This window comes from Balaenoptera musculus, chromosome 7 (assembly GCF_009873245.2).
Source record: "Balaenoptera musculus isolate JJ_BM4_2016_0621 chromosome 7, mBalMus1.pri.v3, whole genome shotgun sequence".
In the NCBI taxonomy this organism is placed as follows: domain Eukaryota; kingdom Metazoa; phylum Chordata; class Mammalia; order Artiodactyla; family Balaenopteridae; genus Balaenoptera; species Balaenoptera musculus.
In genome coordinates, this window is record NC_045791.1 from 5148706 (window position 1) to 5292884 (window position 144179).

Sequence of the window (144179 nt, forward strand, 5' to 3'; positions counted from 1 at the left end):
GAGACACGCACAGACAGACCCCAGAGGCCTCTGCAGCCGCTGCCCTCGGCTCTGCCAGGCCTAGCTGGGAAGCCACCAGGCCCTCTGTGTGCCAAGGGGCCAGCAGCCTCCAGGGATGAGTTGAGGACTCCCTGGGGTGAGGCCAGGAGAAGGGTTGGGTGGGATCCCTTAGCGTCCCAGGTCACCTGGGGTGGGGTGGAGTGGGTCCAGCCCCAAGGAGAGAAGGTCAGAGAGGATGGACAAGTCCAGGGCCCTGGTGGCGGCCCCTGGAGCAAGGGCATCTGGAGTTTCCCTGGCCTGGGGCAGTGTACCGGCCCCTTGTCCAGACCTCCCAAAGGAGTTAGTCCTCATGCTTCAGAGACGCCTCCTGAGCTCAGAGGCTGCCGGTACCCGCATGACCCCACCCTTGCCTTTTTTGGATTTAGAGGCCCAGCACACTCTGATAACGTGGAGCCTCTGCCCACCCAAAACAGGCCTGCAGATGTGCTTGCCCTTCCCCCATGCAACCGGTGCCCTTCCTTCCCCGGCAGAGGGGACGTCTTGGGGACAGGAGTGTGCCGTGAGAGCTCATTCAGAGCTCAGCTTGGGCTCGGGCCCTTGAGGAACAGGAAGGAAAAGGGGGGCTGGGCCAGGGAGCGAGCAAGACTTGTTCCACGTACATCACCCTTCCTGCTGGGCCCCTGCCCCTTCCCGGTGTCCTCGCCACCTGGTGAGGTCTGGGAGCTTCGTGAGATGGGGTGTGATGGTCCCTCCCCGACCAGCATCCAGGCAACATGGAATTAACTCATCCAAAGGTCTACTCTGCACCCAAGCTGGCACCAGACACTTCTAAACGCTCAGTCAGCCTCTGCCCAGGGCCAGACCGGCTTCTCCTCAGGCTAGTCTAGGATCCTGCAGACGCAGAGGTAAGACCCCAGGCTGGAATCCCCAAGGCTCTTCTTCCTGGGGGCAAACACTCAAGGGAGTTGATGTCTCCTGACTGGGTGGGGCCGGGATGATGGTGAGGATACACCCCTTCTCCCCTTTGGGCATCTCTGCAGTGCAGCCCTTTGTCAAGACAAGAGCGACAGGAAAAGAATAGTCCTGTCATCAGCAATGAGGCTGAGCATTTCACATAGACACATAAAACAATTTGCAAAATCTGGTCTGGGTTCCCTCTAACATATATGTCAATGGAAATCGCCAACTCTGTTTTCAGGAAACCCAATAACCTGTCATGTGTGTTGAGCATGATCAAGAAAGACATCTCTTTCCGCTTCTGGCAGTACATCATTGATCTCCCTTCACAGCCTGGAGGCAGGGCAGCATGTCTGTGGGCAGTGCAACCGCCCCTCCACTGGTCCCCTCAGCCACAGCCCTCCACAGATGGACGTTGCCCCCAGAATGAGGAACTTAGCCGCCCAGAGCCAGCCGCACAAATCAGGAACAATCTGACATCTCGAGGTCAGCTCGATGGAAAAATCATCACGAGTATCTCGAGGTGACAGATCTTCCCATGATGCCACAGGTGCTTTCCAGCCGTGGCGCCGCCGGTACAGTCCCAGGTCCTGGTGGGACTGAAGGTGGGAAACAGGCAGAAGGGAGAGAACAGAGCAAGAGGCAGTCAAGCCAAGACTGAGGGGGCTCTGCAATCTCCCCCAGACGTCGCTCCGCTGTGATGCACAGATGGTCGGAGCTGGAAGGAAACTCAGAGATAGTTTGCTTCAATAGTTTGTTTCATTTTCTCAGAGAAAACTGAGACCAGAAGGGGAACAACCTTACTGGTTCACCAGGTGACAACCCTGGGAGGGGGAATTCAGATCCCTCGCCAGCACCTCCCCGGATGGACAGAGGCAGAACTCCAGTTCTCCACCCAGAGGCAGGTGCAAATATTCAGTAAGCATGATAGGTGGGCAAAACCCCGTGGAGGTGCCCCTCTGCCAGATCGCAGACGACAAACAGAGAATCACACAAACCATTATTTAATATGAATTGTGGCTGAAAGCTCATGGGGCTAAAAGACTTTATAACCAGGAGGTCTAACCTAGTCTGGGCCTGGCAGGCAGGGGAGACTTGCCTAAGGAGGTGTCACGGAACCTGAGACTGGAAGGTTAGCTAGACAAAAGGTGGGCAGAGACCCGGGAAGAGGGTGTCTCCCTCCCCCCGCCCCCTCTCCCTCCTCCTCCAAGAAAGCCGTTTGCTCCAAACCAGCCGGCCACACTGCTGGCCTTCATGCCCAACACAGCAATCACTGGCCCGCTCCCAGGCCTCCTGCAGTCACATCTCTCGCCTTCCTCCCATCCAACACTTCAGGTCCTGCGCTCCCCCTAGGACCCCAGCCTCCTCCAAACCCGTCGCCGCGAGTGTGCTGGGGGCTCCTTCTCCAACAGCACCAATCACACGGCTGGACATACGATGGGCTTTCAACAACGAATGAATGAATGAATGGAGTAGTGGGCCCACAAATGTGGCAGGATACAGGGCAAAGAAAACTCTGGGATGTCTGTTCTTGCCCAGCGAGCGGCCCAGAGCAGCAGGTATACTTGTGAGGCCTGAACAAGAGCCCAGACTCCTCTCCACAACAGAGCCCTTTTAAAGCCTGTTCCCACAAGGTGCTTCTCTGCTTAGTGGTCCAAAGCGCAGCCTTACGGAAACTCCCTTACATCTCGGCCTGATAGGGCAGGCGCCAGGCGGACGGGAAACCGCCATCTCGTCCAGGTCTGGTCTCCTCCATCTGCTGTCCCCACAGACCCCCAGGAGTAAGGGCTGCAGGGAAGTCAGTAGACAAATATCCTGGATCACAAGACACGTTGCCAGGACCTCTGATGCAGCCTGTGACCTGCCCACCCACGTGGGTGGAGAGGAAAGGGTGATTATCAGCCGATAGGTCAGCACAAACCAATCACTTGAGCTTGGTGATCTACACATGGGACAAGGTGCCGGTGACATGGAATTTTAAAGCCAAAACAGCTGCTTCTGCATCTAAGAGTAGAGACAAGTCACCTGGCAGTCCAGTTTTGTCTTCTTGGAAACCACAGGAGTGGTCCCTCTCCAGTTATGACATCAGTGAAGAACGCTTGCCCCAGAAAAACCTATAAGAGGACCTTTAGTTTTCTCTGTTGTACAATCTCCAGTGAAGAACCCTGGGGCCCTCTTGAAGAGAAAAGAATAGCATCACAACCCTGCAGCCCAGGCGTGTATGCAGTGCTGCCTGAGTGGGTCCCGGAGCAAGGCCCGCAGTGTAGCCGTGGACGGGCATCCACCAAGCTACGCGAGGCTTGTGCACAACAGTGACACCACGTGGCAGCAGCAGAAACCACAGTACCTCTGGCTTGATTGGTTCCCCAGCTCTCTCTCTCCCTGGGTGTCTGGAAGCAGGACCAGCTCCAGAGATCTGGGACAGATCAAGGAGTTTCTGCCTTTCCTACTAATGAAGGCTGGTGAAGACTCCAGAAGTTCCTGCCATGTACCCATATCTCCCTATCTCTCCCAAGCTGGTAAGGGGCCATCCCAGTTTGGCATCCTCTGTCTTGTTTGATGCCCATAACCACCCGGGAGGTGTGCACCTGTACTGTTGTCTGAATTCTGTAGGTAAGGATGTTCAGTGGTTAACGACTTTCCCAAATTCACACACCCCCAATAAATGGCAATGCTGGGATTCAAACCAGGCCTGTCCTACTCTGGAATCCACACTCCTTCTGCACCCCACAAGGCTCTCTCTGCCCACAGCAGAAGCCAGGAACAACAAAGCATCTCAGGGCCGCACTGCTTCTGGGTATTGTGTCCCTTTGGGTTTAGCCCGGTTAATGCTTCCCTGGAAACCCGTCCCTATCCACACCTTCTCCAGTCAGTGTAATGTCTTTGGCATTCGCTTCACATGTGGCCCCAGCCCCTTAGATCAAAGACCATGTGTGCCATATGGCATGGGTTTTGTTTTGGGTTTGTGTGTGTGTGTGTGTGTGTATGTGTGTGTGTGTGCTTCCGTTTTGCTTAGCTGGCACAAGAAACGTGTCTAAGCAATCAGCATAACTTTTGAAAATCAATTTGTATTCTGTCAGCCCGAGTATCATTAACAACCTCCGCTAATACAGCAATAATGAACATCTGGAAACACAGCAGCTGTTCGGGGAACGAGGTATAAAAAACACTAAGATGACAGCTTGTTTTTCATAAGCTAGATCGGCTCTGTGCAAACGGCAGAGGCAAACAGACAAACCAGAGAAGGAGGAGGGGAAGGGAAAAGGGAGGAGCAGTTATGCCCCCGGAGCGACTTCACGGAGCGAAGGCCCTCACTCCGCGGCTCCTCTGAGCCGGGCTGCCCCGGGGTAGGTACCTGTGCGCTCAGGGATCCCTCTGGACAGTCAGAGAGGCCAGCAGCCCGGTGTACGGAAGCCTCTGTGTGGATGAGCATCCAGAGACGGGCAAGCTGGCTGAGCAGGCGGAACGGCCGCCCAGCGCGGGAGACGTCGAGGCCTGGACTTGATGTCAGGACAGCAGGGGAAGGCGGACTCTCCAGGCCAGGGGGGCTGAGGCCCTAGGGATTCTGGGTGTGGCCAGAGCATCAGCCTTGGAGTCGAGGGGACGGAGGCCAGTCCACGGGAGGCCTGGGAGGCCCTGATGGGGGTGCACGCTGGGTCCTGGAAGTAGGGGTGACACGGGTATTCTTAAAGCCACATCAAAGCTGGGACAGATGAGGCGGGGCTGGGGCCCCAGCCTCAGGTCTCTCCCCAGGCAGCACTGCTGAGACCCCAGGAGGATTCAGCAGGCGACAGGGCAGGTAAGGTCTCTGTCCTCCTGAGACCCACGGACAGGGAGCGAGGTCAGCAGACACGTGATACCTTCCCTGGGGAGCTTTCTCCTTCAGATGGAGCTGCCTTGAGCGGTTTCTCAGAGAAGACTGGGGCGAGCAGAGCCTGAGGCCGGGGAAGCCTGACCCACAGCTTCGTGGGGACGGGGCTCCCGGCAGAGGAAGCGGCAAAGGTCAAGTGTGCTCAGGAAGAGAGCGCCCTGAGGCCTGGGCAGGTGAGAGGGAGGCTGGTAGGAGAGGAGAGGCCATGGGGAAGGGCCCACTCTGGCCCACTGGCCGCCGCTCGGGCCCTGAGGACCGTCTGACCCCACCAGCCTCTCACAGGCTGCCGCCTGCAGAGCTGGGGCCACTCCTCCTTCCGGCCCAGCCCTCACACCCCAAGGCCATTCAGAGGGATGGCGGCTGGTGCGGGAAGGCTGGAAGGGGCAGGATTCCTCCACGGCTTTGATCTCCTTTGGTGGGGTCTCACCTTGTTTGGGGTCCCAAGCCTGGGAGTCATCCTTCAGTGTTTCATGGATTTAATCTAAAATGCATCAGCAGGTCCTGTGCTGAGTGCTGTAAGAGGAAAAGACTCTCCCCCGACATTTTTATAACATATCTTTCCTTTACCGAAAGGATAGGTCTCAATTCTGAAAACTTAGAAAATGCAGGAAATCACAAAGATAAAAAGTGTCCAAAATCCAACTTCACTGTTGGTATTTCAGTGTTTTCCTACATGTATAGGTGGGCAGGAATACGTATGCATGGTGCTCTGTTTCTGTGCTTATTTTTGTCTATAGAAGCTGGGTTTTCCATCCTTCAAAGTAGCATCATTTTTTGCAGTGTGGAGCAGTGGGGCACGGAGGCAGAGCTGACACTTTCAGGACACTTTGGAATTGGTTTTCAGGCCATCTGCACAGGAACCCAGGGAAAAGGGTGGAACAGACACCCACCTCTGCTTCCTGAGATGTGAAGTGAGAGTCACCTGCTTCGCCTCTGAACTACATTACCCTAAGGAGAGGCCCACCTCTACTGAGACCTGGTGTCAACGCCATTGGCAAGTGCCAGGGGAACACTGTTTGGGATCCAACCTGCCCCTCATCCCAGAAGCTAAAGAATCCCATCCCAGGAGTGGGACTTTGGGAAGCAGTGGCTGAGCACAGGCCAGTGAGCCCAGAAGAGCTACCCCTGGGCAGGAAGCACCAGCAAAGTGGGCTCCCCAGAAGGGGAGTCGCCAGCCAATGGGCCAGCAGAGGGTTAGGGCCGGTATTCCCATAACAGCGGTGCCAGAGGGATGAGGCACAAGGTCTCTCCCTACTTCTCTCACTTCGTGTCTAGACACGGTGGAATCTCTGGATTGTTTTGATTACTGCAGCTTTGTAGTAAGCTCTAAAATCAGGAAGTATGAGTACGGAGAGGTTTTTGATGACCAATTCTATCTCTTTACACATTATAAGTCTGCTGAGATTTTTCTATTTCAGCTTGAGTCAGTTTTGGCAATTTGCGTGTTTCCAAGGAATGAGTCCATTTCATCTAGATTATGTTTTTTGGGTGTTTTTTTTTTTGGCATACAATTATTCACGGTATTCTCTTATAATCCTTCAGTTTCTGTAAGGTTGGTATAATGTCCCCACTTTAATTTCTGATTTTATTTATTTATGTCTCCTCTCTTTTTTTCTTAGTCTAACTAAGGGTCTACCAATTTTTTTTGATCTTTTCAAAGAAATGACCTTTGGTTTTATTGATTTTCCCTATTGTTTTTCTATTATCTCTTCCCTTGTCTCTATTCTGATTATTATTATCCCCTTTCTTCTGCTAGGTTTGGGTTTAGTTTGCTTTTATTTTGGTAGTTTCTTGAGGAATAAAGTTAGGTTGGTGATTTGAGAATTCTTTTTTAATGTATGCATTTATAGCTATAAATTTCTCTCTGAGCACTGCTTTCACTGCATCCTATAAGTTTTGGTATGTTATGCTTTTGTTTTCATTCATCTCAAAGTATTTTATAATTTCTCTAGTTATATCTTCTTTGACATATTGGTTGTTTAAGAGTCTGTTGTTTAATTTCAATGAATTTCCTTATTTTCCAGTTTCCCTTCATTATTGACTTCTAGCTTCATTCCATTGTGGTTGGAGAAGACATTTTTATGATTTCAATCTTTTAAAATTTATTTAGAATTGTTTTATGGCCTAAGTATGGTTTATCCTTGAGAAAGTTTCAAGGGCCCTTGAGAAGAATGTGTATTCTTTTGTTGTTGGGTGTTCTTTGTATGTGTGAGGTCTGGTTGGTTTATAATACTATTCAAGTCCTCTACTTCTATATTGCTCTTTTGTCCTAGATGTTTTATCTGTCATTGAAAGCAGGGTATTGAAGTTTCATATCATTATTATTGGAGAGCTGTCTATTTCTTTCTTCTATTTTGTCAATATTTGCTGTATATATTTTGAGGTTCTGTTGTTTAATGTGTATACATTTATAATTTTTCTATCTTCTTGATGAGTAGAAATTTTTATAAACATGTTCTTCTTTGTCTCACTGTAGTAATTTTTTACTTAAAATCTGTTTTTTTCTGATATTAGTATAGCCACTCCAGCTCTCTCTTTCCTTCCTTTCACTGTCATCCTATTTGTGTCTTTGGGTCTAAAGTAAGTTTATTGTAAGCAGCATAAAGTTGGATTATTTTTTTAAATCTGTCCTGCCAATCTCTTTTAATTGATTGGTTTAATCCATTTACATTTAAAGTGACTACCAAGAGTTAACAACTTACTTCTGCTATTTCGTTGTTTTTTTTCTATGTCGTATGTTATATTTTTCTTAGTTTCTCCAATAATACCTTCTTTTGTGTTTGACTGATTTTTTTCTAGTGTACCTTTGTGATTCTCTCTTCATTTACTTTTCTGCATATTTTTAAATTTATTTTCTTAGCGCTTAGCATGGAGATTACAATTGACATCCTAAATTTATAACAATCTAATTTCAGTTCATACCAGCTTAGTTTCAATAGCATACATTAACTCTGATCCAATCCTACTTCATCTCCCTTTTGTGTTATTATTGTCATAAATTACATCTTTATACATTGTATGCTCATTAACATAGATTTGTAATTATTGTTTTAAGCAGTTGTCTTTTAAAGCATATAGGAAACAAAAAGAGGAGTTACAAACCAGAAATGCAATAATGGTAATTTTACATTTACCTATATAGTTAACTTTCCTGGAGATCTTTATTTGTTCATACAGCTTTGAGTTACCATCTAGTGTCCTTTCACTTCAACCTGAAGTGCTCTTTTAGCATTTCTTGTAGGATAGGTCTACTAGCAATAAACTCTCTTACATTTTCTTTATCTAAGAATGTCACAAGAATTCCCTGATGGTCCAGTGGTTAAGACTCTACACTTTCACTGCCAAGGGCCAGGGTTCAATCCCTGGTCAGGGAACTAAGATCCCGCAAGCCACATGGTGTGGCCAAAAAAAAAACAAAAAACAAATGTCACAAGGCTACAGTAATCAAAACAATGTGGTATTGGCACAAAAACAAACACATAGATCAATGGAACAGAATAAAGAGCCCAGAAATAAACCCAAGTATATATGGTCAATTAATCTACAACAAAGGAGGTGAAAATATGCAGTGGGAAAAGATAGTCTTTCAGTAAGTGGTGCTGGAAAAAATGGACAGCTACATGTAAAAGAATGAAATTAGAATATTTTCTCACACTATATACAAAACTAAACTCAAAATGGATTAAAGACCTAAATGTAAGACCGAACACCATAAAACTCCTAGAAGAAAACATAGGCAGTACACTCTTTGACATCAGTCCTAGCAATGATTTGTTGGATCTGTCTCCTCAGCCAAGGGAAAAAATCAAGAATAAACAAATGGGACCTAATTAAACTTAAAAATTTTGCACAGCAAAGGAAACCATCAACAAAATAAAAAGACAAGCTACAGAATGGGAGAAGATATTTGCAAATGATATATCTGATAAGGTGCTAATATCCAAAATATATAAACAAGGACTTCCCTGGTGGTCCAGTGGTTAAGAATCTGCCTTCCAATGCAGGAGATGCAGGTTCAATCCCTAGTGGGGGAACTAAGATCCCACATGCTATGGGGCAACTAAGCCCACGTGCTGCAACTACTGAACCCATGCACCACAACTAGAGAGAAGCCCACACGTCGCATTGAAGAGCCTGTGCACCGCAATGAAAAATCCCGCATGCGGCAACTTAGACCTGATGCAGTCAAAATAAATAAATAAATAAATAAATACATATTTTTTTAAAATTATATATATATATATATAAACAGCTCAAATAACTCTGTATCAAAAAAATAATCCAGTTAAAAAGTGGACAGAAGACCTGAACAGATATTTTTCCAAAGAAGACATGCAGATGGCTAGCAGGCTCATGAAAAGATGCTCAACATCACTAATCAGCAGGGAAATTCAAATCAAAACCACAAAGGGGTATCACCTCACATCTGTCAGAATGGCTCTCACCAAAAAGACAAAAAATAATAAATATTGGATGTGGAGAAAAAGACACCCTTGTACACTGTTGGTGGGAATGTAAATTGGTGCAGCCACTATGGAAAACTGTATAGAGGTTCTTTTAAAAACTAAAAATAGAACTACTTTATCATCCAGCAATTCCACTCCTGGGTATATATCTGAAGAAAATGAAAACACTAATTCAAAGAGTACATGCACTCCAATGTTCAAAACAGCATTATTTATAGTAGCCAAGATATGGAAACAACCTAAGTGTCCATCAACAGATAAATGGATAAAGAAGATGTGGAGTGTATACACATATACACACAATGGAATATTACTCAGCCCTATAAAAGAATGAATTTTGCCATTTTCACAAACATGGGTGGACCTAAAGGGTATTATGCTTAGTGAGGTAAATCAGACAGAGAAAGGCAAATACTGTATGTTTTCACTTATGTGTGGAATTTGAAAAATAAAACAAATGAATATGACAAAACAGAAAGAGATTCACAGATATAGAGAACAAACTGGTGGTTACCAGTAGGGAAGGGGTGGTGCCAGGGAAACATATGGGAAGGGGATTAAGAGGTACACACTACGATGTATAAAATAAACAAGATACAAGGACATAATGTACAGCACAGGGAACATAGCCAATATTTTATAGTAACTTTAAATGTAGTATCATCTATAAAAATATCGAATCACTGTGTTGTACACCTGAAACTAATATAACATTGTAAATCAACTATACTTCAATTGAAAAAAAAGAATGTCTTAACTTCTCCTTCATTTTTGAAGAATAATTTACCAGATACAGAATTCTTGGATAGCAGGGTTTTTTTCTCTCTCAGCATTTTTTTAAAGTATTGATTTATTTAGTTAGTTGTGCCAGGTCTTAGTTGCGGCACGTAGACTCCTTAGTTGCAGCACGTGGGCTCCTTAGTTGTGACATGAAAACTCTTAGTTGTGGCATGCATGTGGGATCTAGTTCCCTGACCAGGGATCGAACCTGTGCCCCCTGCACTGGGAGCACAGAGACTTATCCACTGCACCACCAGGGAAGTCCCTCTCTCAGCATTTTAAATATATCATTCCACTGCCTTCTGTTCACCATGGTTCCTGAGAAGAAGCTGGCTATTAATCTTATGGACTACTCTTTATACCTGACAAGTTGCATCTCTCTTGCTGCTTTTCTTTGTCTTCAACTTTTGATGGTTTGATTATGTGTCTCAGTGTGGTTCTCTTTGAGTTTCTCCTGCGTGGATTTCCTTAAATTTCTTGTTATTGTACATCCATGAATGTGTACATTCATGTCTTTCCTCAAACTTTAGGAGTTTCCAGCTATTATTTCTTCAAATATTTTTTTCTGCCTTTCCTCTCCTCTCCTCTCCTCTTCTCTCCTCTTCCCTTCCTTTCCCATCCCTTCCCTTCCCTTCCCTTCCCTCTCCCTCTCCACCTCTCTCTCCCCACTCCTCCTTCTGGGACTCCCATAATATGTATATTGGTCTATTTTATGATATCTCATTGGTTCCTTAGGCTCTGTTCATTTTTCTTCATTCCTTTTTCTTTCTGTCCTAATTTCAATTGCCCTACCTTCAAGTTCGCTGATACTTTCTTCCACCTGCTCAAATCTTCTGTGGAACTTCTCTAGTGAACTTTTTTTTTTGTCTATTGTACTTTTCAGCTTCAGAATTTCTATTTGGTTACTTTCTATAATTTCTATCTTTTTATTGATACTCCCTACTTGTTCATACACCATTCTGATTCCTTTTGTTCTTTGTCCATGGTTTTCTTCAGTTCTTTTAACATATATAAGACAGTTAAAGTCTTTGCCTAGTAAGTTCAATGCCTGGGCTTTCATGGGGATGGTTTCTATCAATTTCTTTTTTCCTGTTGAGAATTGGACATTTTGAATACTGTAATATAATAACTCTGGAGATCAGATTCTCCCCCCTCCCCATGGATTGCTGTTTTTGTTGTTGAGGGCTGCAGTCATCTATTTGTTTGGTGACTTTTCTAAACTATTTTATGCAAAATCTATATTCCTTGTTTTATGTAGTCACTGAAGTCTCTGTTCTGTTGTCTCTGTGGTCAAAGAGTGACCTGACAGTGATTTCTTTGAATGCCTGGATCCAATTAAAAAAAAAAAAAAAAGACAAGGAAGAAAAAGACCCTCTGTCTCTTTAAATTCTTTCAACAGACGCTGTTCAGGAAGGTGCTTCAGCCAGAGGGGTTGAAACAATGGCCAGCACCTATGTTGGCCCCTCATTTACCCATCAAGGCAGAAAAAAACACACAGTCTTATATTTGGAGGGGAAGCTTTGTTGCCCACTCTGGCACCAGCAAACCCACCAGGAAGACAGGCCATCTGTCCCATAACTGCTTGGCTCAAGGCTGAAGAATGGAGGATGGTAGCTGCTACAGAAACACCAAAATTTACCAAACCCTCTCTTCATCCAGCACTCCCCTGGATGCTGCAAGGATCTGACTAAATTCCAGAGTTCCAAAATAGTTGATTCTGACAGTTTATGCCAGTTCAGTAACTGCTTTGGTGGAGGGACCAGTTCCTGGAATTTTCCGCTCTGCCGTCTTCTACAACATGTAACTAGTTGTTTATCTACCATTTTATGGATCCCTTTTCTACTTTTTCCATGGTTATTTCTATATGCAGGCTTTCTCTCTCTTTTGGAGTAAGTTTTGGTCATTTATACTTATTTGGGAAATCATCTATCTATTGAGTTATATTTAGCAGTTTCCTGACCCCATTTCAATCCCCTCCACATCTGAGGTGCTGACCCTCCTTTCCAGCCCCTGTGCTTTAGGTTCCGGCTTCCTCCCCACCACAAAGAGGCAATGCTCTCTTTGCGGGCATGAGGTTAAATGTACAATAAAAGGTTTTTTTCTCTCATTATAGTTCAATTTCTGAAGTTTTGCAGACTTTTTTAAATTAATTAGACCAAATTCAAGTTTATCCCTGAATCGATCACACTCTACTCACTTGCATTCCAAGAGAGTTTCCTGAGCGTTTGAGGAATGGAGTTTCTGGGAAGGGTGTGGACTTGCACATTAACCCTGGGTCTGCCTTCAGGAAGCCGTCCTGCCTGCAATGCCATCCATCATGTGTATCCTGGTGAAACACACCAGGGCCAGCAGGACGAGCTAGTGATTTATCTCTTTTGTTGGGGGTTTTCCAAAGAACCAGTTCTACTATTTATTTATGGCTTGGGGTTTCTAATTCATTAATTTCTGTTCTTAACTACTAATTCCTTTGTCCGATTTCCTTAAGTTTACTCTATTCTTCTCTTTTTAACTTGAATTGAAAGCTTACTTTATTTATTTCTCCTTTCTGCCTAACATTGAAAGCATTTAGGGTCATGAATTTGCTTCATTATAACTTTGACAGATCTCCTAGGTCTTGATATATAAGGTTTTCACATTACCGTTTTCTTAGTATTCGGCAATTGTAGTTTCAAATTTGTCTTTGATTCAGAAGTTATTTAGGAAAGGATTGCAGTGTTTTTATGTTTGTTTAAATTTCACATAGATGGAGGTTTTTGCTTTTTACTTTTGTTATTAGTCTCCATTTTCACTGCACCGGGTCAAAGCACTGACCTGTACAATTTCTATTAGGAAGAATTTACTGGAAATTTTTTTCTTGCCTGTTGCGTAATGAATGAAATATTTTTGTAAATGTCCCACGAGCACTGGGAAAGAGCATGGCTTCTCATACACACAGAGTTCGGTATGTAAGTTTTGGGTCATCCCCCTGATTACACCGCTAAGAGTCTCCATGTCTTTATTGATGCATCCAGCCCTCAGAGCTATGCTACAGTTTTTCACTGTTATTGTGTTTCTTTCACATTTTCCTTGTGTTCAGGGGTGCAGCTGAAGGGAGCTGATGTCAGCAAAGGGGCCTGATGTTATTCTGGCATGCTGTTGTTTACAAAGAAATACAACTGGAAAAGGTCACTGAGCAAAGGAGAGACAGCACATCCACGGTCAGTAGCCGGAGCCCCCGTGTGCTCCGCAGAGCCCAGCCTGCCCACCCAGAGGAAGGTGACACCCTAGCCTGGGACCTGCTGCTCATAGGACATCCTTAGGCTGCTCCACGTTCCAATTCTGGGGCATGCCCAGCGCGTTAGGAAATTTTCCAGATTCCATTGTTTTGGGCAACCAGTCTACAGAAAGGGCTTGGGGAGTTATGCAGCAATATGGCACCAAGTTAAGGGAATTGTACTACCAGCCCCTGCTTAAAACCATACCCAGTCTCCCCCCAATTCTGCCCCATCAATAGCTTTAACCTCTGTGTCCCCTTAGAAAGAGAACTAAGATGGTCAAAGAGGAAGTGTTCAGTATGACTTTCAAGGGCCTGCTGGGTCTTCTTATACTCACGTTATACAAAGCCCTGTACGTTACCCAGGCTCCAGGCAACGTCCACTGACTAATCCAGTGTTAGATGGAAAAGAGGTATGTTTTTACTCCCTCTCACCCCTTTCTTCAAGTTTTTATTGATCTTTGGAACTTCAGAGTCAGTTTCTCTTTGTTTTTATTATCACTAATATATTTTAATGACTTGTACTGAAGAAGTAATACATGCTTCACAAATAAAACAGGAAAACATAAATTAAGGGCATAATGGAATAACCCTATACACCCACCATAGTGGCAAACACTAAAAGCCTGACGGTATCAAGTATCAGCAAGCCCCATGGACCCACAGGAACTCTCAGACACCAGACACTGCTAGGAAAAGTGCAAAGTGGTACACACACTTTGAAAAACAGTTTGGCCTGGACCTCCCTGATGGCCTAGTGGTTAAAACTCCACGCTTCCAACGCAGGGGGCAAGGGTTCCATCCCTGGTCAGGGAACTAAGATCCTACATCTTGAGTGGTGCAGCCAAAAAAAAAAAAAGAAAACAAAACAAAAAGAAAAACAGTTTGGCCTTATCTAGTAAAATTGAAAATATGCTTGCTTATGACCTAGAAATCCCAATTCTGTGTGTATAGCCCAAAGAAATGTGAGCACATGTGCACATATAAAGGATGATCACAGTGGAAATATCCATATTAGTCAAATGTCGGGCACAATCCATATAACCATCAAAAGTGAAATGGATGAATAAATTGGGGTGTATTCATACCATGGAATGCCATACGGCAAAATAAACAAACTACAATACATAAGACTTTCTCAAACATTATGTCAAGTGAAGCAGAAAGATGCAAAAGAATACAGGTAGAACTGTGCACAGTCTCCAATGCAAATCCCCACCCCAAACTCCAGTCTTCTGTTATACCCAACTACCCACCCACCTTTCCGCGTGCACCTCAAGCTCAGCGCGTAACATCTGAATTCCTCATCTTTCCCCTCAGAGCCCACTTCTCCCATCAGCTTGGTTAATGGCAATTCCACCTTCCAATGCTCAGGCCAAACACCCTGTGGTCAGCCTTGCCTTCTCTCCTCCTTCACGTCTAAATCTAACGCCTACTGGCTCCAAACTCTATCCAGAGTCTGCCCTCCAACTCCTCTGCTGAACCCTGGTCCAAGCCTCCATCATCTCTCACTGCACCAGTCAACAGCAACTACACCTCTCCCTGCTTCTCCCAACACCGACAAGATCATGACCCAACAGGGTCTGGCCTGCTTGGACCTCTATTGTGCTCCTCACTCACCCTGCTCCAGCCACTTTGGCTTCCTTCCTAAGCCTTGGACATGCCAAGCATCATGCTGCCTCAGGGCCTTTGCACCTCAGTTCCCTCCATCTGGAACACTCTTCCCCTTGTACCCACGTGGCCCCCTCCATCGCTTTCTTCAAGTCTGTGTTCAGATGTCAGCCTTGGTGCTGAGGCCTCTTTGGAATGCCCTGTATAAAACTGCCCCCTCCTCCTCCCTTGGCATTCCCATGCCTGGGCCCCCCTCTAGCTTACTCCTACTGTTCACCATACTCTGACACTGTCTGCAACTTCCTTATTTCTTGACTGTCTTCCCCAGCCCACCACCACTTCTAGCACATCAGCTCCATGAAGACAGAGATGTTTTTCTGTTTTGTGCATTACTGTCTCCCAATGTCCAAAATACTGCCTGGGACATAGTATGTGCTTATTTTAGCACAGCCTCCTTAGAAATCAGAGCCTGAGGTCAAACGTGTGTATCAACACTTCCAGGGAGCCAGAGTGAGGGAAAGAGGAGTGAACCAGGAAGAAGGGAAAGCAAATCCTGACAGGGCTCAGCCAAGTGGGACACAGCCTGAGGGCAGAGCGGCTGCAGGAGGGGGCAGACCCTGATGGTGCGTGCTTGCTTCTCTCACTGACCAAAGTCCACTCCCCGGGGCACTAACTTGCCTTCATCCCCTGCCTCTCAGAGCAGCCCCTGTGGGTCCACTGGGTCAGATCCGGGCAGGGAGCTGCAGAGATGGGATTCGGAGGCCGACCCTCACTCTTGGCCCCAGGGAGGCCCACACGCTGTGGCCGCAGAAAGCCCAAGAGCCATCACGAGGACCGACCACTAAGCCAGGAAGTGAGGCGAGTGGCCAAGGCCAGGCAGATCCAGGCCCAAGCGGACACTGGGGGACAAAAAAACTGGGCCTGATGGACGGCTCCATATATTTGCTGGTAAATGAATCCACTCTTCCCAGCTAACGTGAAATGTCGCTTTAACATAGAAAAAACTGTTGGAGTTACTCATCTTAAATCATTATTTTACATTATTTACTTTATCTTCCATTATTTTTAGAAACACTTTATCCTGCTTTCCGCTCTTTACTTATGGCTTCATGGTTTGACAAAGTCAGGCCTGGTTGCTTCCTGCTAGCACATCCGTCCCGGGACATCCCCGCGTCGTTTGTCTGTTCCTCCTTGAACAGCAGGGATTCTGATACTGGGCCCAAACCCAGTGAGCGGTTCTCCTTGGACCCCCTCACTCTCCACGTGGATGTCTTAACAGCCTTTCTGTCAGATCTCAGTGGCCCCCTGCCACCTAGAGGAGGGAGCAGGGCCAGGCTACAGGAAGTCCTGGAGGGTGGACTTCATCTTTCCCTGTGCCAGCAGCCAGGAAGTCAGGGCAGGACGTTCCCAGCCATGTGGTTCAGGCCAGGCGGCCTCCACGCCCGCCCCAGGGCTCCCTGCATGTGCCCCAGGTGTGTAGGTGCACACAAAGTCACATTTAGACACTCACGATCACAGCCAGCCTAAATAATGCCAAGAGCATCCAGCACTGCAAAAGGCAGTGAAAAAACTAGAGACATGATGCCTTTGTTTACAACACAACTCATTTAATTGTAGGGTTATACAGTTCAGTTGATGATAATAGTCGTGATTAACAACCTGCTTGTGAACCTCTCGGAAGTTTGTTACCTGCTCTGGGTCAGTGAGCCTGCTCCCTTGGCCCGTGGAGTCCTTCAGAAACACAACCTGTGTACCAATGAAGCAGGGAGCTCTTGTGATGGAGAAAAGCGGGCAACTTGCGGCTTTTCTAAAACAAAATCATTCCAGAGGGGTAAACCACCTGAGCTTTATCTTCAACCTGGAGGGTGGAAGTCTGCAGGAAAAGAAAGACTGGGGTGGGCTGGAATATGGGGAGAGCCGGACAGGAGGCCTGAGGTTGGGCCAGGACCAGGCTGGCCACAGGCCTGGAGGGTATTGAACGTGCAGGCAAAGGAACGGCCTTTGACTCAGCGTCAGCTGTCTGCTGGGCGTTGGGCTGCACTCAACAATCCCGCAAGGTAATGTCCGGATTTACAGTCACTAATTAATTGGTTAAATCAACGAGCTTGCACTTAGTGACTAAGTGAGCCCTGGCGGGGCTGGCACTCCCGGGGTGCAGAGGGCAGGTGGGAGCACGCACGCGGGCCCTGGGCAGGCGGCTGCAGTGCTGCGTGGGCCGTGCAGGAGGGACACGGTCACTGTCAGTTTGGCCGGGGCCTCCGGAGAAGGGGACGTTTGAGCAAAGCCCTGAAGGAGGTAGAGAGCTGGCAGGGAGACGAGGGTCCCAGGCAGAGGCCCTGCCCAGGGGGCTCACGGAGGAGCAAGGAACATGGGCTGCGAGGAGAGAGTGGGCAGGGGGGGCAGGGTCCCCGGCATGTGGGGTTGGGGATGAGGGGGCCTGACCCGAGCACGGCTGCCGGCAGAGCACAGACACGGGGGCCAGCAGGTGTCGGGAGGGTCTGAGCGAAGACGCCGAGGTGCTGAGACGGGGAGAGGGGACCCGGCCCTGTGTGCCCACTCCAAAGCTTCCTCCCACTCCAGCAGACCAGAGCTTTCGAAACCAGGAATCGGGTTTCCAGTCGGGGAATATACGCTGAGGGTGGACGGAGAGAAGGGCAGGATCAAGAGACAGAGGACACAGGGCGCAAGTATTGGGTGCAGTGATTAGTGTTTATTTTTATCCAAGTTACACATACACCATAGTCAGAAGGACGGAGCGCTCAGAGGAGGCCGCTGGCCGGAGCTGACCAAACCGGGCCAGTGACCGTGTGTGCTGGACACAGGTGTCTGCCAAAGCCCCACCCTGGCCTCTGGCCATCTGACCAGCCGGGCTTAGTCTGATCCTCTGCCCTGAAGTCTGCTGTGGCCTGAGGTCTCACCTAAGCCTGCAGCGCAGAAGACCCGCTGCTCCAGGGAGGAAGCCCCTCCTTTCTCACTCCCTTCCCGGCCACCCACCTAACAAGCCAGGGTCCGCTGCACCTTCCCAGATACATACAAAGGCGAGGGCACATTTTTTCCCTGGATTCCATGCTGGGAAGTGTGTGGCTGGTGGGAATCCTGGGTGCACACCCTGCTGAAAATAAGCACTTTGTGTCTCCCCACGCTCCACCTGCCAGGGAGCCCAGAGCCACGTTCGAACTCAGCTCTCAGCTTGCCGAAATGACACAGGTCCTAAATCATCTGCTAATTTGCCTGCTCACTTTTCCTGGATTTACTGTTCCATCTTCCTTTCTTCTTTTATTTCGTTTTAAGTACATTCAGCCTTGTTCCAAAAAAGAAACAGAAGTTGCTACAGAGTTACATATATGGAACAAGCTAATGTTAAGCGGAATGAAAAGAGACCCGGGGCAAAGCTAAGAGGGAGTGGGCAAGCGTGGAAGCCGGTGACCCTCTCCCAGGTGGTCAGTGCATCACTTCTGCGCAAACATCGGCTCACTCAGTCCTTCCCCATTGCGGGCACCTGTCTGGGCTTGGGGCAGCCTGGGGGGAGGGCGGGCGGGCGACCCAGACTCTTCCCTTCACAGACCTGGCAGGGAAAGGCAGTGTGGAGACCAGGGCTGCAGTCAGAGGAGCGCAGCCCAGCCTGGGACACAGAGACCCGAGGAGTGACAGCACTAGCCGGCCAGCGCAGGGAGGACAGAGAGAGTTCCTGGGGGGGGGATCAGCCCCCTGTGACGTGATCCCATACGAGGAGGGCTCCACGGAGGTGGCACATGCCCTGGAGCCCAGACCGAAGGCAGGACATAGGGCCAGGCTGGGGGCAGGGAGTGTGAACTCGATCCCAGGGCCATGGGACCGCCTGCCAGCGCCCACTAGGCACCCTTGTTTACCTTTTCCCCGGGCAATGATTCTGTCTCTGTTTTGTAGTTACTGTATTGTATGAGTTCTTGTGAATCGCCTTGAAGAAGAAGGGCATTCGTTAATTAACAAATTAATTAGCAAGTCCTTTGCCAGCCAGGCTTTACACCTGGGCCTGCCCATGCCCAGCACAGCACCAGCCCCGAGGGTCCTGCCGCTGGGAGGGGTCTGCGTGCTGGCAGGCCGCGTGGCCCCACTGGGAGATGCTGGCAGCCCACCCTGCCTCTCCCCACGCCTGTGGGCGGCGCACGGAGGCCCGGAGCTCCGTAGCTGGATGCCACCCTCAGGAGCAGCCTGGCCACCTGAGCCCCCCCTCCCACTCCGCCCCCCCACCGGCAGGTCCGCCCTGCTTCCCTCCTCCTTCTTGCCGAGCCCCTCCGAGGAACTGGGACCTCCACGCTGCTCCAGCTCCACCCGGCGCTCGTCACCTCTCCTGGGCCCACAGCGGCTCTGCAGGCTGCAGGCACAGGGCAGAGCCCTCGGCACCCTGAGCCTCAGCCTCCGCAGGGGACCCCAGGGGACACCCCCGCATCAGGCCTGGCCGCAGGGCCTCGCTCCTCCCCAGTGCCACCTGCCCTGGAGCTTCCTGCTGGGTCTAGCCAACGCGAGGCCCCTGCGGGGACCTAGAGGCAGAAGCAGGCAGGCCAGAACCTGGCCCTCTCCCCGCCAGGCCACAGCGAGCAGGGCCACGTCCTCTGCCTAAGGCCGCTGCCCCCATGAGCAGCTGCTTCCTCCAGCCAGGGCTTTCTCCGGCTCCAGGTCGCGACACCCCTCGGGCCCCGGTGGTCGCAGCCCCTGTGCTTGCTCTCTCTTCACGCTCACTGGTTCCCTCCACGGGCACTCAGGCCAAGTGTGCCATTTTCTGCTGGGTCCCCTTCTGCCACATCTTTGCCACTCCAAGTTGCCTCAGACAAGGCTCTTTTGTTTCCAAGGGAGAGAAATATGCATAAGCCACATTAAGCCCCTGTGTCAGGCGTCCCCAAGCCCATCCTCGGGCCGAACAGTTCACCAGATGGATTCACACCACTCAGAGAAAGCGGTTCTACCCACAGGTGTGGTCTGTGATGCGGAAAGGATGCAGGTGAAAGTCAGCCGGGGAGAAAGGCAGGAAACGCTTCTCCCAGGGAGAAGCGCAGGAGACGCCAGGCACAAGCTTCCGGGCGTCCCTCCCGACAGAGTCACGTGGGGACACACTTAATTCCCCCAACAATGTGGAAACAGGTGCAAAGCGTTCCCAACCAGGCACTGTCCCCTGAGCCACGGTGGCCAGAGTTTTTACTGGGGCTCAGTCACGAAAGCCTGCAGCACCCACCCAGCCCCAGAGAAAACACAGGCATTTGCCAGAAATCACATTGTCAGGATAAACGTTATCTGGTCAAACCGGTCCATCGTGGCCCGAGGCCTCAGGCATGCAGAAATACTCTTGCCAGGCAATATATTCTAAGATCTCTGAAGACAGGCCTTTATCTGGAATGGGCAGGGCCTGCCATTAAGCAGAATGAGGAAAAAGCACTTCCCAGAACTCGGGGCGGGGCTGACAGCTGAGCCTCCAGGGAAGCAGAGCAAGCAGGGAGGCCTTCAGGGTTCCCTCCTCCGTCCTGCAGGGGCTGCCTTGTCTCTCCTTCTTGCTGCTCCTGCCCGTCTCGGTTTCCTTGTCTGCCCTTCTCTTCTCTTCCTCTCTCCCCCCGTGTCCACTCTCTCCCCCTCACCCCATCCGCTCTCTCTCCCCCCCCGTCCGCTCTCTCCCCCCCACCGTCCGCTCTCTCCCCCCCCCCACCGTCCGCTCTCTCCCCCGCCCCCTCCCTGCCAGCGTCCTCCCCTTCTATAGGCACGTGGGCCAAAGGCAGCCGTCACAGGCCAGCTGCCTCCTTCATCCGTGGCTCAGGTACAATCTCAGTTGTCTGAGGCCCAATCCCCAGTGACCGGGAGGGAGAATGTGATTGGATCAGCTTGAGTCAGGTGCTCACACCTGCTCCCATCAGCCGTGGCCAGGGAGGCGGGTGCAGAGAAAGGTGGTGTGGGCCGGAGAGACTCCCCCAGAACGCATCCGCTCCACAGGCACGGCGCTCAGCACCCACGCTGACAGGTGAGGCCAGGGGCTCACAGACAGTGCGGGAGGGAGAGAATACACAGGCGGGACCAGGAGCCCGAGGAGGCCACACTCCCCGTTTTAGCCAGAGAAGCCGTCGGCACAGGATCCTGGAACTGACCTTCTTTCGCGGAAAGACCTGAAACAGTCTAAAATGACCTCAGTCTGAGATGATCTGACCTCACGGCCAAATGAGGCACACTTGGGCCTAATGCTGCACTCAAGTCTCCTGCGTGGGCATAGCTGGTCCCAGAGACAGGGGACCAGTCAATCTGACCAGGAGTGATGGAGGCACCTTAACGAAAGGGACAGGCCTGCGGACCCCTTGTCTTTTGGTCCCACGTTATTAGGGCCCCTCTGGTGGATTGGGAGGCCCTGACTAAGGTTCACAGAAGGACCCTCAAAAGGGTCCTCACCAAGACGGAGGACAGAAGCTGCTTAGCAAACTCGACCCAGGACCTGTGAGGGGGCTGTGCTGGCAAGCGGGGTGAGGCTGGAGGCGGGGCAGCTGCTCTGGCCCACGTGCAGACAGAAGTGAGGACCTCACCGCAGGGAGAGGAGAGGACCCACAGCCGAGCAGCGCCGGGACCCAGCCCCCCACCCCCACGGCAGGCGCAAGTGTGAGCGGCGAAGAGAGGTGAGAACAGACAGGCCTGGCAAGCCGCCACCCGGCTGCAGGGGCCAGAGTGCAGCTGTGACACTCTGTGGCCAGGCCAGGAAGCACGTGGTGCACTTAGAGAAAGGACCAACTCCTCGAGTTGAAGGAAGCCCCAGGACAGCAAAGCGGAGGGGAGGTCTCCTCTGAATAAGGTGTGTGCGTTCAGCCCTGAGTTGGAGAAATAAAAGTGAGAATACGTTTTCTGAAGAGGAGGGCACTGTGACCTCTCGCCTAACACCCACCGCAGACGCACCCTATCTCCTTGTTCACTCTTCCTTCTCCACTATGGAAACCTAGTCTCAAGAATCATCCTGGTAGCTCTCACTGCGGGGTACCTAGACTGGTGTTGGGTTAAAGGTTATTTCTTCCAAGAAATGTACTGTTGAACATGCAAAGGCCAAAGGATGGATGCCCTCTGGTTGGACTGTCTGGACCTAGAAAACAGAGGAGCAACGTTGGGGGCCCGAGGGTCCTTCCTGCTGCCCTGCTCCCACCCGGTTGCAAAGAGGAATGGATTGTACATCCAGAACGCACTTGGCCATCACCATCCCTCCGGCTCTCGGAGGCTTCTGTGGCCCCAGACCCAGCCCCTCCAGCGGGGATGTCAGGGCCTCCCAGGAGCCAGGGCAGCACTCAGCAGGCATTTCCACAATCCCTATCTTTCTCACCTCTCCCCCAGGCCAGGCATTTAACCCCCCAGAGCTGCTGTTCATCCATCAGTAAAATGGATAGAATAATATCAATCTCACCAGGGTGTTATTTAGATTTATTTATGAATGCTGGCAATATACTCAGAGCCCTCAAGATTAAAGCAATAGATCACCGGGAAATAGTATCACATCCTGTTGCCATAGAGATGGTTCCACTCTCCCGGCTCCTCCTCAGAGCCCTGTGCCGAATTAGGCTCCGAGGGTCTGGGGAGCAGAGCTGCACCAACCAGGACATTAACACTAACAACTGTGATAATTAAATTACACAGAGAGGAAGCCCATGAAATATGTATGGGGAAGAAATGGATTTGATTCATTTAGGCAAATGTGCATGTTTTCCCATTAGAAATGGCTCCCCCAAGCCTGGGGCTGGTTCCCTGCAGCACTCATCTCTTTAGACGAGGCAGAGGGATTGGGGACCTGGGTAGGGACCTAAGTTGGGAGCAGGGGTGGGGCAGAGACCCAAGTACAAGCTTCCTGAAAGCAACAGCGCTGCTGGGGCCCAGAACTGAGGCGGGTGCCCCTAGGGCACAGGGGCCCTGGTCAAGACCCTCATCTACCTCTCACCAGCGACTCCCCTGACGTTCCCTCCACCTGCCTCTTCTGTAAGATGGGGCGGCACTGGGGTGACCCAGGTTTTGTTGTGACGATTCAAAGAGACAGGAACGAGGCACAGACTGCCCTCAACGGTGACCCCTGAGTAAAGGGGAATCACCCACCCCTTTGCACCAAGGGAACTCTAGGCTTCAGAACTGGGTCGGGGAAATTCTCTACATGTGGTTGGCGATTTAACTTCCTGTCTAGCGGGAGCAAGCCGCAGCCCCGTGAACTGGGTCCCCGACGCAGAAGCATCAAAACTAGCTGCACCTCCCAACTCTCCCCCATACGTCCCGCTGCCCTCACCCCCCCAGCCAGCCCAGCCCGGGGTGCTCCTTCCAGGCAGCCGCCCGTCCGCCCTGAGGGGCCTTGCTCAGCACAGGCCCAGGGACACCTCCGGCCTGCGGACAGGGACCAGCTGCCTGTGCTCCCCCGTGCCCGCTTCCTGCCCGGGCTGGGACTAAACCTCAGACGGGACCCCAGCCACTCGCCCCTGCCCTGCCTGGACCAGGAACCTGAGGGAAGTCTGCTGCCAGAGGCCCGGGCCCCTGCAGGGAGGAACTGGAGCCCCAGCTTGGAGCCAGACACACGTGGCCCTGGCCGCTCCTTCACTAGCTCACCTGGGAAGGTGGCTGGATGCGCCCCGGGCCACAGCCCTCCTGTCTTGGCTGTGGTCTCTTCTCAAGGCCCCTCACCCCCTACAGACCCTGTCCCTTGGGATGAATGCACCACACCAGAGCCCCTTGCAGCAGGCACTGTCACTCTGCCCATTTCACAGATAAAGAAACTGAGGCTCAGTGAGCTCAGTCATTAGCCCACGGTTACCAAGCATGTCAGCAGGGGCAGGATTCAGACCCAGCTTTCCCAGAAAGGCTTGTGTTCCTAGCCATGTTGCCCATCTTGGAGGGAAGGGCTCTGTGTCAGGGGTAGAGTGTGCTCAGGGGTCCTGACTTTGTCCCTTGCTGCACCCCACCTCCCTCAGAAGTTTTACAGAGCCCTCCTCCACCTGTGTGTGCCCCGTGAGGTCCAGGGGAGAACAGCTCGGGTGCCCAAGGGCAACATCATTAAGGAGCCCAGGTCTCCCTGACACAAACAGAGGAGGCTCAGGGAGGCGCCCTGCCCAGGAGCCACCAAGCACCCCTCGGAGGTCCCCGTGGGGCATCCCTTCCCTGCGAGGTCACTGCCCGGGCCTGGTTCTGATGTCATCCTGGATGGATCTCAGTTTAGGCCTTGTGTCCCACCTCAGACCAGGAGCTCCTTGCCAGCTGGGACAGAGCCTCCCCACCACACACACACACACACACACACACACACACACACGGCCAAACCAGCTCTTTCTGATTCAAAGCCCAGCGTGCTCTCCCCACCACCTCACCGAGGCTCAGGAGGACCAGCAGAGTCCCTTCCACCGTGACCCTGGGCCCCGTTTCCATGGTCGTGGGGTCAATGAGCAACGCGCTGGTGACCTTGCACTGCACAGTATCTTAGCAACATCCCTTCACCTGCTGCCATGTGACAGGCACGGTTCTAGGCACAGAAGAGACTCAGGGAACAAAGATCAAAGCCCCGCCTTCGTGAACCTCACAAATCCACATCAGATGGCGTGTGCCCAGGGTTGAGGGAGTGACCAGGGAGCCTCGCTGAGAAGGTGACAGCCAAGCAAACCCCTGAAGGAAGTTCAGGAGCTGACCACAGGGTATCAGGAAGAAGAGTGCTCCAGGCACGGACACGGCAGGTGCCAAGGCCCTGGGGACTTCCCACTGTGTCTTGGTAGATGAAGGCACCGTGTTGAGCTCCCAGTGCCCAACTGCGGGCCTGGCACCTGTCACTTCCTTTACAGTTACTGTATCCCTGCGGCCCCACGACCACCTGACAAGAGTTAGCCCCATTTTGCTGTTGAGGAAACTGAGACTCAGAGATCTTAGATGGCTTTCTAGAGGTCACACACTCGTGTGTGCGACTTGATCACAGGTCTCCTTCGCTCCAAGGCCTGTGTCTGTCCATGTGCCCCCCACCCCCTGCCCCACTTAATGCCGTGAGTCCAGCTCACCTGGCATTGGTGTTGATATTCCTCTTGGGGAAAGGATGAACAGATGAATGAATGAACGGACCAACAACAGGACACGCCTTGCAGTCTGGTTGGGCAGGGGACTGGACCCGGGGCCCTCTCCAGAGCAGGTCACGGCTGGCTGGGCCCAGTGTCTGCTGAAGCCACCCTGCTGCCAGGCAGCCCCAGGCCAAGCCTAAGGGAAGCAGACCTGTGACCCCAGTCAGCCTCCTCCAGGACCAGGGCAGGCATCTTGGGGTGACTGACAGAGGCTGCACTCACACCTGCTCTTGTCTCCAGAGGTGTTCTGATGCACACCTGGACTGCAGTCCCTCAAGGGTGGCAGCAAGGAAAGGTGTCAAGACGCCCAGCACCACCCCTGCCCTCCACTCCAGCCACCACCTCCCACCTTTACCCCATGGGTCCCAGCCACACGAGGCTTCCGCTGGTTCCCAGCAAGAAGCCCCTCGGCCAGCCCTTGGGTATGGCGTCCCTCTGCCCAGACTGCTCCGCGTGGCCACTCCCGCTTCTGAGGCTCAGCTCAAATCCTGCATCCCCCAGGTGGCCTCCTGACCCCCGGCTCCATCAATACCCCCCTGGAGACCCTGCCCACCAAGGGCTGACCGCTTGTTATGGCCGCAATGCTCAGTGCAGACCTTGTCCCTAGAGCAGCCCTGACAGTGCATCCCTCTGCCCTCCGTCCCCAGCAAGCCACCACCAGGCTCTGCAGAAAGCACGTGGGGACAGAACCAAGCTGCCTTTGCGCATCTCAGGCAATGTGTTTTCTCTTTCCGGGAGTGCTGCAAATCCACTTCCCTGACAGCGATGGGGATGCGTACTGTCTGTGGTGGGGAGAGCGCATCATGAATGATTCCACTTGAGTCCACTTCTAAAAGGATGAAATCGATACGCTGTTCCTGGCACAGTCTGCTCCCCTCACCTGACCTCTCCGCTCAGGCCCCAGCTGCTCTCTGCCACCACCCTTTCTCCTCCTTCCTTCCCAGAAGGGGCTGGTCTTTTCTCAGAACCACCCACAGACCTCAGGAAACCAGGCTTCTCTTCCAGGGAAAGTGCACTCACCCCCACGGGTCACCAGGGGAGAGGAACTTGATCTGTGCTTGAGAAACCTCCAGAGACCCAGCCTGGGGCCTCCGAAATCACAGTCAAGGGCAGGCCTGCCAGGCATTCACACACATTGTTTACAAAACTCGTGGGAACACCAGGACATCCGTCCCAAGATCTGCCCTAGGACCTCTACCTGATGGGCAGGCAGGGAAACTGAGGCTCAGAGAGGCAAAGCGGTTCTCCCAAGGACACACAGCTCAAATGTGGCAAAATCTAGGTGCAAAGCCTGGTTTTCTTCCGCAGCTCCACGAGCCGGCTCCAGGGACTCAGGGTCAAACCCCAGCTCTGTCACCACAAGCTGTGTGAGCCTGGACAAGTCACATAACGTGTGCAAGCATCCTGCAAAACAGGCTGGTACAACTGCTTAGGGCAGCACCACGAGTCTATCCAGAAAGGGCCCAGCCAGCCACGCTGCGAACGGGGCAGCTCGTCGCTGGCCCTCATCCCATGCTGCATCTGATCTCTGCCTTCTCCTTTCCCAACAGACCTCCGGCCTGGCTGTGTGCTTCAGGAAGTACAAACCTTTGCCCAAAGATGTCCTGGGCCTCGCCCGGCCACCCCCCTGCCAGGAAGCCTCAGCCTGTGTGACAGCAGCTGTACACACCCTTCTGGCCTCAGGTTAACTTTAATCATGAGTGTCCAGTGAGCATTCTCTTTACTTTATGAACTCTCCCTCACCCCAAAGTCAGGCCATTCATTTTTCTGTTCTGCTTTGGAAGCACTTCCACAAATCCACTTTCTGGAGGCAACATGATTCAGCAAAAAAGAGGCTAATGCAACACGCAGAGATCGGGTTCCAGCTGTGCCACCAAGTGGCTGTGTGGCCTGAGACGCCACCCTGCCCTCTCCAGCCTCAGTTTCTCCCTCTGTAAAATGGGAGGGTTGAGCTAGGTGCATCACCAGGGCCCCTCCAGCTGGGGGCACCGCCTCATTTCTGGGCCAGTCGAGCTGCTGCAAGGGGTTTGGCTGGTCCCTGGAAGAGGAAGCAGGATCTCCGAAGGGTCCGACATCAGAGAGTGAACACCCAGCCTGGAGGTTACACTCAGCCCTTCTGCTCACGATTAAGCCCGAGCCAGTCACGGGGCCCCACCCAACCATGAGGAAACCAGGAGGTCCCCCCTTCTGTGTGCCTGGAAGGTGGCCAGCTGAGCACATCAGGGAGCAGCCCACTGACTGGTACCCACACCCGCATTTCCCAAGCAGGGGCTCGGGCGGAGCTGCCTGGTGATGAGAGGGAATGGGCAGGGGCCACCTGGCCCTCGGACCAGCTCTGAGCCGGGTGCAGAGAGGAAGGCGAGCCCCAGACAGACAGGCTGTCGGTGGGAGCTCTCATGCAGCTCACGACTGTCCCCTCCCTGGCCACAGGCTCTGCTGGCTTCCCCACTTCACACTGTCCCCACTTCGGGGATCTGGGCCAGCTCAGGCCCTTGTGGCTTCCCCTGGGGCCTAGGTGACTGGTCGGCCACAAAGAGGTTTCCTGGTCCAAGGACCCTCCTCTGGGCACTTGGCTCAGGCCAGGGGAGAGGATCAGCCCTGACCACAGGGACCTGGGGCAACAGATGCCCTCAGGAAGGGGCCGGGGGACAGTGCAATCACCACAGGTGTGACAGGCGGAGGAGCAGGGCCTCAGGGCCAGCACCAAGGGCTGGGGGTGTGGGGGAGACTCCAGGACCAGACACCTGGGGACCCTCCTCGTGCCCTGCCCCTGAGCATTCTCCCGAGGGTGCTGTGCGTGGAGCAGCTTCATGGTGGACAGAGCAGGAGAGGGAAGACCACGTGGGCAGGGACCTGGGATCCCAGAAACGCAGGGGTTGGGGGGTGGGAAGGTCCGAGGGAGGGGGTTGCAGAGGACGGGGAATGAAACCTTGGAAGTTACTGCTGGTCGCGTGGCTTCATTCTCATACACAGGACCTGCCAGGACCCGGAGCCACCTTGGGGAGGAACACAGGTCGGGGAGAGACAACCCTGCGCAGTTACAGCCATGCTTACTGCATCTGCCAGCAATGCCAGCCTTAGGCAGAAGCAAGTGTCTGCCCAAGGCTCTGACGCTGTTGTTCGTTGACCTTGAATTCGTCTGAGGAGCCAGGGGCCGGGTGTGAGCGGCAGCCCTGCCCCCAGACGCCGGGCCCAGGGTCACTGCCGAGCTCCGGCCCCAGGCCTGCCCTGACCCTGCAGCCCCTTCCTCTCCCCGCGTCCCATGTTTCCAAGGACTCTGCCAGCCCCGGGACCGCAAGGACGGACCGCCGCACCGCTCTGACCTGCTGCCCCCCCGGCCTGGCAGGACACGTACCTCCCGGGAGTATCCGCAGGAGGGCGGCACGCTGAGGCCTACTCTGGCTACACGTGTGAGACAATAAGGCTCGTAAAAGCTTTGTCTTGACCTTGCTGGCAAATCGCCCGCTGGGGCCTCGACCCCGCTGGCCTGCCTCAGGGGAAATTGAGGACCCAGCGGGCAGCAGCTCACCCGCATCCTTCAGGGAACCAGAAGGAGAGCATGCACGGAACCCCCAGCCAGGGCCTCCACTGCAGGAAGCTAAGTAAACCCTCCTCCCCACTGGCACCCCTTGGGTCTGCCCCCAGGGCAGGTCCTTCTGGAACCTCTTCTTCTGAGAAGCTTTCTCTACACCCCAGGTGCCCCACCTGCTCCCCTTCACCACAGCCGAAGGCCTGGTCCTTGGTCAGCTGCCCCCCATACACACGGGTCCCCAAGGGCCAGGACCCAGGGTCACCCCCAGCACAGGTCCAGCCTCAGCAAGATCAGGATGTTAGTGGGACGGGATGGATGAATTCACTGATACCCACCTCATACCAACGTGATAATAGCATTTCACCTTCTCTTCATTTTTTAATAACTTTTGTCCTGATCAAAAATAAGTAAAATATCAAAAAAAAAAATTTAAAAGACAAAAAGGAAAAAAACTCATGAGCTCACTGTTGACATAGTCGTATATTTCCTTCCAGCCTTTTCGCTGTTTAGGATCGGGGATGATTTTGTTGCCTGTTTTTTGTGCTTAAGGTCACATTGCAAGGATTTTTTTGGTGTTAACTCGCACCGCATTCATATTAATCACGCCATGATTTAGACAGTCGTTCCTCTATCTAAATAGATACGGGGACATTAAGTAGCCTCCGATGTCAGGCCACATAAATACGGCCCCAGGTCCTCTCTCCGGGCGTGAGTCGAAGTCAGCATGTCCAGCGTGCCCAGGGCAGGTTCTCGCCTGGCCTCCCTGCTCGGAGCGCTGGCTTTAGTAAGGCTTTGACCCAGATGCCAACGGCTTTCCCGCAACTATGGCTGGCACCCTCTCAAGATCAGGTCTGGGAATGGCTCCCTCGGGACCCTTCCCCTGCAGCCCCGGGTCCTGCTCTCACCTCCAGCCTGAAGGAGGAGGACCTCTTCCCAGCCCGGGCTCACCTTCTGGACCCCTCGCTCTCTCTGACCCCCACACCCTCCAGGCAGGGCTGGCCCAGGCCGGCCTCGCGCTGCTTGTCTGTGAAACGTACCTGATGATGACCTGGTTACCAGTCTGGAAACGAACCTGCAGCGCAGAGAGTGGCGCCTGCCCGGGGTGGAGCCCTCACTGCCCCTGCAGGCCTGGGGCGCCACGCCTGCCCCTGGGGAGAGATCTGGGATGCGCTTCCGGAAAGCACGTCCAGCCAGACAGCTGAGGCAGGAACCAGGCTGCCTCGTGCCACGTCCCTGAGGCCTCAGGCCCCGGGAGGTGGGGCTCCCCGAGTCAGCGCCCCCTCCCACGGGGTCTCTGCCTCTCTGCGCCTCTGCTCACGGCCCCCTTCTCCTCTCCTGACCAGCTCCCTGCCAGCGGCGTGAAGGTCCCTCCTGGCCCCTCCCTGGCCACAGGCTCTGCTGGCTTCCCCACTTCACACTGTCCCCATTTGGGGATCTGGGCCAGCTCAGGCCCTTGTGGCTTCCTTGGGGCCTAGGTAACTAGTCAGCCCCAAATAGGTTTCCTGGTCCGAGTACCCTCCTCTGGGCACTTGGCTCAGGCCGGGGCAGCGGAGCAGCCCTGACCACAGGGACCTGGGGCAACAGATGCCCTCAGAAAGGGGCTGGGGAACAGCGCAATCACCACAGGTGTGACAGGCGGAGGACCAGGGCCTCGGGGCCAGCACCAAGGGCTGGGTGGAAGACATGGCCACCCGCCACAGGTGACCAAGCGCGGAGTAGCCCCGGGGCAGGCGGAGCCCAGCGGGGCCCGCAGAACCCATGGCTCCTGTGACAGCACCAAACACATGACATCACCAAAGAGCTGGACCCACACAGCTCACAGGCACCTCTGGAGACGGCCAGGACCTGAGAGAGGGAGGAAGAGGCAAAGGCAGCAGATGCCAGACAAGAACTGGCGACCCAGTTGCCAGCAGCAGTAGGATGTCCCCTGGGGATCCCTGCTTACTGGGGGATAGAAGGTGGGGAGAGGGCTGCTAGGGTGGGAGGCAAAGACAGGAAAGGCCGAATGGTCACTAGGAGATGCTGTCGGCCACCGCGGGGGTGGGAGGGGCGCATCCCAGCTGCAGAGGCCACGCCCTCCCAGGCAGCCAGGTCCAGCGGCTGGTTGAGGCAGGATCATAAGGGCCTGGCCATCTCGGCCCACCGTGGGACATCTCTGAAGGCCACTCCAGCCTAGCACTCGGCCTGCTGGCAGCCCCACTTCTCTCTGCCTGCTCTCGCTCTATCCCAAGATCGTTCTCTAAAAACTGTCCAGCCCAGTAGACTCTCTCCGAGCCTGGCCCCAGGATGCCAGTGTACAACCCGCATGACTCCCAGGGGTGCTGCCAAGGTGCTTCCCGAGGAAGCTGGGCACAGTCGGCCAGGCAGCAGGCCTCTCCGGTCTGTGTCCTTGACCTGCCCTCCTCTTCCCCTGGGGCTCGCCGCCTGCTCCCCTGTGACCCAGTGTCCATCACGGCACTGCCAAGGCTGGTTCCTAACCCTCGCCATGCCTTCCTTTCCCCACACTCTCCCTCCTGCAGCCTTGGCGCTCTGCCAGCTGCTGCCCACCACTGCAGTCCTCAAGGCCTGCTCAGAGCCCTACAAGGCTTCGTGCTGCAACCCCTCTGAGATTGCCCCCCCAGGCGCCCCGATCCTGCCTCAGCCTTGGCTTCAGCCTTCGCAGGCAGGACAGCTGTGCCATGGGGAGCCTGGCCAGCGCAAATGAAGAATAGGTCCCCTGGGTCCAAATGTGCAAGGTCAGAGACAACTTGGGGGCAGGCCACCGAGAGCTGCTAGTGGAGCTTTGACTTAGAATGTACCGGGTTGTTCCACCTTGGGGATCTCTCATCCGTGAGACACAGAAGTGGAGGGACCAAGGACCCAGCTGGAGTCCCAATTGTGGGACAACCCAATTGTGTGACAACCCCACCTCACATTAATGATGCCACAGAGAGCAGAAACCCCACAAGTGTTGTAAAGGGTCACTGGGATGAGTGCAGTGTGGGGCTGTGAGCGTCAGCTTGGGAAGGAATACGGTCAAGCTTGGGAAGGGCTTGAGGATCCCACCTCAGTGAGGCCACGGGGATGCCGTGGTGGTGAGTGGATGGGTATCCAAACAGGAGGCCCAGGAGTGCAGGCCAGCACAAGCTGTGGCCACCCCCCAGGTGTGACTGTGACCAATGCACACACCGCTGTATTCGTCTGCTAGGGCTGCCATAACAGAGTGCCACCGACCGGCACACCGGCTTAAACCACAGACATTATTACCTCTCTGTGCTGGAGGCCAGAAGTCCAAACTCAAGGTGTCGGCAGGGCTGGTTCCGTCTGAGGCTGTGAGGGAAGGGTCCATCCCGGGCCTCCCTCCTTGGCTTATAGAGGCCCGTCCTCTCCCCGTGTCTCCACGGGGTCCTCCCTCTGTGCATGTCTGTGTCCCATCTCCTCTTCTTACAAGGAGTGCAGTCCCATTGGATCAGGGCCCACCCCATGAACTCATTCTAAGTTGATTGTCTCCATAAGGACCCTATGTCCGAATAAGGTCACATACTGAGGTGCTGGGGGTTAGGACTCCAGCATATGAGTGGAGAGATGCAGTCCAGCCCACAGCACCAAGTCCTCGTGGACTTGTGCTGTCTCACTGCATCAAGGAAGGCCTGGCCTGAGGACAGCAGGGAACCCGCTGGGGGCTCTGTGTGCCCCTGCACAGGCTGCGGGCCACGGGGGCCGTTGGCGTCTGCTCCCCACTGCCCACCTCCCCGGAGGCAAGAGCGGAGTGCTGGGGGCCAGCCCAGAACCAGCCAGAACCCCGGCAATCCTGTCGTCAATCATGAGGCAGCTCACTGCCTGCTCTGGGCTCTAAAATAACACATCGATTTTTGAGCCAAGGCTTAGTTACCAGTGAGGCTGCCAACAAGGGGAAATAAGTCATCATCATTAGAACTGAATCCAAATGAACGAGCTAGCGTGGGTCTCCCTGGGATTTGGGATGCTGCTTTTTCTTTTTTTTTTCTCTTTAATTGTCATAGTTTGCTGACATAGTTTGTCCTAAACTGAAGGAGCATGAAAGAAACCTTTTACCAAACATGACACGTTACCATTTGGGAACTATCAAGGCATTGATTATTCTGCTTATCCGTTGCTGTTTTACAAACCATCCCAAGATTTAGTGGCTTAGTGCAACACATTTTATTATCTCTCACTACGTGGTGGTGAGTGGACGGGTATCCAAACAGGAGGCCCAGGAGTGCAGGCCAGCACAGGCTGTGGCCACCCCCGCGGGTGTCCAGCATGCACACACCGCTGTACTCGTCTGCTAGGGCTGCCATAACAGAGCGCCACCGACCGGCACACCGGCTTAAACCACAGACATTATTACCTGTCCGTGCTGGAGGCCAGAAGTCCAAACTCAAGGTGTCGGCAGGGCTGGTTCCGTCTGAGGCTGTGAGGGAAGACTCCATCCCGGGCCTCCCTCCTTGGCTTGTAGAGGCCCGTCCTCTCTCCGTGTCGGGGCAGAACTCGGCTGGGTGCATGACCAGCCCTGGCTCTGCATGACGCTGACCGGGCTTGCTCCGCAGCGCCGGGCTTGCAGCGCAGCTGGTCCGGGATGTCCACACCAGGCCCTGCCACTCCCGTCCTGGTCTCAGGGCCTCCCCTGCAGGGCCGCCGGGCCTCTGTGTGGTGGCCCAGTGCTCCAGCAGCAGGTAATCCGGGCAGAGATGCTGGGAGCCAGGCCCATGTCCCACACCAGAGGTGGGGAAAGCAGCCTGGAGAGGAGCCCGGGGAGGCAGCAGCCTGAGATGGTAGCTTCTGCTCAGCAGCAGGGGGACAGCAGGGGGACATCGGAGCAACGGTGCCCAGCAGGCAGAGCAATGCCAGCCTCTCGCCCACACTCACACCTGCCCACACACACGCCCTCCCTCATTGGCACACTCAGAATCACACGTACTCATGCACATCTGCACACTCACAGACACATAATCGCCCTCACACATCCATACACGTACCGATCACACCCACACGCATCACACACACGCACACATCACACGCTCACATACACATGCAATCACACTCACAGACTCTCACACTTAGTTACACACGCAATGCCACCACAGCGCAAAGCTGTGGACCCCTGGGGGACAGTCACGGAGAACACACGAAGAGGAATCACCTCCTCAGGAATGATTAGCTGAACGTCACCGTGCGCCAGGCTTGTCCCAGGTGCGGGGCAGCAGCAGAGGAGGAAGAAGACGGGGGACGTGGGTGGGAGGGCGCAGCGCTGATCCAACGCCGACACCCCCTTTTCTCCTCTAGCGGTCTGGTTTCATCACTCGCGGACTCCACCCCAGAGGTGCACCCGCAGGACAGCCAGCTAGCCAATCGTTCAGCCCTACTGTGGCTTTGTTGTGTCTCTTAAGTTAGTTATCAATTTTTACAACTCAGGAGGTAACACATAAAATCTAGATTTCTGGCTTCCCTGGAAAAACTGGAAGATCTTAGAACTTGTGTGATGCCAGCCTGAGTGCTGGGCCCACCAGCTGGCTCAGCCCTAAGGGGGCCTTTCCAGCTCCGCGCCCCGCCCCCGACTCGTGCCTGGAATTGGTGACCTCCATGTCACAAAAGGGCAGCCCATAGAGATGTCATTTCCTGCTAAAGAGTCAGGCTGGAGAGGAGGTAGCCCTGTCTGCGGCCACAGTGGAGCAGGGCAGGGCCACTAGGCCTGGCCTCCTCTGGTGAGGCCCGGGGGCACACACCTCACGTCTCCCCATTCCCCACTTCCCTCTCCTGGGGCCCCGCACAGCTTCCGGCCCCTGGTGCCCGCCCCATGCCATCCCAGGGACTTGACCCGGGATAAAACACAGCCCAGGTTCTCCAAATTCCACTTCCGAGGTGGAGCCCATAACCCCAAGCGCTGGACGGCCTGGGATAGAGGTTCTGCCCCCAGAAGGGCGACAGTCCCCAGGGCCCAAAATGGCCCAAGGATGAAGGTCTGCCCGGGGACCAGGCTGATGCCAGTCTCCCCACGTCCTCTGCATCCCAGGTCCCTGTCTCACCTCACCAGCCGGGTTCCCACTCCCTGGCGCACCAGCCTCCAGCCTCACCTCTCCACACCCTCCCTGAAAGCACCTACCTGCTCACACAAGGCTCATCCATGGCCGGGGTTCAGAGCAACCGAGATGACCCAGGCTCCACCTCATAGGTGAACAAAAGAATTTCCAAACCCCACACAGAACAGGTGACGGCAGATAATAACACCTACCCTCAGCATGGTTGTGAGGATGACAGCACGGGCCACGATCTGACACCTAGTAGGTGCCTAGGGAGATGACAGCTGCTGGCATGATTATCATCAAGGAAAAGTTCACATCCTCTCTTTACTAAATTTGGCCAACATCGAAAAGTGGAAGAGATTCGTTAATTTCACCATATGTCCTAATTGGAACCATAGCCCGAATCACTACCACTTGTCAGAAGAAAAAGGAGAAAAAGGCAAGCCAAAAAAAAAAAAACGTTTTTTCTTGACTTCCTACGGATTGGAGCAGTTATCAGGCAAATGTCTATCCTCTGATTCTGATTCTGGGATTTTCTCGACAGCCCCGTCCTCGTCACCCGCCCGCACTGGTTTTTGTGTCGGCGGTCATCCCCCAGCCCGCGACTAAGGGGAACATCTCTGAATTCCAGGAAGAACTATGTGCTAACAGTGATCTTTCAGGCACCGTAGTACAGAAGGCGGCTCACTGAGCAAATCCTCACAAAGTAACTGCCTGCGGGTGGTGACGGGCACGTCAGAGCTGAGCCCACCGTGGTCCCTGCCCCAGGCAGCTCAGGGCAGAAGAGAGGGGGTGACAGACGCCACATCTGCCTATGCAGCCCTCTTAGGGGACCCCTGGCAGGATGCTTCATCAGCACAGAAGTGCTGGGACCCCTGCAGCTGTGAGCTGCCAGGGCTTGTCTCGACATGTGGCTCCCGGACCAGCCACGTGCAGAGGAGGCTTTGACGTACAGGGGAGCCTCCGCCTGTGTTACAGGGGCAGGAAGCCCCAACTCCAACCCCGCGGGGGGACCCGGGAGCCCGTTGCTCCGAGCCTTCACGTCCATTAGAAAAAGGTTCATATGTGCCCGGATGTGGAAGAAACAGACCAATAATAATCAAGTCATCTGTACAAGGCACAATGGTTTGCATGTGTTCAGCGGAGTCGGTGAGGAAAGGAAAGAACAGGTACCACTGACGCTGAGAGGAGAGATGACCCAAGTGCCACTCCAGATCCTCCAGGCCTCACCTGTCTCTGTTCCGAACCCGTGCGCTCTCTGACATACTCCACAGAGATGAACATTAAGTGCACGCTCCCGCCCTTGCCCGGACTCGTGGCTGGCATCCCCAGGGAGGCCACGGCATCCACACACACACAGGGAGGAACCAGGGGTTAATACCCTGGACAAAATTTTACCCAGCAGCACACAGGAACCAGTGGGCAAGTTCCTTCCCCTCCCCCACCCTCACCCCAAATCCCAAGGGATAGCCGTGGGTACAGCTTCTCAGGGGCCCTGGACTCAATCAAGTCCAGCACAGAGGACAGCTCCTGCCCTGCCCACTGGCCCGGTCCTGGCACCCCCGGCCTCGCACTCCCTAAGAAAAGCATTCTTTGCACAGAGGCACCACATAGCGTCACTCACACAGGGAACACACGGGAAGCATGCGTCCTAGGACATCACCACTATAAGGGTCTTCAGGGCTCCCTTGTTCAACCCCAAACCCCTTCTTCCATTTTGTAGATAAAGAAACTGAGATGCAGAGGTGAGAATGGAATTTGTTGTCCAAGGCCACACAATTGGAAACACAACTAGAACTGAAGTCACATCATCTGTCTCCTCAGCCAACTCAGCCCTCCACCCTGCTGTCTCTTTAAATGGCCCCTGGTATGTGTATTTATGACAGGGCCCCAGCAAGACAATACTGGAACAAAGGTAATGGCATTTAATGGAGATATCTCAGGCACCTGGAGCTCCAAGAGGTGAGGATGTATCCTGGGGTGAAGAATCAATCTTCCTGAAACTTCTCGATTAAAATCCTGGCTCCTGACTTCTGGTGCAAACCCATTTTCTCTGTTCCCTCTAAGTTCATCGTGGACCCTGGAAATGGTGTAGTAGACGAAATACCAAAGGAGATCTCTGTAAAAAAAAAACAAAAGGTAAGAAGAAGGTGAGTTGGTTTGGGACTCCAGGATCAAGGAACAGCACAGTGGCAGGAAGTTTTGCATCCCCTCACCCAACAGAAGAAGGAGGTCCAGGCCCAGTATTTCCCAACCTCCAACCTAGCAAAGGAAGGCAGCCCAGGTGGGCTTACTCCTCCCCTGGATCCATCAGAGGTCCCCTTCCCCCACCTCCACACACACACACACACCATTAGATAAGCCCAACACCACCAGCAAGACTGATCAGTTGGGAGACCATCAGAAATAAGTGGCAGTGGCAGCATTCTTTTCCCTTCTGAGCCTGAGAGTCCCTTCTCCACTGAGCGACACTTGGGTGGGTGGTAGGCAGGGCCAGCAAAGGAGGTCACCATAGGCAGCTTAGTCCAGAAAGCTCTTTGTCCTTCCCTGACCAGAAACACCTGTGCGGGTAAGTAAGGGCCCCGCTACAGCAAGTGGTCTGGTCTGGGAAGCACTTTTGCCCCCCTGGGCCCAAGACTCTGCTCCCCCGGAGACACCTGGACTTCCAGGGGGCAGCAGTAGAGTGGTGGCATCACTCCCCTCCCCACCAAGAAACGCTGGGTAGCCTGGCCTGGGAAAGCTCCTCCCACACCCCAGGCAGCACCAGCAGGAACCAGAGGGAGGGTCAGCAGCACAGGATAAGCCGAGGAGGCCAAAGCAGCATCACAAAGGCTCTGAAGTCTCATCGGAACCACAACTGACAAGAGTAGACAGCAAACTGAACCCAAACGGGGTGACTGCCTGCTAAAATAAAAGACTATATAGAACCCAGAGTCTCCTAACATAATAGACAAAATATCAGGAAACAGTAGAAAAATTATCCATCATGCCAAGAACCAAGAAAATCACAACTTGAATGAGAAAAGACAATCAAACACTGATGAAATAGAATTCATATATTATGGCAAGACAAAAAAAATTTAAACATAAGATTTTTCTCTGCCTGTTTGGACCTCTCCTCCCTCCCCTTTAGTGTACATGGTTCATCTGCATTAACCAGACCTCCTTAGGAGATAACAGTCCTTCTTAATCCTGCAAGGGGTCATGATGACCCGGTACTCGATTTGTACATGCAGATCTGGATTGTATAAACTGTCAATACGTCATTTGATACATAACCCTTTGCCTCAGAAATGTTTATAACTGTGCTTCTGAAACAGGAGGGAAGGGGGCAGGGCACAAACTTTTAAGGAATGACATAGCCCGAAGACATGACATAAACTGATTAGAACCAAATGGGTCCAAGTCAACTTCCGCTAGACCTTGAGCCTCAGTATACTGTAACACATCAGCCAGCTAAATGACACACCCACAGGCCCCATGACAGTTCCAAGCCAACCATAAGGATCAAAAGGTGGTCCAGTTACTGGAAATCCCTGTCCGTTCCCGAAATAGCTGGAATACTCCTCCCACCCATTAGCCTATGAAATTACCCACCCCTATAAAAACTGATGACCCCATACGCTGGTGCCTTTCTCGCCTTCTGAGATGGCCCACACTCTGTCTGTGGAGCGGGTTTCTCTCTAAATAAACCCACTTCTTACCTATCACTTTGTCTCTCACTGAATTCTTTCTGCGATGGGACGTCAAGAACCTGAGCTTCATCAAGTCCTGAGACCAGGTGTGTGATCTCAGTTGGAAGACCGTGGGTTTTTGCTGGGTTCGAGTCCCGGCCGCATGGGTTCAAGTCCCAGCACGTGGCTTCAAGTCCCAATCTGAGGTGCGTGGTTTCACTTCGACCTCTAATGGGCAGAACAGTCCTTAGAGCTTTCTGAAAGACTGTCTCCCAGGTTATAATCCTCAGATTGGTTAGAATATAATTTTCTACTTCTTTCTTAGACTGACTATTAATTTTTCATCAACATTCACATGGTGTAGTCAGCAAGACATCAGAGATACCCAGCAAAGGACACCTGGAAACTACCCTGAGCCAGTGCTTGGTACCAGCGTGTGCCCCTCAAGCCCCACCAGCTTCTCAGATATTCTGATGAGTTCACCTGATACCTGGATCTCATTGTTTTTAAGTGATGATCCTAAAAATTTTTATTCAAACTGTTTTTACTTAATACTTGGAGTCTTAAGGGGCACCAGTGCATTTCCTAGGCAGGGACCTAGGGGGATCTGGGCAGGAGGCCCAGGGAAACATGGGTGGCTGGGGTTTTGTTAAACTTGGCTTAATTTTTTTTTTTTTAAGTTGATATATGGTCTGAACAAACTGTTTGCTAGTGAAATGAGAGATTGACTTATTCAGCTCCAAAGAAAAAGGGACATCTGCTCCTTCTGGCCAGAAGGTGTTCTCAGGCAACTGAGGACTTAGCAGAACTGTCTGAGGATTAATCCTGTGACATGCAGTAGTCCTACAGGGAACCCCACTGTCGCAGGAAGGGGGACCCCTGCCAGGGCCCAAGAGGGGGATCTTGTCTAATACTCAGAAATGAACTCTCCGTGGAGACACACGTGCTGACAAAGCAAAAGACTTTACTGGGAAGGGGTGCCTAGGCGGAGAGCAGCAGGGTAAGGGAGCCCAGGAGAACTGCTCTGCCATGTGGCTCACAGTCTCGGGTTTTATGGTAATAGGGTTAGTTTCCGGGTTGTCTCTGGCCAATCATCTTGCTTGGCCCATATTTGGTCTGACTCAGGGTCCTTCCTGGTGGCGTGCACGTCGCTCAGCCACGATGGATTCCAGCAAGGAGGATTCTGGGAGGTTGGTAGGACATATGGAGTGGCATCTTCCCTCTCCTTTCGACCTTTCCTGAATTCTTGTGGTTGGTGCTGGCTTGTCAGTTCCACGTTCCTTACCAAGACCTCCTGTTGTAAGGCAACTCATGCAAGTGGTTACTATCAGGCCTGGCCAGGGTGGGCAGTTTCGGTCAGTGGTTTCCCTAACACCACTACAACTATTAAGTAAATACTGCTCTTCCCGGGATGTGGATGGGGGGGTGCAACAGAGGCTGATAACCTAGCACTCCAAGCAGCCACAGAGGTTCTAGACTATTGGAGGGAGAGACCGAAACACGTACAAGAGCCAAACTGACCCAACGGTAACCCCTTGGGGAGGGAGACTTAGCAGCACATATCTGTCCTCAGAAATTTGTTCAGATCACACCTCATATCTGAATTAGACTACCAAATTAATAATGGGAAATTGCGCCTCAAAGGCCAAACATCTTCTGGACAGACAGCCACCTATGGGAATGCCACCTGACTTAATTAGGAATTAAAGGGAATCCCATCCTGAAATGGCCAAGATGAGGCTCTTTTGGCATTCCAAAACTGATTTTTGAGTGTACAGTTAGAGAAAGCTGGAAGAAAGTAAGGTCTTACTCTGTCCGTCAGTCTCCTGGACCCCTGCCTGTAGGGTCTACTGGAAACAAGAGTGGTAAGAGTTTTTCTCTTTTCTAAAATTAGATTAGCAGGAGAAAATATTTGTAGGGCTAGTTTCTTTGTTCCTTTGCATTGGAAAGACTTGTAAGTTGTTAAAATTTTAGAGAACTCTCAGCTTAAGCTATTGTACCTACTTTAATTGTCATGCATAAGCCCCAAAAGACTTCAAAATGCCCAAATAGCCTCATTGAAGGATTCGTTATGAAAGATTAATGATATAAAAGATACCCAAGACAAAAAACTATAAGAATGATGTAACTACTGTTCCCCTCTGTTTTCCTTTAATTGAGTACTCATTCTAGTAATCCTCTGTCTGAATTGCCTTTCCACTCTGAAGAGGTTATCAAAAGGTTACCTTTAGAAATGGGACCACCTATGTCTATAGGTGATCCTCTTCAAGTCAAGGCCATATATTGAAAAAAAAAATTCTGGTAGTAAGGGAACAAAGTCCTCATAGGAGAAACTAGCATTTCTCCATCTGTGCCTTAGAGATATAAATGTTCTACCTGGCCTTCTCCAGGAACTCTTATCTAAGCCATCTTTTTAAAATGCAAATTACAGGAAGGTAACTCTCATGGGAAGAAAGAACAAAAGAGGAATAAGTAATCTGGAATTTGACTTGTCAAAGACAAATACAAATCTTAAGTGTCTCCTCTGTAAATATTAGTAAAAAGGGTTTAGCCATCTAAACAGGTGACCTTGATTTGTTCCATCTGCCAGAAACCAAATTTGAATCCAACTTCTTTTGTAACTGATGGGTTTTGTATTATACCTGCTTCATGACTAAAATTTTGGAATGGGAACTATGGGGTCTCTGTTTGTGTCTATTTGTGTGTTTGTATGTATCTGTATATGTGTATGTTGCAGATGTGTAGTATTGTCAAAATTAATTTGTAAAAGAACTCTATTTAATTGACTTAAAGGAAATTGACCACTTATATAAATACTCAGAAATGTAAAAGAAGCTAACCCAAATGAATTTCAGGATGATGTTATATAGGAGTAATTTTTAATGAATACAAACAAATTTAATGGGACTTCCCTGGTGGTCCAGTGTTTCTCTGTGCTTCCACTGCAGGGGGCATGGCTTTGATCCTGGTCAGGGAACTAACATGTCACATGCCACGTGGCATGGCCAAAAAAAAAAAAAAGTTTAAGTTTGTTGGTTTAATTAATACAGATATGTCTTTAGATTCAACAATATTAAGTATAGTATTTTGATTATGCCTAGATATACTAGAAATCAAACAAGATCTTATTCCTGTTACAAAATTTGCAAGCAAGAAAAATAACTTGATGAAAATTTTAAGTAAATGAAATGTAAATGAAGTAAGAGTTTTTAGGTGAACTGTTTAGAAATAAGTACGTTTTAGGACTATCTACTTAAAAGTAGTTTCTCCAGATTTTTGGTAATTTGAAACTGCTAAATCAAATTAAATGATGGGAATTCACTGAATATCCAGATCATTTCCAAATAAAATAATGGAAATTAATTTCTAAACAAGTCTAAGTTTACGTACTTTTTTTAATATGAATTTATTTATTTACTTATTTTTTTATTCATTTATTTATTTATTTTTGGCTGTGTTGGGTCTTTGTTACTATGCATGGGCTTTCTCTAGTTGCTGTGAGCAGGGGCTACTCTTCATTGTGGTGTGCGGGCTTCTCATTGTGGTGGCTTCTCTTGTTGTGGCACACGGGCTCTAGAGCACAGGCTCAGTAGTTGTGGCTCACAGGCTCTAGAGCGCAGGCTCAGTAGTTGTGGCGCACGGGCTTAGTTGCTCCACAGCATGTGGATCTTCCCAGACCAGGGTTAGAACCCATGTCCCCTGCATTGGCAGGCAGATTCTCAACCACTGCACCACCAGGTAAGCCCCCCAAGGGAAACTAATTTTACATCTTCCTATCCAACCTTGGGAGAGCCAAGACCATAAACTTATTCGAAAATCCATTGGATCCCATTAGGAGCTACCCAATATTTAGCATCTAGTGAAATGGAGTATTTCTGGCCAGGTTCAGAACAGGTATTTCCTAGGTAAGAGGGCCCCATTTAGTGATACTAGTGGTAGTGTTAGCTTGCACAGTTCTAGAGTTTCTTTCTTCTAAAGTAAAATTTCTAAGGGCCATCCAGTTTTATCCTAGGAGAGAATAAAGCTACCAAAGTGACCCAGGACTACTAGACATAGGTAATTGGCCACAAACCCAGCAATTGGATTGAGTTTTGAATCTTGCATATGACTGAGCCCAAGGAAGAAATACTTTTGGTTCATAAGCAAAGGTGTGAGCAAGTGTCAAAGTAATTAGTATATAGGCCTGGTCTGTCATCTTGGGTCAGCTATGTACTGCAGATGCCGTCATCTTCTCATCCTGGTCTGGTAGTTCTGGTCTTAGTTAGTCAAAGTCAGGTGTGTGTCAGAAACAGGAGTTGTAGCCCATTCAAGAAAGGAGGGTGGGTACGGTCCCTTCCAATGTGGCTACAAAGATTCCTTTATCTGATGACTTTTCCAGTATGCATAATCTCCTGGATGCAGGTCATGGGGCACCTGATCTTCAGCCCAAAATAGATTACTGTGATGATAATCTTCAGAAACAAACTTAGAAAGTCCTTTTAATAATTCAATTAAACTTTACAATAATGTAACATAGCAACAAGGAACTATCTGGGAAATGAGTCTTAGGCAGTAAATACAGACCTCAGTTAACAACACTAAAATTTAATATCCACTGAAACATAATTTTTGTCTCTAAAATACCCTGATTTCTACCAAATATAGCCAAATTAATACTAATTTGTTTGCAAAATAAGTCTGGTTTCAATAAACTTGGTCTGATTATTTACGTAAGTCGAATTGACCATACAGGCTTCTTTAAATTGGCTGTGCTCGACCTTTTTATAAGGAATCTCAAATTGAACTTTCAAAAGACCTCTCAAGGTCACGAAAGCCACACTAAGGTCTTTCCATCAGATTCTGCCGGCAATATTTTCAGATTTAGGTGAATTCCTTTCTTATTGAGGTCTCCAAAATGTCTCGAGATTTCTGCACTTTCTAGGAGGTGGCCTTCCTTATTCACCTAATAAGGCTGTTGGGAACCTAAGAGTTTCCAATTTCTGGAGGGATCTGGTAGATAGAAAAGATAAATGTTTCAATTCTACTTACAAAAGTATAATTTACCAAATTGCTGTAAGTCATAATTAACTGCAGGGGAAAGGTTTCCTTACACTTGGAAAATAAGAATTAGACAGATCTATGTAACTAATCCTTGTTGATCTTTTGCTAGCAGTTTACAAAGCCATCAGGTTTTCTGTTAGAATTCTTTAATTTCTTACCCAGCTCAGTAATATGATCGGGAAGTTATCAGAAACCTGTACTTGTCAAAAAGTTCTTTCTATGAATCTTCTTGAAGATGAAGTATCTTTGCAAAAACATCGGAGTACAATGTTAACTGTTTATAAATGACAAAAGACTTAAAAAGGCAAAGTTAAAAACCTGGTTACAATGCAATTGACAAACTTGGTTATTGCTGTAACATACAACATTTTAAGAGGATAACTAGAATTCTGACTGATAACATTACACCAAGACATACTCAACTTTTAGAAATTTCACATAATTTCTAAAACATTTATATTAATTACATTTACACATGCAATATAACCTAAGGGTTTATCACCACTCATTTGACAATGCTTCCCATGTAGTTTAACATACCAAATAATCCTAATTAGTTTAATCTTTCTCTTTCTGAGATGCTTCAGGGGCCCTCTGAAGCAACCCAAAGTTATCAGAAGTCAAAAGATCTTCAATTAGAATTCTATCTTTGGGAAGTTTGTCAAAAATATCACAAAGGTTTTTTTTTTTTTTTTAAAGAATCTTTGGATTGGGTTGTATCTTAAACAAGCTCCCCCACTTCCCACCACTTGTTTTTTTTTTTTTTTTGGCTGTGTCGGGTCTTAGCTGTGGTACGTGGGATCTTTGTTGCAGCATGTAGGATCCTCTGCTGCAGGACATGGGCTTCTCTCTAGTTGTGGCCCGTGTGCTCAGTAGTTGCAGCACACGGGTTTAGTTGCCCTGCAGCATCTGGGATCTTAGTTCCCCGACCAGGGCTCAAACCCATGTTCCCTGCATTGGGAGGCAGATTCTCAACCACTGTGCCACCAGGGAAGCCCCCTCATTTTTTAAAACAAACCTTCTACAACTTTCTATATCTATATTAATTTTTTCCTTATTTTCTTTCCCATTTAGAAATAACCTGCTTTAGGACAAAATTACTTTCTTTTCCCTTAACAAAATACATTTCCATTCCTCATACCCTCTTTTACTGAAAATGCATATCCTACTTTCCTTCTTAATGACATATATTACAATTTTTTACCCCTTAAAAACCTTAATCTCTAGTGAAAACCAAGGAGCAAGTAATTATGTACTGTTTGTCATACCAACATTTCCTGATTGGCAAACTTATGAACTTATTGTATAACCCAATTTCTTTCCTCAATGGGGAAAAAGACGTGTCCAATGAACCCAAATATCTTTAGTTTTTCTCTAATAAGAAGTCAAAAGTAGGTAAACTGGACTTCCCTGGTGGCGCAGTGGTTGAGAATCTGCCTGCCAATGCAGGGGACATGGGTTCTAACCCTGGTCTGGGAAGATCCACATGCTGTGGACCAACTAGGCCCGTGAGCCACAATTACTGAAGCCCGCCCACCTAGAGCCCATGCTCCACAACAAGAGAAGCCACCACAATGAGAAGCCCGCGCACCACAATGAAGAGTAGCCCCTGCTCACAGCAACTAGAGAAAGCCCATGCATAGTAATGAAGACCCAACACAGCCAAAAATAAATAAATAAATGAATAAATAAGTAAATAAATAAATTTATATTAAAAAACGTATGTTGGGCTTCCCTGGTGGCGCAGTGGTTGAGAATCTGCCTGCCAATGCAGGGGACACGGGTTCAAGCACTGGTTTGGGAAGATTCCACATGCTGTGGAGCAACTAGGCCCGTGAGCCACAACTACTGAGCCTGAGCATCTGGAGCCTGTGCTCCGCAAAGAGAGGCCACGATAGTGAGAGGCCCGCGCACTGCGAAGAAGAGTGGCCCCCACTTGCCGCAACTAGAGAAAGCCCTCACACAGAAACGAAGACCCAACACAACCAAAAATAAATAAATAAATAAAATTTTTTAAAAAAATTAGTTTCCCTTGGGTTCAAGGTCACCTACAGGTAGCCTTAGAAACAGTCCCTGCTGATTAGCCTTTAATGCAAGCATGCTGGGTTTGATCAATTTTCCAACGGTATGACCAATTGGTCACAATATTTTTTCCTTCACTTAGAAGATATCATCATTCACATAGAGGCTTTCACAAAATTTACTCAGCAATCTTTGAATGTCAGTAATAAGGCTATTAGCTTGCTCGATTCAGAAGTCTCCATGATGAGAAAAGTCCTACAGAATTGCATGACCCTCAAGATTCTAATTGCTTCCCAAGGGGACGCATACTGAATGTTGTGTTTTTGTACATGATTAGTATTCCAATGTAACTTGTCTTATGACACATATGAAGAATCAGATTTCTGCTCTGAATGATTCTCCTCCCATTTTAGAGGAAGAAGTAGGAAAAAGGCTTGGTTTAAGGGTATCTTGGCCTAAACCTTTACTGATGACTTTGTTACTTCTTATTGGCAATTTTGATTACAGTTTGTGTATCTTATAAGGAGTTAGTTTCTTGCCTTTTGTGCTGTGTATCACCTACTCCTACTAAGATAATGATATCTAAACAACTTGAAACTACTGATTACATCTAGTTCTCTATAAATTAATGAATATGCACAACGCACATGCAAGGTAAAATTGGCATAAGTCCTATTGGACAACTTGGAATTGACCATTAGTCCTTGCCACACATCTTACTAGTACAACTCACTAAAAGGATACAAAGAACCAGGCTATTATGACATAATATTGAGAAACATAATGGACCCAGGGCAGGTAAGCAACCACTCTGACGCTGAGGGACATACCTTTGTTTATGAACCAAATGTATTTCTTCACCTAATGCTTTCTATCAAAAGATTAATAATCAAAATGGGGAAATTGATAAATAAAATTTCATTTTATGGAAAGATGAGAGAAATTTAAACATAAAATTTTTCTCTGTCTGTTTGGGCCTCCTCCCTCCCCTTTAGTGTGTATTGTACATCTGCATTAACCAGACTTCCTTAACAGATTACATTCCTTCTTAATCCTGTAAGGCTCACCAACAACACTACGATTCTACAGTCATTAAAAAGGAAATAAGGGAATACTATGAAAAACTTTACACTCATAAATTTAACAACAAAAAGAAATGGACTGGACGAATTCATTGAAAATTGTAAAGTACCAAACTCAGTCAAGATGTAACAGACATCTTAATAGACCTATAACCATCCAAGAAATTGAATTCATAATTGAAAATCTCCCAAAAAAGAAATATTCTGGAACAAATATCCAGGTTTCACTGGAGAATTCTATCATTTAACAGAAAAATTCACACCAATTTTACACAGTCTCTTCCATAAAACAGAAAAGAATACATTAATACCAAAACTAAGGAGAAAACTATAGTCCAGAATCTCTCATGAAATTAGATGCAAAAATCCTCAACATATTTAAAAGAAATCCAAGAATGTATAATAAGAATTATATACCATGATTAAGTGGGATTTATTCTAAGAATGCAAAACTGACTCAACATTTGAAAATCTATCTATGTAATCCACTATCAACAAGCTAAAGAAGAAAAATTATTTATCATATCAATTTCTGCAGAAAAAGCATTTAACAAAGTCCAACACTCATTCATAATTTTTTAAAGAAAATCTCACAAAACTAGGAATAGAGAAGAGTTACCTCAACTTGTTAAAGAACATCTACAAGAAAAAAAAAACTATAACTAATATTTATACTTACTGGTAAAAAAAAAAAAAATGCTGAATATTTCCCCCTAAGAAGTTCCAGCCACTAAAATAAGACAAGAAAAAGAAATAAAAGGAACACAAATTAGAAAGAAAACAAAACCAACTATATTTGAAGATGACATGATTATCTACATAGAAAAACCTTAAGGAATCTACAATTTTAAAAAACTCCTAGAGGGACTTCCCTGGTGGTGCAGTGGTTGAGAATCCGCCTGCCAATGCAGGGGACATGGGTTCAAGCCCTGGTCCAGGAAGATCCCACATGCCACGGAGCAACTGAGCCTGTGTGCCACAACTACTGAGCCTGCACTCTAGAGCCAGTGAGCCACAACTACCAAAGCCTGCGTGCCTAGAGCCCATGCTCTGCAACAACAGAAGTCACTGCAATGAGAAGCTTGTGCACCACAATGAAGAGTAGCCCCCGCTCGCCACAACTAGAGAAAGCCTGCACACAGCAACAAAGATCAAATGCAGCCAAAAATAAATTTTTAAAAAATAAAAAATAAATAAATAACTCCTAGAACTAATAACTGAGTTTAGCAAAGTCACAGAATACAAGGTTAACATCCAAAAATCAATCACATTTCTGTACACTAACAATGAAATGCAGAAAGCAAAATTTAAAACACAGTACCATTTACAGTTGCTCCAAAGAAAATGAAATTGTTTGCTATATACTTAACAACACATGTATTGGATCTCTATGCTTAAAATTACAAAATGCTGATGAAAGTAATCAAAGACTTAAATAAATGGAGAGATATTCTATTTATTGGATATTCTATGGATTAGAAGACTTAAAATAGAGCCCTACCCACCACCAGTCCCTCCCATCAGGAAACTTGCATAAGCCTCTTAGATACCCTTATCCACCAGATGGCAGACAGCAGAAGCAAGAAGAACTACAATCCTGCAGCCTGTGGAACAAAAACCACATTCACAGAAAGGTAGACAAGATGAAAAGGCAGAGGGCTATGTACCAGATGAAGGAACAAGATAAAACTCCAGAAAAACAACTAAATGAAGTGGAGATAGGCAACCTTCCAGAAAAAGAATTCAGAATAATGATAGTGAAGATGATCCAGGACCTCAGAAAAAGAATGGAGGCAAAGATCAAGAAGATGCAAGAAATGTTTAACAAAGATCTAGAAGAATTAAAGAACAAACAAACAGAGATGAACAATACAATAACTGAAATGAAAACTACACTAGAAGGAATCAATAGCAGAATAACTGAGGCAGAAGAACAGATAAGTGACCTGGAAGACAGAATGGTAGAATTCACTGCTGCAGAACAAAATAAAGAAAAAAGAATGAAAAGAAATGAAGACAGCCTAAGAGACCTCTGGGACAACATTAAACGCAACAACATTCTCATTATAGGGGTCCCAGAAGGAGAAGACAGAGAAAGGACCCGAGAAAATATTTGAAAAGATTATAGTCGAAAACTTTACTAACATGGGAAAGGAAATAGCCACCCAAGTCCAGGAAGTGCAGAGAGTCCCATACAGGATAAACCCAAGGAGAAACACGCTGAGACACATAGTAATCAAATTGGCAAAAATTAAAGACAAAAAAAATTATTGAAAGCAGCAAGAGAAAAATGACAAATAACATACAAGGGAAATCCCATAAGGTTAAGAGCTGATTTCTCAGCAGAAAGTCTACAAGCCAGAAGGGAGTGGCATGATATACTTAAAGTGATGAAAGGGAAGAACCTACAACCAAGATTACTCTACCCGGCAAGGATCTCATTCAGATTCAATGGAGAAATCAAAAGCTTTACAGACAAGCAAAAGCTAAGAGAATTCAGCACCACCAAACCAGCTCTACGACAAATGCTAAAGGCACTTCTCAAAGTGGGAAACACAAGAGAAGAAAAGGACCTACAAAAACAAACCCAAAACAATTAAGAAAATGGTCATAGGAACATACATATCAATAATTACCCTAAACGTGAATGGATTAATTGCTCCAAGCAAAAGACACAGGCTTGCTGAATGGATACAAAAACAAGACCCATATATGTGCTGTCTACAAGATACCCACTTCAGACCTAGGGACACATTCAGACTGAAAGTGAGGGGATGGAAAAAGATATTCCATGCAAATGGAAATCAAAAGAAAGCTGGAGTAGCAATACTCATATCAGATAAAATACACTTTAAAATAAAGAATGTTACAAGAGACAAGGAAGGACACTACATAATGATCAGGGGATCAATCCAAGAAGAAGATATAACAATTATAAATATATATGCACCCAACAGAGGAGCACCTCAATACATAAGACAACTGCTAACAGCTATAAAAGAGGAAATCGACAGTAACACAATAATAGTGGGGTACTTTAACACCTCACTTACAGCAATGGACAGATCATCCAAAATGAAAATAATTAAGGAAACAGAAGCTTTAAATGACACAATACACCTGATAGATTTAATTGATATTTATAGGACATTCCATCCAAAAACAGCAGATTACACTTTCTTCTCAAGTGCGCACGGAACATTCTCCAGGATAGATCACATCTTGGGTCACAAATCAAGCCTCAGTAAATTTAAGAAAATTAAAATCATATCAAGCATCTTTTCTACCCACAATGCTATGAGATTAGAAATCAATTACAGGGGAAAAAACGTAAAAAACACAAACACATGGAGGCTAAACAATACGTTACTAAATAACCAAGAGATCGCTGAAGAAATCAAATAGGAAATCAAAAAATACCTAGAGACAAATGACAATGAAAACACGATGATCCAAAACCTATGGGAGGCATCAAAAGCAGGTCTAAGAGGGAAGTTTATAGCTATACAAGCCTACCTCAAGAAACAAGAAAAATCTCAAATAAACAATCTAACCTTACACCTAAAGGAACTAGAGAAAGAAGAACAAACAAAACCCAAAGTTAGCAGAAGGAAAGAAACCATAAAGATTAGAGCAGAAATAAATGAAATAGAAACAAAGAAAACAATAACAAAGATCAATAAAACTAAAAGCTGATTCTTTGAGAAAATAAACAAAATTGATAAACCATTAGCCAGACTCATCAGGAAAAAGAGGGAGAGGACTCAAATCAATAAAATTAGAAATGAAAATGGAGAAGTTACAACAAACACCACAGAAATACAAAGCATCCTAAGAGACTGCTACAAGCAACTCTGTGCCAATAAAATGGACAACCTGGAAGAAATGGACAAATTCTTAGAAAGGTATAACCTTCCAAGACTGAACCAGGAAGAAATAGAAAATACGAACAGACCAATCACAAGCAATGAAATTGAAACTGTGATTAAAAATCTTCCAACAAACAAAAGTCCAGGACCAGATGGCTTCACAGGCGAATTCTATCAAATATTTAGAGAAGGGCTAACACCCATCCTTCTCAAACTCTTCCAAAAACTTGCAGAGGGAGGAACACTCCCAAACTCATTCTATGAGGCCACCATCACCCTGATACCAAAACCAGACAAAGATACTACAACAAAAAAGAAAATTACAGACCAATATCACTGATGAATATGGATGCAAAAATCCTCAACAAAATACTAGCAAACAGAATCCAACAACACATTAAAAGGATCATACACCATGACCAAGTGGGATTTATCCCAGGGATGCAAGGATTCTTCAATATACAGAAATCAATCAATGTGATACACCATATTAACAAATTGAAGAATAAAAACCATATGATCATCTCAATAGATGCAGAAAAAGCTTTTGACAAAATTCAACACCCATTTATGATAAAAACTCTCCAGAAAGTGGGCATAAAGGGAACCTACCTCAACATAATAAAGGCCATATATGACAAACCCACAGCAAACATCATTCTCAATGGTGAAAAACTGCAAGCATTTCCTCTAAGATCAGGAACACGACAAGGATGTCCACTCTCACCTCTATTATTCAACATAGTTTTGGAAGTCCTAGCCACGGCAATCAGAGAAGAAAAAGAAATAAAAGGAATACAAATTGGAAAACAAGAAGTAAAACTGTCACTGTTTGCAGATGACATGATACTATACATAGAGAATCCTAAAGATGCTACCAGAAAACTACTAGAGCTAATCAATGAATTTGGTATAGTTGCAGGATACAAAATTAATGCACAGAAATCTCTTGCATTCCTATACACTAATGATGAAAAATCTGAAAGAGAAATTATGGAAACACTCCCATTTACCATTGCAACAAAAAGAATAAAATACCTAGGAATAAACCTACCTAGGGAGACAAAAGACCTGTATGCAGAAAACTATAAGACACTGATGAAAGAAATTAAAGATGATACCGACAGATGGAGAGATATACCATTTTCTTGGATTGGAACAATCAACATTGTGAAAATGACTATACTACCCAAAGCAATCTACAGATTCAATGCAATCCCTATCAAATTACCAATGGAATTTTTTACAGAACTAGAACAAAAAATCTTAAAATTTGTATGGAGACACAAAAGACCCTGAATAGCCAAAGCAGTCTTGAGGGGAAAAAACGGAGCTGGAGGAATCAGACTCCCTGACTTCAGACTATACTATGAAGCTACAGTAATCAAGACAATATGGTACTGGCACAAAAACAGAAACATAGATCAATGGAACAAGATAGAAAGCCCAGAGATAAACCCACGCACCTATGGTCAACTAATCTATGACAAAGGGGGCAAGGATGTACAATGGAGAAAAGACAGTCTCTTCAATAAGTGGTGCTCGGAAAACTGGACAGCTACATGTAAAAAAATTAAATTAGAACCCTCCCTAACACCATACACAAAAATAAACTCAAAATGGATTAGAGACCTAAATGTAAGACCGGACACTATAAAACTCTTAGAGGAAAACATAGGAAGAACACTCTTTGACATAAATCACAGCAAGATCTTTTCTGATCCACCTCCTAGAGTAATGGAAATAAAAACAAAAATAAACAAATGGGACCTAATGAAACTTCAAAGCTTTTGCACAGCAAAGGAAACCATAAACAAGACAAAAGACAACCCTCAGAATGGGAGAAAATGTTTGCAAATGAATCAACAGACAAAGGATTAATCTCCAAAATATATAAACAGCTCATGCAGCTCAATATTAAAAAAACAAACACCCCAATCCAAAAATGGGCAGAAGACCTAAATAGACATTTCTCTAAAGAAGATATACAGATGGCCAAGAAGCACATGAAAAGCTGCTGAACATCACTAATTATTAGAGAAATGCAAATCAAAACTACAATGAGGTATCACCTCACACCAGTTAGAATGGGCATCATCAGAAAATCTACAAACAACAAATGCTGGAGAGGGTGTGGAGAAAAGGGAACCCTCTTGTACTGTTGGTGGGAATGTAAATTGATACAGCCACTATGGAGAACAGTATGGAGGTTCCACAAAAAACTAAAAATAGAATTACCATATGATCCAGCAATCCCACTACTGGGCATATACCCAGAGAAAACCATAATTCAAAAAGACACATGCACCCCAATGTTCATTGCAGCACTATTTACAATAGCCAGGTCATGGAAGCAACCTAAATGCCCATTGACAGACGAATGGATAAAGAAGCTGTGGTACATATATACAATGGAATATTACTCAGCCATAAAAAGGAACGAAATTGGGTCATTTGTTGAGACGTGGATGGATCTAGAGACTTTCATACAGAGTGAAGTAAGTCAGAAAGAGAAAAACAAATATCGTATATTAACGCATATATGTGGAACCTAGAAAAATGGTACAGATGAACCGGTTTGCAGGGCAGAAATTGAGACACAGATGCAGAGAACAAACATATGGACACCAAGCGGGGAAAGCTGTGGGGGGATGGGGGTGGTGTTGTGTTGAATTGGGCGATTGGGATTGATATATATACACTGATGTGTATAAAATTGATGACTAATAAGAACCTGCTGTATAAAAAAAATAAATTAAATAAAATAAAATAAATTTTAAAAATTAAAAAAAAAGAATACTCAAAGTAGTAAAGAGGTCAATTCTCCCTCAAATTGATTGATAGATTCAATGCAATTTCTATCAAAACCCTAGCAAGGTTTTTAGTAGATATAGACAAACATATTCTAAAATGTATATAGAAAGGCACAGGAACTAGAATATAAACAATCTTGAAATAAGAAAAATTAAGTGGGAGGAGTCTCTCTACCTGATATTAAGCCTACATTAATCAACGTAGCATTGGTAGAGGGTCTATATAATACATAGATGAATGGAAAATAATAGAGGGCACAGAAATAGAACCACACAAATATGCCCAAGTGATATTAGACAAAAGTGCAAAACCCATTCAGTGGAAGAATAGCCTTTTCAAAAAACAAAAACTGAACCTTGAACCTAAATCTCACATGTTATACAAAAATTAATTCAAAATGGATTGTAGATTTTAACATAAAACATAACACTATGAAACTTTCAGAAAAAAAAGAAATTAGAGAAAATCTTCAGGATCTAGGGCTAAGGATTTCTTCAACTTGACAACAACAGCATAATCCATAAAAAGAAAATTTGATAAATTGGACCTGGTTAAAAATTTAAATTTTCGTTCTGTGAAAAAGACAAGCTACAGACTGGGAGAATATATTTGCAAACCACATATCTGAAAAGGGACTAGTATCTAGAATATATAAAGAACTATCAAAGCTCAACATTAAAAAAATAATAAATCCAATCTGAAGATCAGCAAAAGACATGAGAAGACATTTCACTGAACAAGATATACAGATGGAAAGTAAGCATATTAAAAAACAGTCAACATCATAAGCCGCTAGAAAAATGCAAATTAAAATCACAACGAGAGATCACTATATATCTATGAAATTGGTTAAAATAAAAACTAGTGACACACCAAATACTGGGGGAGCATGCAGAAAAGCCAGATCACTCGTGCTCTTGGGTATGTCAAATGGTATAGCCTCTCAGGAAAGCAGTGTGGCAGCTCCTTTAAAAAACTAAACATGAAATTACCATATGACTTGGACTCTATCCTAGAGAAATGAAAACTCGTGTTCACACAAAAAACGTATACAGGTTTATTTGTAATAGCCCAAACTGGAATCAACCCAGAGGTCCTTCAACAGGTGAACGGTTAAGCAAAGGGTGACACTTCATACCATGGGACACTACAATTCAATACACAGAATCTGCATGAATCTCCAGGGAATTATGCTGGGCAAAGAAAAGCCGGTCCCAAAGGGTTATATGATTCCATTCATATAACATTTTTGAAAGGACAATTCTTTAGAAATTGGAGACAAACTATTGGTCACTAGGGGTTAGGGATTGGAGGTGGAGGAGGTGGAGGCGGTGACAGCTACTGGTAGGTTATCGAACACCACCAGGAGGGAACTTTGGGGTGTCAGCGCTGTTCAGTGTCTTGACTGTGGCGGTGGATACGTGAACCTACACAGGTGATAAAATTGTATAAACACACAGGCACACACGCACATGCACACGCATGATTATATAAATCAGCCAAAGATGGCTTGTGTGTATTGGCCTCTAGCTTGTTTATTTCTTCACCAAAGGCTGAGACCCATTAGGTCAAAAGCCCACAGACAACAAATTCTAATTTTCACACATTCAATTACTCTTAAAATAGCTCAAAGCAGCAGTGTTAGCCATTTAGAAACTGCCTGCGTTGCATGCTCCCAGTAGCTGTTACCTACTAGGAGGATAAGGCCCAAAGCCACTGTTGTCCTTCCGAGTCTCTGACCCAGCGACACCCGGTGTGCTGTGACATCACCCAGACACACAAGCCCCTCTCCAGCCCCCTTCCCTCCAGGAAGGTCCATGGTCCTCCCCTCCTTCTGAGTGTAGACCCCCCCCATCATAGCCTTGACACAGACCTCTGCTGGGAGGGGCTTCCTCCACATGCAACTCCTTCCAAGCACCACCCAATAACGCTTGTGTATTACTGCCTCCCAGGGTCATATCTTTCCGATTGATCAGCCCAAACCCCTCAGCATCCCCCATATACACACACATGTGCACATATACACTCACACCGCAAAGGAATGCAAGTAACTGGGGAAATCTGAGTCAGTGGGTCGTATCAATGTCAGCTTGCACTTTGTGATATTATACTACTGTTTTGGAAAATGTTACCCTTGAGGGAAACTGGGTAGAGAGTACAAAGGATGGTTATTATTTCTTATAAATTCATGTAAATGTACAATAATCTCAATAAAAAATTTCACTTAAAGAAATTTCTGTCTACCCGCAAGCTCTGTCTACTACACTCCCACGGAGATAAGTGACAGGATGAACAGGCCTTTCCTCAGCTGGTGAGACCGACACACACCTTCAGTAGCGCACCCGGATGATGGACCACACACAGGCACACACTCACACACATGCACACCTTGACCGGCCCTGCACCAGGCCCTCTGCCCTCACCTGGTAGGGAACCAGGAGCTCAGAGTCCCAGAGCTCTGTGTTTGACCCCAGGCTCTGGCAAGCCATGGCCACTCCGAGCCCCAACAGTCTCATCTACAAAACAGGGCTATGGTTCCACCCTACAGGGTTCTTCCTGGGAAACCAGAGACAACATCTGTGAAGCAGGTACCAGCATCACCATTTCACAGATGAGCACCTTGGGGCCAATAAATATTATTATTTATCATGCAAGAAGTAGGGCCAAAAGGGGAAGGACGGGGGGAGGGGAAATGGAGGGTTGGAGGTTTCTGCATCCCTGCCCTGGCAGTTTTGCCCTTTGTGCTTCTTCCCCTCCATGTGTCTGGGTCATCAGTAACCTCCTGGGGGAACCCGTGTGCATCAGCACACACTTACATGCGTGTACACAAGCTCAGCCCAGACTGAGTTCAAACCTGGTCTTTGTTAAACAAATGTTTTCAGTTTTCAAAACCCCAGTCCCACATTCTACAGTGGGCAGAATTCCCAGAGCTGTCAGGGAAGCTGAGAGCTGGAGATGGTCTGGGCTGGGACAGAGGTGGGGGGGACAGTGGGGCCAGGGGGGCTCACCAGTCACCCCCATCCCTGGCACAATGTGCCACCCTGGGGCGCAGGACAATTGTGGAGACCTCCAAGCCACCACCAAAGGAACAGAGTTGTGCTCTGCGTGCCCGGGGCTAGCTGGCGGGGGTTGGGGGGACAGGAGGCACCAGGAGGAAACTCCCAGAGGGCAGCTCCCGAGAGTCCCCAAGACCTGAACACAGCAAGCACCACAAAGGAGGTGGCAGGTAACCGAGGCACCGCCTGAAAAGCCATGGCAGAGCGAGTCCTCTTCCTAGAATTGAGTCCGATCCCTCCTCCTAGGCAACTGTGCTCAGCACAGGAAGAAAGGAGGCCAGAGATCCCAGCGTGGGGCTGGAGCTGACCCCAGGGGGTTCTGAATGCCAGAACCAGGACAAAATAATCAGAAGCCCAAGCAGCCCTGGTAACACTGTCCTCAAGCACTGATTGAGGGACTGTGTTAAAAATTACTAGGCCAGCAAGATGCCCCCATGCCCCTCTCCCCACCCCACCGTGCTCTGGCCTCCTTTAGAGAGAACTTGGGAGGATTGATGCTGGATTGTGGAGCTGGCCAGGCTGCACCACAGCCCAGGGGCGCCCAGGGCTGCGCACACAGATGGGAGACAGCTCCAGAGACAGGCTTGGAGAGTGCCTTCATCTATATGCTAATTGGCCCATGCAAGAATTACAGGGTTAATTAAGCATCTCCGCCCTCCCTCCATGTTATCTACCCGGACACCAGGGGGAGAGAAGACAATCACAACCTCTGATCAAATTAGCTGGCCACTGGCTGCTCCAGGCCTCTCCTCTCCACGAGGTGGAGAAACCAGCTCCCAGAGTTAATCATGTTTATTTCACAAGGCATCAGGGATTTAAAAAGTGATTAGGAATCAAACTCAGGAGCAACCAGCCCCTGAACCTTGTGCTCTCAACTTCCTCGATGCAAAAAGAGTGTTTTATTGCTGCATCTGGGCCACATGCTTCTTGCCTGAGTGGGGTGACCAGTTAGTGGGGAAATGACATCAAGGCAGCAGGCTGGTGGAGACTCAGGAGGGGCGTGCAGCAGGGAGCTTCCTCTTATTCTCCTGGGCCCTAGATCCAGCACCCAATGTCTAATACTGTCAGAGGGGCTATGGTTTCTTTTATGTTTCTGCCCCATCGTGTGGCCCCAGGTAAGTGATTTTAATTCTCTGAGCCTCGGGTCTCTTATTTATCAAAGGAGAATATAGCATCCACCTAGCAGAGTAAGACAGCGACATACCATGGGCAGCACAGATGGCCTTTGTAGTAGGCATCAGGGCAAAATGGGCATTATGTCAACTTTATTCCTTTGCTTTCATTTCTCCCCTTGCACCCTAGTCTGGAGTTCCTGTCAATCCACCCATCAAAGTCCAGCTCAAAGCTCCCCCGACCAAACACCTCCCTGATAGTTCCGTGTAACTCAGCAGCAGCCTGAAACATTGTGGAGAGCATGCATCAGTAAATATGTGTTGAAAAAAAGAGCTGGAAGAGGAGGCATGACCAAGATGACAGAGTAGGAAGACCCTGAGCTCACCTCCTCCCAAGGGCACAGAAAAATCACAACTATCTACAGAGCAACTATACATGAGAACAACCTGAAGACTAGCAGAAAAGATCTCCTACTACTAAAAATATAAAGGAACCACAACGAGATGGGTAAGAAGGGTGGAGACACGGTATAGTCCAGACCCATATCCCCAGGTCAGTGACCCACAAATGGGAAGACAATTACAATTGCAGCGGTTCTCTCCAAGGAACAAGGAGCCCAAGCACCATATCAGGTTCCCCAGCCCAGGGGTCCTGCACTGGGAAGATGAGCCCCCAGAGCATTTGACTTTGAAGGTCAGTAGGGCTCGCATACAGGAGACCCAGAGGGCCATAGGAAACAGAGACTCCACTCTTAAAGGGTGCACACAAAATCTCACACACTCTAGGACCACAGGGCAGAAGTGGTAATGTGAAAGGAGCCTAGATCAGACCCACTTGCTGATCTTGGAGAGTCTCCTGAAGGCAGGAGGCAACTGCAGCTCCCCCTGGGGACACGGACACTGGTGGCAGACATTTTGGGAGCTTGTTCTACCACCAGAACACTGGGGCTGACAAGTGCCATTGTGGAGGTCTTCCTCTAGCCTATTAGTTCCAGGGGATTACCTGCCCACCAGCTGGTTGGCACCAGTTACCAGACACCCCAGACCAAACAGCCAGCTGTTCGGGGACCCAGCCCTCTCCACCAATAGGCCAGCACCAGGCCCCAGCCCTCCCCCACTCAGGGCCATGCAACCAGCCACTCTGGGACCTGGCCCCACCTACCAGAGGGCTAGCACCAGCTTGGAGAACCCCTAAGAATAAATCTAACCAAAGACATAAAAGACCTGTACTTGGAAAACTACAAGACATTGATGAAAGAAAGTGAAGACAACACAAACAAATAAAAAGATATACCATGATCATGGACTGGAAGAATTAATATTGTTAAAATGACCATACTGCCCAAGGCAATCTACAGATTCAGTGCAATCTCTATAAAAATACCAATGGCATTTTTCGCAGAACTAGAATAAATAATTCTAAAGTTTTTGTGGAAACACAAAACATCCCAAATAACCATAACAATCTTGAGTAAGAAGAACAGAGCTAGAGGTATCATGCTCCCTGACTTCAGACTACAAAGCTACAGTAATCAAAACAGTATGGTACTGGCACAAAAACAGACAAATAGATCAATGGAACAGAATAGACAGCACAGAAATAAATGCATGCTTATGTGGTCAATTAATCTATGACAAAGGAGGCAAGAGTATACAATGGAGAAAAGACAGTCTTTTCAGTAAGTGGTACTGGGAAAACTGGACAGCTACATGTAAAAGAATCACACAAGACTATTTTCTCACACCATATACAGAAACAAACTCAAAATGGATTAAAAACGTAAATGTAAGACCTGAAACCACAAAACTTCTAGAAGAAAACATAGGCAGTACACTCTTTGACACTGGTCTTAGCAATATTTTTTTGGCTATCTCTGTAGGTAAGAGAAACAAAAGCAAAAATAAACAAATGGGACTACATCAAACTAAAAAGCTTTTGCACAGTGAAGGAAACTATCAACAAAATAAAAAGGCAGCCTACTGAATGGGAGAAGATATTTGCAAATGATATATCTGATAAGGGGTTAAAATACAAAACATACAAGGAACTCGTACAACTCACCATCAAAAAATAAACAGCCCGATCAAAACATGGGCAGAGGACCTGAATAGACGTTTTTCTAAAGAAGACATACAGATGGCCGACAGGCACGTGAAAAGATGGTCAACTAATCATCAGGAAAATGCACATCAAAACCACAATGAGATATCACCTCACACCTGTCAGAATGGTAATCATCAAAAAGACAACAAATAAGTGTTGGCAAAGATGTGGAGAAAAGGGAAACTTTGTGCACTGTTGGTGGAATAGAATTGGTACAGCTACTATGGAAAACAGTATAGAGGTTCCTCAAAATTTTTTAAATACAACTACCACACAATCTAGCAATTCCACTGCTGGGTATTTTTCCAAAGAAAACAAAAACACTAATTCAAAAAGATATATGCACCCCAAAGTTCATTACAGCATTATTTACAATAGCCAAGATAAAGAAGCAATCTAAGTGTCCATCGATAGATGAATGAATAAAGAAGTTGTGATAAACACACACCACAGACACACACACACCCACACACCCACACACACACACAATGGAATACTACTCAGCCATAAAAAAGAAGGAAATCTTGGGAGCTTCCCTGGTGGCGCAGTGGTTGAGAATCTGCCTGCCAATGCAGGGGACACGGGTTCGAGCCCTGGTCTGGGAAGATCCCACATGCCGCGGAGCAACTGGGCCCGTGAGCCACAACTACTGAGCCTGCACGTCTGGAGCCTGTGCTCCGCAACAAGAGAGGCCGCGACAGTGAGAGGCCCACGCACCGCGATGAAGATTGGCCCCCGCTCGCCGCAACTAGAGAAAGCCCTGGCACAGAAACGAAGACCCAACACAGCCAAAAATAAATAAATTAATTAAAAAAAAAAAAGAAGGAAATCTTGCCATTTGCAACTACATAGATGGACTTAGAGGGTATTACCCTAAAGAGAAAGATAAGTACTGCATGATTTCACTTATATGTGGAATCTAAAAAACAAAACAAATGAATAAACATAACAAAACATGAAACAGACTCCTAGATACAGAGAACAAACATGTGATTGCCGAGGGGGATGGGGGGTGGGGTGGGTGGACAATGAAAAGGAAAAAATGTAACTACATGAGGCAATGAATGCTAATTAGCTTGACTGCAGCAATTGGTTCACAATGTATCTTTATATGAAGCCATCATGTTGTATACCTTAAATATACACAATTTTTGTCAATTATACCTCTGTAAAGCTGAAAAAAAAATTTTTTAAATGAGCTAAAAGGGCTTAAAGATCAGACAGTAGATGTCATAAAGGCCCACTGAGTGTCCTTGACAGACACCAGTCACCTCACCAGCCATGCACCACTGCCAACCAATCAGAGTTGGCCTCTGAGATAAAGCCACCAGTCAATCCCAATTTAGCCATTTATAAATGCAGCTTCAGGGAGAGGCAGCTAGGTAGTGACAGCAATGAGAGTAGATGGAACATGGACCCCTGACATTGTCCACATGCCAGACTGAGTTCATCTGTGTCAGCCTCATGTCCCCTACAGAGTGTAGCTGTGAAGAGCAGAGATAAGCCCCTTCCCCATATGGAGACTGGATCAGAGCATGTGGTAGGCAAAATTCTCACATGGCCCCCAATATTTCCATTCCCCAGGTGTACATGCCCTGTGAATATAATGGGTGTTACTTCCATGATTAGGTTATGTTACTTGGCACAGCTGACTTCAAGACTGGGAGATTATCCAGGTTGCCCTAACCTAATCACACAAGCCCTTTAAAAGCTGGTGGCAGAACAAGAAGTCAGAGATTCCAAGCATGAGAGGATTTAATACACCTTTGCTGGCTTGAGGGTGGACGAGACCACATGGTGAAGAGTGCAGGTGGCCTTCAGGAGCCAAGAGCAGCTGGGACAGCTGACACCAGCAAGGAGGAGGGAACCTCAGTCCTATGACCGCAAGTAACTGAGTTCCACCAACAAAACAAATGAGCAAGCAAAGGCCCTAAATAGACACACTTCTCCAAAGAAGAAATTCAAATGGCCAACAGGTATGTGAAAAGGTGTTCAACATCACTAATCTTCAGGGAAATGCAAATCAAAACCACAATGAGCTATCACCTCACACCTGTTAGAATGGCTATTATCAAAAAGACAAAAGGTAAGTGTTAGCGAGCATGTGGGGAAAAGGGAATCCTTGTGCACTGTTGATGGGAATGTAAGTTTGTACAGCCACTATGGACAACAGTATGGAACTACCATAGAACTACCATATGACCCAGCAACCCCACTTCTGTGTATACATCCAAAGATATTGAAATCAGGATTTTGAAGAGATTTTTGCACTCCCACACTCACTGAAGCATTATTCACAATAGACAAGACATGGAAACAACCTAGTGTCCTTCCACAGGCAAAGAAGACACGGTATTTATACACAATGGAGTATTATTTAGCCTTTGAAAAGAAGGAAATCCTGCCCCTTGTTACAACATGGATGAACCTGGAAGACATTATGCTTAGTGAAATAAGCCAGACGCAGAAAGACAAATACTGCATGATCTCACTTAAATGTGGAATCAAAAACAGTCAAACTCATAGAAGCAGAGAGTAGAATGGTGGTTGCCAGGGTTTGGAGGGTCAGGGAAATGGGGAGAATGTTGGTCAAAGGGTACAAAGTCTTTCAAGATGAATAAGTTCTGGACATCTAATATACACTCTGGTGACTACAGTTATCAATACCACATTGCATACTTGAAATTTGCTAAGAGGATAGATCTTAAATTAAATCTAACCACACACACACACACACACACACAAATGATAACGATATGAGGTGATAGATGTGTTAACTTGATTGTGGTGATCATTTACTATATATGTATATATTTAAATATATAATATATTAATATATTAATATAATAATATAATTAAAATAACTATATAGTTATTATTTAACTATATATAGTTATTCTATATTAACTATATATATATCATTTAACTATGTATATAGTTATTTATTAAATATATATATGTATAAAATCATCATGTGATATACCTTAAATATATACAATTTTATATGTCAAAAGAAATGAGCGAGAAAGCAGATTTTTCCCCAGAGCCTCCAGAAGAAAACTCAGCCTGGACAAAACTTTTATTTCACCCTGAGGGAGGAACTCATCCACACCGTGCGCACTGGACTTCTGACTTGCAGAACTGTGAGTTAGTAATGCTGCAACGTTTGTGGTAATTTGTTACTCAGCACAGAAAACAACTACAGGGAACCCATGCAGCAAATGCTCAAGGAATTAATCGGAGGTGAAAGAAATTGAATCACATTTGGTCTGATGGGGCAGAGAGGGATCTGCCTTGAATTGAATTCTGCTTTATTAGACGCTGGGGAGAGACACAGGATCCACCAGCATGTTCTTGTCACCACTTACACAAATAAGAAAATTCTTGTTACGCTCTAATGTGAACTGGAATTGGCCCCGACGAGTTCACCCAACGTTGCTGTAGATTTTCCGGAAGAGGCAAGAGGTAGCCCCCCTGGTGTCTCTGCCCACGGGGGACGGGGGTGGGAGAGGGAGAAGGAGGAGGGGAGGGATTGCTTTCTTTACAAAGCTTCTTGGACGTTCTTACACTTTCTCCCTTACAAAGCTTCAAATGCCTTGCCGCTGAAGGTGTCCATTACGCCTCACGCCTCTATTTCTGGCCTCTGTGGCCACGGATGCCCCGCAGGCTGTTAAAGAGCCCTCCTCTCCAGCATGTGCATAAGCCGACCCGGCACCCGCTACCCAAGACCTGTCCTCTCCAACAGAACGCAAGCCCGTGTGGGCAGGAGCTCACATCTCCAGCCCAATGCCAGGCGCTGTGAGGCACCAGTAAACAACCTGTACACTGTAAATACCTAGAAAGCCAGCAAACTCCACTTGTACAATAATTAAACAGTAAACCTCTGAGCTGCCACAGCCTGGCGGAGGAAGAGCTTAGGCAGTGTGGTGGCAGCCATGGTTCTTCCTAATGGAGCGCGTTTCCCTCCAGACTTGTAAGGGAATGTAGAAGATTGGTCACACTCGTTACTGGCTCTCCCTCACAATGCTCCACTAAAATATCGTCAGTGGATTTTTCTTTTTTTTAACATATAAATCCAAGAGTACTGAGAAAATGAGAGGCGACAGCAGCGGATGCAAAATTGCAGTACATTTGGGGATCTAGAAAACGGATGCAGGAGTGTTACTGACCCAGGAGAGCCAGAGGGCTCCAGACTGGGGGACCCAAGCACAGTGGAGGGTGGGTGTGAGGTGCGAAGAGAAACAGGATGAGGGGACGTGTGCACTCAAAACCAGGGGACTTCCCTGGCGGTCTAGTGGTTAAGACTCCACGCTTCCACTGCAGGGGGCGCTGGTTCAATCCCTGGTCAGGGAACTAAGATCCTACATGCCACACAGCGCAGCCCAAAGGAAGACAAAAAAAAACAATGAAACCAAAGCAGAAGAAAAAAAAAAAGGAGGAAAATATTTAAGTCAGAAAGATATTGCAGACACAGAACAAGAATAGAGTTCTGTGAGAAAAGTAACAGATGCATGAAGAACTCTTGGAAATTAAAATTATGATGGCTGAAATAAATAGAACAAAAAGACAAAAAGTAGAGCAAAAAGAGATGGAAAATAGAAGAGAAAAGGTAAGGAACTTAAAGGGTCAGTTCAGAAAATCTGCAGTCTGACTATACATGATCCAGAAATAGAGAATAAAAAAGACAGGAGAGGGAAATTATCAATGAAGTGATAGTAAAAATTTCCCAGGTTGTTTTAGTCCGCTCAGGCTACTGTAACAAAAATGCCATAAACTGAGTGGCTGGTAAACAACAAACATTTCTTTCTCACAGTCTGGAGGCTGGGAAGTCCAAGATCATGGCGCTGGCAGGTTCAGTGTCTGGGAGAGCCCTCTTCCCGGTTCACTGGTATCTGTCTTCTTGCTGTGTCCTCAGAGGGTGCAGGAGGTGCAGGAGCTCTCTGGGGTCCCTTTTAATGACACTTAATCCCATCCATGAGGGCTCCACCCTCATGACCGAGCACCTCCCAAAGGTTCCACCTCCTAATACCATCACATTTCGGGTCAGTTTCAATACATGAATTTTAGGGAGACAAATTTCAGTCCATAGCACAGGTTGTAAGGTTCAGATTGAAAGGGCCCACTGAGTGCCCAGCACAGGGGAAGAAAAACCACCTGCACCAACGCACATCATCATAACCTCTTAGAATGCCAGGCAGAAAGTAGATCCTCAAAGCTTCTGAGAGGGAGAAAAATAGAAAATTGCTCATAAAGGAATTTCGAATGGCATTCGACTTTGCAACAATGAAACCAGAAACTAGAAGAAAATGGAGCAATGCCTTCAAAATCCTCAAGAAAAAAATAAAAAATAAAAAACTGCTTAATCTAGGATTGTATATCCAGCTGTACAATATTTGTATTGCTCTCCCAACCTCCAATTTGCCCTCCTGCTCTTTGTAAATGTTGAACCGGTAAAACTCAATTTCCCAGACTTGCTCACAGCCAGGGTCCTAGATATAAATCAGGTTCTGCATCGTGGAAGAGCTCGTTCTCACCAGCTTCTGGCAGTCAGTCCTGGTTAAAGGGTCATTTTCCTTTAACAGGTTCCCAGGTTCCTTCCTGCTGCTTCATTGGTGTGACACCTAGCAGTGGCAATGGTAGAGGTGGCTTTTTCTATATGACTCCGAGTCTGGATGGAAGAGCTATGGGTCTGTCTATCCTCTGGGTCCCAGGGGTCCAGAGGCTGCTGCCATGGTAGGAGGGATTCCAGACTCAGGCTGCCTGTTTCAGAGACTGCCTCAAGGAGCACAGCTCCCTCATGGGCAGTTCTGTATTATTCTGAAAATCATTCCAAGCAGACCCACTTAGAAATTGCTTCTTTAGCCCTTCCAACATTGGTGCGAACACCTACAATGATTTATATTTCCTGCAGTACAGCTGCCAAACTGCCAGAAAGTGTGAGACCCTGGTGAAAACTGGGGCAGACCCAGTGATACTTGGTCCAGGTCCCCAGACGGCCCCTTCCGGTCCTACGCCACCAGCTGCTGTGCACTTGACTCCCAGTGGCTCACACCACAATGGTCTCCAGGCAACTACCCTCGAACCAGACTGAATCCCTGGAGCTAAGTTTCCCCTACACCCCACCCCTGCCTGCAGGTGACCTACAGCCAATGACTGCCTCTTTCAGGACAAATTCTACAGGGTAATTTCCACTCCAGAGCTGCTGCTCAGGCTGACACTGGCGCTGCACCTGAAATCTCCCTGACCTTCCTTCTTCTTCCCTCTCCTGCTTTCCCCACTCCTTTCCCAGTTTCTCCTGGCAGTATTGTCCTAATGAATCATTTTCACACAAACCCATGTCTCAGAGTCTGTTTGGGGGAAATATTTTCAGATGTGCAGGGACCCTAAAAATTTACTTCTAATAGCTTAGGAAGCTATGAGAGGACATGCTTCAGCAAAACAATGGTGTAAAGCTGGAAAGAAAGGCGTGAGACCCAGGCATCCATCCAGAGCGTGGTGTCTGGACAGCAGCCGAGAGCCAGGAAGTCCACGTGGGAGGGCCCCAAAGGAGGGAAAGTGATAGAATGTCAATTTGACTATTTGGAAAATATTGATTCACATATAACTGACCTGGTAAACCATTTAGAAAAAAATAAATATAGGTACATAGAAAACCAAATAAAGGGAAAATATGCAGGTATTAAGTCCAGGAAACATCACCATAGCCTACTTCACTTAGCAGTAAGCAAAATTTACAGTCATAGTAACATAAACACTGACCATCGATTTAACCAAAAGTTGTCATATAAGTATAGTGAAGGATGGGGGAAGGGCCAGTGCCGGGAGGTCCATGGAGGTCACTCACCATCTTCTACTGCAGTCAATAGACAATGTTTAAATTGATTAATCAAGAAATAGCAGGATCCGCATATTATTTAGAAATGTGGAAGTAAATACCAGATGTGAGCATTGCAACAGAAACCTATTTGACATGAATTCGTCTTTCTAAACCCCATCACTTCCAAAAAGATGAGGCGTAGCTTCTGATGGAAGACGCACAAACACACATACACACCCTGCACAACAAAATGAGGATGGAGGAATAAGATCAGAGCCATGGAGAAAGCTGGGGGGGGTTGGGGGGTCACTGGGGACAGAAGAATGTGCAGAAGCCCTTTCCTAGGGGGCCACCAGGAGGGACCCTGAGTCAGAGTGATTATCCAGAGACAACCCAGAAACTAACCCTATTACGGTAAAACCTGAGACTGCGAGCCACATGGCAGAGCAGTTCTCCTGGGTTCCCTTACCCTGCTGCTCTCTGCCTGGGTGCCCCTTCACAATAGTCTCTTGCTGTGTCAGCACGTGTGTCTCCATGGACAATTCATTTCCAAGTGTCAGACAAGAGCCCACTCTCGGGCCCTGGAAGGGGTCCCCCGCTTCCTGCAACAGTAATGGTAATATATGAAGTCACCACAGGTGCTCAAAAAACGCCGCTTACTTTCTACCCCATCTCCAACACCTAAATGCAAAAGACCTTTTGGCAACTGCTTTTTCTACTGAGGGGGCCAAAGAGTGAGGACAGGGCTCCCAAAGGAGAGAGAGGAAACCTTTAGTGCAGGCTTCACCCACCCCTCCAGCCCTGCTGTCAAGCCACACGGCTACCTGACGCGGCAACAAGCAACTCAGCTTTGCAAGCAGCTCTGAAAAGGCAAAGATTTAACCACTGTAATTGGCTTACTGATTTTGCAATCACATTTTAAGACACATAATCTGCCACCATCTACATTGGCCATTACAGAACACTTCCAGGGGAGTTCTGTCTCCACCACCTGTGGGCCAGACCCCAAGCCAGGAGGCCCAAAAAATGACTCTCCCTAATCCTACTGGAATTGTAGCTAGCACAGCTTGGGGCAAGCCCACTGCCATTCCCCAGATGTCAGTAGTGAATTAAGTGATGAAACAAACCCAAGACCTCTCTGCACTGACCCTATGAGGTTTATCCACTCGCTTATCCATCAGTGTCTGTCTGCTTAATGCTGACTTACACAGGGACCTCACTTCTGATGCGGAAACTCGGCCTCTGAGCACGACACCAAATTGAATCTCAGAGACAGAGTTTTGGGTGAAGTAGAAAAGAATAGCTTTATTGCTTTGCCAGGCAAAGGCGGCCACAGCAGGCTAATGCCCTCAAAACTGTGTGTCCCAACCTGCAGGGGGTGCAGGAGTTTTACAGTAATGGTTCAAAGAGGAGGGCATGATCAGCTTGTGGACATTCTTCTGATTCACTGGTGATGAGGTAAGCGGGAGCCATCAGCCTTCTGGTTCCAACTGGTCCGGGGTCTATGTGCTTGTGAGTAGCATACAGTTAACTTCTTTCACCCAGTGGGGGTTTTAGTATCTGCAAAACAGCTCAAAGATATTGTTGTGTGTATCCCTTGAGGGAGAACCAGGACCCTGCCCCAAGGCTGCACTATTGTTTCCTGACTGCTCCTCCCGTGTCTCTGCATCCCCTCCCTTCCCTGATTAGCAACTGTTTGAACTGCTCATTGGAACTCAGGGAAGGTCATCGAGGCTGAATGAAGCCTATTTCCTACACACAAGAAATGGGGGACACGGAAAGGCTTTTGTGCCAGGAGCCCCTCAGGGTCCTTCTCAGTTTCACTTCTCCCTGGGGTAGGCCCTGAGATGCCACGAGAAGAACACTGGGTTTGGAGTCTGAACACCCGGGCCAAGCCAGTCACTCTGCGTGTCCACAAGACAACACACCCTGTGGAGCACGTTGAACCACCCACATCATCTGCTGTCTGCCAAAGACCAGAGCGCCACCTAGAAAGTAGGCTCGGGCGCTCTCCACCCAGGCCCCCACCAGAGAACCATCAGGTGTCCTGGGTCTGCTAAGAGTCTCCTAAGCACCCAGCTAGGCCCAAGGAGAGACTTGATACCCACTGCCCGAGAGGTGCTTCCAGAAGTGAATTGTTTCAAAACTTCGTGGCCCATAGGGCTCATTAAGTCCACACAAGCCCCCAGTTTTATGAGTGAGCAAACAGCCACCCAGAGAGGGGCAGTGGCCTGTCTGAGGACCCTCAGCTCCTGAGCCCACTCTGCCCACTCTGGGCTCCATGAACCTGACTCTGGGTAACCAGGTATCTGTCTAGAGGGCTTTTAAACTCAAGACTAGATTAACCCAGGGGTTAGTTGATATTGGTTGGAGACACACTACCAGCTGATCTATGAACAGTTGACCTACATTAATGGTGGCAGCCCTGAAGGGTAAACAGAAGATCTACAGAAGAGTGCGGGCTACCTGCATGCGATCTTCATTCTAGATTAGAAAACGCACCCTAGGGAAGTCTTCCAATGCTGTCCAGGGAGACGGGGCGCACCTGTGCAGACCTCAGCCCCTACTCCAGGTGGTCCATGACCTGTCCCAGCGCCAGCCTTACTCATTCGCTCAGGAGGGGCTGCACTGGATGCTCAGTCTCGGCCCCCATGTAGGCTGGCTCACGCCCTCTCCCTTGGTGCTCCACCAAGCCCACCCTTACGTCCTGGGCAGGAGGGGCCACTTGCTGTTTGGAGGACAAGCCACAGTGGACACCTTTTTGCAAAGGGCTTCCTGGGAAATAGTGTTAACCATCCTAACCCCCGGCGGTAGTTCATGTCGTTACTGCTTGAAAACTTCATGCCTTATATTGAGTAGACCACATGAACACATAAAATCTGTCCTGTTTTATAAAATAAGTACATTCTGGTTAAAGAAGATGAGGTACATATGTACAATGGAATATTACTCAGCCATAAAAAAGAACGAAGTAATGCCACTTGCAGCGACATGGATAGACCTAGAGATTCTCATACTGAATGAAGTATGTCAGACAGAGAAAGACAAATATATGATATCGCTTATATGTGGCATCTAAAAAAATGGTACAAATGAACTTATTTACAAAACAGAAGTAGAGTCACAGATGTAAAAAAAAAAAAACTTATGGTTACTAAGGGGGAAAGGGGGAGAAAGGGGTAAATTGGGAGATTGGGATTGACATATACACACTACTATAACTAAAATAGATAACTAATAAGGACCTACTGTATAACACAGGGAACTCTACTCAGTACTCTGTAATGACCTATATGGGAATAGAATCTAAAAATGAGTGGATATATGTTTACGTATAACTGATTCACACCTGAAACTTAACACAAGATTGTAAATCAACTATATTCCAATAAAAATTAATTTAAAAATAAAATAAAATAAGTACATTCCCTAAAATAAAAGGAGATCAAATTTTGAAGGACCAAAGGCTGGATTTCTGTAAGCAAAACTTACTCTCCCGAGTGCCGCAGTAAAGGGCAGCAGACATCCGCAATGAGCTCAGCTCAGCGTCAGAAGACAGGGGCCAGACGCCATGGCAGCCCTGCACGATGGGCTCCGTGAACCCCTAACGTGTGTGCACCCCAGACCACTCCAGACCTCCTCTAGTCTGCATGGCCAGGTCCTCCTTGGACCTGGCACGGTCTGTGCTCACGGCCTCCCCTCCGTCTCCCCACCCGCAGGCTTGCTGCCCTGGACCCCACTGCTGCCACCAGAGTGACCCCTTACCTAAAATCCAACAGGCTAATGCCTGGGCCTGGCATTCAAACCTACCTCATCTGGCCCCAATTTCACATCCAGCTATTCCTCTCACCCCAGGGCCTCTTCACTCTGAAAGTGAGCACCTCATCAGGACAAACCACCATGCAGTCCCCCACTTTGCACCTTGAGAAATCCCGTTCGTGCTTCACGACCAGTGCAGACAGCCCTCTAGGGGCAGCCGGCTCCCAAGTGCCCCCTGGGTTCTCCATTAGCTCAGCCCCTCCTGCGGTGCCATCCACTGTGCGCCATCTATCTCCCCCTCCTGGTCCCGGTCTGTGGGGACTGCGGACAGAGTCAGGCCCTCACCTCTGCAAACCAAGTGCCCACACTGTGCCTGGTGCATGGTAAGCCCTCGATAAATGTCAGGTGAGTGGATGGCTGAGTTAATGAACAAGCATGGAATAAACCCTATGTGCAGAACAAGTCTCCTGGAGGTAAAACAAATCCCAATTAATGTAGTAAGTGGCATTTTGTTGTCTATTACAGGACACACGAAATAATTAGTGCTTAGTGCAAAGAGAGCGCTGAGTGTGAAGCTGCATGTAATCAGGAGTCAAAACACAGAAACCTGAGGAGATAAGCACAAATAAGTGGTGAGCTCGGTTAAGAAGGAGCTACTGCTCAGGGTGGGTTTTCTCCTGGGGGAGGGGCACCGTCTTGCAGGATTTCAAGGCTGTGTTACCACGCGACAAAGACTCCTTACAAGGGATTCACGAAATAAGCCTCTCACTGTCTCCATTTGACCCGCATGGAAACCCAGGAGAGGCTGAGTAGTTACGTAACTTGCTCAAGGACTCGAGGTCAGGCTCTCTCCATCTAAGATGCAAACACACTCACACATTCCCTGGCAGAGAGACCTGGGCTCCCCTCTGCCAGCCAGAGCCCATGGCGCACCTTCACCACCAGGCCATGCGGCCGCCTCCTGGGCACCTTCTCAGACCCTCTCGGCCCTCGGCCTCCTCCTCCTCCACCTCCTGCCCCCTGAGCCCCCAGCACACCCAACCGCCCTGCAGTCCCACGGCTTGCAGCCTGTGTTCACACTCCTGGAGGGCCTGGCTCTTCCTGCCTCGTCCAGACTCAGAGAGGAGACGCTGCCAGACACCAGGCAACGCGGCCTCACACGGGGGTGTCCTCTGCCCAGACTCCATCCGTCCCGTCCTGCCCACCGTCCCCCCTAATAAAGCACTGGTGCTCAGTCCTTCCTGGGGAGCCCAGGCTGAGACACTGCTCTGGTTTTTGCCCTGATTTTCCCCCTTGATCCCCAACCCACCCTCCATCCCCCTTCCCACTGGAGGCACCTTCTCCCATGTGTGGATAGACTTCCTAGAATGTGGAGGCGTCCTGGAATCTGTACTTTGAGTGTCTGCATTTTACTTTACGTCAATGGAGCTGTACCACAAATTTCACTCCCGTTCTTGACCTTGCTCTCAACCCCTGGTTCTCAGTCTACTTGGGTGTTTACACCCAGCTGCGGTGTCCACCGCTGCATAGCTGTCAGTGGCTCTGCTGGAGCTCCCCTACCCACTCCCCTGGGTCGAAGTTCCCTGGGGACCCGTGTGAGCAAGACCAGGTGTAGGCCCACCAGGTCCTAGGGTACACCCTGTCTAAGACCACTCTGCACCCACAGAACACGAGGGGCCTGCTTCCCCACATCTTGGCCAACACTTACTATTATTCGATGTTCTGAATCCCTCCATCCAGTTGGGTGGGAAGTGGTACCTCCCTGTCTATCTCCTCTCTGGCCCAGGTAGCAGCTTTTCCTCTGCTTGTCGGCCACCTGAGAGCCATCAGCACCTCCTCAGGGTTTCACCTCTGAGCTCACGTCGTACCCATCCCCCGCCCCCAGCATTGGTCACCTTAGCCGGTCACCCTCAGAGGGAGTTTAGGAAGGAGGAGGAGGGCACAGGTCAGGGCAGGTCCCACTGGACCGAATTCCCCCATATGTGGCCCCAGGTGACCCCAAATCCTCCAGGATGGGTTCTGGATTTGTGGAGCCTAAAATTCAGAAACGGAATTCTGACTCTCTCTGACTACATACATTTCTGTTTCTTCTCCAGTCTCCACTTTATCCTCTGGTTCAGAAAACTCAGCTCAGGTGCCTCTGGGTAAAGGCCTGAAGACCAGGACACTGGCCACCAATGACTCCATGTGCACCGGGCCTCACACACCGATGATCTTCAGAGGATGTCGGTGCGGGAGCCCAGAGGGCTGGGCCACCGGGAGTCAGCCGGTGCGCTGGCGTCGGGCCTCCCAACCTTCACAGGCCAGAATCCAGCCGGAGGAGCTCACAAGAAAGAAGGACCAGTTCTTTCAAAGCCTCCTCTCCACCCACAATAGTGTTACCCAGAGTTCGTTTCACAAAACCCACCTGTGTGTTATGTTAACGCAAGTTACAAAATCAAAGCAGTTTGGCGGCCCTGGATCTGCGAGACATTTTTCATTAGGGACGAAGAGCGTCAGGCCAGGCTCTGACTGTCCCCATGTGCCTCCTGGGTTTGCAGCAGTAAACAGCACCTCCCAACACCTCCCCACCGACACAGCCCAAGCTCGCTGCCCATCCAAGGACACTGCTTGGAGTTAGAGACTCCAGACTCCCAGGGAAACCCCTCTCCAGGAGAGACGGAGCCCCAGGCGCCCACAGAGAGCCTGTCCACCTCCCACCGCTCACCAGCCTGCTCCAGGGGACACATCCCCAAATGCCGGCGCTCTCTCCGCCCCCTCGCTTGGCCTCAGGAGCTTCCACGCACCCTCGTCACCCTTCACACTCAACCCAAAGTCCTCTCCTTCCAGAATCCCCTCCGACTTCCCTGAGCAGCCAAGCCTTCCTACGCTGTACCTCGGCAGCCCTGTTAACACGCAGGGTTTTCTCCTGCGGCGTTTGCTCCCATTCCGTAATTGAGACGCAGAGCAATCTGTTCATTAAGAGACTCGGTGTGCATTCCTCCCAGGCCCTGGTTAAATGCAGCAGCGACGGACCCGAGTCGCACACATGGGGGTGACACGAGCGGTGCTGAGACCAGGACCTTCCTCGAAGTGCCTGGGATCTCAGGCTGCTGGCACACCTTTGGTTTGTGGGTGCTGTTACAAACTGTACGACAGTTTATTTTGATTCTCTAGAACTCTACAATTTTAGCTTGCAATATCCAAATACACTTATAGCTATGAAGGCACTAGTACTAGTAACAGTCGTACAGGAAAAAATTAGCTTTATTCCTGCAAGCAAATTCTCTAGCCCCAAAGGATGGCCTTTCCAGAGTCCTGGGGCCCCTGCTGTGGAGGCCTCAGTCCACTGCCCTGCCCATGGAGTGATTGCACTCACACACATACACACGCACACACAGTGCACACACACACACATACACAAGTACACATTCACATGCGCGCACACACGCACTGCACACAGCATATGCTAAAGGAACTACATAAACCCCAGCCAGAGGCCTAGACCTTCTAGCCATCCCGCCCCCAGCCAAGACCAGCTTGGGTGCTGCGTGAGCCCGCAGGGCACACAGCTCTCCACCAAGGCCACAACTCCTCTGGGCACCCCTGGGCCCTGCCTTCAGGGTCCCCAGGCTCATTCAGAGCACACAGGCCTCTCCAGATTTGCCCTGCATGTGGGATGGTGAGTTTAAGGATGCAGACCCACAGGTTTCCTTACACTGAGCTTGGCCAGTGCTGGGAAAGCCACTAGGAAAGCTTCCCAGCCCCTCTCCATGGTTCTTAAGGCCTGGGAGCCAATGGGCTGCAGCCCCTCCCCGGACAAGCTCCTGGGTGGGGTTATCTGGACCCTTGCTAACCTGTAAGGACTGTGGCTAACCATCCTGGGTCCCGGAGCAAAGCTGACAGGCAGGGAGGTGCAGGGTCTGGCGTGGCCCTACCCAGACGGTGGGTACAGAGCCAGCCAACTCACCTTCCACCTGCCCCTCACCTTCCACCTGCCCCTCACCTTCCTGCTGTCCCCTCACCTTCCTGCTGTCCCCTCACCTTCCTGCTGTCCCTCACCTTCCTGCTGCCCCCTCACCTTCCTGCTGTCCCCTCACCTTCCTGCTGTCCCCTCACCTTCCTGCTGCCCCTCACCTTCCTGCTGCCCCTCACCTTCCTGCTGTCCCTCACCTTCCTGCTGTCCCCTCACCTTCCTGCTGTCCCCTCACCTTCCAGCTGTCCCCTCACCTTCCTGCTGCCCCTCTCCTTCCTGCTGCCCCTCTCCTTCCTGCTGTCCCCTCACCTTCCTGCTGCCCCTCTCCTTCCTGCTGTCCCCTCACCTTCCAGCTGTCCTCTCACCTTCCTGCTGTCCCCTCACCTGCCAGCTGTCCCCTCACCTTCCTGCTGTCCCTCACCTTCCTGCTGCCCCCTCACCTTCCTGCTGCCCCCTCACCTTCCTGCTGTCCCTCACCTTCCTGCTGCCCCCTCACCTTCCAGCTGTCCCCTCACCTTCCTGCTCTCCCCTCACCTTCCAGCTGTCCCCTCACCTTCCTGCTGTCCCCTCACCTTCCTGCTGCCCCCTCACCTTCCTGCTGCCCCTCACCTTCCAGCTGCCCCTCACCTTCCTGCTGTCCCCTCACCTCCTGCTGCCCCTCTCCATCCCACTCTGCCTCCCAGCACCCAGCCGCATGCCCCAGGCCCAAGGCTGAAATCAGACAGCTTTGCACTGGAACAGGCTCTTTCCTTCATTGCATCTCAGGGAAGGGGAAAAAAAATGCCTCACCACTTCCTGATGCATTATTTATCAAGAGCGCATTAACCGCGGGTGACATCACAGGCATTTGAAGGTAATTTGTGGGGAGTATTGTTAAAGCAATGGATTTGCAAATTCCTTGACAGGGAATACGAAGCATTGAGCAGGCAGAGATGTGACATGGAGACGGGATTTTTTTTACGTATTTGGCAATAATTGATTGAAAGCTAAGCTCTAGCCAGTGAGAAAATGAGATTACTCTGTCTGTTATGCAAAGAAATTGTATACTGTGCAGAACAGCAGGATGAGGGGCTGTTAGGGCCGCTGAGAGGCATTTGCTCCTTCTAGGGAAGGTAGCGGGTAATGTCTTTCTTTTCAAATTCAAATCAAGTCCTTTCACTCCTCTTACCCCTCGCCCCTCCACCCACCCCCTCACTTTGGGCCCTGGGCCTCCACCTAGACCTCTCCCTTCCCCTCCAGCCCCACTGGGTTTGGTCCGTCGTAAATGAGTCATTTATCTAACCATCATTCCATCAACCATCTGTGACGTCCAAGGTATGCCAAGGACCAGGCTGGCCCAGGCCGACCCTCAGGAGCACAGAGGCCACCTAGGAAGCCACAAGAGCACAGGTGCAGTGTGCAGGGGCAGGGGGAGGGCAGAGACTCAGCCCCTGCCCTGCTCCCTCTCTTCACCTGGACCCTTTCAGTCCCCCAATACGCGCAACTGCACCTTCCTAGCCCACAAAGCTGGCTACGACCTGCTCCTCGGTTCAAATGCATCCTCCTCCAGGAAGCCTTCACTGACTGCCCCAGGCAGACAGTCCTGGGTGCTCCTTCTTCCCTCTGAGCACTAGCGTGTTCACTGGTGGGGGTCTCCCTCCCTGGGAGGTGGCAAAGACAGACAGTGCATGCCTGCGTGAAGTAATGCACGCAAGAATGATTGCATGAGTGAGTGAGTCACTGCCCAGATCACCTTGCCAGTTATCTTGATTTCTCCCAACTCTGACAAAGCGCTGGGCTGTGTAGCAGGGACTCCCAGCAGGGCTGCTGGTTTTGCTAGCTGTTCCCACTGCCCTGGGCCAGAGGATCTAGCCAGGGGCTCCCCAGCAGGATGGCCCAACAATTGTGGGGAGACCTGGCCCCATAGAAAGCAACCACATATGGAACTTACTCAGCAAGCACCTGCAGCCTGCAGGGGTAGAAACAGACACGGCCCGGGCGTCTGAGCAACGGCTTATGAGGCTGTAACCCTGGGCAGATCAATTGGCCTCGCTGAGCCTCAGTCTTCTCATCTGTCAAATGGAAGTCTTATTAGCACCAAGCTCTAAAATCGTTAAGGGTTAAAACCACAGTGCCTGGCCCCCCTTGTGTGTTCACTAGAGGTAGAAGCTCTCCTTATGACAACCTCACCCCAGGGCCTTTATTTACATCACACTGAAAATGCCCACCAACCTGATTTAGAATTTTTATGCCCATTTTGTGTATTGTGAAACTGAGGCTCATGGAGTTAATAAGCTGTTTGAGATGACTCAGAATGGCAGGAATCTGGCGGGACCTGGACGTGCTTGTGTCCAGGACCATTCTCCCCTGGAGAGCTCCTTCTGGTGACCCCACACTTCACACAGCAAGCTGGACTCTAGGGGAGGAAGGAAAGAGGCCTCTGAAAGTAACTCAAGACCGTAGATGACCAACTGAGCGTGTTTGTCCGGGATACGGGTTTTCAGTGCCAAAGCCAGGAAATCCGATCACCCAGGTTCTGACCACCTTTAAAGAGCTGGAAAATGCACAAGTCATGCAAAATATTTTGGTAACAGAGGACAGAACAGCGGGTGCATTTCTTTTAAATAGATTGACATTTCCTAAGACTAAGTCTGGGGAAGCAAACAAGAAAGTTTCTGACCACCCCCTTGCTTCAGTCCAGTTCCCAATGGACAGCCCAACACTGCTGCCTGCACTCCCTCCTCAGTCCTGGTGCTGGGCTTGGAGCGTTCAAGGGTGACCAAAACCCAATCCCTCTCCCCACAGGAGCCCCCAGGCCAGAGGGCAAAGGATGAGTAGCAACAACATAGTCAGGTTAAAGCAGAGGGAAGCCTAGGGGACTGGGGGACACATCAGAGGGAGGGGAGATCAGGGAGGGCTTCCTGGAGAAGGAGACACCCTTCTTTTTTTAAAATATCTTTATTGGAGTATAATTGCTTTATGAGACACCCTTTTACCATGAGCCATAAGTAGGAATTAGCAAGGTGGCAAGCTGGAACAGCATGGGCAAGGCCCAGGGATGTGGCAGAGCCTGACCCATTCCAAGAATCACAAACGTGACTGAAAAACATCACAAAATAGGGGAGAGGAAGGGAGAAAACCCAGAGAGATAGATAGACCACACACGAGACCTTTTTTTTTTTCTCTGAAATTTGATTTTTTTTTTTTAACTTGGCAGTTCATACGACATGGAACTGCCCCAGGTGAATAGATGGATGTCTAACTAATTTTTAATAACTGCATAATATCCCATTTTGGGAGTGTATTCTGATTTTTCAGCCCTTCCACCTCTGAGAGCAGGCAGGTTATTTCTGGTTTATCTTTTGGTGCCACTATGAACAATTCTTTGGTAAACCTATTTCTGTAGGGTGGAGCCCCAGATATGGAATTTCAAATAGACATTGTCGTATTAACTTCCCAAAAATGCAATAATAACTAACAATATACAGGAGTGCCCTTTTCAACACATCTTTACAAGTACTGAGTGTTTTGTTTTGTTTACTTATTGCCAATCTGACAAATGAAAAGTAGCAAGTCATTGTTACTTTCATTTTTATTTCCTGATTACTAGTAAAGCTGAACCTCCTTTCATTTGTTTATTTTATTTTTTAAAGATTTCCTCTCCTGGGACTTCCCTGGTGGCTCTGTGGTTGAGAATCCGCCTGCCATTTCAGGGGACATGGGTTCGAGCCCTGGTCCAGGAAGATCCCACATGCTGCGGAACAACTAAGCCTATGCACCACAACTACTGAGCCTGCACTCTAGAGCCCGCGAGCCACAACTACTTAGCTTGTGTGCCAGAACTACTGAAGCCCACTAACCTAGAGCCCGTGCTCTGCAACAAGAGAAGCCACCACAACAAGAAGCCCGTGCACCGCAATGAAGAGAAGACCCCGCTCACTGCAACTAGAGAAAGCCCGTGCACAGCAATGAAGACCCAACCCAGCCAAAAATAAAGTTTTTTTTTTTAAAAAGCAATTATAAAAAAAAAAGAAAGATTTCCTCTCCTGTGATTGCCCAATTCAAATATTATTTGCACATTTGGACATATTTGGACTTTTGTGTTTTATTTGTAGGAGCTCTTTTTTTGTTATAAATATTGATCTTTTATAAGTGTTATCTGGCCCCAGAACTGTTCAAATTATTATTGACCCTGTTAATCTACATGCATTGACTGGACTCTAGACTCCCAACAATCTCAACTCTGGTTGCACACTGGAATCCCCTGGGGAGTTTTGAATACTGATGCCTGAACCCCACCGCCAGAGACTCCTTGGATTTCAGCGGTTTCAGGTGGGAATCAGAAATCAGAACTTTTTTTACTGCAGTAAAATTCACATAATATAAAAGTCATGATACAAACGATTTTAAGTGTACAATTCATCAAAGGAACAGAATTGAGTGCCCAGAAGTTAACCCAGGCATATATGGACAATTAATTTACTAGCCAAGAACATACAATGGAGAAAGGACAGTCTCTTCAATACTGGTTTTGGGAAAACTGGACAGCCACATGCTAGAGAATGAAACTAGAAAAAATACAAAACCACAAAAATGAACTCAAAATTGACTAAAGACTTGAATGTAAGACCTGAAACTATAAAACTCCTAGAAGAAAACATAGGCAGTAACCTCACTGACATCAGTCTTAGTGATGTTTTTATGAATCAGACTCCAAAGCCTCGGGAAACAAAAGCAAAAATAAACAAACAACAAACTAAAAAGTTTCTGCACATCAAAAGAAATCATCATCCAAATTAAAAGGCAACCTACTGAATGAGAGAAGATATTTGCAGATCTATCTATAAGGGGTTAACGTCTAAAATATATAAAGAATTCATACAACTCATCAACAACAAAACAAATAACCTGATTTAAAAAGGGGCTAAGGGGGCTTCCCTGGTGGCACAGTGTTTAAGAATCCTCCTGCCAATGCAGGGGACACGGGTTTGAGCCCTAGTCTGGGAAGACCCCACGTGCCGTGGAGCAACTAAGCCCATACGCCACAACTACTGAGCCTGGGCTCTAGAGCCCACGAGCCACAACTACTAGCCCGTGTGCCACAACTACTGAAGCCTGCACACCTAGAGCCTGTGCTCTGCAACAAGAGAAGCCACCTCAATGAGAAACCCGCGCACCGCAATGAAGAGTAGCCCCCGCTCGCCACAACTAGAGAAAAGCCCATGTGCAGCAACGAAGACCCAATGCAGCCAAAAATAAAATAAATAAAATAAATTTTTTAAAAAAGGGGGCAAAGGACCTGAGTATATATTTTTCCAAGAAAGATATGCAGATAGCCAACGGGCACATGAAAAGATGTTCAACATCACTAATTATTGGGGAAATGCAAGTCAAAACCACAATGAAATATCATCTCACATCTGTTAGAAAGGCTATTCTTGAAAAGACAAGAAATAACAAATGTTGGTGAGGATGTGGAGGAAAAGGAACCCTTGTACAATGTTGATCGGAATGTAAATTGGTGCAGACACTATGGAAAACATTGTCGAGATTTCTCAAAAAATTAAGACTAGACCTACCATAGGATCCAGCTATTCTACTTCTGGTAACACTAATTCGGAAAGACATATGCACCCCTATGTTTATTGCAGCATTATTTACAGTAGCCAAGATATGGAAACAATCTAAGTGTCCATCAATGGAGGAATGGATAAAGATGTGGTATATATTTATACAACATAATATTCCTCAACCATAAAAAAAAAAAAAATGAAATCCTGACATTTGGGACAACATGGACGGACCTTGAAGGCATTATGCTCAGTGAAATAAGTCAGACAGAGAAAGACAAATACCATATTTGTACAGTAAAATACAAATACTGTATTTTATTCATACTTGGAATCTAAAAGTACAAACAAACAAGCAAAATAAAGCAAAAACAAACTCATAGATACAGAGAAGAGATTAGTGGTTACCAGAGAAGAAGGGGCTTGGTGGGAGGGGTGGGCACAACAGGTGAAGGAGGTCAGCTGCATGGTGATGGATGGTAACTTGACTTGTGGTGGTGATCACTCTGTAGTGTATACAGATGTCACATTGTAGTGCTGTGCACCTGAAACTTATATAATATAAATAAATAAATCTGAGTTGTTTTCTTTATACACATTTAAGAAATAAAATAGAGTGTAAAATTCAGTGGCATTCAGTACATTCACAATGTTCAACCACCACCACATCTATCTGGTTCCAAAACATTTTCCTCACCCCCAAGGAACCCTATACCCATTAGCAGTCATTCTCCCACCCCCCAGCCTTTGACTGTCACTGATCTACTTTCTATGTCTATGGCTTTATCTGACCTGGACATTTCATATAAGTAGACTTACCAGTGGTCTTTGTGTCTGACTTCTTTAACAGCATAATGTTTTCAAGGTTTACAGCATGTAAAAACACTTCATTCTTTGTTATGGCTGCATAATATTCCATTGCATATCACATTTTGTTTATCCATTCATCTGTTAATAGACCTTTAGGTTGTTTCCTCCTTTTGTCTATTGTGAATCATGTTGCTGTGAACATCAGTGTACAAGTTTTTTTTTGAATTCCTATTTTTAATTCTTTATATATAGTCTTAAGAGTGGAATTGCTGGGTCACATAGTAACTCTATGTTCAATTTAATGTTTTCCACAGCAGCTAGACCATTTTACACTGTCCTGGCATCAGGAATTTTTAAAGGCCCCCTGATGATTCCAACATGTAGTCAAAGCTAAGAACTTCTGTCTTAGTGAATCTTTTTTTTTAAATAAATTTATTTATTTATTTTTGGCTGCATTGGGTCTTCGTTGCTGCACGCGGGCTTTCTCTAGTTGCAGCGAGCGGGGGGCTACTCTTCGTTGCGGTGCGCGGGCTTCTCATTGCAGTGGCTTCTCTTGTTGCGGAGCACGGGCTCTAGGTGTAGGGGCTTCAGTAGTTGTGGCACACGGGCTCAGTAGTTGTGGCTTGTGGGCTCTAGAGCGCACACTCAGTAGTTGTGGCACACGGGCTTAGCTGCTCCGTGGCATGTGGGATCTTCCCGGACCAGGGATCGAACCCGTGCCCCCTGCGTTGGCAGGCAGATTCTTAACCACTGCGCCACCAGGGAAGCCTTGTCTTAGTAAATCTTTAATGACATTTCTAATCTCTCAGCAATTACACCATGTTAGTTAACTATTTATTCTTAGATCAACTTTGTTAATTTATACTCTGTTAAGAAATCTCCTATTTTCTATACATTTTCAAAAGTGTTTCCATATAATATTTTTTTGTTGTTTTAATGTCTGCCAGACTTATTATTATATCTATTTTCATCTTTCTAAGTTCATACACCCTTGTTCTTTATTGAGGTATATTTGACAAATAAAATTGTATGTACTTGAAGTGTAAAATGTGAGGATTTGATATACATATACATTGTAAAATATTTACCACAATCAAGTTAATTAAGACATCCGTCACCTCACATAGTTACATTTGTGTGTGTGGTGAGAATAGTTAAGCTCTATTCTCTTATAGTATAGTCACCATGCTGTACATTAGATCTTCAAAACTTATTCATCTTACGATTGAAAGTTTCTACCCGTTGATCACTATCTCTCCATTTCCCCTACCCCTGTTTTTTGTTTTTTAAATTTTCACATATAAGTGAGATCATACTGTATTTGTCTTTCTCTGTCTGGCTTATTTAACTTAGCATAATGTACTCCAGCTCCAACTACGTTGTCACAAATGGCAGAATTTCCTTCTTTTAAGACTGACTGATATTATAAATAGATAAATAGATAGATGCCATATTTTCTTTATCCATTCATCCATCAAAGGACAACTAGGTTGTTTCCATGTCTTGGCTATTGTGAATAATGTTGCAGTGGGTGTAGGAGTGCAGATATATCTCTTCGAGATACTGATTTCATTTCGTTTGGATATATACCCAGGAGTGGCATTGCTGGATCATACAGTAATTCTATTTTTAATTTTTTGAGGAACTACCATACTGTTTTCCATAGTGGCTGCACCAATTTACATTCCCATTAACAGTGCACGAGGGTTCCCTTTTCTCCACACCTTCTCCAACACTTGCTATTTCTTATCTTTTTCATAACAGCCATTCTAACAGGTGTGAGGTGATGTCTCATTGTGGTTTTGACTTTCATTCCCTTGATGATTAGTGTCATTGAGCACTTTTTCATGTCCCTGTCAGCCATCTGTATGTCTTCTTTGGAAAAATGTCTATTTCAGTCCTTTGTCCAATTTTTTTTTTTTTTATAATAAAGGGGTATTTTTTTTTTTTTTTTTTTTAGAAATTCACGTTCTTTTATTTATTTATTTATTTATTTATTTATGACTGTGTTGGGTCTTCGTTTCAGTGTGAGGGCTTTCTCTAGTTGTGGCAAGTGGGGACCACTCTTCATCGCGGTGCGCGGGTCTCTCACCATCGCGGCCTCTCTTGTTGCGGAGCACAGGCTCCAGACGCGCAGGCTCAGTAACTGTGGCTCACGGGCCCAGTTGCTCCGTGGCATGTGGGATCTTCCCAGACCAGGGCTCGAACCCGTGTCCCCTGCATTGGCAGGCAGATTCTCAACCACTGCGCCACCAGGGAAGCCCCTTTGTCCAATTTTTAATTGGATTATTTGTTCTTTGGCCATTGAGTTCCTTATGTGCTTTACATATAAACCCCTTATCAGATATATGGTTTGCAACTATTTTCTCCCATTCCATAGGTTGCCTTTTTCACTTTCACTTTCCTTTACTGTGCAAAAGCTTTTTAGTGATGTAGTCCCACTTGTTCTTTGCTTATGTTGTCTATGCTTTTGGTATCATAACCAGAAACATCATTGCCAAGACCAATGTCAATGGAATTTTTCCCTTTGTTTTTTTCTAAGAGTTTTACAGTTTCAGGTCTTACATATACTTTAATCCATTTCAAGTTCATCTTTGTGAGTGGTGTTAAGATAGGGGTCCAATTTCTTTCTTTCTTTTTTTTTTTTTTTTTTTTTTTACAGATGGTTATCCAGTCTTCCCAGCACCACTTATTGAAGAGATTATCCTCTCTCTATTGTATGTACTTGGTGCCCTAGTCCAAGATTAGTTAACCATAGAGTTTATTTCTGGGCTACCAGAAGGCCCTTTAGAGTCTGGACTTGAGTCAGGTGTTCATGGGGATCCACTGAAGAATTTTAAGGGAGTCAATTTTAAAGCTCCCAGAACATGAGGTTTGAAGACTACATGTCCAGTCACCTCACACTACCAATGATGAGACGAAAGCCCAGAGAGGGCAGGAAATCACCCAGGGTCACACAGCAAAAGGGCTCAAGAGAAAAAGACCTCACACACAGGCTTCCTCTCCCCAAGCCCAGCACTGTTTGTTGAAAAGAGCCATCCCACCCTGTCTCTCCTCTCCTCACCTATGCCAGCTCCAGCTCCTCATTGATGAACATAATTGTTTAACAAACTTCTTTTAAGGTTTTCTACTAATTTGGATGACCTTCATTTCTTTCTCCTGAAAATCCTCTGACAGTCCACTGAGAAGGGCTGAATATTCAAATCACCCCGGTTGTTCAAACATGAGCCACTCTTTAATTTACTTACTTGAACCCTGATTCTGCTCTTTTTCATTCAGAGTCCCCTGGATTTGAGACTTGGGTGAAAGATAGAGGCTTTAATTGTCTTGACCGTGATAAAGATCTCTCACAGATCTTCATCATTTGGGAGCTTTGTGGGATCCCACAGGTCACAGGAAGCCAAACGACTTCACACACACCCTTTCCAACCAGGAGCCTCCAAAGCCCAGTTCCCAGCACCAGTGGCCCCCCACACACACACACACACAGTCAGACGCCAGGGCATCCTCTGGCCAAGTCCAGCTCTACCCAGCTCAGCTCATGGCTCATGAGTACCAGACCTGGGCTGGGCTTGGGGGTCATAAAAAGAAATAAAAGAGTCTCTGTGACAAGCATTTTGGAGCATCTCCCCAAGTCATAGGCACATAGATGGGTAAACAGTGAGGGGGACACATGGTACAAGCCCAGGGGCAGGCAGCATAGGGGAGAGTGATTATTTTAGCCCTGGACTATCAAAAAAGGGAAACCTTGTGGGAGTTGAGGATGATGGACCAGGTGTGACGGACAAGTTCACAGCAGAGAAGCCCTGTCTTCCCAGGGGCCGATGATGATGTCCTGAGTCTCCTGGGAGTATGTGAGCCATGCCTGCTTCCAGGATACCCTGTGTCTGGTAATGGGAGGAGATTGGGGGTGTCCCACCTGATTTTAGCCGGCAGTGTAGCCTCCTGATTGAGCTCTCCCACCCAACCCCAAAAGGTAATTGGAAACAACAAGGCGGTTCCCTCATGTGGTAGTTTCAAAACCCATCTGCATTCCAATTCCAGACAAGATGGAATAAATGCATTTCTCCCTATTTCTCCTGCAAAACACAGCTAAAAATCTTGGATGTTACATATAAACCAAACATAAGCAAACTCTGCAAGGTGGAGCAAAGAAGGCTGCTAGGGACCTTGAGGAACAACACAGACATTAGATCCCGGGGTTTCTTTCTGCATCTACCCCAGACGGGGTGCCGGAGAAAGTGGCCATCCACAGGTATCAATGGGCACAGGCAAACAAAGCCCTAAGGAAAGCATCCTCTCTCTAGACAAAGGACCAGGAAAAGGTCCGCCTAGCAAAACAGAAAACTTTGACACGATAATTGCCCTACTGCAGCCAAAGAGAAAAAATTTTGGCCTCGCTCCCACCAGCAAAATGGGGAGTTAAATGGGGGCTCAGGACTTTCACGCCCACCTGCAGTAATGAGTCTACCCCGCGCCACTGACGGTGTCACTGGTGTCTATGTGAGGATCCTGGATTTCTGCCCCCACCTGGTAGTAAGGGGGTACCCCTCCCCACCATGCTGGAGTGTGTCACAAGTGATCTAGTAGGAAGCCAGGATTTTCACCACCATCTAGCAGTGGGAGCTCACCCCCAACCCCTGCTCTGCAGGGTCAGGGGAGACCACCTGAAAGGTGCCCTCCCACCCTGCCAGCAAAGACTAGGCATCCCTCCCCACACAGAGTGTCCACGGGGGCCATGTGAGAACCTGGACCCCTCCCCGCCTCAACAGCAACAGGACAGCCTCCTCCTATCCCACCAGCTCAGAGCCGAAGGAGGCCTGCTAGGACAGAAGGTTTAAATGAGATCCAGTCTGATAATACCCAAAGTACCCAGGGCTCAAGAACCCAGAAAATCCCAACTTGAATGAGAAAAGACGATCAAACGATACCAACACTAATATGCCACAGGTTTGTAATTAATCCAAGAAGGATTTTAAAATAGCCATGATAAACATGCTACAATGATGCTACAGAAATGCAGTTATGAACATATTTGAAATAAATGAAAAAATAGAAAATCCCAGCAAAGAAAGAGAATACCCAAAGAAGAACCAAATGGAAATTTTAGAACTGAAAAATACAATCACTGAAGAACAAATCTCAATGAATGGACTCAAAAGTAGAATGGAGAGGGCAGAGAAAGACTTGGTGAACTTGAAGATAAAATAGAAATTATACAATTTAACAGAGAGAAAATAGAGTGAAAAAAAAAACAAAGAGTGCTCTGCGGCCTGTGGGAATACACCAAAGGTCTGACATCTGTGTCATCTGAGTCCCAGAGGGAGCAGAGATAGAGGGTTGGACTGAAAAAGTATTGAAAGAAATAATGGCTGAAATTTCCATAAATTTGGCAAAATATGTAAATCTACAGATTCAAGAAGCTAAATGAACAGAATAAACCCAAAGAAACCACGTCAAGCATATCATCAAATTCCAAAAACTAAAGACAAATAAAAAATCTTAAAAGCATCAAGAGAGAACCGACACCTTACCCTAAGGAATAAGTGGTTCAAATGAGGGCAGATTTCTCCTCAGAAAGCATGGAGGTGAGAAAGAAGTAACACAACATAATTCAAGTGCTGAAGGAAAAGAACTGTCAACAAGAATCCTAGATTCAGGGGAAAAAAAAAAAAAGCTTTATGGGAAAGCAAGATATTCTCAAATGAAGGAAAATCAAGAGAATTTGTGCCAGCAGACTCACCCTAAAGAAAAGACTGAATAAAGTTCTTGAAACAGACAACAACATGATAAAAGAAAGAATCTTGGAAAATCAGTAAAGAAGAAAGAACAACAGACAAAATAAAGATATGTGTAAATACAATAACTTCCCTTCTTCTCTTGAGTTTCATCAATGTTTGATGGTTAAAACAAGACCTCCATCATGGTCTGATATGGTTATGAATGTATCCAGAGGAAATATTTTTAAATTATGTTATAAATGGGGGAGGATAAAGGGGCTTGAAAGGAAGAAAGTTTGGTACATTTCATTTAAACTAGTAAAGTGTTGATACAGTAGACTGAAATTTGTAGCACTAAATGCTTACATTAGAAAAGAGAAAAAGACTCAACTCAATAAACTAAGCTCCCAGCCCTAGAAAGTAGAAAAAATTTTAAAAGAGCAAAATAAACCCAAGCAAGCAGAAGGAAGGAAATACCAAAGGTAAGAGCAGAAGTCAATGAAATTGAAAACAAAACAGTAGAGAAAATCAATGAAACAAAAAGCCAGTTCTTTGAAAAGATCAATAAAATTGACAAAGCTTTACCAAGACTGACCAAAAACAAAAAGAGAAAAGAGAAAAATTACCACTATCAGGAATGTTACAGGAGCTATCACCACCAGGACCAGAAACTGTAGCCATCAAAAGTATAATAAAGGAATACAGTGGAAAACTCTCCACACATAAATATACAATGTAGGTGGCACAGACCACTTCCTCAAAAAGCCACAAAGTGCCCCAACTCACTTAACATGAAGTAGATCATTTGAATAGCTGTGTAACCCTTAAAGAAACTGAATTTTTAAGTTAAAACTCCCAAAAAAGAAATCTGCTTTCCTAGATGGTTTCACTGGAGAATTCTACCAAATACTTAAAGAATTAACACCAATTCCACACAATCTTTTCCAGAAAGTAGAAGAGGAAGGAATATTTCCCAACTAATTTCGAGGCCGGTATTAACAAAATAAGACAAAAAGAGTACACAAAAATAATTACAGTCCGATATCCCTCATGAACATAGATACAAAAATCCTTAACACAATATTAACTAATAGAATTCATAAATAAACCCAATAAAAAGAATTCTACACCATGATCAAGGGGAGGTTATTCCAGGTATGCAAGGCTGGTCAATATTTGAAAACCAATCAATATTAATTTACCATATTAACAGACTAAAGAAGAAAAATCACATGATCATGTATCAGTTGATACAGAAAAAGACCTTGTCAAAATCCAATACCAACTAATGATAAAAACTCTCAAAAAACCAGGACCAGAGGGAAATTTCCTCAACTTGAAAAAAATTATCTATAAAAACCCTATAGCTAACATTAAACTTAATGGTGAAAGACTAAATGCTTTCCCCCTAAAACTGGAACAAAGCAAGGATGGTCACTCACCACTGCTATTCAACATCATACTGGAAGTTCTAGCCAGTGCAACAAGGGAAGGAAAGGGAAGGGAAGGGAAAGGAAGGGAAGGGAAGGGAAGGGAGGGGAAGGGATGCAGACCAGGAAAGAAGAAGTAAGTTATTTGCAAGTACCATAATGGTCTAGGCAGAAAAGCCCAAGGAATGTACAGAACCACTGCTAGAACTCATAAGTGATTTCAGCAAGGTTGCAGGATATAAGCTCAACCTACAAAAACCAACTGTATTTCTAGATACTAGTAATGAACACATGGAAATCAAAACTAAAAATACAGTACCGTTTACAACTGTGCAAAAAAATGAAATATGTGTAAATCTATAAAACAGGTACTTGATTTGTAACTGAAAACTACAAAACGCTGATGAAAGAAATCAAAATCTGAAATGAAGAGACATACAGTGTCCATAGATTGAGTCAATTTAGTAAAGATGTCAATTCTCCCCAAATTGATCTATAGGTTTAATGCAACTCCTATCAAAATCCCAGCAAGAATTTTTGAAGACATAGACAAGATTATTCTAAATTTTATATGGAAAGGCAAAGGAATCAGAATAGCTAAAACAGTTTTGAAAAGAAGAATACTGTGGAAGGAAACACTCTACAGGCATCAAAACCGTGTAGTATGGGCACAGGGACAGATACAAAACAGGTGAACAGAATAGAGAACTCCAAAATACACCCACACAAATACAGAGAAATGATTTTTGACAAAAGTACAAAAGTAATGGATGAAAGCGTCTTTCAGCAAACGGTGCTGGAGAAATTACATATCCATAGCCAAAGAAAGAAAAAGAAAAACACCTTGACCTATACCTCCTGCTTAACTCGAAACAGATTTAAATGTAAACATAAAACTATAAAACTTTTAGAAGAAACCATAGGAGAAAATCTTCAGGACCTAGGACTTGGGGAACAGTTAGACTTGCCCCCAAAATCACCATTCATAACAGAGAAAACATGAAAAACCGTACTTCATCAGATTTTAAAATTTTTGCTCTGTGAATGACAAAAACGAGCTAGACTGAGAGCAAATATTTGCAAACCCCGTATCTGACAAATATCTTGCTTCTGGACTATATAATGAACACTTTTTTTCAATAGAGTTGACATGGGGGTTGGGAGGGATGTCAACAAAAATCAAGTAAATAAATAAAGAAAAAATTTTTTAAGTGATATGAAAGAATAAAGCAAGGCTAAAGAATGCTATTTATATATAATTTATAAAACGTTAAGTTTAAAAAATTTTTAAGTATATAAGTTATATACGTATAAATATATAGAAATTATGTATATAATTTCAGTAGTAAAAATAACAATCCAATTCAAAAATGGGCAAAAAACATGAAGACACATTTCACAGAACAGGATATACAAACAGCAAATAAGCATAGAAAAGATGTTCAGGACACTCACCCCTGGGGAGACTCAGTCAAGACCAGGACAGCTAGTCACCCCCTGCATGGTCTCCCCCCCACCCCGACCACAAGGTCGCAGTTGCCCACCCACTGGAAAGTAGAAATGAAGGGAATGAAGAGACCCTCTGTGACCATCATCATGTTGGGCGGGAGAAAACACCAGGGACCAAGGAAGCCAGTCCAAGCCCTGCCGCAGGACCAGCAATGCCCTTCCATCCATTTACATTTTTACCACGCGGGCAGGGCTGGGTGCCAGCAGCTCTCCGTCCTGGCTGGCAGCCTCCCAGCATGCCTCATCTTTTTCCATGACTGTTTTTTAAAGCAAATTAATAACCTGGCCCCAGAAAAAAAAACAAGAACAAAAACACAAGTTCCTTTTCTTTTCTTTTTTCTTTTTTTTTTTGGCCACATGGCTCTGGCATGTGGAATCTTAGTTCCCCGACCGGGGATGGAACCCGTGCCCCCTGCAGTGGAAGCGCAGAGTCCTAACCACTGGACCGCCAGGGAAGTCCAAAACGCAAGTTTCAAGTGCTGAATGTGCTGTCATAAGGAGGCTTGGCAGGAGATGCTGTGCTTCCTACCTAGAGAGAAATGGGCCAGAACTGGGCCAGATGTGCAGCCGGCCCCACTGGAAGTGGGAAGGAATGGGGGAGTTGGTGCTCGGACAGACAGAGGCCCAGAGCCACCCCCGGGGAGCCTGGTGGGAGGAGCAGGAGACGTCTGAGCCCAGATCCTGGCAGAGAGGCTTCGCTGCCATGTGACCTGGGGGTCTTTCCTTCCTTCCTGGGAAGCAGCCATGACGAAAGACCCTTGCACTCAGCTGCACCGACACAAGACACAAGCTGGAGGTGGTGAGGACAGGCAGTGAAAACTTCCTGGAATGTACTTCTGCATTCTTTTCATTCAACAGCATTTGTCAGGCACTGAGGCACCCCCTCTGTCTGGTATTTTAATCCTGTGGTTTTGAAGATGAGAATACTGGGGTCAGAGAGCATAAACCGCCAGCTTATCCCAGGGCTAGAGGAAGGCAGTACTGGAAGCCAGATCCTCAGCCCCCCAAGGCCTATCCAGTGGCCTTGGCCTCGGAGAAAAAAGCAAGGAAGGATGGACAGAGTCAGGACCTACCCACTCCCAGGTCCCTGCAAAATGCCCCAGCACTTTCTGCTCTACAGGAACGCTCGTCAACTCCAACCCTTGTGAGGACCCATTTAAGAATATTCAAAAGATGAAGATATGCACTTTCCAACCAAAACCTTTAATGAAATCATCCCTGGCAGCATAAAAGGGTTCTTTGCTTTCAAAATTCTTTTTGTAACAAAGGTCCTCCTCTAATGCACTTACACTTTGAGCCAATGTCCTAAATTCTTATTTTTTGGGCCAAGCTCTCCAAAAGCTTGTGTGATCCAAGGCTGTAGGCCCTGCGAGGAGTTCTGTCCAGCTGCCCCTCTCCTGAGACCCCAGCGTGGAGGACTCCCAGCAAGGATCCGATCAAGAGCCCTCTCTGGCGCTTGTTACCCCTAGAGAAACCCTAACTTCCCGGGCAGTCAAACCCAGCCTGGCTCCCTTGAGCCTGTTGCCTGCAGGGGGATGGCGTCAGCCACGCTCAATTCCCAGCAAAGGGAGGGGATGATTGTTTACTCTCTCAGCTTAGTTGAAACATATCCAGTGCACCTTGGGAACATCTGCAACTGAAATTCAGCTGCTTAAAATCTCTCCCGTAGAAAAGGACAGAAACGCTCAAGACCAGGGGCACCAGGTTCCGGAGAAAAGCCTGACACAGACCGATCATTTGTCATCTCTCTCCTTTGCTGAAACTGTTGTCATTCCAAAACCTCAAATTGAATCAGGTTCCCTTATAGTCTTTTACATTTTGCAGTATAAAAACTGGTCCCCACAAAAAACTTCTTTCTTGTGTGTTACCTTATTTGACTCTTAACCTTGTGAGGCAGGTATTATGAAGCCTCCCGGACAAGAGGGTACCAAGGCTCAGAGAGGTTAAGGGAAATGTCCAAGATCACACAGCAAAGTAGCAGCCTTTGGACCCACATCTGCCTCCACGCGGTGCTGGTCCCACTGCCACAAGACCTGCCCCTACCCAGGGCCTTAACATCCTGTCCTCAGCACCAGCTGCTTTCTTTCTGAGTGGGCAGCTGGCAGGCCAAGATTTCAGTTCAGTTATAACAGGTAAGGGAGCCCTGACTGCCACAGAGAGAACAAAAATCAAAATTAAACTGAACTATAATAGAAAAGAATATTTTTTAAAAAGAATGTATATATATGTATAACTGAATCACTTTGCTGTACAAAAGAAATTACCACCACATTGTAAATCAACTATATTTCAATAAAAAATAAAAATTTTTAAAAGCTAAACTAAACTAAACGTTGGGTTTCAGGCTCCCAAATTCTAGGTTGCAAAGGGCAAAGGAGAGCCTCATTTACAAGGTCCAATCCTCACTTCTGATTAGTCTCATGAGCATGCTGACAGCTTGTGAAAAGGGACCCTCGGGTGAATCTCTTTTGCTAATTGCTGATCTGGCCCAAGGTCAGCGTGGGGATCCCCTGCAGGTCTCCTTTTCAGGTAAGCTGCACTCAACAGATATCCGGGAACTCAAGGCAGGCAGGCAAGGGGAAGACCAGGTCAGAAAAACAGAGAGAGGCCGACTCAGGAGGCTTCAAACCCTGGGGGAAGTCTGGGAGCGTCTCAGAGAAAAGGAGCAATCACCCCGCAGGAAGATGGGGTGAACGGCACACGCTGCCAGGCCCGGAGGGAAAACATCAGGAATGTCTCTGACTCCCTATTCACAGGGAGGGAAAGTCTCCTGGTAGGGCCTTCACCGGTTGTCTGAGTCCAGGTTTCAAGTTTGGGGCACACGAAGATAGCACATCTCCTCGGAAAAGTCACTTCCTGTAAGTCCGTGGAGGACACCAACATGCTGCCCCGTCGCCACGTGTCCGGGGTCATCTCTGGCACAGACAAGCAACAAAGGCTACTGAACGCAGGAGGGAGTGAAAACCAGCAAGCCCTGCTACCCCGGGAGGGGAGCCTTAGCAGCCGTTCTACAAGCCTCTGCCCAGAGATCCAGCCAAGAGCAGCCTGGGGCAGGGCCCCGGAGCCTTGCCAGATCCCGACTGACTTGGATTCAGGGTGGGCGGGACACCCTCAGGGGTCCCCATCCATACAGATAAGGGCCAGCCCCCGACACGTGATTTCCCCATAGACCCTTCTTACAGTTTTTTTTTATTTTCATAGTCTAGGAAAGAAAATATTATGCATTTGTTTCTTATTAATTTACACTCAAACCATTAAAAACAGGTTTTACAAGAACTTTTAGCATCCACAAATCTCTCTTTTTAACCCCTTATAAGTCATTTAGTACTCCTTTCTCGAGGAAGAGGCAAATGTATTTTTGCCAAGAATAAAGTCCTCGATTTAATTTTGGTTCAGCATTTAGTCTCAGGCTCATAAACTCCCAACAGATCTTGGACAGGCTGAGAAAGGAGATTCTCCCCCAGCCCCAAGGCTCCAAATAATAGCCCAAGATTGTAAGCAGCAGGATTTTCACACATGGACACACACAAACACACAGAGCCAAACAGAACTGAGGAATAAAGACTGGATAGGCTTCTACAGGGGGGATTGGCCCCCTCCCACCAGTAGAGCCATCCTCGGGAATCTAGATGGAGATTTTCAGCTGAGGCACCTCACACCCTGGAGAGCTGCAAGCCCCTCCATGGGAGATGGAGCATGTACAGACAGGCAGTGCTGGTCAATGGAACCTGGGCTCTCCGAGTGCTGTAGGAGGTGGCAGGCAGCGTGGTGCCAAGCTGGTAACAAAGGAAGACTATGCATGTGTGGAACAAGGAGAACTCTGCTTTGTGCACAGACAAGAGAGCTTGGCCATGCAGTAGACCACGCACCCAGAGAGCCAGCACCAAAGGACCACCAAAGGGTAGGTGGAAGAAAGGTGGGCAATTTTGCTGGTGCAGATGGGTGTCATAACCCTGTAGCGATTACTGAACTGAAATTGTCCCTGATTTGTGCACACTTAGTGTTATGAACTGAATGTTAGTGTCCCCCCAAAAATTCATGTGGTGAAGCTCTAACCCCCAATGTGATGGTATTTGGAGATGGGGCCTTGGTGAGGTAATTGGGGTTAGATGAGGTCATGAGGGTGGGGCCCCCATAGTGGGATCAGTGCCCTTATGAGAAGAGATCCCCCCACAGAGCTCACTCAATCTCTCTCTAAGCACACCCTGAGGAAAGGCCATGTGAGCACACAGTGAGAAAGCAGCTGTCTGCAGGCCAGGAGGAGGGCCATCACCACAACCCCACTACACTGGCACCCTGATCTCGGACTCCCAGCCTTCAGACTGTGAGAAAATAAATTTCTGTTCCTTAAGCCTCCCAGTCTGTGGTATCTTGGTATGGCAGCCCGAGCAGACCAGACACTTAGTCAGAGAGTTTTACTCCCTGCAAGTCCTAGAGTTTGCAAGCAAGCTGCTAGGACCCAAGAATGAAAACTACCAACCATGCTGAGCATAAGGCTGCAGAGTGGACAGGTGATTCTGTCCCTGTCCACAGCAGGTTTGCAATCTGCTTGTCATCCTGCCTGTGTTGCTGTTTCAGCAAGCATGTCTCCCCCTTCCCCGGCTCAGCCTACCCAGGACACAAGGTCCCTGCACCTTCACACAGCATCTCCCAGGAACCCAAGCCACCTGGTCTCTTTTCAGCATGACAGAGGGCTTCCCCAGACTGTGACTGGAGGTTCCTTTAGAATGTCCTCTGGAACTCTAACAGCACAAGGGCTGGACTTACCCCCGGAAGGCTGATTCTGTAGCTATGGGAATCTGAATTTGAAGCAAGGGCCACAGAGGTTTCTGGTGAGGAACTGCTGATGAGGTAGAAGCCTTTAGAACCACACAGACCTGACTTTGAGTCCCAGACCAGCCACTTATGAGCTCTGGGACCTTAGGCAGTTTACACAAATTTGCCGAACCTTGTTTTCTTCACACCTACATTACATTAAGAAAAAGGGAATCCTGGATGCATTCTTCTTCTTGCTGGAAGTAACCCTTTACTAATTCTTCCAGAGATGCACTGTGCACAATAGATTTCCTGGGTCCTTCTATGTCCAAAAATGTCCTTATTCTTCTATCACACAAAATTGATATATTAGCTGGGTATAAAATCCTAGACTTGGAGTTATTATTTTACTGTTTTTATTTTTGAAGGCTTTGCTCTATTTCTTATACCAGTTGTGTTAATAAGAAGACAGATGTCATCTGATTCTCATTCCTTTGTAGACAAAAAGTTTATTGTTTTCTTTGTTTTGGTTTTGCTTTTTCTAGGAGCTTTTATGACTCATTTCGGAAATTTCGATATTGGTGACCAACTATGGGACTTTCTTAGCTGTCCCATATTGCCTCCCCTCATTTCTCTCTATTCTTTCCCTCTGGGACATCTGTATAGAGGAATACTTGAATTTCAGAACCTCTCTCCATATGTCAACTTTTCTTTCATTTTCCATCTCATTATCCCTTTGTGTTCTAGTCCAGTGCTTCTTAAAATGTAATATCCATACACATTGCCTGGGAATCGTGTTCAATGCAGATTCTGATTCTGAGACTGACTGCATCTCTCACAGCATCATCTCCTGGTGATGCTGATGCTGCCAGCCTGTGGACCACACTTTGAGCAGCAAGGTTCTAGCACATTTTCTCCACTTAGTCTTCTAATCACAAGACACTCTTCAGCTCTGCCTATTCTATCATCCAACCATATACTGAATTTCTCATTGCCAAAATCTCTTAATTTATTCTTTTTCATAACCACCTGTTCTTGTTTTATGGATGTGATAGTCTCTCTTATCTACTATGTCTTTTAAAGTTCTAATTTCTTTACTATTTCATTTTCCTGGGTGTAAGTTTTTCCATTCATGTGCTCATTTCTGATGCTAATGTATCTCTGGTATTTAATGATTCTTAATGGTGTGTTTAGCTTGTAGTTGATGCACAATTACACTGTCTGCTTCATAGTTTGTGAACCTGCCTGGGAGCAGATATAGAGGTTTTGCAGTGAGGGGGGAGGGGCAAGAAGTACTATCAGGTGGAGATATCGCTACAGCTCATTCTCTAAATTTGGGTAACCCTGTTTGTTATGGGTTAAATTTTGTCCCCCCGCCAAAATTTGTATGTTGAAGTCCTAACCCCCAGTACCTGAGAATGTGACCTTATTTGGAAATAGAATTTTTACACATGTAATTAGTTAAGATGGGGTCATACTAGAGTTGGGTAGGCCCCTAATTCAATATGACTGGTGTCCTTTTGAAAAGGGGAAATTTAAACACAGACATACACACAAGGAGAGAGCCATGTGAAGGTGAAAGTAGAAATCAGGTGATGTTTCTACAGGCCAAGGAATGCCAAAGATTGCCAGCAAACCATCAGAAGCCAGGAAAGAGGCATGGAACATAATCTCTCTCACCAACTCTGCTGACAACTTGATCTAAGACTTCCAGTCTCCAGAACTGTGAGCCAAGACATTTCTGTTGTCTGAGCCACCCAATCTTTGGCCCTTTATTAGGGCAGCTCAAGCAGACTAATATACTGTTCTACCCAGGCCCCTTCGTGCACCTGGGACACAACTTGTCTCTAAACCAAGACCCCACATTCCCTGTTCCCAGTTGGAGACAGACCCCCCCACACCCATCATTGTTGCCTGGACCCTCCTGGCTGTTCCCAGTAAGGTGCTTCATGATTCCTTAGAGGTTGCACTGATCCCGGTCCCCCATCACGTTTACCCATGACCAGCACTTTCCCTCAGCCCTGACTGCACACTGGAATCAACGGCCCACAGGCTGATGGGTCCTACTCAATCCAGTGCTGTCTGGTTCCTCTTTGCAGGGATTCCTCACAATTTCTGGTCCCCTGAGAGTTCTCATTCTTTTCTTCCTTCCCTTCTTTCTTTCTTTCTTTCTTTCCTTCTTTCTTTCTTTCTTCCTTCCTTCCTTTCTTTCTTTCTTTTGAACATAACTGCATATTTAGTTAACCTCCTTTTAAAATATCTTTTTTTATAATTTCTTGAGGGTGATGCTTATTCTCAGTCCACCATTTTGAAACACAAGTTGGAAATTCTTTCCCCAGGGAGACTTAGCCCAAAACAGACTAAATTTAGAGATAAGACATATGCAAGCACTTTGTAAAATGCAAATGTGTTATCCCTAGTTGATCCCAAGTACTGTCATATGTGTCTTATCATATTAAATGCAAAGTATTTCTCTTGTCCATTGCAGTGTGTGGGATGGAGGAAGTGATGTGGAACGTAAGGCTCTATGTTTGTGGCTTGTTCTCAGGCAGGGGGTGGAGGACTGCCCTGGGCCATCCCTACCCCTGCTTTCCGCATGCCTGGGGGAGTGGTGCCATGTCTGATAGCCTGGTCCCAGAAAGATAGCCACTGCCCTGCGCCTGGACCTTCTGTGACTTAGATTCTTACTACCACCCAATCCAGGGGCAGCTGAGGACAGAGCCTTGTTTCCTCTGCCTTTTGACACCCTGGAGCCAGGAGGGAGACCCCAGCACACGTATGTGCGTGAGTGGACACGTGCACACACACACATTAGTACTTCCCAGTACAAACAGCTGACATTTCACTGATCTTATTTCATCGTCTTATACCCTAAAGGGTTTTAAGTCAGTTCACAAAAAGACAAAATAATATGGGATCAGACAGAGGCAAAGTGGGAATCGATCAAAAGTGGGGGACACTAGCTGGAGCCCGGAATGAGGCAGCCCCGCCAGGAGGCCCTGGAGATCCAGACCTTCCTGATGGGCGGCCTCCACCAGGGGAAAAAGGAGACTAGTCAGCGGCACTGCTCGGTGGGGACACAACATCCGAACAACTGTTTGTTATTCTTATTTTTAAATAGGCCAGAAAAAGCATGAGTGATAATCCCAGGGAGACGCCAGGGCCTGAGGACACTGGGGAGCCACAGTGTGGGGACACGTGTCAGGACGCCTGCCTACAGCCCCTTCCCCCAGACCTGCCCCTCCGCTGACAGCTGCATCCGCCTCCACGCTGGATGCCCACGCCTGCTCCCCCACCACATCCATCCGCATCCCGAGCCTGAGCAAGGGGCTCTCTCACCACAAGCATCGGAGCCAAGACTCCCCTGCTCAGAGGTGCAGAGACCTCCCACTGCAGCCCAAGCTGACCCAAGCCCCCTGTGTCCTCTCCTGGCCCTCAGCCGTGCCCTCCTCGTGCCCTTGGGGCTCCAGCTCCTCCGGCTTCCCAGCTTCATCCCCCACAAGGAGCTTCCCTGTTCTGCTGGCTGACCCTCAGGACCTGCAGAGGCCCCGCAGGATCAGTGAGGACCTGTCCTTTGCAGGTAACGCTGCCACGGCCCAGCCGGCAGTAGATGACGCCTGGCATCCAACATGTGCTCCGTAAATACGCACCCAAGGATTACAGTGTTTCCCAGAACCCAGCACAGCCCTGCAGACAGTAAACGCTCAACAGGTGCAGCTGGACGCACAAGAACACACTCCACCCAGGGTGCTGCAGGCACCCGGGAGGGTGCCCTCGGTTCTCCAAGGGAAGGGCAGGCGGATGTGGGAGCGAGGCCTGGGCCAGCCTCACACGGAGGTGGCCCATGAGCTGGGACAAGCCAGGGAGGCCTTCCAGGCGGAGAGAACAGGAAGGGCAAAGCCCAGAGGACACAGCCTGCTCAGGGGCAGCTCCCACCCGTATCCGGTTGCTGTCTTATCCTCATTCTACAGCGATAAAAGCCAGCGGTTCATTGGTGATGTTAAATATTCAGGAATTTTGAAAGCGTTGAAATCAGTCACGGTTGAATTCAGAAATTGCCAAACGCTGCAAATTATACAACAGATAGCCCCCCATCATGCTGCGCCTTCCCCCATGCCTTTGCTTTTCTAGGAAAGTTAAACATTTGAGAAGAACAGGCATTATCAACCCATTTTCCAATGAGAATATTAACTTTAGAAGTGCAGGCATGTTGTGGGATAGAAATGGATTATAAAACACGAATTCTGACGCATCTGGGGCCTCCTCTACCAAGGAGCCCAGCAGGGAAATCTTCCCATCTCGTTGGACCTTCCTTCTCTAAGCCAGTGGCTTTAGACGATCAGGAACTCCTCCAGATTTTCTCATCTGTGGTAGGTTGTATTTTCCAAGATGCTGCGACACTGTCTCTGGTCGCACGTGCTCGTCTTGGCTTGGGATCCTGACACTCCTCCCATCAGATCATGGTGGGTCTCCATCTCCCTCCAATAAACTCCAGGCGGATCTGTGGGACCACCTCAAGCAATGTTGGGCTGTGGACCTGACACTGTGTAATGTCCAAGGCCGTGTCATGAAAATGCCAGGCACTAGAAGTGCCTGTTCTCTCAGGTCCTCTTCCCTCTGGGAACCCAGCCACCATGCTGTAGGGAGAGGCCCACATGGAGAAGAAGCGGGGCCACTGACCTTCACCCCAATCAAGCACCAGCACCGACCTCACCAGTCATACAGCTGAGCCCCCTGCAAGTAGCCCCAAGCCGAACCCCTCCAGCTGGAGCCACGTGGAGCAGAGATGAGCGGCCCCAGCTGAGCCCTGCCCAAGCGGCAGATTCCTGAGTAAAATACACAACTGTTCTGTTTCAGCCACTAAGGTTTGAAATGGTTTGTTAAGTAGCAAGCTATAACCAGGATAATAGTCCTCATCAGGAAATGAAGAAGAAATAATAATACCCTCTGCATAGGGTTGCTATGAGGGTCCGTGAGGTAAGGTGTGGTAAGTGCCGAGCCCAGCACCTGGCTCCTGGCAAGTGCTCAGCAAACATGTGTCCCCACCTGCACCCCTGCACCCCAGGACTCCCATGCCCTGCCGCCCCTGTGCTCCATCAGGCTTGCCTGAAGACAGATTTTGTCCTAGGACAAGTTGCAGACTGTTCTGCCCTGGTCTGGTTCATAATAAACCCTTGTCTTTCAGAGACAGAAAGATCTCAGGGATCTCCACGCAGGTCAGCAGACCATCTGCTTCCGAATACAGATTTTCCTGCCCAGACCTCAGAATCAGAACCACAGGAGGGCCCGGGAGTCTGTATTTTCCACAGGATTCCGGCGCATACGTGCGCACACACACACACACACACTGACTCTTCTGCAATCTGCAGTCTACCCTCCACCCAAAGCCAGGTGGGCTCAGCTGTGTCGAAATCCCAGTGCACTAGGGCCGCCTGCAATGGGCCAAACAGCCAGACCAAGGAGTTCACCTGGGACAGGAAGGGGTGGTGACAGCCAAGCCTGAAGCCAGGCCAGTTTAAGCTCGGAACCGACTTCGCCACGTGATCTGCGTGTCCTTAGGCTTCTCGGGGCCTCCCTCGGCTTGTCTGTACACTGGGATGAGCCTCTTGGGATGCCCGTCAAATGAGATGATGCATAAACCTCCCGGCACGGAGAGGACGTCTGGCAGGTATCAGGGTCCCCTCCTCATCTTGCAGGTCCCTGTGGGCTTTCCAGAGGACTTGCCATTATGACAGTCGCCGTCACCTGCTTTGACGTGGAGCTGCTGGCGTCCACCTCTCTCCCTAGAGTGGTTTTCAGCTTGGGACAGTGTTAGAATCACTGGGGGATTTTTAACAATGCCAGGACTCAGGCCCACCCAGATCAAGGGAGTCAGCGTGTCCAAAGGGGTGTCTAAAAAACACCCAAGTGATTTTCATGTGCCCCCAAAGTGGCCCTAAAGTATGCACCTGTGGAGCGCAGTTACATATTTTATTCACCCTCAGGGCCTCCACACCTAGGCGAAAGCTTTTGCACTGAGTATAAAAATAGTAGTTGAGATGAGGTCAGGTCAGAGCAGAGCAGAAAGAGACCTTCCCAACTCCCCTGTGTTGGGGGCGCACCTTGATTTCTTGTGGGTCAGGCACTGCTTAACACTGGGCTTCCCAGGCCCTCGGAAGTCTGTGCACTTACCCTCGGACCCCAGTGCGAATGGGCCTGAGCGTGGCGCCCTTCCTCGATGCGGCCAGTGAGCCCTGGCAGCAAAGGATGTTCACAGAGGGGTCTGCAGTGCTTTCCTCCCAGGCCCCCAGCGGAGGGGTGCAGACGTTCACAGCTCAGGCCCACGCCGTGGCCTCGGTGTAAGGAACATGGTGGCGACATATTTTTGTGAAGTTGGGATGCTCCCAGCTTACTCTGTGGCCTCGGGTTTTGAGCAAAGAATAAGGACCCCCCGGTGGGAGAGACAGTGTTCGGATTGCCAAACACCTCTCCCTTTGCTCTGCGCACGCGGCCAGACTGAAGTAGGCAGCAAACCCTGAGGGGGCCACGTGGGCAGCCCTGAAACACCCCTGCACACTCCATCCCCCCGTAGCTGTCACGGAAGCTGCTGCGTGGACACGATGGCAGAGCGCTGGCGGAAGGCCCCAAGCCCCTCCCTCGGAGAGGAGCCGACGGCCTATCAAAATGCCATCTGGGACCCTCTGTGACTGAGAAATGATCGTCCCTGGATGAGGCCACTGCGATCCGGGATGTATTAACACCTCTATCATCGCGAGAGGCCACTGCGATCTGGGATGTATTAACACCTCTACCATCACGAGTGTTTCCTTAACTAGTCATCAATCCAAACAGCATCACAAGGGGCAGGTGAGTTGAATTATGTGGTCGTCTCGACACGGGGATGCTGGCAGCCACTACAGTAGGAGTCACCCCTTGGCTGCTGATCTGTGTCTGTCCCCAAGTTGTACTGAGGAGTGAAAAAAGCAAGGTACAGCCCCTTGCGTATGGAAAACGGGCAAGAAGAGCACATTAGCTCGTACAGGAATGGAACACTTCCGGAAGGACGCGGAAGTCGGCGATAGAGACACCTCAGATGGGAGTGAATTGCGGGTCGGGGTGAGAGGGCGACTTCTCATCCACCTTCTGACTGCCGTGCAATTGTTTTCACCATGTCTAGGTATTCGCTGTTCAAAACAAAACAACTAAATGTTTTTTAATTTATGTTTTTGAAGTAGAGCTGATGTACAATGTTGTGTTACTTTCTACTGTACAGCAAACTCATTCGGTTATGCATATATGTACATTCATTTTCATATTCTTTTCCATTACGGTTTATCACAGGATATTGAATTGAGTGAAAACAATTTTTAAAACAATATTTTTAAGCAAAAAGAGCTTTTAACATAAACATATAGAATGTATAAAAATATTTTTTGTCAACAGAATTTTTTCAACAGTAAAAAAAATTTATCCAGTGAGGAACCTGCATGACACATTGTTCAGTAAAGCAAGTCAAACATTTTAAAAATAAAATAAAGGGCACAACTGAAGAGAAGGCTTCCCCACATCTGGCCCTCCTGGCCCACATCTGGAAGTGCCTCCAACCAGCCCACGGGGACCCTGCACCTAAACCGCCCCACACGTGGCCGGCCACCGACCGAGCACACCTGCTACCCAGCTTTGCCCACCTGTTTGCTCGACACAAATGCGGGCTCCGTTAGTATAGCCAGGAGCCCTTTTGTTTATAGAAAAAACGTCATGAGATTGTTGGGCTAAAGGATAAACATTAGAAGGACTAATATTAACAATGGCTTTCCAGGTCCTCTTATAAACACTTCACATGTACTAATTCACATAGTCCTTGATGGAGGAAATTGAGGCACAGAAAGGTTAAGTAATGTGCCCAAGAGCACACAGCTAGTGCAAGGCCAACCCAGCTCCAAACCCTGGCCCAGCCTAAGGCCCACACTCTGAAGGTAGCCGATCACCGGTCAGCATCGTGATGACAAATGAAGCTCAAAGTTGCGTTAGTAAGTGAAATATGAGGGAGACGTGCTCCCAGGAGCTCCAGAACCTCACCATGGAGCGTCCTGGTCAACAACAGTGAGCTCTGTTTAAACCTCGTCTCCACCTGTGAGTAGCTGTGCAGCCTTGGACAAGTCCCTCAACCTCTCTGGACTTTGGTTTCCTCATCCACAAAATGGGGAGAATAATAGGTACCTGGTCAAATCACTGTGGGAACTGAGTCAGACAAGGCCATGCATTAAATTAGTCAGCCGGTGCTGCACACAGCAGGTGTTTAATGAATGCAGGGTTATCTAGAGTGGTCCTTACCGTTTTCAAACAGGAGCTGTCATCTGTGTCTAAGAGGCTTTCACCCCCCACCCAGAGAGGCCCACGTGCTCAGAGCCATCAGGGACCCTTGGGCACAGCCATCAGGAAGCACAGGCTCTGCGGGACAGGGCAGCAGCTGCATGAGAGCCCCGGGTACCAGGCAGGGGCGAAGGGAACACGGGGCCTTCCAAGGACTGACAGCAGTCACCGCAGGGAGGAGTGAGGGGAACGCACACCGTCCCCTGTAGTTCAATTCCCCTGTGAGTCTCAGTCCCATTTTATAGATGAGGAACTAAACTGCTGAGCTCTTAAAGCCAGAGTGAGAAGCTCTGTCCTGGCAGGGGCTCCCATGTCTGGTTGTGCTGGCGTGGCATCTTCACCATGAAGACGCCAGCTATCACGACTCTGGGGCTCACAGAGGCCCCTCCCTAGGACAGCTGCACCCCAGAGGCACAGTGTGGCTCTCCTCTGTGACAGAGTCAGCTGGGGGAATTTGCTGGTGGCACCCACGCTATGGGGTCCGCAGTTCACCGCACAGCCTGTGCCAGCAGCACTTGTGTGGGAGAGAGAGGAATGGGACCTGCACACGTGCAAAAGAGGTCCCAGGGAGCTCCTGTAGGTGGCGGGGGGGCTGCAGAAGGGAAGGCTGGGGCCGGGTCCCCGCAGCCACGGTGGAGAGAGCAAAGCGCAGGGCGTGAGGCCGCACAGGGGACGACCCTCGCGCCCACCCCCAGCAGGGACTTTGCCTGAGAGTTGACAAGATGCTCAGGTACTGAAACAACAAGAACGCCCAACAATAGAGGTCGGTCAGTGTGTTATAGTACATCCCTAGGGGAAGTACCATGCAGCTTTAAAATATTACTTACTGAATTTTCATGCCAGCCCAATGCTCTCCATCAAGTGTGCGCCTTCTCCACGCCATAAACTCTATGGCACATGGCTACTGGGTATCTGGGGACAAGACCTGAGGACGTGGAGGAGGGGACCAGAGAAGCCGGCTGAGCCCCCGGCGAGTCCCTCTAGCCAGCCCCCGCCTTGCCCTGGACCCCTGGAACATGAACCTCAGGACAGCCCTCCACTGGGTTCCAGGAGGGATTGAGAAGGAGAAGTCTCTCCAGGGTTCCACAGAGACCTTGGTGCAGCCACTGAAGTCGTGCGTTTACCCAGGATGGGCTTGTGGGCTCCAATTCAGTCAGGGACCGTCCACAGACCTCAGTGTCGAGGCTTTGAACCAAGCTGAGGCCCACGGTGGAGAGAGCCAGGCCTCGTCCACCACCAAAGCCTTCAAAGGCTGGTGGGAAGTGTCCGCTGTTAATTTCAACCACATGGCCCATTAAGTTCTACATAGCCTCTTGCAAAAATGTTTTCCTCTCTTGATTTAATAAAAGCTGGAGCAGTGCCATCCTTGCTAGAGAGGCTGGGATCCAGCTCCATGAAGGGAGGGCACGCTGCCTGCACCCACAGACCAGGCCACGGACCCTCAGTCTCCCCTCCCCAGCTGGCACCTCCCGGCGGGCTGTGAGGAAGCTTACACCAAGCTGTCCCTCGGCGCTGTGGTTTCGCGCTTCCCTTTCCCCTCCCCCACCTTCTTGGAGCACGTTGGGTAGAGAAAGAGGGGCACAGAGACGAAAGGGCACAGCAGGCCTGTTCCCTGGAACCCAAGCTCAAGGAAAGGCCCCCCAAAAGGCACAGTGGACACACCCCACAGCCAGCCTTCCCGCCGCCCTCTGGTCCAGGCCGCTCTTCCCAGGGCCTGGGATGGTTACCCCCAAACTCCGGTAGGGTTTTTACTCAAAAGGCAAGTCTTCCCTCCTCTCACTCAGGATCCTGGTCCCACCACTCCTCTGCGACAAGGGACAGTTCCCTGCCCGCATCCTAGTTGACGCTCAGCAGCATTAAACAAAACAGACCCTTTCCTCCTTCTGGAAGCGCACAGCTCTCCCAGCATCTGGAGAGCAGATCTCCTCCTCAGAGCCAGCGCGCCCAGCCAGCTGCTGGGAAGATGGGCTCGGAGCTGCACCCCCACCAGCCGCTGCCCCCAGCCCCAGAGACCCACCTCACCCAGCCTGCACTCCTGCCAGGGCTGCCTGGAGGGGAGGCACAGAGGCTCAGCCTCTAGCCTCCACGTGGGAACGAGGGCCACCCCGCCCTGCAGCCCCCACAGGGCGGGCCGAGGCCTCCGCTGCAGCCACGCTTCAGCCAGCGCCTCCCTCCAACCCGCTCTCCCTGTGCTCCCCCGCCCCAACCCCCGCCAGAAGGAATCTGCCAGGGGCCCATGTCACCGGGAGGGCGTGGGCACCCCGCCCGTGACTGAGGAGGACCAGGGCCTTGAGGAGCTCAGGGCTGGCTGTCCACACGGCCTGACAGCAGGAGGTGTTGCTGCAGCACCGGGCTCCCTGGGAGCCGTGGAGAGACCGGAGTCCACTCGGCAGAGGCAGGAGGCAGCGCCCAGCATCAGAAGCCAGGTGTGCACGCTGGCGCCACGAGATCCAAGTGGTGGCCCACAGCACCGGGACGGCAGAGAGCTACGGAGACAGTTAAAGGACACGGAGTTCCCGGGGCTAGAGGGACAGGCCCAGATGGCGACCGTTCAGTTTATACAATCAGAATAAATCAGGGTTGGAAGATCAAAGACTGAGGACAAAGGCTCCACTAGAAAGCTCCAATGCCATGCCCAGTGTCAGGTCCTAAGCCAGAACCACTGACTGGAGGAGAGATTGCACCTCCAGAAGGAAGGTCCCCAAGCCCACGGCAAGGATGGCCAGCTGTCTTCCTCTGTCCTTCCCCAGGGGGCCTACAGCCATTCACTTGGGTAAGCACGTGCTGGGGAGATGGGAATGGCAGGCCCTCTGGGATCGTTAGACGTTGCTTCTAGGAATGTGTCCCACTGTCAGAGTGGGGTGTGTAGGGACCAGCCCTCAGCAGAGTCCCAGCCCAGCGCGGCTCACACTGGGTGCACGGCATCCCTGCACTGGCCTACTGGTCTCCACCTCCAAGTGCTGGGGGCCCCAGGGTGTTCTCCACGCCCCTGTCTTTTCTCTCCAAGCCCTCCCTGCTGCCAAGAACTGTCCTTGATAAAGGCCAATTCTCTTCCACTTCCTGGACTGGCCCTTTCCTCTCTGCTTCCTTCTCCTTCTCAAGAACCAAAGCCTCCAAGGCCCACTTCTCTGTTTCTGAGGAAAGCTGTTAGGGCGTGGACATCGATAGTCACCTCCGCATTGTAAAAACATACAGGGAAGGCAAAGTCGTAGTCCAAGAAAAGACTTTCTAATGGTGAACTTCAGGCAAAAAGGCAGAGCCATGAGGCAGTCAGGTGCTGTTGGGCAAAGAATTGCTTCCATATTTCTTTCAATGAGCACTAAATCAACATCTGGGAGGGGGGAAACTTTGGCCTTACACTCTCCTGACACCCTGTGCATATCTCTAGCACCGTGTTATTTAAAAGTATCTTACTAGGATGGTGAGCGGCCCCAGCAGCCCCGAGGAGCTCAGTGCTGGCTGTCTACACAGGCCTGACAGCAGGAGATGCTGCTATAGAACCAGGCTCCCTGGGAGCAGTGGAGAGACCGGTGTTTCCTGGTACCTTTCCTGCGCCCCTTCCTAACTGGGAGCTTGCTCAGAGCAGCTGTATGACCGATTACTCTCTGGACTTTAACCTCCAACCAAGCACTGAACAGGCGCCCCGGGCCTGGATGAAGGGACAGAAATAGCAGGTGGGGTCCAGCGCCTCCGGGCCTCCCTCCCAGCCCCGAGGACACAACGTAATCAGGGCGTGCGGTTGCCACGGCCCACGTCTGTGTCCTGCACCGGGGTCTGCGGGCTGGGAGCTCTCGGGGGCCGGCGTGCCCAGGCCAGCCTGGCTTCTGTGGCAACCCCAGCCCAGGTCCTGGTACCCAGAAAGTGCTGGGGTAGTAGTCTAGTGGCCGGGCTCCTACCAGATACGTAAGGAATTACTCGCTTCCCTGAGGCTTCATTCTGAAAATATATTTAGTAACTTCTAAACAAAGCACACCACCCCACCCAGTTTTATTTGTTTAGTTAAATTAATTCTATTTTAATATTTCCATTAGCCATTTAATTTATTCTAAAACCTGGCACTGCAAAGTAATAAAACCCCTCAAATATTGACAGACAGTAAAGTAAATGTCGCCCAGCTACAACCATCTGTCTTTCCTCCGAATTCCTCAAGATGGACGGTGTGCTGCCATCATTTATTTATGAGCCTGCCTGGGCCCGTGGCGCCTGCTCTCAGCCCTCTCCCAGTCCCTGAGCCAGGGCTGCTGGATAGAACGCTCCGGAGCTGGTCACAGGGTGAGAGGGAAAGGAGGAAATGGCCTGGATCTACATAGCGGACAGAGATGGGGTGAGCCCGGCTGAAATCTAAAAGCTCGCTGTTCCCTGCCCCCGGCCCCAAGCCAGCAGGCCTCTGATGTCCTCGGAGCACTGACCCCTGCTCCCCATCCCCGCCCCACCCCTCCCAGCCCTGCCCCTGGGCTGGAGACCCCTCCTCCTGCACCGTGCACAGCTGGCCCCGGGGTCGTCACAGAGGCAGGGTCTGACCGGGCCAACAGCTCAGAGCCCTGACCGCACCTTCCTCCCAAGGGTCTGCTTCAGCACTGGGGGTGAGGCTGGAACCCAGCTCTGAGGGCACCTCCCCATGAGGCGGGCGCAGCATGGCCTGAGGGCAAGTCCTCAGGCAGGACAGAGGACGGAGCCGGCTTCAAATCTTGGTCCCTCGATTCGAGAGCTGTGGAGCGTGGCACCGCCCCTTTCATTGGAGTGAGAGATGGGGTTCCCTGTGGGGCTCGAGATAGGTCTGTCCGGCCCATAACGGGGGCCCGCGAGGCCGTGGCAACATGGCCCCAGTTGCCAGATGCCCAGCATCTCAGAGGGAAGGCTGTCGCCTGAGCCACTGCCCTCTGAGCCAGGGGTACAGGTTGGACGTCCCCCAGGTGGCGGGACCAGAGAGGGAGGCCAGGCAGCCCCGCCGGGCACTCGCACACCTGCCAGCGTGCTTGAATGTACCTGGCGTTTACAAGGCACGCATACTTACAGTACTTCCTGTGCCACCACGCCGAGCCAAGGCAGCTGCAAAGCTCCCCGTGCACGTGTCCGGCCGTGCAGCTCCAGCCCCCTCAGTCTTCTCCCTGCCTGCTCCCCTTGGCCCCCCACCGGGCTCCAGCAGCCTGGCTACCCGTTAGCGTCTTCCACTGAAGACCCAGCTGGAAAGCGGAGGGACGCCATCCAGGAGCTCAGCCCTGAGAAGAGTCTGGAGGGGACGGAAGCCCAGGCCGTTCGTTTGTCCAGCCAGCAGGCGTGTCAGCCCCACGACTCGCTCCAGGGATACCAGACGCTTCAGGGTGCCCGGAGCCCCACGGGGTGACAGGTCAGCAAGGGAGGAGAGGCGCCTCTGTTTGCCGGGCGCTGCAGTGGAGTCCGTGCTCTGGCCGGCCTCCTCAGAGGACAGGAGACGCTCCCAAGAGAAGGAGAGGGGCCTGCAGGTTACATGGGATCCAGGAGGAGAGGATGGTGTGAGGGAAGGGTCAGGGGACTGGACAGCTCGCTCGACTGGACAGAAGGTGTGAGACGGGGTCAACGTGGAAGGCCGAGACCTACGACTGGGAGGAAAGCCCAGACGTTAGCCTGCGGGCAACGGGGAGCCAAGGCTGGTTTCAGCCTGGGGGAGGGAGATGCTCCCACCTGAATCTGAGACACATCCCTGGGGCAGCCGTGGAGAGCTGGAGGGACCCCGCCTAGGAGGAGAGGCTAAGGCGAGTGGGAGACAGCAGACTCAGGAAGGGCCTCAAAGGCTCTCTCCAAACAAAGGCCTGTCGTGCGCCTTCAGTCTGTGTGGCGCCAGGAGCAGGGCCTCAAGCAGGCAGAGACAGCCAGCACGGCGCAGGCTGGCGGGGGGAGGGAGCTCTCTGACCCAGGAGGGGCCCCAGCAGAGGCGGGGAGCCCTTGGCCGGAGCTGTCGGTGAGGACCTGGGTTCAAGCAAGGTCTGCCACCCCATCCCTTGCCATAACTGTTCATTGGGCAGCTGCCGCGTGCAGGCACGTGGGGAGAGAACTGCCGTCCTGCCAGTCTGGCCAGAGCTCCCCTCGCACAGGAATGGGACAATTACACGACGCAGGTGACAACTCCAGGGATGCAGCCAAAGAGGACCGTGGTGCCTGGAGGCCACGGCGGGTGTGAGAGATTCAGGTCGGCAGAGAGGGCGGAGTCCTGCGGGCCCTAGTCCTGGCGTCATCGCCAAGCGGCTCCCGCAACCCTGCCACCAGAGGACACAGCATCCCGCCAGGGTCATCGTCACCCCACATCATTCTCATGACAGCCTTGCGTGTGAGGGAAGACGCCCAGAGGGGCGAGGCGCCTGTGGGAGGGCACACAGCCGGGGACCGCGGTGTCCGGCCAGCTCCCCGCTCCGCACCCCACCCCGCCCACTCGCCCCCCCCACCCCCCCACTCCCCCACCCCCCCACTCGCCCCCCCCACCCCCCACCCCCCCACTCTGCCCTCGGCTTCCCCCGCGGCGTGTGCAGCAGGCGTCTCCCAGGCCCACTTCACCTCCACCTCCCCACACGCTGCCTCCCAGAGAAGTGCCACCAAACACACCTTGGCAGCACCTCCCCCAGGTTTCATCTGCCTGTTTGGGTCTTCGATTATCTCGACAGGTTCTGCTGACGTCACCCCGGGGATTCACGCAGCACCCCCCGCAGTCCATCGGACCGGCAGCTCCAAAGGAGGAAAAAAGAAGTTGCGTGTTCACAGCCAGAAGAGTTCATAAATTTTCCCCAAATTACCAGATGTCTGTAATTTATGGCCAAGGCGAGACGCGTCAAGCCCGCAAGGAGCTGAGAGGTGGCGGCCGTGCCGCCACGGGCTCTGAAGGACGGTGGGGAGGGACCGGCCACAGGGACGTGGGCCCAGGGGCAGAGGTGGGAGGGACGCGCAGAGGTGGCACTTCGTTCACTTCTGTGCCAGGATGTCTGTGAGCCTCACACACACGCACCTGCACGGGTGGGGCCTCGGGACGCCGTGCAGCCCCAGGGGCCACGGAGTGAGTGACAGCGCCCAGCCCACAGGAGCCCCTGGGATTCAGCATGGCCCTTCTTGCTGCAGCAGAAACCTAAGGGGCCCCGAGGCAAGGACGTCACCGAAGCTGGGCTGATGGCCCAGGGCAGCCGTGGATACCTGGGTGACCCAGCTCCCCCGCCTGCTGCACCGCGGGGCTCACTCACAGATTATGCAGGTCAAGAGCTCGTCTTTGTGCGGGTCGGCCCCAAAAGGGAATCCACAGTCAGCCTTGGTGCAGGAAGTTGGGGGAAACATAAAGGCAAAGGTCTGCAAGCATCTCAGAACGCGGTCCTCCAGGACCCTGGCCGTTTGCCTCCCCATTTTCAGCTGAACACCCTGAGGTCTGGGCGGCCGTGACCTTTCCAAGTTCACACGGGTGGTAAGTGGTCAAGATGAGTTTCAGATCCATCCTTGATGGTCTAACACCCACTTTCTCCACCAGCTGCTTGCCCCTACACCGGGCGCCAATCAGGCAACGGCTCTTGGCAAAGTGTTTGTGTCACGGTCACGCCTTGTCTATTCCATCGCACATGCCAAATACTTTACTTTAAAAGATAATAAAGGAAAGGTCTCAGAGCCAGCAGAAAGCAGAGGGTTCCTCTCTGTGCACTCTTCACACAGACAGACAGCCACACTCAGCCAAAGGCCTGAGGAGGAATCTCAGCAGGGCAGGCTGTGAGCTTGTCCACGGCCCCTGGCCACCAGCTTCGGGGATGCTTTCCAGCGCCAACGCTCAGACAGGCGTGGAGCCGGCGAGAAGGGGCCCCAGCCATCGCCAGCGAAGACACCATGGGGCCAGGGAAGCAGGTACAGCAGTGCCTGGGCCTCTCCCACTGGGGCACCACCTCCAGTAGGGTTCCCTGCCCCGAGGAGCTGTGATCTGCTAAGACTCTATTATTTCCAGACAACACAACTCCTGCAGCCTTCTCACTGTTAGGATGAGAAGCCATCTCAGAGACGGAAGAGGGTGACCAATGGAGGTCACCAGAGTTACCGATGTGGAGGAAGAAGGCAGCCCGCCCGCCCGTCCTGGGAGCTGCTCTGAGGACAGTCGAGGACACGGACAGTTTAGGAGCCGACGGGGCGGGAGGAGGGAGAAGAGATCAGGGCCAGTAGGCTTGATCTAGAGCATCCGCCCAGTGGCATGGCCGCTGGGCTGTCCTGGGAGTCCGGGTAGCTGGGAGTAGCTGAGCAGGGAGAGGTCCTCAGGATCAGACTGGAGGGGGCATCCCTGGAGGTCTTGGAGGCCAGCCTGGCCAGAGGCAGCTGCTGCTCCAAGCACAGGCAGGCCGGGTTCTAGACCTGAAGTCAGAGAAGTGAGATTACATTGTGAGGAGGCCAGCAGAGCCCTGAGTGACCAGAGCCCTGTTCAAGCCTGACCACGGAACCTCAGGCAGGCTGCTCAACCTCCCCGAGACTGGTTTTCCCCATCCGTCTGGTACGACTGAGAATTCCTGTCTGGCAGAAACACTGGTGGGGGGAAGCCAGATCCTGTGTTCGCACGTGAGACACGGATAATACTGCAACCCCTGGTTACTAAAGGCCTTCTCTGATGGCCTCCTGCATGCATGCGGCGTGACAGTTATTCCCATTTTACAGGTCAGACACTGAGGCTCAGAGAGAGAAGGCACCAGACAAACCCACAGAGCTAGAAAGTGACAGGCCCACAAAGCAGGTCTCCGGGCTCCAAAGACACCGCTCTTTCTCTTACAGCAGTCACTTCTTCAGCATAAGTCTGTTCCTCAAATCTCCCCCTGCAGAGATAAGAAGTGGGGTCATTATTAATCTCCAAATTTTCATTCCTTGAAACTCTGGGAAATTTTTCCAAAACTGCAGCAGCACATACAGGAGGCCAGGAGGCCAGGATGCGATGCGGCCAGGCTGAGAAAGAGGAATTCATCCCCCTTGGACATTTCTGGGGGGGGTTGTTCCTCTGTGCCCCTTGACCTTCTCACAGCTGCGAGAAGATAAATGTTTCATTATTCAGAGATGCCTCCTGCCAAGGCAGATCCAGGGCTGGCTCTGGGTTCTGACCACCCCTGACCTCACAGGTCGCCTTGGCGGTGACCCCAAATCCTCCACATTCCTCCCTCTCCAGGTCAGGAATGTCATCGGTTGTGCAAGGGACAGTTTCAGAGGCTCTGCCGGGCTTAAATTACAAGAGTCCCAGGGCAGGGATGGCTGACAGTCATGGAGTCCCCATCAATCTTCCCACAAGACGGTTCAGGCTCCGGCAGAGGAGGATTTACGGGGTGGGAAGGACACAGGACAATGCTACCCCGTCCGGGCCCCCAGCCGGCAGCCTCTTCCCACGGTCGGCGCTGCTGTCCTGATGGAAGGGTCAGAAAGGCCAGCACAGGCACCTCAGTCTCGTGGGCTTACCAGTGGCTTCACTTGCTTTTTATTCTCTTCTGTATGTGTCCAAAGTCCCTGCAAAAAGTGCGCATTACTGTTTAAATCAAGGGAGGAAAGAAAATAGGTTGTTTTGTTTTGTTTGTTTGTAAGAGAGCTGTTCTCAAGTGCTAAAACCCGACAGGCATCTCCCGCCAGCCTGCAGGGAACATGGACCCGCGGCAGGGAGCCTAAATGTGTCTGATTTCCCAGGGAACCCACATCAAAAGCCCTTCTCATTCCAGGAACAAATGCTGTGCTGAGAACAGGCACAAACCTCCCCTAGAGAAACCCAAGCGGTATTCCAATCATAGCCCTGAATGCCGCCCGGCTGGCTGGCCCCATTCACCCGGCCTCCCGCTGCCAATCCCTCAATCCCCAAGGGCTGCAACCTTTCCCGATCTCCCCTGCCCCACGAAGCTCCAGACAATCCGGGCCTGGCCCCTGGGCTCTGGCCTAGGTGGACGGGCCAGCGTCTGCACCATTTTGGTCAGAAAAGTCTGGGTACTTGGGAGAGGCCTTGATGGCCTGGGAGGATGGCACTCCCCACAGAACTCCGCCTATCTGCCAGCCCTCTTACCCGCCTGCATGACCTTGGCAAGTTCCTGACCTCGCCATGCCTCGGTATCCCAATCTCTAAATAGGGTACCGAGAGCACCCCTCTCGTAGAAAGGAGTGAAGGAGGAAAGTGCTTAATCAGCAACTGTCTCGTGGTAAGCGCCCATGCGTTCACTGTCACTGCTCTCAATATTCACATTTTACCCTGCAGCAAACAGGTATTGAGTGCCATCTGAGTCTTTGCTCGAAGCAGCTACCACAATGAACACTTGCTCCTTCTCTGCCACCTTAGATTCTACCCACAATTTGGTGCAGCAAGACAAGAATTACCCTCACCACGTGAAAGGTAAGAAACCTGACTGTACCCGTCCACTCTGCCCCAGCTTGTCACTCACCAGAGCCTCTGCAGGGCCTGCGCCATGCCAGGAAGAGTGCTAGACCCTGCCCTGCGCTGAGCAACCTCATACTTTAACGCAAGAAAAATCAGTTGTTTTTAAGTCACTGGCCACCTGCAGCAGGTTAGTCAGAGCTCCCTGGAACAGCACTTGGACGTTACCTGTCAGTTCAGACTAAAAGTGCTCTGTAGTGGATTAGTGATGCCTGCCATGGGCACAGGAGGGGCCTGGAGTAGTGAGTCAGACACAGGCAGTGATTTATGATGGGGTCAGAATTAGATGTCTTGACCTCAATGTAGTGATCACAGGCATGGCGCCACCAAAGTGCCTAGAAATTATGTGTAAAGTTTTCATTTCCCATTTTAATGAGAATGTCACCATTTACTATGGACTAAATTGTATCCTCCCAAAATTTGTGTGTTGAAGCTCTAACCCCCAATGTGACTATATTTGTGCATAGAGCCTATAAGAAGGTAATTAGGGTTAAATGAGGTTATTAGGGTGAGGCCCTAGTCTGATAGGATTAGTGCCCTTATAAGAAGAGACACCAAAGGGCTCTCTGTCTCCCTCTGTCTCTCCGTCCCTCCCTCTCCCTCTCTCTTTTCTTTTCTTATTTTTGCCATGCCACGGGGCTTGCGGGATCTTAGTTCCCTGACCAGAGATCAAACCCAGGCCCCGGCAATGAACGTGCTGAGTCCTAACCACTGGACCACCAGGGAATTCTCCCTCTCTCCCTCTCTTCCATTCTCTCCTGCTACCTGAGGGCACAGTAAGAAAGCAGCCATCTGCAAGCAGGGAAGACACACCTCACAGAACCCTACCATGCTGGCACCCTGATCTTAGACTTTGCTACTCCAGAACTGTGAGAAAGTAAATGACTGTTGTTTAAGACACCCAGTCTATGGTGTTTGGTTATGGCAGCCTGAGTAGGGTAGAAGAATACACCATTTCTACACTATTGCTGAGCAATCAGAACCGTGGAATGGATTCCCCACGTCTGCAGCTCTGTTCCTACTGCTGATTCTAACCTCCCCACAAACGTGAGCAGTCACTTCCTTTCTGGGAAGCCAAGGGAAGTCCCAGCCCCACCCCATGCCTCCTCCTCCTGTCCATGACCTTCCTCAGCATGAGAATCTACAAAGAAGTAAGAGATACTCAGAGGCTTCAGAATAGCCCCCAGTTCACCTCTGCATCCTCAGAGCAGCCCCTTGGGCTCCAAACCCAGGCCCATCTCCCACTGCCCATGTCCGGTCCTCAGAAGAACCATCAATCCTGAAAGCACCCATCTCTTTCCCACCACAGAGAGACAGAGATCTCAGCCTCCTTGGTGGGTGAGAAGATTGAGAAGATCGGTGGCACCAGTGAAGGCCCCAGTCCTGTGCATCTCCCTGGTGGGTCAGCCATAGTGTATAAAGTACTGACTGTGACCAACCCTCACCCCTTCATCCAACAGCAATCACTGAGTCAGGATGACTCATGCCAGCTTGGTGACTGCCACTCTGTGCCTGCGGGTCCCTGCCTGCTGCACCTCTCAGGGCTCATTCCCTGTCTGGAATGGGGCCAGAGGTGGTGGGCCCTATTCACGGGTCACAGAGGATATAAAATACACACACAGGACAGTGCCAGGGCAGGTGGGCACTCCGTGGTGTTAGCTGTTATTGTGCTTGTCATGTTGCTCTTGTACCAGGCACTTTTCACATATGGCCTCACTGAATGCTCCTATCCTGTCGCCAAATGCAAATTCACGTGCCCGACCCACAGTGAGGCCAAGCAAACTGAAACGTCGGAGTTTGGAGCCAAGAAAAGTTTATTGCAGAGCCAAGCAAGGAGAATGGGTAGCTTGTGCTCAAAAAACCCAAAATCCCCAATGGTTTTCGGGGAGAAGTTTTCATAGGCAACATTTGGGGTGAGGGCTGCAGGGTGTGTAACTTTCTTCTGATTGGTTGGTAGTGAGGTGACAGGGTGGTGTTTCCAGGAATCTCCATCATCAGCCTTATGATTTCAACCCGTCTGTGGTCTCAGCATGTAGTTACCGTCCTCCACCTGGGTGGGGGCTAAGGCCACCTTCTGCCTGCAGAAGAACTCAAAGATATTGTTATGTGTATCCCTTGAGGGGGAACCAGGATCCTGCTTTAACCCTGCTCTACTGTTTCTTGACTGCTCCTCCCCTGTTTCTGCATTCCCTTACTTCCCTAATTAGCAACTGTTTGAACCTACCCTTTGGTACTCAGGGAAGGTCTAGGAGGCTGAAGCCTTTTTCCTACAGACAAGAAACAGGGGACACAGAAAGGATTTGTACCCAGGAGGATCCCACAGGGTCCTGCTCGGTTTCAAACTCTGCAAGGTGGTATCATTAACCCAGGAAGTGAGGAAACTGGGACTCCAGGAAGCTGAGGCCATGCAGGCAGTCTGAGAACCAGGAATGAACCCCCATTTCCAGAGCCCAGTGGGCAACGCTGCCAGACGGTGTGGGGGGCAGGAGTGGGGCAGCAGCCGCGGGATCCAACCTCACTGCACCCTGACAGTCAGTGTGTGCTACCCAGGGCCCCAGGGAAGGGAATGTGGCCAGGGCCGAACAGGAGCAAAGGAGGGACGCGGTGAGGATTAGGAGCCAGGGGAGTGTCCCTTACAGAGAATCTGGGCGCCTGGCTGAGGAGGGTGCTGGGCCAAGAACCAGCCCTCATCACTCACTTGGAGCCCCTGGGCAGGAGCACAGAGAGGGGAGAGAGATGAGCATGTGTTTCCCTGGCTCTTGGGTACCAGACTCTTCTCACATTCTCCTCGACAAAGATACCACACAGCGTGCCAATCAGGACCACGACTGTCGGCAGCAGGGTTGAGCTCTCCCCTGACCCAGGGGCTCCGAGGTGCTGCCCGCTGCCAGGAGTGCTGACCACCAGTCTTCCAGACCCTTCCGGAGATGAGGGAGCCAGACCTCCCCAAGTAGCTGAAGGTGGCCTCGGCCTGCAGTGGCTTGAAGCAGGATTTCAGTTTCCTGGCCAAAGATTGAAGTCAGGCCACAGCAGTGAGAGCGCTGAATCCTAGCCTCTAGACCACGAGGGCCAGTGGCCAGTGAAAAGGCCCCTGGCCTGCTGGCTTTACAGAAATGAATTTCCACAAAGAGATGGAAAGTAGTGAAACAAAGTGTCCATTAGGAGGAAAAAGAGTACGTGTGCATGGCCTCACAAGGGTGAGCTCAGAGAGAGTCACGCCTTCGTGGTAGTTTGAATCACTTTTATGGGGCATTTCTTCCGGGTTTCCTCTAGCCAATCATCTTGCTTTGCCTGGCTCTGAGTCCGTATTTGGTTTATCTCAGGGTCCTCCCCTGTGAGTGCGCACATCTCTAAGCCAAGATGGATTCCAGGGCAGAGGCCTGTGGGAAGGTTGACATCACCTACTATGGGGTGGTGCCCCCTCCTTTTTTGACCCCCAAGGAGCCTTTCTGCACATGTGTAGCTGGGAAGGTCTCCTTGCCTTGAGAATGAGAAATATGTGGTCTATTTGTCTCTTATCTGGGCAGGACTCAGCTCCTCTCTGCCTCCGCCATCATCTTTATCTTGGAGCATCTGGTCCACAGGGGACAGACTCCAGCTGCTCAGCCTGGGGCCCATCTACCTCCTGCCTCAGGACGGCCAGGACTGAGAGAGGGAAGACAGCGGGGGAGAGGAAGGGCCCAGGCCTCCCGCCCCCAAGGGACATGTGACCATCACTTCCATCTCCACACATCCGAGGGCTTCAGCTGCTCAGACTTCTGCCCACACCCACCCACGACCTCAGGCCCCGGATATCTGTCTGGCCAGTCTGTAAACCACACGTGAAGCACCATTTTGAACATAAAGCATAGCAGGTAAATATGAACTTTAAGAGTTCAACGCAGTTCCTCCTTTGAGGGTTTTCTCATCCACTGTCTACCTTTTCCACAGCCCTGTAAGGTGGTTTGGAGAAAGTGCCATTTTGCAGGTGAGAAAATAGAGTCTCCATGTATGAGTCAGGGTTATTACTGCTGGATGCTGTAACAACTGAAAAGTCTTGCTTAATACAAAAAAAAAATGCTCATTCCTTATTTATTCAAACCCAGCGCAGATGCTCTAGTCTGTGACTCTCCTGGCCAGATCCTGCCATTCTGGGAGGGCACTGTCATTGGGGGTCTTTGGAGTCTTCCCTTGGACCCCCTGCATTCTGCTGGTCAATCCCTGAAAGTGTGGAGAACCACACAGGGTGTGGTTCAGCCAGGCCTGAAGGTGGGCATGCCCCTGGCCTCAGCCCACGTCCCATTGACCAAAGCACAGTCACATCACCCCAGCTTTCCAGCCAGGGAGGCTGGGAAACATAGTCCAGGTGTGCCCAGGAAGAGGAACTGGGGCTGGGGCAACAGGCCAGCTCCTGGCAGCCCCAGGTTAGATGCCCGGGCCTGGCTCCACTCATGCTACCACCCATCCCCCCACTGGGGCTCCCCACACACGTCCTCTCGGAGTCTGCTTCTGGGACAGGGGCTGAACCAAGACTGTCCAAACTGAACACCTACATGTGGATTTAGCTACAGGATGTTTGATCAATTAAAAACCAGAGAAGTGTAAAGAGACAGGAAGACATTTCAATTCACCTAAGAAGAAATTGCAAGGAGGGAGATTAAAACCACATTTAAATTACAGGAAAAAATAATTGGCAAAGTTCCTGGAATCCAAGTACGTTCCTGTAATGAGTAGAATTCTCCTCTCCTCAACTGCAAAAGCAGTGGGCCTCAGGTTCCAGGAGGCCCGACTTAATTACAGTCTACTTGGATATTAAAGTTGCAGCTACTCAAGTTCAGCAACAGTTGCCTAATTATAAGGTCTCAGGAGGGGAGGTCTATAATCAGTTTTTCAAAGAGTATCTCCTACACGTAGCACCTTTCCACAAGGGGCCCCTGGAATCTTTCCAAATGTGAATTAACGTCCCTTTGGGAGGTTCCAGGCCTGTGAACTTCAGTGACTGACAAAATTTGGAGTCTCCATCAGCAGAATAGGTGTGACTTGGATACAGAAGTGTGAGGACATTGGTTCAAGGTCCAAATCACGAAGGGGAGGAGCAAAGAAAACGTGTCAAAGGTAGAGGGGAGCGTGTCTTCCAGGGAGAGTGGGGTGGGAGTCAGGAGACCAGAGACCTGTCTCGGTTCCTGCCAGCTTCCATTTCCAGAACACTCTGTGTTCATGCAAAGAAGGGCCTCAAAATGAGTCAGTGGTAGGCTCTCAGGTTGGGGTGTCTGCACAGCAGAGGTAGGACATCCAGATACAGGGAAGTTGGCTAAGGAGGCCCAGGCCCACTAGGCACCAGCTGAGTAGCCCTGGGTCTGGAAGGAGGACCTAGCAATGTGGGGTAAGTAGAGATGCTGCCAGGCAGGGAGGAATGGGGTGGGATCCCCTCTACCTCAGAAGGGAGGAGACACCTGAACAAATCACAATGACAATTGGGGAAGGAGCATCCCAGGGAACAGGGAAGCATCTGCAAAGAGCACCTGGAACAGCCTGGCCACTCCAAGAACTGCAGGCGTTTCAGGGTGACTGGTGGGTCAACCAGTGTTGGAGGCTGGGGAGGGACCAGCACGCGGTGGGGAGTCAGGGCTTCCCCTTACAGGGAGGGATTCCAGGACTGGCCCTCCCCTCACCGTCCCCTCACCCCAAAACATGGAAAGCATCCTCCGGCCCATGAAAAGGAGCTGCAGCCCTGGCACCTGCTGCACCCTCGCTCATCCACGACAACCTCTGACACAGTGCCCAGGTCCGGCTGCCAAAACTCTCCAAAATCATCACCTCTACTGCAGACCAGAAGGTGTGCTTCCAGCTCCCACCAGCTTCTCCTCTGCAAAGGGAAAGTAGCTCCGGGGGAAAGTCTCAGCCACCTGTCCCAGCCAAGCAGCAAGTGGCGAGTCTTTCTCCCAACCCCTACCCCCAAGCCTGACCCTCCTCCCCCAAACTCTGCACACAACTGTGCCTCCTTGCAGACCCCCCGAGACGTCCCCCTTCCGGGACTTTCCCCGGGCAGGACTTCCAACGCCCTCTCTCCCACAGCCTTGCCTGCCCCACACAGGATGCTCATCCACCTGTCTCACCACCAGCACTGGAGAAACGTGGGTCTGTCCCCAGCACTGCACGGCCGAGGCACGGTGCCCAGCAGATGCTATGAACTAGGGAATGAACTAGGTAACTGGTGGAGAGCCGGGAGCTTGGCAAAAACACCTCCTTCCAGATGCAGAAACCTTATCCCCAAAATACTGTGTTCTTCTTTCCTTCCCTCACTCTTCATTCAAACAATTTTTTTTTTTTATGACAACATAGTTGTCACTATGACCCATGGTTTATTTGGAGCCACGGGACAGGCAAAATTTTTGTTATCTACTGCTATATAACAAATTACATGAAAATTAAGAGCTTAAAATGTATTTTACATTTATTATCCCACAGTTTCCATGGGTCAGAATCTGGACTCAGCCTAGCCTCTGATGAAGGGTCTTTCATGAGGACACAGTCAAGCTCTCAGCTGGGGCTGCAGTCTCATCCGGGGGTTTGACTGGGGGCTCTGCTCTCAAGCTCTCTCACGTGGTTTTGGACACACGTGGTCCCTTGCAACGTGGGCTTCTCCACGGGGCTGCTCCTTGACATGACAGCCCATATCCCCAGGATGAGTGACCCAACAGAGAGCAAGAGAAGGCACCCAAGACACAAGCTACAGCCTTTTGTAATCGAATCTCAGAAGTGACACCCCATCCCTTTGACCATGTCCTGTTCATTAGAAGTGAGCCATGAAATCCCACCCACATTCAAGAGGAGGACATTACACAAGGGTACAGATCCCAGGAGGAGGGGATTCTTGGGACCATCTCAGAGGCTGCCTACTGCACTTTCATCCCTGTGGCAGATCTTAGTTTCCTGCAACAGTATCTCCCATCCCACATGCTCTTCTAGAACCTTGCCATTCTCCACCAAGAGGCGGGCCCAATGTCCTCACTCTGTGCACCTGGGTCAAACTTTGAGACTTTCAATCCATAGCAAGTGGCAGAAGTGATGGGAGGTGACTTTTAAGGCTTCCACCTTGTTTTCTAGAGACACTCACTCTTGGAGCCCAGCTGTCCTGCCCCCCCAAGCAGCCTGTGGAGAGGCATCAAGACCCCAGGCCCACAGCCCAAGCTGAGCTCCCAGCTGATGGCCAGCACCAACGTGCCATGCACATGCACCATCTTGGACGGGCCCCCTCAGCTGGTGCTGTGAGCAGCCCAAATTGAATATTTATGAGGAAGACAGATTATTGTTATTTTTAAACTACTCAATCTTGGGGTGGCTTGTTACCCCAAGATTGGTGGTAGATAAACAATACAATTCCCAAAGGTCCCTTCCCGGTGAAGGGATGAACCTGAGGGGCCCTGGTCCACCACCCCCAGGCTGAGGCTAGTAGGAAGAACTCATGGACCCAGCCAGGAAGGAGTGGCCATGCGGTGTCCCACAGGTACCAGGCTGAGCTCCCACAAAAGAGTAGGAGTGAGCCATCACCCAGAGTCTGGGAACCCAGGACAGGTGGGGCTTCAGCAAGGCAGGCTCACACCGGCAGAGTCTGAAGCCCGGTGGCAGGCTAGATGGCAGGCCTGCCCCTCTGCAGGGAACTCGGAATGGCTTCCGAGAGGACGTGCACCTGGCCAGGAATGCAAGGTCAATTTCAGCTGCAGACAGCCATTCCCAGATCTGCCGGCAGGGAGGGGGACATCAGAGTTCCCACACGAGGGTGCTGTCAGGGACAGCTGACCTGAGTGCAGCCCCATTAAGCTGGGACTGGGCCGGCAAGACTCCACTCCCTGGCTGACCTGGAGGGAGGAGGGCCTTGGAGCTGAATTCCAGCCGGACGCCAGCCTCGCCAGTAACAGCGGGCAGAGATCGTGGAGTCTTAGGGGAACTGCAGGTCCCAGGCCCTCTTCATCCAAGTCTCTGGTCCCCGCTTCCCCCTAGGTGGGTGGGAAAGCCAAGGTAACATTTCAGGAAAACCCTCACACAAGGGGACCCTTACTGACCATGTGCAGGTGTCCACGGCGTCTAAACCCCAGCCTCTCTCTGCCCGTCTCAGCCATGTGCACATCCTACAGAGACTTTGCAGATGGTAGTGGCAAATCTGGCAAGAAAAAGGCGGGATGTGGTAAAGTCAAGGAAAGAGCTGCTGCTCTCAAACCCGAATCCCTCGTAAAGAGGGGTCAGCAGGGTGGGCAGGTGATCAGCTGAAGAAGAAGAACCCCCTCCCCCATAACAAGAAGGAGGGGCCCCAGGCCACCACCCTGCGTCCAGCCTCACAGGGTGCCCAGGGAAATTGATGAGTGGGCAGACTTTCCTTTCAGAAGTGACCCTTTCTGGGATCATATCACAGAGCCAGTTGTCCAGCTTTGTCCGTGTCATCACACACATACACACACACACATCGTCATCAACTCCATCATCTTTGCCTAAGAATAATCGTAACCAAAATTTAAGACTAAGATAAAATCGAGCTTTTTAAAAAATGTTTACATTAAACATCTCAATGTGATGTCCCATGTAAACCTCTTTTAAAAACAATGATATTTTGGTGCCTAAATTATGTGATATCATTTTCTGTGGCCTTTTTCTCGGACCGCGTGCCCTGGAGCAGAGTCCCCTGCCACCATCCCCAGCGCTGGAGAGGCCAGGGAGAAGCACAGCCCTGTACCCGAGCAGAGGCTGCTGGGTGGTCTGGGAAGGCCTGGCTGGGCAGATTCCACCAGGCAATTTTGCAATAACCTCCCCACGCCCGCCCCCTGCCCCGACCCTTGGGGTGGGACTAACCAGGAGCCTGGAGCCAAGGCTTGCACAGCTCTTGACTTCCAGGCAGAGTGGGGCCTGGATAGGAAGCAGACATGCTTGGAATTCCAAAAATGCACCCGTCTCAGGCCTCTGCCTGCCTTCCCCAGCCTCCTGGGACTGTGAGAGAGTGGGGAGTGGGGCCTGGAAAGCAAGCCCAACCCTCTCCCCTCCCAGAGACAGGGTGGAACTCACCCCACCACCACCCCACCCCATCCCCACGGAGTCCAGCCTTGGGATTTCCTGTGCACACCCCAAAGCTGCCTGTGTGCCCAGTGGGCCAGCTCCAAGGGTGAATGCTGGCCCTGTCACCCCAATAATGCAGTTTTCAGTCACCCCACCGCACCCCAGGGCATGATCTCCAGGAGGGACCCCCACCTAGGTCAGCCTCCTGATCCAAAAAGTGGAAACAAGGGGGCATGGCAGAAACCCTAGTCAGACGCCCTCCTCCTGATACCTGACAAACTCCTGTTTTTCCTTAAGAGCTCTTCTGAATTCAGCTCATCCAGAAGGCCCTCCCTGTCATTGGCCCTGAGAAGTCAGGGGCTGGTGGAAAGAGAGGGCACACCCACCAAAAGATCCATGTCCCGGATGAACCCCCAGAAACTGGTCTGGCATTAAGCATAGATTATGCCCCTGAGACTGGGCTGGACTACCTCCTGCAAGTAGGTGTGTGCTCTCCACAGTAGACAATGGAGGGAAGGCAGGTACAGCAGGGAGCACACAGCAGCCAGGACACAGCAGACAGGGAAAAGCAGACAGGACATGGCAGACGGGGTGGCAGATAGGAGACAGCTGACTGGACAACTGCTTTCTTTCTGGCACATCTGCCTATACTAGAGACCCTCCTTGCATTCTTCGTCGGTGCCTGGTGAGGTAGGAAGGGAAGTTCTTGCATGGAGCTGACCGATGAGTCTGGTGTCAGTGGTTTGACTACAAATTGCATTTATTTCTCCTCCAATCACTACTTTCAGGCATGTGTGTCAAATCTCCCTCTGGGCACACGTTCAAGTACCAAGAAAATCCAGCCCAAAAGAAAAGTGTCCATGTATCCAGTCTCATTAAAACTCATTCTACTATCCATGCTCTCCTCACCTGGGCTGGCTGGAGGATTAGGGCTGAGGGAAAGGGCCTCCCTGGCAAGGTGTGTCCTCCCCTTCTAAGGAGGTACCCAGGCAAGGCCCCTTGCTGGTGTATGTGGGCACTCGTCAGGGAAGTGGTCCTAGGGACGCCTGCCCGTGTGTGCCCCATCTGCTCTTGCAGTCTCCTAGCCGGAGCCCAGCCCTCCTGATGGGAGTCTACAACAGGGCTCAAAACCACCACGCATGTGGGGCACAGTGACTCACAGGATGGGCAGCATCCAGAGGCCGGCCCCTCTTTAGTCCTCTCCCTGCTTAGCGAAGCTTGGGCCAGAGCACTAAGCTTGGCCTGCTTGGCCAAGCCCTGGAAGGACCATGTCCCACCTAAAGGGCCCTCTAAGTTCCAGGAAGGACCCTCTTCCCCTCCCAGGGCACTCCTCATGGGCAGCTCCTGTTCCTGTTTATTGATGACTGTCTCCTCACTGTATCCTCACATGACTGGGTGCGAGCAGGCAGGGTGGGAGGTGGTGGGGGAGGTGTCATCTCTCTCTCTCCTGCATCCTCTTGTAAGGGCACTAATCCTGTTCATGAGGGCTCCACCCTTATGCCCTAATCATCTCCCAAAGACTCCACCTCCTAATACCGTCACATTGAAGGTTAGTATTTTAACATATGAATTTGGGGGAACACAAACATTCAATTCATAAAAGAGATAGATATCCATGATACTGTAAAATTTATGATGCTGTCTGGGGAGGCCTGGGCTGACCTTTCCAGGGCGGTTGAAATATCAAAATTATTTTCATAATAATACTGAGACATTATTTGCCTTGTTCACTGTCATTCTCTCACGAATAAGCCCAGGCGTTTTTCAGAGGCTGATGACATGTAATACATCCTCACTCTGATAGCTAGTGAAATGCATACTGTGTCTTCCTATGTTTTACAAATTTCCCAATTTTAAATTGTGAGATAGTGAACGCAGATAGATGTAACCATGTTGATGGTAAGTGTTAAACAACCAGGTATCCAAACAGTAAAGTCCTGATATGTAGCATTTGCCAGTTTCCATATTGTAAATATTCTTACCATGGCCGATTTTAAGCCACCAAGGTAATGTCCCTGAACAGAGTCTTAAAAAGAGCTCACAATCACCTCCAGCCAACTGGTGAGCGACAGCTCCAGTACAGCGCAGCCCTGGATAGAACACACATAAACAGGAGCTCTTTGGGTTCCGCAATAATTTTTAAGAATGTAAAGGGGTCCTGAGATCAGAAGGTTTGAGAACCACTGCTCTACATCACCCCTGACCAAAAAATGTGCAAAGGACAGCCCTGGGTACAGTCAGAACACAGGAAGCCGAGGGCCTGGTTTCCAGAGCGCCAGCCTGACAGCGGAGTCCGTGGTGGAGACTCAAGCAAGGGGAGAGTCCACTGGATGGTCAGACAGAATGTGCAGCAGGAGGGCTGAAGGGGCAGTGACCACAGGTCTGGAGAGGCGGGAGGAGCAGGCCCTCTGCAAGGGGCTGGAAGCCGGAGAGCTTGGGCTCTGCTGTCAGGGGACCTGGTGTCTGATGGAAGCGGCTGTGATCAGCCCGTTGACCTGGCCACCCTGGTCTGCTCTGAGTCACACTCCTCCCGGAGGACCCCAGAGCCCCACAATGGAGCAGAGGGAGGCTGGCAGTTTGAAGAATGATCTACAGGGGAAGATCTCTCTGGAAGGCCACCAACTAAGCCAGATAGGCTAGACATGAGGTTATGCACTGACCCTGAGACCAACCTGTAGCAGGAGAGGAGCTGCCAGGCCAAAGCCCAGTTGGTTCGTGACCACCCGACCCAGCCAGCTCACCAATGCTTTTACCCAGCGCCTCCACAGCCCAGCTCTGGTCTGGGAGTTGGGAGCCCCAAGAAGATTAAGGCTGCTCTGCCCTCCCTAGTGGGGGATGGGCAGGGAAACCCTGAGGGCTGAGGGACCTCAGGGTACAGACAGCAGCCTGGCCCGGGGCAGGCATCATCCAGTGCACTGGTCGGTGGGGGGAGGAGGGGCCTCCAGGAAGGACCACGTGCCAGGCTGTGAAAGAGCAGCAGGAATGCCTGGTGCCTGTGAGGATGGCCAAGTGTCCCGGGGTTGGAAAGTCAGTGCACAGGTGTGAACCAGCCCTGGGACCGGGAGAGAGGGCCTTGGGGGTCCCCAGCGCACAGAAGACACTGAAGGTGAAACCACGGTCCCGGGCTTGCCCTGAGGGGCACCCTGTGCAGGAAACAATGGCTACAGAGTGTAAATTCCTTTTGATCATCCAGCTAAAAACTCCAAGCTGCAAGGTTTCCTGTGTCCCAGAGGGGCCAGATGACCTGGTCCCTGTTTTTTTCACATGCTCTGCCCAGAAAGTTCCCCTACCCCCCATGTCTAGTACCACTGGGGTGGGCGTACCCCACCCCCTGCTCCAGATCCCTCTTCCCTGCCATCCTCCCCTCCCTCTCACCGGGTGTCCCAGGCAAATGCCAATAAATGCCCTTTTGGCCCAAGCAGTGTGAAGGTGGTTTGGTTTTAGTGATCAGTAATTAAAAGTCAGATTTTCATTTGCAGGAACATAGTCAGCAATGGGGAAATGAAGAATCAGACCATTGAACAGGAGGAATTAGCAGCTCTCAGGGCTGAGCATGAATGAGCAAACAGTACATGTCTGCCGTAGCATCACTTCGTCTTTGTCACCACTCCCCCCTGTACTGACTTTAAAATGTGTCAAATGCCTTTTACACAAACCATCCCATTTGCTGTTCCCAACCCCCGCAAGATAAGCAGGACCCACTCCCATATATATATATATATATATAAAATAAGTGAGAAAACAAAGGCTTAGAAACACCAAGTAACATGCCCAAAGTTGCCAGCTGGTACAGCGGGGCCAGGATTCGCCCCAGGCCTGCCTGACCCCACAGCTCTCAGCCACCAAGACCTGGAGTTCAAGTGTGAGAACCTACAAGCCTCAGATACGCAGTCAGAAACAACACTAATGCACGTCTGTAAAAGCTGAAAGAGGGAAAAATAGAGTGTGGGTTTCAAATACTCGATTCACATGCATATTTTACTCCTTGAGTAAAATAAGGCATTGCCATCGAAGCTTGTCTCACTCACACCAAACTTTGGAAACCTTCACAGTCGTCCCAGAGCTGCAGGATGGCTGGGGCAGTCAGAAGGACTGCCGGACCCCTGTCTGGTGGAGGTGGAGGTGAGGGTCCACTGGGCAATGGGTCTAAGCCCACCAACTTTCACAGCCAGGAAAGAGAAGGCAGCTATGCTCTTATGCACGGTCAGCTCCCAGGTTCTCAATCCCAATGCCAGACCCGCAGGGGTGGAGTGAACATAGGGGGACCTACATCTCTGCTTGCCCGCAGTTCCAGGAGGTGAAGCACGTGACCTAGGCTGATGCAAACAGCACGTCCCACCCACTGGGCCCCAGTGATCACTTCAGGTGTGAGCATGTGACCCAAGCTCATCTGATTAGAGGGAATCGCACTTTGGCAAGAATTCTAAAACACGGGACTTTCTCTAGTTCTAGATCATGTAACTGTGCAGGAGTGAGGCCTGGAATTGCAACAGACATTTGCTACCATGACAGAAATCAGCCTGAGAAGAGACTGGCCATATAATTGAGTACAGAAGGAGAATCACAGAGAAATGAAGGCAGAGTTTTTGAATTTTACTTATAGGAGACTATGGGGCAGGGACCACTGGCTGCCTGCAAAAATATCCATTCTTTCCTCTATTATTCTTAGAAACAGACATTTGATTTTGCACAGCAATGTGCCCAAGAGAAAAATTACATTTCCCAGACTCCCTTGCAACAGAGGAGACATGTGACTAATTCTGGCCAATGGTACACAGGTAGAAGTTCTCAGACAGGGTTTCCAGAAAGGTTTCTTTCAAAAGGAAACCCTTCCAGTCAACAGTTTACTGAAGGTTCTAGGCAGGACGACTAGGCAAGAAAATGAAATAAAACGTATCCAGATTGGAAAGGAAGAAGTAAAACTATCTACTTGCAGATGACATGATCTTGTACACACCCTGAGAAATACACACCAAAAAAAAAAACCTATTCAAGCCAGTTCAGCAAAGTTACAGGATACAAGATCAACATACAAAAGTCAGTTTATTTCTATATACTAGTGATGAACAATCCAAAAATGAAAGAAAACAATTCTATTGACAACAGCTGCAAAAACAAAATAAAATACTTAGGAATAAATTTAACAAAAGTGTAAGACTTGTGCATTGAAAACTACAAAACATTGTTGAAAGAAATTAAAGAAGACCTAAGTAAATGTAGAGACACCTGGCATACATGGATTGGCAGACTTAATATCATTAAAATGTGAATACTCCCTAAATTGCTCCACAAATTCAATGCAATCCCTATCAAAATCCCAACTACCTTTTTCACAGAAATGGACAATTTGATCCTAAAATTCACATGGAAGTGCAAGAGACTTAGAATAGCCAAAACAATCATGAAATAAAGGACAAATCTGGATGAGTCACAATTCCCAATCTCAAAACTAACTACAAGGCTACAGTAATCAAGACTGTATGGTACTGACATAAGGTTAGATAGATAGATAGATAGATAGATAGATAGATAGATAGATAGATAGATAGATATAACAGAATTGAGATTTCAGAAATAAACTCATACAGCTATGATTAATGGAGTTTCAATAAGGGTGCCAAGTCAATTCAACAAATGGTACTTGAACAACTGAATATCCACATGGAAAAAAATTAATTTGATACCCTACCTCACACTATATATAAAAATTAACTCAAAGTGGATCAAAGTCCTAAATGGTAGAGCTAAAATTATAAAAGTCTTAGAAGTAAACAGGTGTACATCTTCATGACCTTAGGCACCAGTTTCTTAGATATGACACCTAAAGCGCAAGTAACCAAAGTTAAAAATAGGTACATTGGACTTCCTCAAAATGAAAGCTTTTGTGCATCAAAGGGCACTGTCAAGAGAGTGAAAAGACAAACCACAGAATGGGGAAAATATTTATAACTCATATAACAGGTAAAAGTTTATATCCAGAATATAAAAAAAATACTAATTTTAAAATGGGCAAAAGATTTAAATAGACATTTCTCCAAAGAAGATATACAAATGGCCAATAAGTACACACAAAGATGCTCAACATCACTAGTCATAAGGGAAATGCAAACCAAAATCACAATGAAATATCACTTCACACCCACGAGGATGACTCTAATCAGACAGACAATAGCAAGTGTTGGTGAGGATGTGAAGAAATTGTAACCTTCATGAACTGCTGGTGGAAGTGTAAAATGGTGCAGCCACTTTGGAAAACAGTCTGACAGTTCCTCAAAAAGTTAAACACAGGGTCACCATTTGATCCAGAAATTCCACTCATAGTTTGTATCTATGAATGGAAAAATGAAAATTTGTCTACACAAACATTTGTACAAAAACGTTCATGGCAGCATTATTCATAATAGCTGAAAAGTGGAAACAACCCAAATGTCCATCAACTGATGAATGAATGAACAAAATGTGGCATATCCATGCAATGGAATATTATTCAGCAATAAAAATGAACGAAGTACTGATACACTCCATGACATGTATGAACCTTGAAGATCTAATACTAAGTGAATGAAGCCAGATACAGAAGACTTCCATTTTACACGAAATCCAAAGAAACAGAAAGTAGGTTCATACTTGCCACGGTCTGGAGGAAGAAAGGAATTGGTGGGGTGGGGGAGAGTGACTGCTAATGGGTACAGCGTTTCTTTTGGGGGGGGGGGAATGATGAAAATTTCTGCACTTAGTGTTAAGGATGCACAATTCTGTGAATATACTAAAAACCACCAAAATGTACACTTTAAGATGGCTAATTTAATGGTATGTGAATTACATCTTTATTTTTTAAAAGTGATCCTTATCGTATAAGCCAATTTAAGGTAGATTTTCTGTTTCTTGCCAACAAACACAAAAGACTCTTCTCTGATACTCGGTGGGGCTGCTCTACTCTGCTTCCTGCCTTATTCCTCTGCCAGGAAGGCAATCTGCTTTCTCTTGAATGTGGATGGCGATGAGGCCTGGCTGTGATTGCCTGGGCCACTGGGACCAGGGATGGCCTGGAAGAGCTGGGTGTAGGACTGGAGGCGTCCCCCAACTTTTAAGAAGGAACAAAGCCCGACCCTCTGGCGCACATTTCATGGGTGTTGCTGCCTCGGGGCTCTGGAGGAGCAGGGACCAAAAAGCGACCCCATCAGATTGGCTCATGAACCACCAACCCCCCTTCTGCAGGTCGCTGGCCAGCCCAAGTGGTCAGACGCCCACGTGGTACCACAATGGCCTCCCCTGGGCCAGAGCAGCCTGCACTGCTTCCTTGAGCAGAGGGACAGGGGAGGTGACAGGAGCAATGACTAACACACACCGTAAGTCACCTCAGCCCATTCTTCAATCTTGTCCTGAAGACGGCCAGTTACTCTGTTAAGCACATAATACAAGGGGTGTGTGTGTGTGTGTGTGTGTGTGTGTGTGTGTGTGTGTAACTCCAACTCTGGAAATGCCCAGCCTAACTCTCCCACAGCCATGCCCCGTGGTGGCCAGCTTTCAGGTCCCCTGCCCACAGTGTGGGAGTGCACAACCTGGGAACGTGGCCCATCACCAGGGACACGCTGGGCAGCTCCCATCATGGGTGGGAAGTCACTTGGATTCAGACGAGAAGCAGCTGAGGCTCCCTGCCTCCTTGGGGTGATGTCCATTCCATCGCCATACCCCTGGTCAGCCACGCTGAGGGGCAGCACATCAGGACAGACCTCAAACTCTCTGTTCTCCAGCTTCAGTCAAAGGAGCGTCATTCGTGGAGGAATGCCCGGAGAACACACATTCCTTGGACTCTTGGAGATCACACCCACCCGAGAGCCGCGGGCCCGGCTGTGTGGTTTGGCCCATCAGGATTGTCTGCGGAGGGCTGTTAAGATAGGCCCAGGAAACCAGGGTTCTGTTGTTATTATGCTGTTGATTTGTTGGGGATTTTGAAAATCTTTTTTAAAGTATGCATTCACACAGAAAAAGGCACAGAACAAAAAACATGCAGTGAAGTAAACACCCATGTAAACACCACCCAGAGAAAGAAAACATTGCCAACTCCCCGGAAGCCCCTGGGGCCCCCACCTCACCCAAGATAACTTCATTTAAGTGGAACGTACAATTTGCACTTTTGTGTCAGGCTACTTTCACCCAAAGTTATGCTTGTGAGACCTATTCGCGTTACTGCGTGCAGCCATAATTCATGAATTTTCATTGCTTAAGTATTCCAGTGTAAGAATGAACTGTGAATTGACTTGTGGGTCCATCTCCCATTTGGGGCTATTACAAATCATGCTCTCAATAATGTTCTGGACCTGCATCCTGAAGTCCACATATATATATACGTTTCTGTTGGGTGTATTCCAATAAGTGGAATTGCTGGGTTATTGAAAATGGAGGCCTTCAATTACGTGAAAATAATAGAAATAGAAATAATGCCAAAGTGTTTTCCAAAATGATTGTACCCATTTACACTCCCACCAGCAGTTTGTGCGTTCCTGTTGCTCCACATTCTCACCAACACTTGGTAATGTCAGTCTTTGTAACGTTAACCATTCTGGTGAGTGAAGGTGCTGTATTAGTTAGCTACTGCCACATAAAAAAGTACCCTAGGGCTTCCCTGGTGGCGCAGTGGTTGAGAATCTGCCTGCCAATGCAGAGGACACGGGTTCGAGCCCTGGTCTGGGAAGATCCCACATGCCGCGGAGCAACTGGGCCCGTGAGCCACAGTTACTGAGCCTGCGTGTCTGGAGCCTGTGCTCCGCAACGAGAGAGGCCGCGACAGTGAGAGGCCCGCGCACCGCGATGAAGAGTGGCCCCCGCTTGCCACAACTAGAGAAAGCCCTGGCACAGAAACGAAGACCCAACACAGCCAAAAAAATAAAAATAAAAAATAAAAAATAAAAAAATAAAAAAGTACCCTAAAACAGCAAGCTTATGACTTCAACGTTTTTGTGGGTCAGGATGTCAGGCGTGGCTTATCTGTGTAGCTCTGGTTCAGAGTGTCTCAGGAGATTGCAGTCGAGACGTCAGCCAGGGCTGTGGTCATCAAAGGCCTGACTGGGGCTGGAGGAACTGCTTCTAACATGCCCACTCACGTCAGGGCAGGAGGCCTCGGTTACTCACCACCTGTGCCTCTCCATAGGGCTGCCTGACTGTCCTCACAACAAGACATCAGGTTTCCCCAGCAAGTGAACCGACGTGGGGTGGGCGGGGCGAGGCCATAGTGTCTTTTACAACCTGGTGTTGGAGGTGACACACCATTACCTTTGCCATATTCTTTCATTTAAAGTGAGTCACCATAATGGAAAAGAATATGAAAAAGAATGTACATATGTATAAATGAATCACTTTGCTGTACAGCAGTAATTAACACATCGTAAATCAACTATACTTCAATAAAATTAAAATAAATAAGTAAATTAAAAAAATAATTTTTTTTAAAAAGTGAGTCGCTTAAGTCCAGCCCACACTCAAGGACAGGAGCGTTAAGTTCTACCTATTGAAAAGCTGACTATTCAAGAATTTGTGGGCAGATTTTAAAGCTACCAGAGGTATTTCATTGTAGTTTTAATCTGCATTTATCTGACTAATGAGGTTGAATACCTTTTCATGTTCTTACTGGCCATTTGGATTTACTTTTTTTCAAAGTACCTAGTCAAGTCTTTTTCCCAATTTCCTATTGTGGTATTTGTGTTTTCTTGCTGACTTGTAAGAGTTCTTTATATATGCTGGATATGAGCCCCTGTCAGCTATATGTCTCCATGATTGTGTAAGCTGTGTAATAAATCTATACACACACACATATATGATCCTTTGCTGGTTCTGCTTCTCTGGTTGAACCCTGACTGACACACCTAGATTACTTTGCCTTTCCCATTTAAATCTAAATCCACATAGAGTTGATTTTTGTGTGTCTGGCGCAAGATGGGGGTCAAGGTTTTATTTGTTTGTTTGTTTTCCAATTAGATACTCAATAACCAGCACTGTTTATTTAAAAAAAAACCTTCCTTTACTACTGCTTTGCCAGCTCTTTTACAAATCAAGAATGCATATATTCACAGGTCCGTGTTTTCTAAGCTAATCTGCTTTGGCCAGAAAGAAATTCAGTTTCAAATTTGCTGCCCACTTTCAATAATGTATCAGACTTTATGACATGATTTCTGACACCAATTTACCACTGACTTCACCCTATAATTCAGTCCTTATTTTCCCTTCACGCTGGTGCACAGTTAGATGCTCATTAAATCTTGGTTTCCTCCCTTTCCCCTGCTTTGGAAAACAGAGCCCTAGAACTGACCTACACTTTGGCTGGTTCTCGTGAGGGGCACAAGGGTGCTGAAATGGTCCTGAAAGCCCCCATGATGCTGATGGTAGAGGGCAGGTAATGGAGTGAAAGTCTGAGCATGGAGAGACCTAGCAGAGAAGCACAGCACACAGATCTGGGCATGGGGGGCTGGGCAGGGACAGTCCCCATCCCACAGGGACAGAGGTAGTCAAGAGGGTGGGCATTACACATACGCCTTATATTTGTAAATGTGAGTTGTTTAAATTATAAACATCCTTCGGAAACACTCCTTTGCCATCATGACAACATTGCTCTTTAGAAAATGGGTAAAAACCACCCCCCAACCTAACCCAGCGTTGCTTCTCATCTTTCGTGTGTCCGTGTGAATGTGGGGTCTTTCCCACACAGCGTCCTTAGGGCCAACACACAGCAGCGAGCCCCGCGCTTCTTCACCAAACATGATCACCAATGGCCTGTGGGTTCCCTCCTCCTTCTGGACCGGCCGCAGCGCTGGACACTCTCTGCACCTGCATTAAAGCCAAACTCCTCAGGGCTGGTGGGAGCTGCACACAGGAGTTTGGAAAACCAGGTGCAACCCTGGTTAAGTTCATCATGATTCCTCCACACTGTGAACGATGACGGAAGTGCAAAACTAATAAGGACTCTCCACGTTGTGTTCTGACACAGAGCAGGCCCCGCTCTAGCGTTGCTGAAGGACAAAAGCAATGCGGAAAGCAGTGTGTGGGGTGTGCTGCCTTTTCTGCAAAAATTGGGGAAAGGGGGAATTTATGCAATCTTTGCTTGACTAGGCAGAGAATATCTCTCGAAGGACGCGCAGAAATGTGTGATATCAGCTGCTATAGGGAGGAAGGTGACCCTTCACCAGGAGCCTTTCACAGCTCTTGGCATTTGAGCCGGTGAATGCTCTGCCTGTTCACAAAATCAAAACAATTGTTGTAAGAAAGAAAGAAAAGAAGGAGTGAGGCGTTGAAGTCCTGAAGGGGTGCAGCTCCCCGAGCCGGGCCAGGACCAGGGGGCCTGAGGAGTAGGCTTGCCCGCTCTGGGAGGGGACCGTCACCCGCCAGCCCCGCCAGCCCAGGCTGCCACATCCGCCAGCTCCGCCCTTGCAGACGCTGCTCTGGCAGAAGCTCTCATCGCAGGCTGCAGCAGCCAGGCCTGCCAGCCTGCCCAGCCTCCCTGGTACTCCTCCTCCCTCACAGCCGCTGGCAAGGCACCTCTTTTTCTTGGCAAGGCACTCTTTGTGAAAAATGTGGTGGCCACAGGGCTGCATCTGCAGACAATGGCTTGGACGTGGTTCGGATTGGGAAAAATCTCTCTTTACCTCTGTGCTCCAAAGCCCCACTCCCTGCCGCAGCCAAGCCGGGCACCAAGGGGCAGAGCGTGGAGCGGGCTCCGGGGAAGGGCACTGGGGCTGCCGGGCCAACACCTGAGGCGGGGGTGGCGGCTGGAAGCGGGCACAGGCGTTCAGAGACCCGGGGGAGGCGGGCCAGGATGGGGAGTCGTGGGCCTACGTGTACGGGCACTTGCAAGAGGTCTGGGTGAGTGCGCGTGCACGAGTGTGCACATCTGGGTACACGCGTGCGTGCAGACCAGGCCCAGGGCATATCAGAGAAGCCTTGCCCTGCAGCGGGGCACACGTCTGGGGGCCCTCCCTGTGGGCTTGAGGCAGGTGTGATATGATCCATCTGCGGAGTCCAGCACCTGCTTCACCACTTGCTTGCCGGATCTCTAGAAAATTCTGTTAGTGCTTAACTTTAGTTGCTTTATCTATAACAAGGGGCAGTGGTGAGGACTCAAGATGTAGTTTGTGTGAAGGGCCCCGCACACTTTGGCGACACAGACACTGAGCAAATGCAGCCTCCGGCCCCGGCCTCTGCTTCACACCCCCCAGACCCCGCCTCACACCCCACGCCAGAGACTTGGGCCCCTGGAAGGCCCACCCCGACAGAGGAAGTAGGCCTTGACACGGAGGCCAGAGGTGATCCAACTACACGGCAGGTTCATCTCACGATATTCCCGGGGAGAAACAAAAACAAGATGTCAAGGAAGAGGCAGCAAATTGGCAGCCACAGCCTGGCACTGAGCGTTTGGGCCTTTTCTTTCCGGCTTTGACTCTGGATCCCACTGGTGGACATTTCTGGTCCTAAAAGTACATGGCTTTCCCCACAGGCCAGCCAAGGCCAGGGCTTGTGGCCCAGGGACCAGGGCAGGGCCTGGCATGGGGCAGGTGGAGAGGCACCAGGGTGAAGGGTCTACGGCCCAGGTGATGCCCCCTGGATTTGTCCAGACCTGCCAAGGATGACTGGTATTTGTGCTAAGCCCACAGAAGGCCCACTCTCTGAGAGGGGCTCCACCCAAACAGAGCAATCATGGGATCCTGCCCCTCCCCAAGATGGGGCAGGCCGGACACCTGGCCAGAACCACTGCTTCCAACCCTCTCTCCTTCTGGCCTCGAATGTGTAAAGACAGACGCCAAGAGTCCAACCCACGGGCCCTACACTGAGAAAAAGCAGGTCTGCAGGAGAAAAGGACCAAACAGGGGCTTGAGTACAGAGCCCCGACCCCAGACATATTAGCCATGTGCCAGCCTCTTCTGGCTGCCCACCTGGGCACCCTCCGCCGCCCACTGGATGGTCTTGGAAGGCTCCCTTGCCCTGTGGCCCTATGTCACCACCAGCCAGTAAGAGGCACCAGCAGAGCAGGCAAAGAGAGGTCTGGCATTGATTCCAGCAGCCCCTTCCCCGCTGGACCACGGCAGACAGGGTCCAGTGCTGAGGGTGTCGCATGGGCACAGCTGCTGGCCTGTGAGGCCACCCCCAGCAAGAAGGCACTGTGGGCTTTACCTAGACCAGACCCTCCGCAGGGCTTTGTACACGCAGACACCGCCCAGCACGGCAGCCTGAGCAAGGGGAGGGTAGTTGTATAGTCAGCATTATCAAGTATCTTTCTCGCTTGACGAACGAGTGGATGGGGGCCAATGGGGCAGCGCCCTGGTTTGCCTGACACTCTCAGGAGGCTGGCTTCTCAGGAAGGATCCCCTGCCTCCCAGGGCGGCTGATTAACCATACCTGGTGAAAGGGAAGATCGCACCTCGCAAGAAGGGGTAACAAAGACACATCTATTTTAGCTCAAAGGTAGGGAAAATGATTCCGCAGAATTTGTAAACTCAAGGCTCACCTCACATAGGTTTAGGGTTCAGATTTATTGCACCTCATAACCTAGGTACCACACATACCAGAAATCACATGAAAGGCGTTCTTGGGCTGGTAACAACCCATGGATACCTGGCAAAATTAAATAATTTTAATTGCTATCCTGGCTATCCGGGTCACAAATAAGTACCACGGGAAAAGCCCTAGCTCACTCACCAACACTGCAAAGCAGGAAGGGAGCCATCAGGAGCGAGAGTCAAAAGGGACCACAGAGAATCAGTCTCCAAACACTTCATATAATGGGGTGAGCTGATAAGTACTATAAAATGTGTGAAATTAGTAAACACATGAAGGAAGAGATGAAAATTATAAGCAGAGTATTACATAATTAGAGAGGGCAGGTGCTCAGACAAAATGTTGGCTGCTACATGCGTTGACATCAGGTATTCCTCAATTCCCAGGAGGATTCTTCTGTCAATATTGTGTTTGACTGCAAGGAATAGAAAGCCCAAATGACCAACAGTGGTTGGTCAAACCAGGATATTTCTCATATAATCAGCAAAACTTTGTGACTTTGAGCCAGTTCTGGTGGAAATTTGACAAGCCTGAAGTATTAACCTCAGAGGAAGGCTTCGGTTGGTGCTGCCTCAACTGCTCACCTGTGGCATCTCGGGCCCAGGCTCCCATCTCTCCGCTTGCCTCCCTTAGTAAACCAATGTTTTCCTCATCCTTGCTGCCTCATGGCTATAAGATGGAGCTGCCACTCCAAATATGTCACGAAAGGGGGTAATCAGTAAGGGTGAAAATCCAGCTACATCTGTCCCTGCTTCCTCAGAAATGTGACCACCACCATTACCACCACCACTACCATCACCATCTCCACTACCACCATCACTACCATCACCTCCACCACCACCACCATCACTACCATCACCACCACCATCACTACCACCACCTCCACCACCACCACCATCACCACCTTCACCACCACCACCATCACCACCTCCACCACCACCATCACCACCTCCACCACCACCATCACCTCCACCACCACCATCACCTCCACCACCACCACCATCACCACCACCACCATCACCTCCACCACCACCACCATCACCTCCACCACCATCACCTCCACCACCACCACCATCACCTCCACCACCATCACCTCCACCACCACTACCATCACCTCCATCACCACCACCTCCACCACCACCACCACCACCACCATCACCTCCACCACCACCACCATCACCACCACCACCATCACCTCCACCACCACCATCACCACCATCATCTCCACCACCACCACCACCATCACTACCATCACCTCCACCACCACCACCATCACCACCACCACCATCACCTCCACCACCACCACCATCACCACCTCCACCACCACCATCACCACCATCACCTCCACCACCACCACCATCACCACCTCCACCACCACCATCACCACCATCACCTCCACCACCACCATCACCTCCACCACCACCACCATCACCACCTCTACCACCACCATCACCACCATCACCTCCACCACCACTACCATCACCTCCACCACCACCACCATCACCACCTCCACCACCACCACCATCACCACCATCACCTCCACCACCACCATCACCTCCACCACCACCACCATCACCACCTCCACCACCACCACCATCACCTCCACCACCACCATCACCTCCACCACCACCACCATCACCACCTCCACCACCACCTCCACCACCACCATCACCACCATCACCTCCACCACCACTACCATCACCTCCACCACCACCACCATCACCACCTCCACCACCACCACCACCACTACCATCACCATCTCCACCACCATCATCTCCACCCCTACAAAAGTCATAGTCTGTGTCTCACTGGCAGGAACCATGACTCATGTTCACCACTAGCCTCCAGGGACGCTGGGAAAGAGAGTATGTCACCTGAGGCTGGCATATCACAGACCCCAACAACACTGAGATTCTCTTAGCAGGGAAAGATGAAAGGGAGGAATGCTGCTGAGTAGGCAACTGATGTGCTCCCACAGCCCTCAGTTCTGACCCCCAACCACACACACCATTGCTTCTTCCGGTGATCTAGGTGGAGGGAAGAGGCATGGGGACTATATCAAACCTTTAGGGGGAATTTTTCAAACTAGTGTCCTCACCCCCTCAACACCCAAGCTTCCACAATGTCCCCTGAGGTGTGGTCTCCAAGCCCTATGGCCTATACATTGAATCACTGACATACGGAACGTGAGGCGCCCCTCAGATGTGCCAGGGCTGGCATGAAGTTTAAAGTTTAAAGGGGAAGGGTGGCGGGAAGGGATAGTTAGAGAGTTTGGGATTGACATGTACGTACCACTATATTTAAAATGGATAACCAGCAAGGACTTGCTATATAGCACAGAGAACTCTGCTCAGTGTTATGTAATAACCTAAACAGGAAAAGAATTTGAAAAAGAATGGATACATGCATATGTGTAACTGAATCACTTTGCTGTACACCTGAAACTAACACAACATTGTTAATCAACTGTACTCCAATATAAAATAAAAAGTTTAAAAAAAATAAAAATAAAAAATAAAGCCACACCCTGTGACGACCAGCCCCGGAGGCGAAGTAAGGTCCAGTTTTCCTGGCTGTCCACAGGTCCCCTGCAATCCTCACATGGTTCACTCCCTCTGACTCTTACAGGTACCCTTCTCCTCTCAGGGACACTTCCTTCCAGAAGACTCTTGTGTGGCAACAGAGGTTGGGCCAGGAAGTTTCTTGACTAAGGGTGAATTTAGGGACCTGCTAAAGAAATAAAAAGTGTTACCTGCAAGAGGTTTTAACCAGCTCAAGAAAGCACACCCTTCAATCATGTTCACAATCACCATGAAACCATGAACCATATGTAATATTTATACAATTAATAGAAAGGTGAACTTAATATAAAATTTCTGGGAAGAAGTCTACTGTTGGCCATCAGCTTACATAAGGAAGTTGTCCTTATTTGAAAGTAATAAAATTTGATAGAAAGTTAATACTTCAGGCTTGTCAAAAATTCCGCCAGAATTGGCTCAAAGTCACAAGGTTTTGCTGATTCTGGGTTTGATATTAAAAACCACCATGAGAAAGTTCCAGAAGCTGATCCATAAGCATCGCTGGTGGTAGAAACAGTTGTCCACACTGCCCTTGTGTCCAGGTCACAGCCCCTGGTAAAATTTGACTATAAAGCCCAAGGCTATTTTGAGACGTGTGAGAGCAAGGAATTTGCACAGAATTAAGTGATGAAGCCATTGGGTCGTTACAGAGCAGTTTGATTTTTTTTTTACAAGGGACAGAACAAACTCAATCAAAGGCAAGACAGAGCAAATGAAGTTCAAGGAGAAAAATTCACTTGCTGAAAATGCTAAAAGTCTGTGTTAAAAAAGATGTTAGAACTTAAATATATTCGCATGCTTATATCCACTAACATTCCAATTCCTTACTATTTCCATTTTTTAACATAAATTTCATGCTATTCCAGTTGGTGATGAGTTGAATTTACTTTCAACAACTGAGAGCAATTACCACAGTTATTCGGGGCCATGGCTACAAGTCTGGATGCCTTGGGAACTGCAAGGGCTGGAGGCTTTTCTTCCAGAGCAGGTAGTGCCAGGGCTGGTGGGCACGGAAGGGCCCCACCCACCGGGGAAGGAACAAGAGATGCAGAGGCAGCTCTGCGCTGATGGTGAGAGAGGGGTCATGCCTCCAGAGAGGGGTTGGTAGAGGGAAGCAGAGGCAGCAAGGAGAGAAGGACCAGGTGTGGGCAGAAATGCAGACACTTGCCTCCCTGGGGTTAGACTGGTCTTAGGTGTGACCCCAGGTACCCAGGTAGTCATCAGAGGCTTGGAGGGATGGGCAGCGTGCTCAGGTGGTAAGCGTGGTGGGCAGGATGGAGAACGCCCTCCTCTGTGTCCCAGCCCACTTTCCCCAGGCAACCTGTCCTATCCTCCCACCTACCCCCTCCCAATCTGTAGGAGGGGCTGAGGGACAGGCATGGAGACAGAGACAGGGACCCAGAGAGTCCCGGCACGGCTGAGCTGGGTGACCTTGGCCAGGGACCATGACTTCTTGAGCCTCAGTTTCCTTATCCATAAAGGAGGCCAGAAGCATTCCTGACCACTTCGCAGACTTAGAACGTCACCTGGCACGTGGGAGCACCAAATGCGTTAGCTAGATTGTTACTCTTTTCCCCATTTACAGAGGAGGTGAAGTGATGTCTCCAAGGCCACCCAGCTGGCCAGGGGTGGACCAGTGCTTAACCCTGCCCGTGTGCCGCTTGCCCTGTGGCAGAAGCACAGGCAGGGCTCTCTCGTGGGCCCGGGGAGCCCCGCTTCCCTGCCGCCCCAGGCTCATCCGCGGCAGGGTGCGCGAGGGGGCGCACGGGCGGGATGAGCGGGCAGGCTTGGTGGCTGTGGCGCCACACGTCCTGACATCCTGACCCCAGGCGCTGGCCCAGGAGGTGCCACTCCTCCAGACCCCTCGCTCCCCTCACCCCAAGGTCCTCATCCACCCAAGCCCACGTCCTCACACACAACCGACACCTCGTGACCGCACTGTGGTCACAGCTGCGCGGGGCCGCAGTGTTCTCCTCTCTAAGCTGGACCACAGAAGCGCCACCGCTGTGAGGATGGTGGAAGCTGGTGCTCCTCGAGCTGCCAAGCGCAGAGCCCACCCGGGCGAGGGCTCCATGGCCTGTCTCACCACCTAGAATACTTACGTGCATTTCCCTGGTTCTCCTCTGGACAGGTTTCCCCACCATTCAGCGGGCAGGGTTTCCACCAAACGCCTCCAACCAGTGAAGAAGACGTGGCCAGGGTGAGCGACCACAACATCCCTGACCATCTAGGCATTGCCCCCAACCTCCAGCAGCCAGAAGAGGGGAAACGGGACGGCACATGCCTGGATTTAGTGAGCTGAACCATGGAAAACCCTTGCTTTACATACCTCCGACGATGTTGGCTGAGATTAAGGGTTTTCTTAAAAAGAAAGGAATGAGGAGAAGGAGGATGTGGTTACAGAGATGACCCAGGGGGAAGACAAAGGCTGCGGAGGCCCAGCGTGACTGGTGGTCACAGTAAGATGACTGCTGACTTCATCTCTTTGTCCGATCAGTGCTGATGGAGTGTCTACTACATGCCAGGTCCTTCCCTACGGAGCCTGCCCTGCGAGCAGAGAGGCCATGCCCTCAGGGCCGATGTTCCAGGGCAGTATGACTCACCCACCTCAAAATGTTAAGCACAGGGACTTTTCTGTTGGCGCAGTGCTTAAGAATCCACCTGCCAATACAGGGGACACGGGTTTGAGCCCTGGACCAGGAAGATCCCATATACTGTGGAGCAACTAAGCCCGCGAGCCACAACTACTGAGCCCGCGTGCCTAGAGCCCGTGCTCCGCAACAAGATAAACCACCGAAATGAGAAGCCTGCGCACTGCAACGAAGTTTAGCCCCCGCTCGCCGCAACTAGAGAAAGCCTGTGTGCAGCAACAAAGACCCAACGCAGCCAAAAATAACAATAAATAAATAAATAAATTTTTTTTAAATACCAAAAAAAATTATTTAAAAAAAATAAAAAATGTTAAACACAGCTCCTAACCATCCTATGTCATGTCCTCTGCACAAGGTTTTTGTGTGTGTTTTAAGAGAATCATGTGCTTTTTCTTGCTGTATTCCTAGAATAAATCCTATTTTGTCATGGTGTAGTGTTACTGGATTTAGTTTTCCCCTATTTAGTGTTTTTACACTTATATACAAAAGTGAACTTGGTCTAGAGTTGTGAGCTCGCATGCATCTGTGTGTGTGCGTGTGTGTGCGTGTGCACACGTGGGTGCTGACTTAATCAAGTTTTGACATCAAGGAAATCCTATGGGAATTACTTACCTAAAGTTTGGTAGACTTTGACTATAAAATTGCTTGCACCAATGAGAAATTACAATAGAAAAAAGTATTATATTTATAATAGCAATACAAAATAAGTATCTAGATATAAATTTCTCTCCACCGTACTGTTCTTTTTAATTGATGTATCTTTTACATACAACAAAATGCAAAGATCTTCACCTTTCAGTTCAAGAATTTTGACAGTTGCAAACAACCAAATCAAGATCCAGAATATTGGGGCTTCCCTGATGGTGCAGCGGTTTAGAATCTGCCTGCCAATGCAGGGGACACAGATTCGAGCCCTGGTCCGGGAAGATCCCAAGTGCCGCAGAGCAACAAAGCCCGTGCACCACGACTACTGAGCCCACGTGCCACAACTGCTGAAGCCCACATGCCTAGAGCCCGTGCTCCGCAACAAGAGAAGCCACCACAATAAGAAGCCCACACACTGCAACAAAGAGTAGCCCCTGCTCGCCGCAACTAGAGAAAGCCCGTGAACAGCAATGAAGAACCAACAGAGCCAAATTTTTTTTAATGAAATAAATAAATTATTTTTTTAAAAAAAGATCCAGAATACTTCCATCACCCCAGACACTTCCTCATGCTCTTTTTCTGCCAATACCCGACACACACTTTCAGAATCAATCACCATTATGATTTCTATCACCAGAGGCTGGTTTTGCTTGTTCTAGAAATTCATGTAAATGAAACATACCATATGAACTTTTTTGTGTCTGGTTTCTTTCACACAGCATAATATTTTTGAGATTCAACCCCATAGCTGTGTGCATCGATAGTTCATTTTATTGGTAAGTAGTATTCCAAAATTGTATACCAAAATTGTTTAATTCATTCCCCTATGGATGATTTGCGATGTTTCCAGCATTTGGTAATTTGAATAGAGCTTTAATGCACATTCATGTGCAAGCATTTTTTTTGGACTCTTGTGTAGTTTCCTAGGAGTGGAATTGCTGGGTCATAGGATATGTGTAAGTTTAGCTTCGTAAGGAACTGCCATCCTATTTTACATGCCCACCAACAATGTATGAGAGTTTCAGTTGCTCCATGTTTGATATTGTCAGTTGTCTTAATTTTTGCTACTCTAGTAGGTATATAGTGGTAACTCCTTGCAGTTTTAATTTGCTTTTACTTGATGACTATTAATGTTGAGCATCTTTTCATGCACTTATTAGCCATGTATACATCTTCTTTTGTGAATTGACAACAAGTCTTTGCCCGTTTTAAATTGGGTTGTCTGAATATTAACGATTTTTAGGAATTCTTCAGTACATATTATAAATATGAATCCTTTATCCATATTATGAATATGTTTTCCTCATTTGTGGCTTGCCTGCATGTTTTCTCTTAATAGCATCATTTGATGCTCTTGATGATGTCCAGTTATTATTTTTTGATTTATGGTTCATGGTTTTTGTGCAAATTTGGTCAGTGTCTTTGTCTTCCTCAAAATTGTAAATATTCTCCTATGTTTTCTTCAAAAAGATCAGTGGTTCTAGGTCCATATTTAGATGAATTTTTGAATTATTTTCTGTGTGGTATTGTTTATTTTTTACGCAGATATCCAGTTTGTTTCAGCATCATTTGTTTAACAAGTTTTCCTTTCCCCTTTGAATTAACTTGATTCCTTGATCAAAAATCAACTGAAAGGAAGAGGCATCTGACCTCCTAAGCTCACTGCAGTATCATTCACAACAACCAAGATATGGAAACAACCTAAATATCTGTCCACAGATAAAAGGATAAGGAAAATGTGGTACACATTTAAAATGGAATATTATTCAACCTTAAAAAAGAAGGAAATCCTGTCATTTGTGACAACATGTATGAAACTGGAGGACATTATGCTAAGTGAAATAAACCATACACATAAATACAAATAGTGTATGATCTCACTTACATGTGGCATATTCTTTTAAAAAGCCAAACTCATAGTAATAGAGAATGGAATAGTGATTACCAAGGTCTCGGGCATGGGGGAAAGGAGTAGATGTTTTAAAAAAAAAATCAACTGACCATATTATGTAGGTGTATTTCTGTTCCACATATCCAATGTCTATCGTTATGGCATCCTTTACCACCTTGATTACTGTAGCTTGGTTGGAAGTCTTAAAATCAGGTAATGCACCTCATTCATTTTATTCTTTTATGAAATATTTTGGCTCTTTTATATCCTTTACTTTTTCATATAAATTTTAGAATCAGCTTTCTTCAAAAAGGCTGTGTGGAAGTTTGTTTGGCACTGTGTTGAGTCCATAAACCAATTTGGAGAAAATGGGCATCTTCTTAATGTTGTGAACTCCAATCCATGAACATGGTATATCCCTCCATTAAGTTGGCCCTTATTTAATTTCTCTCAAAAATGCTTGTGCAATTTTCAGTATGAAAGTCTTGCTTGTCTTTCATCAGATCTATTCATAGGTATTTCAATGTTATTTTTAAGTATTTTTAATCTCACTTTTGTAGGTTTTTGTATGCCTCCTTCATAAGATTGAAGATATTCTCTTCTATTTTTAGTTAGCTGAGATTTTTTTATAATGAATATGTGTTGAATTTTATCAAATTCTTTTTCTGCATTTTTAAAAATAATGATACACTTTTTTCTCCTTTAGTCATTTAGTTTCCTTTAGTCACCACTTTATGGTGGTTAATTACATTGATTTATTTTTGAATATCAGATAAACTTTTTTATCCTTGGCATAAATCCCACTTGATCATTATATATTATTCTTTCTTTCTATGTTTGCTGAATTTGATTTGTTAACATTTTAAGAATTTTTTCATGTATGTTTATGAGGAATATTAATCTAATTATAATTATCTTGTCAAGTTTTGGTATCAGGGTTATGGTGGCCTCATAAAATGAGTTGAGAAGTATTCCCTCCTCCTTTATTTCCTCCAAAGGATTTTGTCAGATTGGCATTAGTTTGTCCATAAATATTTGATAGAATTTCCTGAAGGAGTCATTGGGCCTGGAGTTTTCATGGTAGGAAAGTTTTTAATTATAAGTTTAATAACTTTGATAGACATAAGGCTATTGAGACTTTCTATTCTTGTGTGACTTTTAGTAATTTGCAATTTTCAAGGAATTTGTCAGCTTCATCTAAGTTGTTGAATTTCCTGGCATAGCGTTGTTCACAATAGTCTCTCATTACCACTTTAACATCTGCCTGATCTGGGGTGGAAAGGTTTTTTATTTTTGTTTTTGGTTGTTTTTCTTTTTTTTTCCCCCAGCATTTAGTGTTGTTCCACTGTCATCCACCCACCATTTATTCTTTTTTTTTTAATATTAATTTATTTATTTATTTTGGCTGCATCAGGTCTTAGTTGCAGCAACTGAGATCTTCCTTGTGGCACACGGGATCTTTTGTTGTGGCACGTGGGTTCTTCATTGCAGC